This window comes from Cherax quadricarinatus, chromosome 86 (assembly GCF_038502225.1).
Source record: "Cherax quadricarinatus isolate ZL_2023a chromosome 86, ASM3850222v1, whole genome shotgun sequence".
NCBI classification, from domain to species: domain Eukaryota; kingdom Metazoa; phylum Arthropoda; class Malacostraca; order Decapoda; family Parastacidae; genus Cherax; species Cherax quadricarinatus.
The window spans coordinates 17,290,026-17,400,621 of NC_091377.1; the positions used below are offsets into that span (position 1 = coordinate 17,290,026).

Below are 110,596 nucleotides of genomic sequence, written 5' to 3' on the forward strand. Positions count from 1 at the left end.
ACTGCACTGTACAATGACACTGTATATCTCGTATTTGGATTAATTCATGTGACTACCTATTTACAGTGATACCCAAAATATACAAAATTCTAAATAAGAAATTTCCCTCATATTTTGAGTGTATGAGTCAAAGAAAAAAATTTATTAAAATTTGGAAATTTTGATCTTCAATAAATTTTAAATTTCAGATGTCATTCTGAATTTGAAAAAAATATATATAATAATAATAATAATAATAATAATAATAATATCATTATTTATTACATGTACATGGTATACAGGCCTAGCTGACATCAATGACATACTACTGTATAGAAAGCCCCTTCTTATGCTGAGCATTTCGAGCAAATTAAGTCAGTTTTTGTCCCAGGATGCAACCCACACCGGTCGACTAACACTCAGGTACCCATTTTAAACTGATGGATGAACAGGGACAACAGGTGTCTTATGGAAACATGTCCCTAATGTTTTCCAGCCATACTAGAGGAGATTCGAACTCCGGTACAGGTCATCATATATTACCTGTAGGAGCTTTTGGTCATCTGACTGAGGCCTTCTGCTGGCTTACCCCTCCACCCCTTTAAAAATTATGGTTATGATTATAACCATTAAATTATATGGCTTTCATATAAACACAAGAGTGGTTGGAATGGGGGTTTAAAACTGTGTAATAGTACAATGGAATACTATGTACCAAGAGAAATACTTTCTCAACGTGGTATTTGCAATTAAGATCATTTTACAGAGATGTACGCCCCTCAAGGAAGGCTCCTTGATGTTGGTGAGGGGCTCTTGATTTAGGGAATTGGATCTGTGCTCCAGTTCCCCGAATTAAGCCTGAATGCCTTCCACATCCCCCCCCCAGGCGCTGTATAATCCTCCGGGTTTAGCGCTTCCCCCTTGATTATAATAATAATAATACAGAGATGTACTCTCCGTATTACCTTTTACCAGTATACTTTTATAAAGAAAACAGTAAAATAGTTTTTTTATCTTAAGTATGCCCCACAACACTGATCATAACACTGACTCGTAAAACACATTACTGCTCTATATAAATTATACTAACAATGTCCCACACAGTGTTTACTTCTATAAATAAAGGAAGAATTATAAAATTTAACACTTTTAAAGAATGCATGTAGTCCATATAAGCAGTGAAGTGTGAGTGCTTTATGGGGAAGGAATAAAGAAAGGATAAAGTGAGGACTAGACACAGTGTAAGAGCAACTTAATAGAACAGCACAATGTCAAAAAACTATAAGAGAGTCAGAAGATGCTTAAAATATTTGGAGATGTTTCATTATAAATCATAAAATAAATCATGCCTATTTATTTTCTAGTTTGTTTTTATACACAAGTACACACTCATGTACACACACATGCACATGCACACAACATGCACACATGTGCACACACACACATGCATATGTACATGAGCAAGCATGCATACACAGAAAAAAAAAACTGGCTAAAACATTTGTTTACTTAAACACACGCCACACACCATTTATGAGCTTCTTCATGAATACAATACATACATACTTATGAGTGTGCCTTTGGAAAATTATGTCCACAATTATTTTGTTCTTCAGTAAACAGACAACTTCAGGTGCTGGTGTATTTCTCCCCCAATATCTCAACCTACAACCCCATCACAATCACATCATCTCCATCTGTAGTAATACAAATTTAGGATATGGTCATTGAAATGACTGACTGTTATATTTGCCAGGAAAGTCATGACATGTGTCTTAATCTTTTGATGACCCATTTTGATCTGTGTGTTGGATGTAGTTCTAGTACATAATAATAATAATAACCTTTATTTCTACAGGCACACATACAAGGTATACAGTGGAACCTCAAAAATCGGACTTAATCTGTTCCAGGAGCTAGTTCTAAATTCAAAAAGTCTGAAATTCGAAGCAATATTTACCATAAGAAATAATGAAAATACAATTAATCCGTTCCAGAAACCCAAAAATATTCACACAAAAAAAATACATTTTATAGAGATTAATTACAGTTTTACATACAACAAATACTATAGTTTTTAATTATGTATAGTAATACATATAAAATAACATTTTTACTTACCTTTATTGAAGACTGGTGATGAAGAATTGAGACACTTGTGCAACACATGGGAATCTTTACTGAAGAAACGTTTCACCACACAGTGGCTTCATCAGTCCAATACAAAGTAGAAATGGGTAAGGAGAGGAGGAGTTCGAGGTAATCAGTCCCTCAACCTGGAATCGATGTGTTGAGGAACTGATTACCTCGAACTCCTCCTCTCCTTACCCATTTCTACTTTGTATTGGACTGATGAAGCCACTGTGTGGCAAAACGTTTCTTCAATAAAGATTCCCATGTGTTGCACAAGTGTCTCAATTCTTCATCTTGTCGGTTTTCAAAACCATTCACCACAAGACTGGTGATGGCATCTGGAAGATAGGGAGGAGGAGAGAGGGAGTTGGGGTTAGTGTTTGGAAGGAGAATCCCCCTCCATGAGGACTTCAGGTAAAGCCCTCTCTGGGGTTACTTCCCTTCTCTGTCTTTTAATGCCACTAGGACCAGCTTGAGAGTCACTGGACCCCTGTCTCACAAAATAACTGTCCACAGTCCTCTGTTTCTGGCACCTCTTTAACATTTCCCTAAAATGGGACATGATTCTGTCACTGAACTTGTTGCAAAGATGGCTTGTTTCAGCTTGCTCAGGGTGGTACTTCTGCACAAACATTTGGACATCATTCCACTTGGCACAAATCTCCTTAATCTTTGAAGAAGGCACCTCATCCACTCCCTATATTAACACCTTTCGCAACATCAGCTTCCTTGATTTGTTCTTTCTTTGACAGGATAGAACCGATGGTCGACTTGTTTTTCCCATACATCCTGGCAAGCTCAACAAGTCTCACACCACTCTCATACTTCTGTATTATTTCCTTCTTCACATCTATGGTGTTTCTCACTTTCTTTACCACAGGGGTACCACTAGCAAGTTTCTTTGGGCCCATGGCAGCTTATTTCACAGTCCCACAAGCACTAAACACAACGAAATAATCGTAAAATGCGTGAATGAGAGCGCAGATTAGTGTTCACTCAACCATAAACAAAGCTAGACTGCTCACGGCGCCTGCGCGGGGACGTGGACAGAGCGGGCGGCAGACAGGTCCCGTACCCGGTGGTCCGAAAATAGGGGCGCATTCGATAATAGGGACACAGTTTGTCCAAAAAAATGGTCCTATTTTCAAAACGTTCAATATGTGATACGTTCAATTTTTGAGGTCCCACTGTACAGTAGACCATCATTTAACATGATTTTGTCTTGCACTTTTTTGTTATAGCACAATTGAAGAATTGCGGCATATTTTTGTTTAACACTTCGTAAAATTAGTTTAACACGGTTGTGTGAGGGGAAAAAATTTTAAGAGTGCAGTTGCCCCCTGGGCAGGATGGTCTGTGGGTTAGTGGGTTATACCATTGTGTCAATGGGGAAGACCTATCGCCATTCTCCGCCTCCCTAAGCTACCCACACCCACCCTCATCATCAAGTGTTTAATGCTGATGAGACAAATGTTTTTTGGAAAAAATACCAACACGAACTTATATCAGTCAACAAGATAAAAGTGCACCAGGTTTCAAGACAGTAAAGGATGGCTTCACCTTGCTCCTTTGCGGTAATGCGGCAGGTGATTTCAAGTTTAAGCCCATGGTTATTTACCGCTCTAAGAATCCTCATATTTTGAAAGGTGTAGGTACGTAGTAGGTTGGTAGACAGCAACCACCCAGGGAAGTACTACCGTCCTGCCAGATGACTGTGAAACAGAAACCTGTAACTGTTTTGCATGATGGTAGGATTGCTGGTTTCTTTTTCTGTCTCATAAACACGCTAGATAACAGGGATATCTTGCTACTCCTACTTACACTTTGGTCACACTTCACAGACACGCACATGCATATATATATACATACATCTAGGTTTTTCTCCTTTTTCTATTATTATTATTATTATTATTATTATAATCAAGGGGGAAGCGCTAAACCCGGAGGATTATACAGCGCCTGGGGGGGGGGATGTGGAAGGCATTCAGGCTTAATTCGGGGAACTGGAGCACAGATCCAATTCCCTAAATCAAGAGCCCCTCACCAACATCAAGGAACCTTCTCCTTTTTCTAAATAGCTCTTGTTCTTCTTTATTTCTTCTATTGTCCATGGGGAAGTGGAAAAGAATCTTTCCTCCGTAAGCCATGCGTGTCGTATAAGGCGACTAAAATGCCGGGAGCAATGGGCTAGTAACCCCTTCTCCTGTAGACATTTACTAAAAAAGAGAAGAAGAAAAACTTTATAAAACTGGGATGCTTAAATGTGTGTGGATGTAGTGCGGATGACAAGAAACAGATGATTGCTGATGTTATGAATGAAAAGAAGTTGGATGTCCTGGCCCTAAGCGAAACAAAGCTGAAGGGGGTAGGGGAGTTTCAGTGGGGGGAAATAAATGGGATTAAATCTGGAGTATCTGAGAGAGTTAGAGCAAAGGAAGGGGTAGCAGTAATGTTAAATGATCAGTTATGGAAGGAGAAAAGAGAATATGAATGTGTAAATTCAAGAATTATGTGGATTAAAGTAAAGGTTGGATGCGAGAAGTGGGTCATAATAAGCGTGTATGCACCTGGAGAAGAGAGGAATGCAGAGGAGAGAGAGAGATTTGGGGAGATGTTAAGTGAATGTATAGGAGCCTTTGAACCAAGTGAGAGAGTAATTATGGTAGGGGACCTGAATGCTAAAGTAGGAGAAACTTTTAGAGAGGGTGTGGTAGGTAAGTTTGGGGTGCCAGGTGTAAATGATAATGGGAGCCCTTTGATTGAACTTTGTATAGAAAGGGGTTTAGTTATAGGTAATACATATTTTAAGAAAAAGAGGATAAATAAGTATACAAGATATGATGTAGGGCGAAATGACAGTAGTTTGTTGGATTATGTATTGGTAGATAAAACACTGTTGAGTAGACTTCAGTATGTACATGTTTATAGAGGGGCCACAGATATATCAGATCACTTTCTAGTTGTAGCTACACTGAGAGTAAAAGGTAGATGGGATACAAGGAGAATAGAAGCATCAGGGAAGAGAGAGGTGAAGGTTTATAAACTAAAAGAGGAGGCAGTTAGGGTAAGATATAAACAGCTATTGGAAGATAGATGGGCTAATGAGAGCATAGGCAATGGGGTCTAAGAGGTATGGGGTAGGTTTAAAAATGTAGTGTTAGAGTGTTCAGCAGAAGTTTGTGGTTACAGGAAAGTGGGTGCGGGAGGGAAGAGGAGCGATTGGTGGAATGATGATGTAAAGAGAGTAGTAAGGGAGAAAAAGTTAGCATATGAGAAGTTTTTACAAAGTAGAAGTGATGCAAGGAGGGAAGAGTATATGGAGAAAAAGAGAGAGGTTAAGAGAGTGGTGAAGCAATGTAAAAAGAGAGCAAATGAGAGAGTGGGTGAGATGTTATCAACAAATTTTGTTGAAAATAAGAAAAAGTTTTGGAGTGAGATTAACAAGTTAAGAAAGCCTAGAGAACAAATGGATTTGTCAGTTAAAAATAGGAGAGGAGAGTTATTAAATGGAGAGTTAGAGGTATTGGGAAGATGGAGGGAATATTTTGAGGAATTGTTAAATGTTGATGAAGATAGGGAAGCTGTGATTTCGTGTATAGGGCAAGGAGGAATAACATCTTGTAGGAGTGAGGAAGAGCCAGTTGTGAGTGTGGGGGAAGTTCGTGAGGCAGTAGGTAAAATGAAAGGGGGTAAGGCAGCCGGGATTGATGGGATAAAGATAGAAATGTTAAAAGCAGGTGGGGATATAGTTTTGGAGTGGTTGGTGCAATTATTTAATAAATGTATGGAAGAGGGTAAGGTACCTAGGGATTGGCAGAGAGCATGCATAGTTCCTTCGTATAAAGGCAAAGGGGATAAAAGAGAGTGCAAAAATTATAGGGGGATAAGTCTGCTGAGTATACCTGGTAAAGTGTATGGTAGAGTTATTATTGAAAGAATTAAGAGTAAGACGGAGAATAGGATAGCAGATGAACAAGGAGGCTTTAGGAAAGGTAGGGGGTGTGTGGACCAGGTGTTTACAGTGAAACATATAAGTGAACAGTATTTAGATAAGGCTAAAGAGGTCTTTGTGGCATTTATGGATTTGGAAAAGGCGTATGACAGGGTGGATAGGGGGGCAATGTGGCAGATGTTGCAAGTGTATGGTGTAGGAGGTAGGTTACTGAAAGCAGTGAAGAGTTTTTACGAGGATAGTGAGGCTCAAGTTAGAGTATGTAGGAAAGAGGGAAATTATTTCCCAGTAAAAGTAGGCCTTAGACAAGGATGTGTGATGTCACCGTGGTTGTTTAATATATTTATAGATGGGGTTGTAAGAGAAGTAAATGCGAGGGTCTTGGCAAGAGGCGTGGAGTTAAAAGATAAAGAATCACACACAAAGTGGGAGTTGTCACAGCTGCTCTTTGCTGATGACACTGTGCTCTTGGGAGATTCTGAAGAGAAGTTGCAGAGATTGGTGGATGAATTTGGTAGGGTGTGCAAAAGAAGAAAATTAAAGGTGAATACAGGAAAGAGTAAGGTAATGAGGATAACAAAAAGATTAGGTGATGAAAGATTGAATATCAGATTGGAGGGAGAGTATGGAGGAGGTGAATGTATTCAGATATTTGGGAGTGGACGTGTCAGCGGATGGGTCTATGAAAGATGAGGTGAATCATAGAATTGATGAGGGGAAAAGAGTGAGTGGTGCACTTAGGAGTCTGTGGAGACAAAGAACTTTGTCCTTGGAGGCAAAGAGGGGAATGTATGAGAGTATAGTTTTACCAACGCTCTTATATGGGTGTGAAGCATGGGTGATGAATGTTGCAGCGAGGAGAAGGCTGGAGGCAGTGGAGATGTCATGTCTGAGGGCAATGTGTGGTGTGAATATAATGCAGAGAATTCGTAGTTTGGAAGTTAGGAGGAGGTGCGGGATTACCAAAACTGTTGTCCAGAGGGCTGAGGAAGGGTTGTTGAGGTGGTTCGGACATGTAGAGAGAATGGAGCGAAACAGAATGACTTCAAGAGTGTATCAGTCTGTAGTGGAAGGAAGGCGGGGTAGGGGTCGGCCTAGGAAAGGTTGGAGAGAGGGGGTAAAGGAGGGTTTGTGTGCGAGGGGCTTGGACTTCCAGCAGGTATGCGTGAGCGTGTTTGATAGGAGTGAATGGAGACAAATGGTTTTTAATACTTGACGTGCTGTTGGAGTGTGAGCAAAGTAACATTTATGAAGGGGTTCAGGGAAACCGGCAGGCCGGACTTGAGTCGTCCTGGAGATGGGAAGTACAGTGCCTGCACTCTGAAGGAGGGGTGTTAATGTTGCAGTTTAAAAACTGTAGTGTAAAGCACCCTTCTGGCAAGACAGTGATGGAGTGAATGATGGTGAAAGTTTTTCTTTTTCGGGCCACCCTGCCTTGGTGGGAATCGGCCAGTGTGATAATAAAAAAAAATATATAATAATAGATAAAAACACCTTACCAGTAATTTGGAGGTCAACCAGTCAGCATGGATGACAGAGGAAATATTTATTGACTAGTTTAAGTATCACTTTATTCCTGAAGTCAAGTTTTACCTGCATAGCAAGAACTTTGCATTCAAGACTCTCTTCATTCTTGATAATTCCCGTACTCATCCACAAGCTTTGCTGGATGTGACCCCACATGTAAAAGTTGTATTTTTACCTCCAAATACAACATCTTTAATACAACCAGTGGATTGGGGAGTTATTAAGTCATTCAAGTGTAACTACACAAAAAAAGTTATGAAAAAACTAGTTGCATCAATGGACTCCAACTCCAACCTGGCAGTAGCAAGCTTCTGGAATAAATTTAACATTGTAGATGCCATCAGCTGTGCTAGAAGTGCATGGAATGAAGTGCCCCAATCAGCATTAAATGCAGGCTGGGGAAAGTTATGGCCTTCTGTAGTTAATTCTTTCATTGGTTTTCCCTTGCTTGAGAGTCAGGTTCAGGAAATTGTTCAGCTGGCAAGGAGATTACCAGTTGATGATTTTGAAGATATGAATGAAAATGTGAATGAGCTCTTAGAAGATAATGATGATGAAGACAGGAGTCCAGAGGAAATGTTGGCAGAGCTTGATGCACAGATACAAGGGAGGGAGATAACAGAAGATGAAGAAGAACCTGAAGAAAAACAGTTAACATTGCAGCAGTTACATGAGCAGCTCCATGTTGCTGCTAAACTAGCAGACTTTTTCACTGAAGAGGACCCTGACAAATCTAGAAGCAGTGCTTTGAAATGGGGTCTAGACCAGCTGATGGTGCCTTACCATCAGCTGTATAATGTACTGCAGAGTAAAAGAGCCCAGAGATCCATTATAGAATTTATGTACACTTCAATACAACCATCAACTTCAGTCCCAGACCCTCTACCATCCACTTCTGCCGACAACCAACAACCATCCACCTCAGCCCAGTAGGGCCACACCATCCATATCCACTCTCTTCACAATCATCCACAAACACCATTACCCACAATTTAAGGTAAGAAATACTATTATTTCTATTGCATTTGTAGTCTTAAGCAGTAATATATCACGACAATGCACTACAATTACATATTCACTTTTATTTTGTAAGATCTGGAGGTCTAAAAAAAAGTTGTTTGGCTTTTTGGGGGCTCCCAGGAATATAACCTTATTCTTCCCAAAAGTTCTTCAGTTTGTCTGACACAGTTTTGTCTAACATGGCACTTTGAGGAACGTAACTACCGTGTTAAACGATGGTCTACTGTATAAAGGAAGAAAGCTGAAAGTGAACACAGATGAAAGTAAGTTGATGAGGGTATCAAAGGAGTTAGGCAAAGAAAAACTGGATATGAGATTGGAGGGAGGGAGGGAGTATGGAAGAAGTGAATGTGTTACGACATTTGGGAGTAGACTTGTCAGCGGATGGGTTTATGAAGGATTAGGTTACCCATAGAATTGAAAGAAAAGAGGTGAGTGGTGCATTGAGGTGTCTGTGGAGACAAAGAACACTATCCATGGAGTCAAAGAAGGGAATGTATGAGAGTACAGCCTCTCCTCACTTAGTGACTTACATACTCGTTTACCGACGACTCGAACTTATGATGGGCTCTCTGACCAGTATGCATACGTAAATAATGCATATTAGAGCTGATTTCTTATATTCTGTTTATTACAATATACAGTACACTACTATACCTGGAGTACACCTGTGGAGGGTTTTGGGGGTTAATGCCCCTGCAACCCAGTCTGCAACTAGGCCTCATGGTGGATCTGGGCCTGATCAACCAGACTGTTACTGCTGGCTGCATGTAAACTGATGTACAAACCACAGCCTGGCTGGTCAGGTACTGACTTTAGGTGCCTGTCCAAAGCCTTCTTGAAGACACCCAGGGGTCCATTTGTAATCCCCCTGGGAGGTAGTTAAACAGTCTTTGGCTCCTGACACTTACTGTGTTGTCTCTTATTGTGCTAGTGGTGCCCCTGCTTTTCATTGGGGGAATATTGCATCGTCTGCCAAGTTGTTTGCTTTTATATACGTTTGACCTCTGAAGAGTTTTACTATTCTCAGAGCCCAGCCATGGGCCAGGCTCGTCTGGTGCTTGCCGGTCAACCAGGCTGGTGCTGCTGGAGGCCCACTTCCCCACATATCCATCACAGCCTGGTTGATCTGGCACCTGGTGAGGATACTTGTCTGGTCACTTCTTGAAGGCTTCTACACTTGTTCCAGCAGTGTTTCTGATATCTTCTAGTAAGATGTTGAATAGTCTGGGATCACAAATGTTGATACAGTGTTCCCTCATTGTGCCCACCACACCCCTGCTCCTCACTGGGTTTATTTTGCACTTCCTTCCATATCTCTCACTCTAGCATGTTATGGCAGTGTGCAGATTTGGGACAAGGGCCTCGAGCACTTTCCAGGTACAGTAGGACCCCGCTTTATGGCGATTCGCTTTACTGTGTTTCGCTAATACGGACATTTCAAATTATGACCAAAACTTGCTGTACGGCTCCCCCCACCTGACTTTCTATTATGGTCACTGCACCCCACCCAACTTGTTTACATTCTCCATGAGCTCTGTAAGCACAACGTCTCTCCATTATGTCTGGAAACTCCAAAATTTCAAGTGTTTTTAAAAGTTATTTCATATTTTATATATACGTACTCTGATAATTATACTTATGTATACCTGTACCTAAATAAACTTACACACTGTGCTGGCATGCAGGTACACATTAAAATCAGTAAGAGTGTCTTATGTCTCGAGACGCCATATTAGTAATGATAATAATAATAATAATAATAATCACCGAGTTTCATTAAATGTCACATATTCATTAATCCGTCATGATATTTTTTCAAAATTATATAATAAATACTATACATAACATATAAAGATGATAAATACACCTCAGAGTAGAATAAATAAACATAAATGTGAAATGTGGTAGCCAGACGACTTGTACGAGTGATACCATATTAGTAATAACAATAATCACCGAGTCTCATTAAATGTCGTATATTACGTTAATATACAGTTTCATTAATCCATCTATGATACTTTTTCAAAATTATATAATGAACACGATACATAACATATTCTTCTTCTTTCAATGTACCAGCCGTATCCCACCGAGATGGGGTGGCCCAAAAGAAAGAAGTAAAGTTTCTCCTTTTAAATTTAGTAATATATACAGGAGAAGGGGTTACTAGCCCCTTGCTCCCAGCATTTTAGTCGCCTCTTACGACACGCATGGCTTACAGAGGAAGAATTCTGTTCCACTTCCCCATGGAGATAAGAGGAAATAAACAATAACATATAAACATAACCTATAAAGATGATAAATACAGTAAATAAATAAACATAAATATGAGATGTGGTAGCCAGACAACTTGTACAAGTGACAGCAAGAATAATGTTTTCTCTAGTCCAACATAAGAGAAAATGTTTTACTGGGGGTAACTGTAGGAAATTATTCCTTTCATATGCCTTCACTTAGAGCGTTATTTCTTCTAAAAATGGTGTTACATGAGAATGGGAGTGTTCCTCTTTATTTATTCTACCGTATCAACATAGAGACAACTTGTACACAATGTAACTTGTGCACAAACCAGACGTCTTGGTTTGTTTACAAAACTGGCATTCACCTGGTTTGTTTACATAACTCCGCGAGTGTCTTCTCTCATGTACTCATTCTCTCTCTCTCTCTCTCTCATTTACTCGTTTTATCTTATTTACTCACCTCTGACACTACATTAAGACTACAAACATTTTAAGGTAAGTAATGAGTGAACTACAGTGGAACCTCAAAAACCAAACTGCTCCCAACACAACCAATTATGTAAGTGTATTTTTGTAAGTGCTTTTATAAGTGCATTTTTAAGGGTCTGAAATGGACTAATCTAATTTACATTATTCCTGATGAGAATAAATTCATTCGGTAAAGGCACTCGAACAGACTTCTGGACTGAAGAAAGTTCGATATTTGATGTTCCACTGTATATGCATTTTATCACTCTGGGACCCTTAAATGGCAATAGAATATTATGTGTGGGTGGGTTGGCCTGGTATGGTAGCCTGGCTGACTACCATACATACTACACTTGATTTCTTACAATAAATACTACTCATTTCACCCTAGATTAAAACTACAAATATTTTAAGGTAAGTAATGAGTGTACTATATGTGTACATATTTTACTTTTTTGTTTTCTTTTTAATTCCTAATTCTATTGCTAACTTAATATGTGTTAGTGTAAACTTGTTATCTAGTACGTATTTATATGCATTTATAAGTGGAAAAAAAAGATGTTCCACTTCACGGTGATTTCCACTTTACAGCGGTATCCCGGAACTTAACCTGCTGTATAAGTGGGGCCCTACTGTATATATTATCATGTATCTTTCTCTCCTCCACTTGAAGGCATTCCCAGTAATTTAGGTGCTTTACTGGCTCAATGTCAGCCAAAAACAATGTCTGTATTTGTTCCAGCTCTGATATCTCTCCTGCTTTGAATGAGGCCATTGGCACTGATCAATATTCTAAATGAGGGAGCACTAGCGATTTGAAGAGTGTCACAACTGGCATTATTTCCCTTGTTTTGAAAGTTTTCAATACCCACCCCATCGTCATCTCATCTTCCTGGCTGTTATGATCTTTGCTTTTTTATGGTCTTTAACCCTTTCACTGTTGGTCCCATAATATAATGGCTTGCAAGCCAGTGTTGGTCCAGTAATACAGTGGAAACTTGTTTTTTGTTTGCCCTGGTTTTCGTCGAATTCAGTTTTTGACGACTTTTTTCGTTGAAATTTTGTCCAAGTTTTCGTTCACCGCCTCGGTTTTCATCGAGTTGACAGTGGTCCACTGTACCAAATGTGTCCGCCTGCCGGCGCCCACACAATGCATCCCACTCGTTCTGAGTCAGTCTGGCTTTGTTTCTTGTCTAGTGAGCATTACTCTGCATGTTCATCCGAAACATTTCGTAATAATCCATTATTTTCTGTGCTTGTTTATTGAGTGCGACTGCTAAATAAGCCACCATTGGGCCAAAGAAAGTTTTGAGTGCCAGTCCTTTGATAAAGAAGGCGAGAAACATGATAGAATTCAATGGTGGTAGAGGGTGGTAGCGATGGTGGTAGAGGGTGGTAGTGATTGTGGTAGGGGGCAGTAGTGGTTGTGGAAGAGGGTGGTAGTGATGGTGGTAGAGATAACCTCTGCTCCCTCTTCCCTCCTTGCCATCTTCCATATGCCAACAAGAGTCTTTAATAAAGGTAAAAGTGATGTTAAATTTTCATTTATCCATTTCATTAGTCCTTTGTATTTGTTTCTCATTGTTTACTGTATGTAAAACTATGGTTATTCTCTATAAAATGTATTTTTTGTTTATACTTTTGGGTGTATGGAATGGATTAACTGGATTTGCATTATTTCTTATGGGAAATATTGCTTCAGTTTTTTGCTGAATTCGGTTTTTATCAGACTTTCTGAAAAGAATTAATGCTGAAACATGTGAGAGAATGGGTCTGTGTGCTCAGTTTACCTGGAGTTCACCTGGAGAGAGTTCCGGGGGTCAACGCCCCCATGGCCCGGTCTGTGACCAGGCCTCCTAGTGGATCAGAGCCTGATCAACCAGGCTGTTGCTGCTGGCTGCACACAAACCAACGTACGAGCCACAGCCCGGCTGATCCGGAACTGACTTTAGGTGCTTGTCCAGTGCCAGCTTGAAGACTGCCAGGGGTCTGTTGGTAATCCTCCTTATGTGTGCTGGGAGGCAGTTGAACAGTCTCGGGCCCCTGACACTTATTGTATGGTCTCTTAACGTGCTAGTGACACCCCTGCTTTTCATTGGGGGGATGGTGCATCGTCTGCCAAGTCTTTTGCTTTCGTAGTGAGTGATTTTCGTGTGCAAGTTCGGTACTAGTCCCTCTAGGATTTTCCAGGTGTATATAATCATGTATCTCTCCCTCCTGCATTCCAGGGAATACAGGTTTAGGAACCTCAAGCGCTCCCAATAATTGAGGTGTTTTATCTCCGTTATGCGCGCCGTGAAAGTTCTCTGTACATTTTCTAGGTCGGCAATTTCACCTGCCTTGAAAGGTGCTGTTAGTGTGCAGCAATATTCCAGCCTAGATAGAACAAGTGACCTGAAGAGTGTCATCATGGGCTTGGCCTCCCTAGTTTTGAAGGTTCTCATTATCCATCCTGTCATTTTTCTAGCAGATGCGATTGATACAATGTTATGGTCCTTGAAGGTGAGATCCTCCGACATGATCACTCCCAGGTCTTTGATGTTGGTGTTTCGCTCTATTTTGTGGCCAGAATTTGTTTTGTACTCTGATTAAGATTTAATTTCCTCATGTTTACCATATCTGAGTAATTGAAATTTCTCATCGTTGAACTTCATATTGTTTTCTGCAGCCCATTGAAAGATTTGGTTGATGTCCGCCTGGAGCTTTGCAGTGTCTGCAATGGAAGACACTGTCATGCAGATTCGGGTGTCATCTGCAAAGGAAGACACGGTGCTGTGGCTGACATCCTTGTCTATGTTGGATATGAGGATGAGGAACAAGATGGGAGCGAGTACTGTGCCTTGTGGAACAGAGCTTTTCACCGTAGCTGCCTCGGACTTTACTCTGTTGACGACTACTCTCTGTGTTCTGTTAGTGAGGAAATTATAGATCCATCGACCGACTTTTCCTGTTATTCCTTTAGCACGCATTTTGTGCACTATTACGCCATGGTCACACTTGTCGAAGGCTTTTTCAAAGTCTGTATATATTACATCTGCATTATTTTTGTCTTCTAGTGCATTTAGGACCTTGTCGTAGTGATCCAATAGTTGAGACAGACAGGAGCGACCTGTTCTAAACCCATGTTGCCCTGGGTTGTGTAACTGATGGGTTTCTAGATGGGTGGTGATCTTGCTTCTTAGGACCCTTTCAAAGATTTTTATGATATGGGATGTTAGTGCTATTGGTCTGTAGTTCTTTGCTATTGCTTTACTGCCCCCTTTGTGGAGTGGGGCTATGTCTGTTGTTTTTAGTAACTGTGGGACGACCCCCGTGTCCATGCTCCCTCTCCATAGGATGGAAAAGGCTCGTGATAGGGGCTTCTTGCAGTTCTTGATGAACACAGAGTTCCATGAGTCTGGCCCTGGGGCAGAGTGCATGGGCATGTCATTTATCGCCTGTTCGAAGTCATTTGGCGTCAGGATAACATCGGATAGGCTTGTGTTAATCAAATTTTGTGGCTCTCTCATAAAAAATTCATTTTGATCTTCAACTCTCAGTCTGGTTAGCGGCTTGCTAAAAACTGAGTCATATTGGGACTCGAGTAGCTCACTCATTTCCTTGCTGTCATCTGTGTAGGACCCATCTTGGTTAAGTAGGGGCCCAATACTGGACGTTGTTCTCGATTTTGATTTGGCATAGGAGAAGAAATACATTGGGTTTCTTTCGATTTCATTTATGGCTTTTAGTTCTTCCCGCGATTCCTGACTCCTAAAGGATTCTTTTAGCTTAAGTTCGATGCTTGCTATTTCTCTGACCAGTGTCTCCCTACGCATTTCAGATATATTGACCTCTTTTAGCCGCTCTGTTATTCTTTTCCGTCGCCTGTAAAGGGAGCGCCTGTCTCTTTCTGTTTTACATCTACTCCTCCTTTTTCTTAGAGGAATAAGCCTTGTGCATACATCGAGTGCCACCGAGTTAATCTGTTCTAGGCATAAGTTGGGGTCTGTGTTGCTTAGTATATCTTCCCAGCTTATATCGGTTAGGACTTGGTTTACTTGGTCCCACTTTATGTTTTTGTTATTGAAGTTGAATTTGGTGAATGCTCCCTCGTGACTAATCTCATTATGTCGGTCTGGGGCTCCGCGCATACATGACTGAACCTCAATTATGTTGTGATCTGAGTATATTGTTTTTGATATGGTGACATTTCTTATCAGATCATCATTGTTAGTGAAGATGAGGTCTAGTGTATTCTCCAGTCTAGTAGGCTCTATTATTTGCTGGTTTAAATTGAATTTTGTGCAGAGATATAAAAGCTCGCCTGAGTGTGAGTTTTCATCAGAGCTGCCTCCTGGTGTTATTACTGCAACAATATTATTTGCTATATTCCTCCATTTTAGGTGCCTTAAGTTGAAATCCCCCAGGAGCACAGTATGAAAAAAAATCTGGGAAGCCACAGTGTATTGTGAGAGGAAGGCAGTGTGGATGGTGGGGAAGATGGTGTGGGTGGAAAAGACAGCATGGGTGGTTGGAAAGACGAAATGTAAGTAAGTTTATTCAGAAATACACGAGTACAGTTACATAGATTATCATACATAGCAGCATGTGTAGAGGACCTAGGATAACCCAAAAATGTCAAAGTGACTTATTTCCAGCATGGGTGGTGGAGAAGACAGTGTGGGTGGTGGGGAAAGCAGCATGGGTGGTGGGGAAGGCAATGTGGATGGTAGGGAAGGCAGTGTGGGTGGTGGGGAAGGCAGTGTGCTTATGGGGAAGGCAGCATGGGTGGTGGGGAAGGTTGCATGGGTGGTGGGGAAGGCAGTGTGGGTAGTGTGGAAGGCAGCATGGGTGGTGGGGAAGGCAGTGTGGGTGGTGGGGAAGGCAGTGTGGGTGGTGGGGAAGGCAGTGTGGTTGGTGGGGAAGGCAGCGTGGGTGGTGGGGAAGGCAGTGTGGGTGGTGGGGAAGGCAGTGTGGGTGGTGGGGAAGGCAGCATGGGTGGTGGGGAAGACAGCGTGGGTGGTGGGGAAGGCAGCGTGGGTGTGGAGAAGGCAGCATGGGTGGTGGGAAAGGCAGCGTGGGTGGTGGGAAAGGCAGCGTGGGTGGTGGGGAAAGCAGCATGGGTGGTGGGGAAGGCAGTGTGGGTGGTAAGGAAGGCAGTGTGTGTGGTGGGGGAAGGCAGTGTGGGCATGGGGAGGGCAGTGTGGGTGGTGGGGAAGGCAGTGTGGGTGGTGGGGAAGGCAGTGTGGGTGGTGGGGAAGGCAGTGTGGGTGTGTGGAAGGCAATGTGGGTGTGGGGAAGGCAGTGTGGGTGTGGGGAATGCAGTGTGGGTGGTAGGGAAGGCAGTGGGGGTGGTAGGGAAGGCAGCATGGGTGGTAGGGAAGGCAGTGTGGGTGGTAGGGAAGGCAGTGGGGGTGGTGGGGACGGCAGTGTGGGCATGGGGAAGGCAGTGTGGGTAGTGGGGAAGGCAGTGTAGGTGGTGGGGAAAGCAGCATGGGTGTGGGGAAGGCAGTGTGGGTGGTGGGAAGGCAGTGTGGATGGTGGGGAAGGCAATGTGGGTGGTGGGGAATGCAGTGTGGCAGTGGCAAAGGCACCATGGGTGGTGGGGAAAGCAGCATGGGTGGTGGGGAAGGCAGAGTGGGTGGTGCAGAAGGCAGTGTGGGTGGTGGGGAAAGCAGTGTGGGTGGGGGAGGCAGTGTGGGTGGTGGGGAAAGCAATGTGAGTGGGGGAGGCAGTGTGGGTGGTAGGGAAGGCAGTGTGGGTGGTAGGGAAGGCAGTGGGGGTGGTGGGGAATGCAGTGTGGGCATGGGGAAGGCAGTGTGGGTAGTGGGGAAGGCAGTGTAGGTGGTGGGGAAAGCAGCATGGGTGTGGGGAAGGCAGTGTGGGTGGTAGGGAAGGCAGTGTGGGTGGTGGGGAAGGCAGCATGGGTGGTGGGGAAGGCAGTGTGGGTGGTGGGTAGGCATTGTGGTTTGTGGGGAAGGCAGGGTGGGTGGTGGGGAAGGCAGCGTGGGTGGTGGGGAAGGCAGCGTGGGTGGTGGGGAAGGCAGCGTGGGTGGTGGGGAAGGCAGCATGGGTGGTGGGGAAGGCAGTGTGAGTGATAGGGAAGGCAGTGTGGGTGGTGGGGAAGGCAGCGTGGGTGGTGGGGAAGGCAGCGGGGGTGATGGGGAAGGCAGCGTGGGTGGTGGGTAAGGCAGCGTGGGTGGTGGAGAAGGCAGCGTGGGTGGTGGGGAAGGCAGCATGGGTGGTGGGGAAGGCCGCGTGGGTGGTGGGGAAGGAAGTGTCGGTGGTGGGGAAGGCAGTGTGGGTGGTGGGGAAGGCAGTGTGGAACTCAGTGTGGGTGGTGGGGAAGGCAGCATGGGTGATGGGGAAGGCAGCATGGGTGGTGGGTAAGGCAGCGTGGGTGGTGGGAAGGCAGTGTGGGTGGTGGGGAAGGCAGCATGGGTGGTGGGAAAGGCAGCATGGGTGGTGGGGAAGGCAGCGTGGGTGGTGGGGAAGGCAGCGTGTGTGGTGGGTAAGGCAGTGTGGAAGGTAGCATGGGTGGTGGGGAAAGCAGCATGGGTGATGGGGAAGGCAGTGTGGGTGGTGGAGAAGGCAGTGTGGGTGGTGGGGAAGGCAGTGTGGGTGGTGGGGAAGGCAGCATGGGTGATGGGGAAGGCAGTGTGGGTGGTGGGCAAGGCAGCGTGGGTGGTGAAGGCAGTGTGGGTGGTGGGGAAGGCAGCGTGGGTGGAGAAGGCAGCGTGGGTGACGGGGAAGGCAGCGTGGGTGATGGGGAAGGCAGCGTGGGTGGTGGGGAAGGCAGCGTGGGTGGTGGGGAAGGCAGCGTGGGTGGTGGGGAAGGCAGCGTGGGTGGTGGGGAAGGCAGCGTGGGTGGTGGGGAAGGCAGTGTGGGTGGTGGGAAGGCAGCGTGGGTGGTGGGGAAGGCAGCGTGGGTGGTGGGAAGGCAGCGTGGGTGGTGGGGAAGGCAGCGTGGGTGGTGGGGAAGGCAGCGTGGGTGGTGGCGAAGGCAGCGTGGGTGGTGGGGAAGGCAGCATGGGCGGTGGAGAAAGCAGCATGTTTGGTGGGGAAGGCAGCGTGGGTGGTGGGGAAGGCAGTGTGGGTGGTGGGGAAGGCAGCATGGGTGGTGGGGAAGGCAGCGTGGGTGGTGGGGAAGGCAGCATGGGTGGTGGGGAAGGCAGCGTGGGTGGTGGGGAAGGCAGCATGGGCAGTGGAGAAAGCAGCATGTTTGGTGGGGAAAGCAGCGTGGGTGGTGGGGAAGGCAGGGTGGGTGGTGGGGAAGGCAGCGTGGGTGGTGGGGAAGGCAGCATGGGCGGTGGAGAAAGCAGCATGTTTGGTGGGGAAGGCAGCGTGGGTGGTGGGGAAGGCAGTGTGGGTGGTGGGGAAGGCAACATGGGTGGTGGGGAAGGCAGCATGGGCAGTGGAGAAAGCAGCATGTTTGGTGGGGAAGGCAACGTGGGTGGTGGGGAAGGCAGCGTGGGTGGTGGGGAAGGCAGTGTGGGTGGTGGGGAAGGCAGCATGTTTGGTGGGGAAGGCAGCGTGGGTGGTGGGAAAGGCAGCGTGGGTGGTGGGGAAGGCAGCATGGGCGGTGGAGAAAGCAGCATGTTTGGTGGGGAAGGCAGCGTGGGTGGTGGGGAAGGCAGCGTGGGTGGTGGGGAAGGCAGCGTGGGTGGTGGGGAAGGCAGCGTGGGTGGTGGGGAAGGCAGCGTGGGTGGTGGGGAAGGCAGCGTGGGTGGTGGGGAAGGCAGCATGGGCGGTGGAGAAGGCAGCGTGGGTGGTGGGGAAGGCAGCGTGGGTGGTGGGGAAGGCAGCGTGGGTGGTGGCGAAGGCAGCGTGGGCGGTGGCGAAGGCAGCGTTGGTGGTGGGGAAGGCAGCGTGGGTGGTGGGGAAGGCAGCGTTGGTGGTGGGGAAGGCAGCGTGGGTGGTGGGGAAGGCAGCGTGGGTGGTGGGAACACGGGGGTGTGTGGGGAAGGCAGCGTGGGTGGTGGGAACACGGGGGTGTGTGGGGAAGGCAGCATGGGTTTGTGTAAACCAGTTTTGTAAACAATATAATGATAATGTTTGTGTGGTTAGTGTGCTGCATACGTCGAGTGGATATACCTATATACATTATGCATTATATTGGTCTCACAGGCCACAAAAGTTACTTGAAAAAATACAATATTATTAAATAAAAATAGAATAAAAGTATAAATAATATTACCGAGTGAGCAGCAGTCACCGATGTTGCTGTAAGTGGTTCACTTTCTGTCAATTTCACACCTCTATAGCTCGGTAACTACTGATTGCAATTTTTTTTCTTTTATAACACTCAGAAAATTATTCTTAAGATTTTGTTAAGAAAATATCATTTTTTTTTTTTTTTAATATTTTTCGACACTGAGAGCAAGTTTGTGAGCAGGGCTCTCAACAGTGAAAGGGTTAAAATAAAGGTCAGCTGAAATAATTATTCCCAGGTCTTTTACATGTTCCTTTCATTCTATTTGGTGATGCTCTTGAGTTCTGCACATAGTGTTCCTTCTGAGTTCTTCATTCTTTCTATACCTAAGCAGCTGGAACTTATCACCATTAAACATCATTCTGTTCTTCACTGCCCAATGGAAAACCCGGCGTATGTCATCCTGTAATTTTTCAGTGTCCTCTAACGTAGTGACTTTCATGCTTATTTTAGTGTCTGCAAATGATGATATATAAGTGTGATGGATATTTTTATGTATGTCTGCTATGAGGATGAGAAACAGCAGAGGTGCCAGGACAGTGCCTTGGGGAACAACTTTTTATCTTGCTGATGCTGGATCTTGCTTTGTTTACTACTACTTTTTGTGTTGTGTGTGTTAGGAACCCAAAAATCCATCTGCCTACCTTCCCAGTAATGCCCATGGCCCTCATTTTGTGTGCTATCACTCCATGGTAGCATTTGTCAAATGCCTTTGCAAAATCTGTGTAAATCACTTCAGCATTTTGGTCATTTTCCAACGCCTCCATAATTGTCATAATGGTCCAGCAGCTGTGACAGGCATGATCGTCCTGCTCTAAAATCATGCTGGTTCGGGTTATGCTAGTTGTGCTTGTCCATGAAATTTGTAATCTGCTGTCTCATGACTCTTTTGAAGATTTTTACGATGTGTGAAGTTAGGACTACTGGTCTGTAATGTTTAGCTCGTGCTCTACCTCCCTTATGTAAAGGAGCTGTCTGCACTCTTTAAGGTCTCTGGTATTTTGCCTAGATCTAAGCTCTTTCTCCAAAGAATACTGAGAGCTTGTGCTAGTGGTACTTTGCACTTCTAAATAGAGCATTCCATGAATCTGGTCCAGGTGCTGAGTGAGTGGACATGTTATCCATTTCTTTTTCAAAATCTGTGGGTTGGTACTATGTCAGTTGGTCTGTGCAGCTTTCTGCTGGAGTGAAAAAATGTTTCTTCATTCTCTACGTTGCTGTCATTTAGTGGGTTGCTGAACACCGACTCATACTGTTGTTCTTTTAGGATTTCATTTATTTCCTGTTAATCGTTAGTATATGAATCTCCTCTCAATAATGGTCCAATTCTATAGTCCTTAGCTTGGATTTTGCATAGAAATATTTTGGGTTTCTTGCAATATCCGGTATGGCCCTTTGTACTTCTGTTAGGTATGACATCCTAAGTTTTTGCTCAAATTCACTGATCTCTTGGCTAAGACTGTCCTTCCTCTGTTGCTGCATTTTTTTTTTTTTAAGCAATTCAGTAATCTGTTTTATTCTTCTGTATCATCTCCTACACTCTCTATATCTAATCATCATCTGGGTTTCCTCAATGGTACATGCTTCGTACATACCTTGTATGCTTCATAGGGAGTAATTTTCGTGTGCAAATTTGAAATTTCTCATCACTGTACTTTATATTGTTTTCCACGGCCTGTTTAAAGATTTGGTTGATGTCTGCCTGGAGTCTTACAATGTCTTCAATGGAGGACACTGTCATGCAAATTCGGGTGTCATCTGCAAAGACATGGTGCTGTGGCTTACATCCCTGTCTATGTCAGATATGAAGATGAGGAACAGGATGGGAGCGAGTACTGTGCTGTGTGGAACAGAGCTTTTCACAGTAGCCGCCTCAGACTTTATTCTGTTTACTACTACTCTGTGTTCTATTTGTTAGGAAATTATAGATCCATCAACCAACTTTTCCTGTTATTCCTTTATCACACATTTTGTGCACTATTACACCATGGTCACACTTGTCAAAGGCTTTTGCAAAGTCTGTGTACACTACATCTGCATTTTGTTTGTCTTCTGGAGCATCCAGAACCTCATCATGGTGGTCCAATAGTTGGGACAGGCAGGAGCGACCTGCTCTAAACCCATGTTGCCCTGAGTTGTATAACTGACGGCTATCTAGACGAGTGGCGATCTTACTTCTTAGAACCCTTTCAAAGATTTTTAGGATATGGGATGCTAGTGCTATCGGTCTGTAGTTCTTTGCTATTGCTTTACTGTCCCCCTTTGTGGAGTGGGGCTATGTCTGTTGTTGTTTAGCAGAATTGTTATAAATGGTGCAAAGGGGACATTAAAACAATATGAAAGATGGTAAACGCAAACCCACTACCATTATAGTATGCTCCTCACTTAGCGATGAATTCATTTACCAATGTGGTCTTAGGAATGGAATTCTGTTAAGTGAGGAGAGTTCGTATAGTGGTACCAATACTCTTATATGGGTGTGAAGCATGGGCGGTCAATGTTGCAGGAAGGAGGAGGCTGGAAGCAGTGGAGATGCTGTGTTTAAGGGCAATGTGTGGTATAAATATTATGCAGAGAATTCATAGTGTGGAAATTAAGGGTGTGGAGTTACTAGGCTGATGAGGGGCTGTTGAGGTGGTTTGGTCATTTAGAGAGGATGGAGCATAATAGGATGACTTAGAGCATGTATAAATCTGTGGAGGGGAGGAGGGGTAGGGGTTGTCTTAGGAAAGGATGGAGGGAGGGGATAAAAGAGATTTTGTGTGCAAGGGGCTTGGACATACAGCAGGCATGTGTGAGTGTTAGATAGGAGTGGAGACGAATGCTTTTTGCGACTTGATGAGCTGTTGGAGTGTGAGCAGGGTAATATTTTGTGAAGGGATTCAGGGAAACTGGTTAGCCGGACTAGAGTCCTGGAGATGGGAAGTACAATGCCTGGACTTTAAAGAAGGGGTTTGGGATATTTGCTGTTTAGAGTGACATCTAGGATATTTGTTGTTTAGTGTGACATCTAAACTGTCATATCTGTGCACCTCTGCAAGGACGGTGATAGTGTGAATGATGGTGAAAGTGTTTTTTTTTTTTTTTTTTTTTGAGGGGGTGGGTTGTTCTGCCTCAATGGGAGATTGCCAACATGTTAAAAAGAAAGAAAAGTATATATATTTTTTTAATTTAATGTACAATACCTTACTACAGTGTGATAGTCCTGTACACATTATAATTATTTTCAACCTGTTCTGTATACACTAATATTCTGTTAATGAATTAGAATACTTCTCCTAAAGAATAAGTCACAATACTGTGCTGCAACAACCCACAATTTACCATAAATTAGATAAAAGACTAGAGGACATTTCACTCCATCTTGGCCCATTATCAAGTCAACTTGACAATACACAGTTCAAAATGGATCAAATCATCATCTAGTTTCTCCAATTTGTGGATTATCTAAGAAGATTTCTCATATTATTAACAGGTAAAAAAAAAAAAAAAAACATTGAGATACAATGGCATGATCTCACAGCAAAAACAAATAATGGGGTGACTGGGATTCAAACCTGTAGTCTGGGATGCCTGGAATACAGGTTTAAATCCCAAGCACTCCACTGAATTGTTACTTTTTGCATATTCTGAATTTTCTGTATTAAACTGTACTTTAAGCCATAGTATTATGAAAGTTTTTCTAGATGCATAATGTATATGAAGAGTTATTTTATGAATGAATTCAGTATTTTACATGCTTTAGTTCTTAATTGCAACAGTTTAGCTGAAAACCTATAAAACAGATGCAAAACAACCATTTCTTACAAACTTTACAAAATAATGCTATACTCAAATGGGCTAAGATTAGCACTTTTCAAAAATCTTGACATGAAGTTGTTAAAACCATGCCACAAGAGCCATCTTTCTCAGGAAAAAGTCATTCACAGAAGGAAAGCTTCATTAAAATCTACAGACAAATGCAAACACAGTGCAGGAGTGTACTGGTCAATCTGATATAAAACCAGCATTTATCTCAGGCCAAAGTAGGTGGAAACCTACAAACTTTGGGACAGACTACGCAGTATTATCCACAAGAAGCCAGAGTACACACAACTCTGATGCCCAGCAAACTATGTGTTTGCTCCAGTCAGTAGCACGAGGCTGCAGATTAATTTTTCATCTCCTTTCCCATGCACTAAACTAGACACACATTAGAATGCTTATAATGTTTGCAAATATTTTGCCTGTTATGCAAATTATAAGCATAAACTCATCATGTGTGAAAATAATCATGAAGACTAACTGAACATTTAACCCTTAAACTGTCCAAATATAGATCTACGTTCACTTCGATAGTGCTCTGAACATAGATCTACATTCTTTTTACATAAGAAAGCATGTAAAATGGAACGTAGATCTACGTTCAGTGCACTACACGAGTGAACGTAGATCTACGTTTGGACAATTTAAAGGTTAAGCCTGCATCTGAGGCAACCTTCAGCAGAGCATATGTAGAGGAGGTAGCTGATTTATAGTGATTAACCTTTCACTGTCGAGACCCCTGCTCACAAACTTGCTCTGTGTTGAAGAATTTAAAAAAAAAAAAATTTTTTTTTTGATGAAATGATAGAGAATCTTTTCCCGATGGTAATGATACCAAAAGTACAAAATTTGATGGTAAACTTATGGAGTTACACTCTCATGAAGTTAGCAGTCTTGGCAATATATATCCATCGGCAATTTTGCTCACTTTGAGCCCTATTTTCAGCCAATTCCATTGTTCCAGTCGACCAAACTCATAGCTATTTCGCTAGAACTGCATTTGTTTTATTGATTGAGTACAAGAAACTGCCCATTTACCATTTTCAACTACCCAATAAAGTGGTCAGAAATTGGCAATTTAGCCAATTTCACACAAATTTCAAAAACTCAATTTCAAAATAGGGTCCAGAATAAACAGTACAGACATTCCTGGAACTAAAATAACATTTTCTCTGTTCATTAGTCATGTCTCCAGCTCCTCTTATATTACTCTTACTTACCATATTGAATTTTTATTCACATAAAAAAATAGAAGTTTTACTGTTATGCAGACTACTGCATTTTGTAATAATTGTATAATGTCAACTCATTCATGACTGCATATTAGACTGGCCAGTTGGACATGTATTATGTACTCTTAAACATCGGCAAAAATCAAACGTTTTCACTACTTTGAGCTATATTTCAAGGTACAGTACTTTTTATCGTGAAACCAATTAAAATCATCTCTATTTCTGTAATATACTTTCCATTCTATCAAATGAGACTAAGAAAATGAGAATACAACCATAAATACCATATGAAAATGCACCTCAGTCAGTGTTTTAAACCAAAAACACGGTCATTTTTTTTTTCTCATGCATTGCGTGCTGCAGGATTTTTTATAATGCGCACACTGACCACGCAGACCCATTCTCTCACATGTAGGTCTGTCAGTTTCTCCTGCTAGATTTGAAGCCGCTAGAATTTTGACGTATTAATACATGAGGAACACTGACTTGTAAGCTGTACCTATACGTCACCGACAGTGAAAGTGTTAACCCTTAAACTGTCCGAACATAGATCTACATTGACGTGCGTAGTGCTCTGAACATAGATCTACGATTTTACATGCTTTCAAATGAAGAAAATCAAGGTCGGAGTGCTACACACATCAATGTAGATCTAAGTTCGGACAGTTTAAGGGTTAATAGTATGCAAATAATCCACATATAGGAGAAACATATCATGTTTCTGGTTGTAAGTATTGGAATTAGTCTGCCCGAAATGCCTTGGCATGTTAGTGGCTTTCTTTGTACCTAACAACATATATAAAATGTAAAACACATTGTAACCTTTGCAGAGAAATAAATTTTATCTTTGTCTTCATAATTAACTAGTCACACGGCATATGACTAGTTGATGGTCCAAGTCAGACTGAAATGTCATCATAAGTTTCTTTCTATGTGCAGGTTGTGTATTGTTCCAGTTACAGTACTGTGCCTTTTTGTTATTTAGTGATAAATAGCTCAAGTTTACCCCCAAAGGAAGTCACTTGAACTGACTCACAGGCGACTTCTCTCCTGTCACTTTAACCCTTTGAATGTCGGTGTCATATATATACGTCTTATGAGCCAGCGTCGGTGACGTATTAATATGCCAAAATTCTAGAGGCTTCAAATCAAGCAGGAGAAAGCTGGTAGGCCTACATGTGAGAGAATGGGTCTGTGTGGTCAGTGCGTGCAATATAAAAAAAAATCCTGCAGCACGCAGTGTATAATGAGAAAAAAAACTCCGACCGTGTTTTTGGATTAAACTGCCGATTTTGAGGTGTTTTTTTGTATAGTATTTATGGTTGTATTCTCATTTTCTTGGTCTCATTTGATAGAATGGAAGACATATTACAGAAATAGAGATGCTTTTGATTGGTTTCATGATAAAAAGGACCTTGAAATCGAGCTCAAAGTAGCGGAAGTGTTCAATTTTTGCCGATGTTCAAGAGTAAACAAATTGTCACATGTCCAATAAGTGTCCAACTAGTCATTCTATGTATGCAGTCATGAATGGGTTGACATTATTTATACAATTATTACAATAATGCAGTAGTCTGCATAACAGTAAATCTATTTTTTGTGTGAATAAGAATTCAAAATAGAAAGCAAGAGTAATATAAGAGGGTCCTGGAGACATGACTAATGAACAGAGAAAATGTTCTTTTAGTGCCAGAAATGTCTGCACTGTTTATTCTGGGCCCTATTTTGAAAATGGCATCTTTTTTAATTTACATAAAACTGGCCAAATTGCCAATTTCTGACTATACTGTATTGGGTAGTTGAAATCTGTAAATGGGCAGTTTCTAGCAAAATAGCTATGATTTTAGTCGACTGGAACAATAGAACTGGCCAAAACTAGAGCTCAAAGTGGGCAAAATCGCTGATGCGTAAATACCGCCGATATCACTAACTTTGCAAGAGCGTAATTTCCTAAGTTTTCCATCAAATTTCGTACTTTTGGTGTCATTACCATCGGGGAAACATTCTCTATCATTTCATAAGAAAACTATTTTTTTTTTTAATATTTTGTTACAAAGAGAGAGACTTCAGAATTTGGGGTCTCGACAGTTGAAGGGTTATAAGTGCATACCTTCCCCACCACCACACTCACTATTTTGAAGACCTTGGATGCAGGATAAAATATTGTCTGTCTCTCCAGTCACCTTTCTCAATGGTTTATATTACTGATACACAGACATATATAACATCCCACGATGAACTAACGTGACATCCACTCATGAAGAAGAACTAGTCTACTTAAGGGATAAGCTTCTAGTAACAGCTGGTGTATTAATACTGAAATTATTAAATGAAACAAAAAAAATCACATATGAAAACAGAAGCTGTGATGAAATGGCAAATCCCATATATGATAGATGGAAAGTAAAATGGAATGGAAAGGATCTGCATACACTGGACTCAATTAGAGATGAGGGACCTCTGATTCAGGCAACTTTGCATAAATTAATTCCACTCTGTGTTATACTTCCTATCCATGTGGGATTTACCATTTCCTTGATCAGTGTTTGGGACACTTATATGAGAATAGTAGCTGTCAGGTACAAAGGACATTCTTCAAAAACAACTTTCTACATACTTCCCAAGCCCACTCGACTTTCACTTCTTATTGCTCTTCTTATGAAGCCTTGGTGGCACTGAGGTAACGTGCTTGTTTGAATACACAGGGAAATTCACAACAAAATGATAATCCATATCCACAGTTTACGTTCCTGACAGTGGAATCTCTGGTTGGATATGTACTGTAATAAATAATTAAACAAAACAAAATAAATATATTTGTATATATACTAAATTAAGAGGTGTGGAGTTAATAAAAGTATTAGTCAGAGGGCTGAAGAGGGGTTGTTGTGGTGGTTTAGTCATTTAGAGAGAATGGATCGAAGTAGAATGACATGGAGAGCATTTAAATCTGTAGGGGAAGGAAGGCGGGGTAGGGGTCGTCCTCGAAAAGATTGGAAGGAAGGGGTAAAGGAGGTTTTGTGGGCGAGGGGTTTGGACTTCCAGCAGGCGTGCGTGAGCGTGTTCGATAGGAGTGAATGGAGACGAATGGTATTTGGGACCTGACGATCTGTTGGAGCGTGAGCAGGATAATATTTAGTGAAGGGATTCAGGGAAACTGGTTATTTTTATATAGCTGGACTTGAGTCCTGGAAATGGGAAGTACAATGCCTGCACTCTAAAGGAGGGGTTTGGGATATTAAAAAAAAAAAAACCTAACTCCCTTACCTTCATGTGTTAGTGTGACTAATTAACAGTCCAAGTAAGACCAAAACATCATCATAAGTTTCTTTCTCCTATGTATGGGTTATTTGTGCATTGTTCCAGTCATGACAGTGACTTTTTGTTCTTCAAATAAACTTGCTCTTACAGTGGTTACAGGGGACTGTATGTGTCAATGAAGAATAAATAGTATCTGTGAGCAGCATCTCTCTCTCTCCAGCTAGATGGTACATCCAGGTCTCTGTAATAACTGTAGCTACAGGAGTACAGCTATGCTGTTGGTGTCCTGTCTTCAATACATAATCTATTACATAATTTGAGTAGATTTCCTATGGTTGTAGCATTTACTGCCTTCTCTTGTATTATGTTTTATCATATTGTACAGATAAAATAAAAAATACTAGGGAAAGGATGAGGTACTGTTCCTCAAACTATCACATGTTTGTATAATCTCAGTTAAGACAGAGTTATATTTTCAACCTACATAAATGAGAGTAAATCATGTTTTTTCTGCATCCCCGGTCAACACATGCAATGTTTTCGTATACATGTAAAAAGAAACTGATGATATTCACATTTTTATTTTTAGCATATCAGCTGTTTCCCACGGAGGCAGGGTGACCCGAAAAAGAAGAAACTTTCATCATTACTCACTCCATCACTGTCTTGCCAGAGGCCTGCTGACACTACAGTTCAAAAACCAAAACATATTTTCACCCCTCCTTCAGAGTACAGTCAATGTACTTCCCACCACCAGGACTCAAGTCCTCAGGATCACAGACCTAATTAACACATGGGACTAAATTAGCTGTTTCCTGCTTAGCAGTCAATGCAGGCATCCTCCGCATCATCAGAGCTAAAATGTGAAGATGCCAAAGACAATGTTTACATGCAAGTTGTTTATCACCTCGGAAGTCACACGTTATGGTCACGTCTGAAGGACTCCAATTTCTATTTGCATAATTAGTGAAAATGAAAGGAGATTGGACATGATTACATACAGTAATTACAGTGATACCTCTTATATCCGAACTACATGGGCTGAGACCAGTTCGGAAACATGAAGTTTCCTGATACATGACGGGGAAAAAATGCACATCCATACGGTCATATCGCCATCGGTGATGGCACTGTTGGTTTAAAAAATGAGTCCAACGTCTTCTGGCAGTGGGACCAGACACTCCGGGCTTGAAAAACAGCTTCCCGGATTTCACGGACCACAGGATCATAACTTTTCAAATAGGCTGTGGACAGTGGATGCTCCAAATACTCCAAAAGTGTTTTGACACCTGCCCTTGCTGCTGAAGTTTTTGGTCTTGGAGGCACTGGGTCGTTGTCATCACTTTTGGAATGTTCTGGGTACAACACTGATTCTGCAATCTCTGCATCCATAGGAGGTTCCACACCAGGGTCGTCTTAGTCGCACACTAGCCAGTCCTGCACGTCGGCGCCACGAACCATCATGCCACTACCACGTTGTTGTAGGCACCACTTCATCATGCATTAATCAAGTTCCAAGCTCTGAGGCTTCACCATCACTTTTCTTTCAGCACTTTTTCCAGTGGCAGAAAACTCACTTGTGTAGGCCATAATCTTATGAACCATCTTGATATCAAAGTGCGCTCCAAGTTTGATTCAGTCTTCTGATGTATCCAAGTGACTGTTCGGATGTTTCGGTACTAATTTTAGAATTTTGCCCTTTCGGATATTGGCGAGGTTTGGATAATGGCAGGCCAGATATGTGAGGTATCACTGTACTGTAATGTGTATCAGTTTTGTTGCTAAACTTGTATTTTGTAATTAAAAACAAGTACATGTGAGGGAGGACCCTCCCTCCACCCCTCCCTTCCCTTATTTTTATTAGTGAAAATGAGATAAATGTTAGTTTTTATTTAAATAACTTATTAATATGAAAAAAGTCATATATAAAAGCATTCTTGTAGTCAGTGTCACAGGCGTGAGATTGACCAGGAGCTGCTCAAGGCCGTCGAAACTCTTCAACGGAACAATATGGTAGTGATACCCTGAATATTTTTTCATTATTTTGATCTTTTCTTCTGATTTTTATGGAAGCTTTACACCCATAAGACCGAGGGCATTACTCTGGGAATATTTATTTATTAAAAACTCGTCTAATGACTTGCAACATACTTTACTTTTAACCCTTAAACTGTCCAAACATAGATGTACGTTTTTCAACATTTGAAAGTATGTAAAAAAACGTAGAGCTTCTTTTTCTTTTTTTTTACATTTGAAAACGTGTAAAAAAAACTTTGATCTACGTTTTTTTTTGTTATATTTGAAAATATGTAAAAAAACATAGATCTACTTTTGGAGCACTACGCATGTGAATGTAGATCTGTTTGGACAGTTTAAGGGTTAATGAGCATGAAGTTATGTCTCCTAACTTCAATCATTTTCTGATCTTATACACTATGTGACTGTCATGTGCATGCATGTATACACTCACCAAGCATACATGCATGTATGCAAATACAGACATGCAGCTTCTTCATTCATATTTTCAATTACTCTTTTGTTAGAGTCAAATAACTGAATGTTTAAATATGAGCTATCACAGTACATCATAAATAAGCACAATGTTACTCTGAGTATAATCTACATTGACCATTGAAACAAATCACTACTGAGATTAAATATAATCACCACTCCAGTCATTAAAATAATTAAGTACCGTACCCTCACAATTTCCTTGGCTACAGTATTACAGTCAGCTCAATTATATAGCTCCTCGATATAGTGACTTTTTTGGCAAATGCCGGAATCCAAGAGTAGAAAAACTCTTGGAACTAATTAAAGGTAAAAGTACGTGCTATTAAATTTTGGATCCATTTTATCAATAGCATTTGCAAAAAAATCACACTATACAGAAAAGGTTTGTAAGAGTGTTTACTGTACATACCTAAATACAAATACAGTCTTAATACTAAACATGGAAAAAATTATATGTCTGATAATTACTCTGAAAATACAGGTACAGCAACGGTTTTCCAACAATGGATACTCGGGCACCTCTTTTGCTCCAGACAAAATTTCAAGAGGGCACTAAATAAAAACAAAAAAACTCACTTAAGGCTTAAGGGAAGCATGTGTTTGATGCAGTTACTGTTAAGTAGGACAGCTCTAGTCTACCTAACCTGCCCTCAAAAACTGGGATAAACTTCTCCATACAATATATGAAACAATGAAATACTTAGGTGTATAGTAGTTAGTGGGTCAGAGGTGTATTGTTGAATTATTATTACTATTACTATTATTATTATTATTATTATATTATTATTAAATGACCTCTGTTTGAATGGCAAAAATCAATATTCCAGCAAGGCTTAGGAACCAAGGGTGTTGAAAAATCAGTTGTGTACCTGTACATAAAACAGGTTGAAAATAGTCATTGGTATGTATTAATAAAAAAGTAACTATTCACTGGTACACCAAACTGATTTAGAGTTTTTAAACTGCAGCATCAGTTTATTTTTTAATAATTCTTTAGACAATTTCATAAGACCCCTCCCCGAGGTAGTGTGTATCCATATTAATCTGAGCAGACCTGTAAATGTATTTGAGAGTACACAGGTAACAAGACAGAGGACAACACAAAAATAACAACATAGCAGAAACATTATACCATTATCTCACCTGAAAAAGCTAAAATTTTTGACATTAAAAACTGAGATGCTACTGGATGCATATAAACATTCTGGCCAAACATTAGATTCATAAGTGTTCAGTACATTTATACCAGAGACAATAGACATTCAGTGCTCTGATAATCAATGTTTCAGAGACCAGACACAAGGTACATGTATACAACTTGTTGGAAACGTCCAACACCAAGGGAAAACAATACATATATTAAAAAATAATATCAAAGCAATCCCAAAAATGCAATTTTAATTTAAATGCTTTTCTCATCAATCATACAGGAATAATTAAACAAATCCCAAATTTAAATTAGACTTGCTTCATTCAAGAAATTATATCTAGAAGACTAAAGAAAACATTCTGAGAAATGTTTATCTTAGTTCATGATCTATTGGTAAATGGTGAAAATGAAATGTTAGGTAAAAGAAGACAGATGCAACTATTGTGATATTATATCGTGGCAACGTTTTGCTTTTCCAGGCAGCATGACAAACCTCCTGGAGAGTGAAGCATTTACACATTGACAACTAATGTGACAAATGTCACATTAGTTGCATCTGTGTCTTTTACCTAACATTCTGTTGTGAAAATAATAGCACACTGCTTAACTAACACAAAATGAAGTGATCTGGAAAACAATTATGTACCTTGATGTTTTCTAAACATTCTCAAGAGGTTATCTTCATGGCATACAAAATGCTGAGAAGTGATGTACACTACATAGCATACAATGACTATTTTGAGGCACGGGACTTCACAGTGGTTTGAAAAACTTCTCCATCAACCTGTGTGGCAGCCTTGTTGATAGCACGATGGCGGTCACGACTTACACACTCTTCCATCACTTCACCAGAACCCTTGATTAGTCTGTAAGAGAAAACACCAACTTTACTTATGACCTCACATCAAACAGAATATAAAAAGCTTGCTATTGAGTGAAATGTCTAAAATAAAGGTTGGCTTTGCATTATGGCTTTTAATACCTACAAATTAAAGTGAAACAGAATTTTTTTTTTATATTTTTTTTATTTTGACAGAAGAGGAAGCATAAGATTCCCTTGCATTCACAGAGCACTGTACAATATATGAATGATGTAGGAACAGTAAGTAACACTGTGAAGTGTTCATGAAAGTATTTTTTTTTTTAGCATGTCGGCCATCTCCCACTGTGGCAGGGTGACCCCCCCCCCCCCCCAAAAAAAAAAAAAATCACCATCATTCATACATAATCACTGTCTTAGCAGAGGTGCTCAGATACAACAGTTAAGATCTCACTCCAATCAGCCAATATCCCAAACCTCCTTTAAAGTGCAGGCATTGTACTTCCCACTTCCAGGACTCAAGTCCTGGAGGTGGGAAATACAATTCCTACACTTCATAAAATATTACCCCACTCACACTCCAACAGCTCATCAGGTCCCAAAAAATCACTTGTCTCCATTCACTCCTATCTAACACATTCACACATGTAAGGTATTATTATTATAATAATAACTAAGTGTTAAACCCATAAGGGTCATACAGCACTGCAGGGCTGGGTGTGCTAAAGGTGTAATCTGCTTGATCAGAGACAAGCGAGGGTGAAGAGTATAACAGGGATAAAGTTAATAAGGGCAGTGAGGAGTGCCAAAAGAAGTAAAAAGTTGGCATAATAAATCTGTTGCTGACAAGACGTCAAAGAGGGAGTCTGTGTCAAAGATGGGGCCGTCAGTGAGGAGGGAAGGTGCAGTAAGGATGTTAGAGCTCGTGTAAAGTGTTTGTAAAAATACCTGTAGAGAAGTCCTACACTATGAACATAAATTCATTATTAACCTACAATTTGTAGTATAAACATTAAAAATTTCAATCCACCCATAACCAGTATCAAGCCTTGCCAGTCATCATTGGATAATAGTCCAGGAAGTACCAAGGAATTACAGTATCTAGAATTTCCTCTCCAAATCGTGAACTGTTTCGACCACGGTAATGACTTATTTTTCACAAGCACAAATCTCAAGCCAATAAATGCATGAACACATGTATGGGTTTATGATCCTGATAATCATACTGTCACTCTTGAATATAAACTTTAGTATTTTTCTTCACTGTTGTTGTTGCATTATTGGCTTGATGTGTGAGAGCTTGTGAATTTCTTGAAAGAACAGGCACATAAATAATATCCCCAATTATTATTAACACAACCCCACACGCATCTGAATGTTGGACACACCTAAAACAACACAACAGATAATACTAAGTTGATGCCCATAACCAACACATCAATGAAAGTCTCAGAAGGTTAGGATACTCTCCAAAATTTGCTTTTATGTTCCTCAACCCTCACTCCTAACACTTTACTTCTGCCATATCTACCCATACCTCACATATGGGATCTGTACCTGGGGATCCACTTCAGCCATATACTGTATCTCAGACAACTATAACTCCACTTCCACTGCCATGGGGAAGTGGAACAGAATTCTTCCTCCATAAGCCATGCGTGCCATAAGGGGCGACTAAAATGCTGGAGCAAGGAGCTAGGAACCCCTTCTGCTGTATACATTACTAAATTTAAAAAGAGAAACTTTCATTTTTCTTTTTAGGTCACCCTGCCTCGGTGGGATATGGCCGGTTTGATGAAAAAAAAAAAGGCAGCTGTCAGAGTAATTACAAGCTCTAGCAATAAGCAACACACTATACCCTTATTCAAATCCCTAAACCTACTAAAAGTAAATGAAATTCGTACTTGCTATTGTTCAATCCACAACTTCCAAACACTGCACTGTAACACTGACATTAAACTCAGGAAATTCCTAGAAACTTTGCAACAGAACACTGAAGCATCATACCAGTAATGAATATAGCACTCATCATTAAAGTATGCTGGCCACCTCTCAAACCACACCACAAAATAGGTCGTCCCTTGCACTTTAAGACATCCTTTAACCATCCAGGCAATAATTAACATATTCTTCAGGGCTTCATGGTTTGTTTCCCAAAAGACTCATGGATGGCATCCTAAAGCTATGGGAGTGGGATGATATAATTCCTGTAATAGATCTATTTATCACAGCCCTGAGTTTCTCAGTGGGGTTCAAGCCTGGGGACTTTTCCTAGCCAGTTATTGAAGATGGGCACCTCACAGTCTAAGAAGACACTGAACAACAGATTTTGTGGTGTGGCAAAGAGCACTGTCTTGCATAAAAATCATTGCACTACATTGCAAGAAGGATACAGGCAAATGATAACAGAGTAACTGTAGGTATGGTACAGTATGACAGTTACAGTTAGTAGAGACATTTTCTAGGCTTCACTGGATGTGCTTTTGGTGTAGGCAAGTCATCAATATTATCCTCAAGGAACTGATGCAACCAGTGTTCACTGGATGCTAACACGCATCCCTGGCTTCTACTATTGCCAATGTTGGATGGCCTGCTTTACATAATCCAATAATCTGTGCAATTCTCTCATGTCAGCAACTTACTACTGCCCCTATTAATTTGTCAGTAGCCAAAAAGTCTGAAACTCTGCAATGAGGACCACACAGTGCAATACAGTAGAGTAAGCAGAGGTAGGTATATAACAGCATACTTTGAAACTTTTTATCCAAAAATGTTTAATCACAGCACAAGAAAAATGTTAAAGTTTGGAAGGATATGTCAACAGCAAGCTGTCTCCATATTTAATATAAGAACAGAAAAGCACTGCAGTAGACCTACTGGTCCATGCTAAAAAAGGTCTTTCATAAACCCAAACATTCTCAATTATACATATGTTTAACATAATACATCATCAAGCCATGTAACTTGATAATGGTTCAGAATGGGGAAAAACATCATCAGTTTCTGTTTTTAAATTGTGGGTTAACAGTGAATTGTTCTAACCAAGGTATTAAGCCACACATTTTGTCTAGATACTATCATGATTGGACCATTTCCTCATGGAAGTGTTTGCAAGAGATGGTAACACAATCTTAGATACATAAACATACTGCATTCTGTACATATACATTTTGAAGTACAAGTTCAACATACAAAATATGCATGCACTTTAATACTGTGTTTATGATGCACTTACCTGTGCCTGCCAGTATCCTGGTCATAGACACGCCGCATTACACTCTCTTGCTTCTCCCACTCCTCCCTGGTCATAGGCATTGTGGCCTGGCTTGCAGTCATCATGTCTATGCTCGGGCCCACCGACGATGAACCATTTTCTGTGATGTCTGTCTTATTCTTAGAAGACTTTGAAGTTTTGTCTTTGCTGGATTCGCTCTTGATGTGATTTGCGGTGTCGGACTTGTGCTTCTCTTTGGTCACCACCTTCTTCTTCTTTAACTTTTTAGTCTCCTTCTTTCTGTTTTTCTTCATTTTTTTCAGCTTCTTTCTTAGTCTTTTTACCTTTTTCTTAATAGACTTTTTCTGCTGCTCCTTTGCTTGTTTTTTACATTTCTTGAGTTTTTTCTTCAAAACCTTTTCTCTCTTTTTCCTTTTCTTTAGGGCTTTTTTGAGTGCCTTGCCTTTTAATTTACCATTAAACACTTCCATGTCTGACCCAGACGAGTCTGAGGACGATGACGATGAAGACGATGACGACGATGACGAAGAAGAGGACGACGACGAGGAAGATGAAGATGATGAAGAGGATGAAGATGACGAAGATGATCTTGACGATGCAGACTTTGTTCTTTTCCTTTTCTTTTTTACCTCCCTATGATTCGGAGAGGCCGAGGACGACGACGAGGATGAAGTTGAGGTCCTTCTCTTCTTGGTCTTGGATCGTGACCTGGCTTGCACTGTGGCTTCATCTGAGCAAGATATATGCTCCTTCTCCATGATATCCTGCAAAAGAAAAGGATACTATCATATCTATCCAGTGGAGCATAAACAGAAACATTAAAAAAAAGGCCCAGGAGATATAGTCAGCTCTCAGCTTAATTAACCCTTTATCAGGCAGATCGGAAAATTTATTGACTTGAAAGCATGTTTTTTGAGCGTGTAATCCTACTCCCTCTGTGCATCTGGGTTCCCATTTTCTAGTTTGGACCAATCGCAAGCCTTCTGTGAGTCACTCCAGCTAAGTGGCAATGGCGTCTGCTTGCTTCCCATTGGTCGAGAGACAAAAATGTAAACACTTTTCGCTTGGCGTTGCCCAGAGAGGTTTTTCTCCTCGAGTTACACTCATATACAGTGGACCCCAGGTATTTGATGGCATCGGTATTCGATAAATCCGGTATTCGATGCATTTTAACACAAAAGTTTTGCCTCGGTATCCGATTGAAAACCCGGTATTCGATACGATTCGTACGAGATGTGTCCACGTGTGGCCTGAACTGCCCCGTGTGTGCCAGTGTTTACAAGCCAGCCAGTGTGCGCGCATCTAAGGATACATTCGGTACATTCTATATTATCACTGTTTTTGGTGCTTGTTTCTGCAAAATAAGTCACCATGGTCCCCATGAAAGCTTCTAGTGCCAACCCTGTGGTAAAAAGGGTGAGACTTAGTATAGAAATTAAGAAAGATTTTGAAGGGTCTGGGGCTAACCCTGAGAAGCCTATGCCAGTTGTGGAATCCATTGTGCCTACTTCAAAAATTAAGGAAATGTGTGCACAGTGGGTTGAACTGCAAACCTTTATGGATGAAAATCACCCTAACACAGCTATTGCAAGCCATGCTGGTGACTATTACAATGACAATGTTGTGGCCCATTTTAGACAAATCGTACAGAGCTCTATGGACAGATTTGTTGTGCAACAGAGGTCCAGTGACTCTCAAGCTGGTCCTAGTGGCATTAACCCCTTCAGGGTCCAAGGCCCAAATCTGAAGTGGTGCCCCAATGTCCAAGAATTTAAAAAAAAAAAATTTTTATTTTTTCTTATGAAATGGTAGAGAATCTTTTTGTGAAGGTAATAAAACAAAAAGTACGAAATTTGATGGAAAATTGAAGAAATTATGCTCTCGTGAATTTTGATGTGTCAGCGATATTTACGAATCTGCGATTTTGCCGACTTTGACTCCCATTTTAGGCCAATTACATGATTCCAGTCAACCAAATTCTTAGCTATTTCACTAGTATTACTTCTATTCTATCGATTGAGCACAAGAAATCGCCAAGTCAACTGTTTCAGCTACAAATTAAAGTGATCGGAAATTGTTAATTTGGCCAATTTAACACAAAGTTCAAAATATTCCAATTTCAAAATAGGGTCCAGAATAAACAATGTAGGTATTGCTGGAACTAAACTAACATTTCCTCTGTTCATTAGTTATGGTTTGAGGCTTTACAAATAAATTCCATTTTGATTTTTTATTCACGTAATGAATTTTTATTCACACCAAAAAATAGAAGATTTACTGTTATGCAATACTGTAATAATTGTATAAATATCATCAACATATTTGTGAATGCATATTAGACCCACCAGCTGGCGTATATTAGACGTGTGAGGTCGTTTGTTTACTCTTGAATATCGGCAAAAATTTAACATTTCTGCTACTTTGAGCACAGTTTCAAGCCATTTCCAGTGATAAAACCAATCAAAATCATCTCTATTTCTGTAGTATGTCTTCCATTCTATCAAATGAGACCAAGAAATCGCAAATACAACTACAAAAAACATACGAAAAAACACTGCAAAGTCGCTGTTTTAATCGAAAAATCATGATTTCAGTTTTTCTCTCTCATTATACACAGTGTGCTGCAGGATCTGTTTTATGTGGTGCACACATACCACATAGATGTATTCTCTCATATCTAGGCCCAAATGTACCACTCACAGTTTATCAGAGTGAGCTGAGCTCATGACGTAGATCTACGGTTTGGACCCTGAACGTAAAGCCGTAGATCTACGGGACGGACCCTGAAAGGGTTAAAAGAAGAAGGGAAGTAACCCCTGAAAAGAACTTGCTACCTCAAGTCCTAATGGAAGGGGATTCCCCTTCTAAACACTAACACCATCCACTCTCCCCTCCTCCCATCCCATCAATCATCACCAGATCTTCATTAAAGGTAAGTGTCAATTATTCTATTGTTATTATTCTATTGTTGTTGTTGTTATTGTAATTATTCTATTTCATTAAACTTAATATTTCATGTGGTAAAAAAATTTTTTTCATACTTTTGGGTGTCTTGTACGGATTAATTTGATTTCCATCATTTCTTATGGGGAAAATTGACTCGCTTTTCGATATTTTCAGTATTCGATGAGCTCTCAGGAATGGATTAATATCGAATACCAGGGGTCCACTGTACTCCTATATTTTACCCTCTACAATGTTGGTAAGTACTGATTGTTGTGTTTAGTGCATAAATGAATAGTTTAGGCATATTTTGATATACAGTGGACCCCAGACATTCGATATTAATCCGTTCCTGAGAGCTCATCGAATATCGAAAATATCGAAAGGCGAATTAATTTTCCCCATAAGAAATAATGGAAATCAAATTAATCCGTGCAAGACACCCAAAAGTATGAAAAAAAAAAAAATTTACCACATGAAATATTAAGTTTAATGTAATAGAATAATTACAATAACAATAGATTAATAACAATAGAATAAATGACACTTACCTTTAACCCTTTCAGGGTCCGTCCCGTAGATCTACGGCTTTACGTTCAGGGTCCAAACCGTAGATCTACGCCATGAGCTCAGCTCACTCTGATAAACTGTGAGTGGTACATTTGGGCCTAGATATGAGAGAATACATCTATGTGGTATGTGTGCACCACATAAAACAGATCCTGCAGCACTGTGTATATTGAGAGAAAAAAAATGAAATCATGATTTTTCGATTAAAACAGCAACTTTGCAGTGTTTTTTCGTATGTTTTTTATAGTTGTATTTGCGATTTCTTGGTCTCATTTGATAGAATGGAAGACATATTACAGAAATAGAGATGATTTTGATTGGTTTTAGCACTGGAAATGGCTTGAAACTGAGCTCAAAGTAGCAGAAATGTTAAATTTTTGCCGATATTCAAGAGTAAACAAACGACCTCACACGTCTAATACACATCAGCTGGTGGGTCTAATATACATTCACAAATATGGTGATGATATTTATACAATTATTACAGTATTGCATAACAGTAAATCTTCTATTTTTTGGTGTGAATAAAAATTCATTATGTGAATAAAAAATCAAAATGGAATTTATTTGTAAAGCCTCAAAACATAACTAATGAACAGAGGAAATGTTAGTTTAGTGCCAGGAATGCCTACATTGTTCATTCTGGACCCTATTTTGAAATTGGAATATTTTGAACTTTGTGTTAAATTGGCCAAATTAACAATTTCCGATCACTTTATTTTGTAGTTGAAACAGTTGACTTGGCGATTTCTTGTGCTCAATCGATAGAATAGAAGTAATACTAGTGAAATAGCTAAGAATTTGGTTGACTGGAATAATGTAATTGGCCTAAAATGGGAGTCAAAGTCGGCAAAATCGCCGATTCGTAAATATCGCTGACACATCAAAATTCGCGAGAGCATAATTTCGTCAATTTTCCACCAAATTTCGTACTTTTTGTTTTATTACCTTCACAAAAAGATTCTCTACGGTTTCAAAAGAAAAAATAACAAATTTTTTTTTTGAAAATTTTTGGACACTGGTGCGTGACTCCAGATTTGGGCCTTGGACCCTGAAAGGGTTAATGAAGATCTGGTGATGATTGATGGGATGGGAGGAGGGGAGAGTGTGGATGGTGTTAGTGTTTAGAAAGGGAATCCCCTTCCATTAGGACTTGAGGTAGCAAGTCCTTTTCCAGGGTTACTTCCCTTCTTTTAATGCCACTAGGACCAGCTTGAGAGTCACTGGATTTCTGTCGCACAACATATCTGTCCATAGAGGCCTGTACCTCTCGTTTCTTTGACTTTCCTAAAGTGGTTCACAACATTGTCAGTGTAATAGTCACCAGCACAGCTTGCAGTAACTGTGTCAGGGTGATTTTCATCAAAAAAGGTTTGCACTTCAAGCCACTTTTCACGCATTTCCTTAATCTTTGAAGTAGGCAACTTCCTCAATTTCTCTATCCCCTCCTCTGGAGCAGTTTCCTCAGGTCTGGCCTCTTGCTGTTGAAGATGATCCAGCAGCTCATCAGTGGTTAGTTCTTCATTGTCCTCCTCCACCAACTCTTCCACATCCTCCCCACTAACCTCCAACCCCAAGGACTTCTCCAATGCAGCAATGGATTCCTCAACTGGCATACACTTCTCAGGGTTAGCCTCAAACCCTTCAAAATCCCTTTTGTCTACACATTCTGGCCACAGTTTTTTTCCAAGCAGAGTTCAAGGTCCTCTTAGTCACTCCCTCACAAGCCTTACCTATAAGGTTTATACAATTGAGGATATTAAAGTGATCCGTCCAAAACTCTTTTAGAGTCAGTTGAGTTTCTGTGGTCACTACAAAGCACTTTTGAAACATAGCTTTTGTGTACAGTTTCTTGAAGTTGGAAATGATCTGCTGGTCCACGGGCTGCAGGAGAGGAGTGGTATTAGGAGGCAAAAACTTGACCTTAATGAAGCTCATGTCCGCAGAAAGTCGCTCTGCCAAGTCTGAAGGATGACCAGGGGCATTGTCTAATACAAGGAGGTGCTTAAGGTCTAATTTCTTTTCAAGTAGGTAATTTTTCACAGTGGGGGCAAAAGCATGGTGTAACCAGTCATAGAAAAAGTCCCTAGTGACCCATGCCTTACTGTTTGCCCTCCACAGCACACACAAATTAGCCTTGAGGGCATTCTTTTGCCTAAACGCTCTGGGAGTTTCTGAGTGATACACCAATAAAGGCTTCACTTTGCAATCACCACTAGCATTGGCACACATCAGAAGAGTAAGCCTGTCTTTCATAGGCTTATGTCCTGGGAGTGCCTTTTTCTCCTGAGTAATATAGGTCCTGCTTGGCATTTTCTTCCAAAACAGGCCTGTTTCGTCACAATTAAACACTTGTTCAGGTTTCAATCCTTCAGCCTCTATGTACTCCTCGAATTCATGCACATATTTTTCAGCCGCTTTGTGGTCCGAACTGGCAGCCTCACCATGCCTCACCACACTGTGTATGCCACTACGATTCTTAAATCTTTCAAACCAACTTTTGCTGGCCTTAAATTCACTCACATCACCACTAGTTGCAGGCAATTTCTTTACCAAATCATCATGCAACTGCCTAGCCTTTTCACAAATGATCGCTTGAGAGATGCTATCTCCTGCTATCTGTTTTTCATTTATCCACACCAATAACAGTCTCTCAACATCTTCTAACACTAGCAATCTCAGTTTCGAAAACAAAGTTGCACCTTTTGCAACAACAGCTTCCTTGATTGCCGTTTTCCTGCTCATTATAATAGAGATGGTTGATTGGGGTTTACTATACAACCTGGCCAGCTCCAACACACGTACTCCACTTTCGTACTTTGCAATTATCTCTTTCTTCATTTCAATAGTCATTAGCACCTTTTTTCTCGAAGGGTTGGCACTAGAAGCTTTCTTGGGGCCCATGGTGACTTATTTTGCAGAAACAAGCACCAAAAACAGTGATAATATGGAATGTACCAAATGTATCCTTAGATGCGCACACACTGCCTGGCTTGTAAACACTGGCACACATGGGGTGGTTCAGGCCACACGTGGACACACCTCGTACGAATTCCATCGAATAGCGAGTTTTCGATCGAAAGTCGAGGTGAAATTTTTGCGTTAAAATGCATCGAATGTCGATGCCATCGAATGTCGGGGGTCCACTGTACTATAAACAAAGTCTGTCTGAAGCATAATACGACTGCACCACGCAATTGAGAAAACTGCAAGGAAAAAGGTCAACAAAATTAATGTCTCGCCCAATAAGGGCAATGTAGCAATTTTGGTAAATAAATATTTATAATAATTTTTGTAATGCATATATGAATTCTGTTGTAGTTTGGGTGTGTACAGAACATTTTGATTGTCTATTCAGATCAATGAGAATTTGTTTTATGGTGGTACCTCCAATGAGAAGTCTAAATATGTCTGTGTTTTTGAGGACAGTGACTCAGATCCAGAGCCAGATGACCTGGAATTGCTTGACAGTGATGATGAATACTTTCCACCGGATGCACATGTCTCAAGTGATAATGAGGAAGATGATAGTCCATCCAAAAAGCCTAAATTAGCCCTGACAAAGAACGGTATTAAAACAGAGGAGTACCCTGATGAAGAAGGTCTCATATGCCTGTGTCATATGCAGAGCAAATCTATGCATCAAGAAGGAAAAAAATTGCTTCATAGTATTTCATTCTAGGAAATAGTCATCTACAATAATTGTTCTTTTTCAGGAAATTCATGAAAATGGGAATTGCAATGTTTAGCTTTGCAACGTGTCCAGGTTGCTGTTTAGCTCATCTTCATATTTTTTGTATACTTAAAAAATGTTTGGAAACAAGTTCCATTCATGTTTTTGATATTGTCTATTTGCATAATAAATTAGAAAAATACTTATTTGGTATTTTATTAACAAATGCATCTTTGCAACAGTCAAAATTTGGCACCATTTACTGGGCGGGACCATAAATTTATTGAAGTCGAATATTTACTACTGACCAAAAACTTTTTTTAGAAATCCATTTATATAGGCTCATTTTCCTTACATTCCAATACTCTATGGACTCATTGTAAAAACAAGTCAAATTTCGCATTTTCCAAGGTGTTTGGTAATGGTAGTTGTGGTAGATAAAGATAAGAGTGTTTTGCCATATCAGTAATGGACAATTCTACGTGAGAGGACTTTTGTCTGTTGTTTCCAAAAGATCTGACCAGGTCGTAGTCATGGACATTGACCCCCAGAACACCCTCCAGGTAGACTCTTCTAGGTAGTGGATTTTGTCAATCATTTCAAAAAGCTACTAAACTGAGGTTTACTTACTGCCTATTAAAGTTGCCCCAATATACAAACACATCAAGTTATAAACATTTGTGCTTATGACAATGCATTTATAAACCAATTAAATTTTTACAACTGCCAATATGCAATTGTAAACATACCCATCCTGTGTATTATTTGCTACATAAACAACTATTATGCAAGTTAAAACGTAACGCATACAACCATTTCAAAGTGAGGACCTCATAAAGAAGACTGTCAATTATTTATACATTATCCATTCACTTAGAAATAGAACTTAAAAGATGCAGTTATTATACCTGCATATTAATTATCTTCCGTACCTGTAGTCCATTCATTGAGAATAGTCATCACCCACAGTTAGCAACCCCCAGGATGACCCAGATATTTTTTACAAGTCACTAATTAGCCAGACAGCACACTGTCCAAGCAGTTTTGATTATATCTTAACAATTTTTGCATACATCATGCTATAACTGTGTAATAATGGCTAATCCCCAGAAATATTTTACACCCAAGTCTTGCCTATAGTGATATACAGCAAACTTGCACAATGATGCAAATTTTGCAATATGGAGAAATGATAATAAGAAGTTTATTTAAGCATGATACATATCTGTACAAGGAGTATAACAATTGGGTGTACATGCCAAAAGTCCATTCATATGCAGAGCATTTTGGGCAAACTTAAGACTAACTTACAGTAATTTTGTACATATGGTCACTAGGCGAGTTTACAATGAATACAAGAGAACTGAATATTCTATCAGTTCATGTTATATGGTTTTACTAAGTTTGGTACAGAGGAATTACAGTTTTGATTACCCAAGGTGGACACAATGGAATGATTAACATTTGAGAAGATTACAGATACTGAGAGTAAGCATACATTGATTATAATGTTTTACCTATGTTCATGACATTCAGTGGTGGGCACAGTTCCACTAATCTGCTAACAGCTAATTAGCAGAACTAACTTTCTGTTTAGCAGATTAGGTTTTCCACTAACTTCGGAAACTGTTCGCAGACCAATAAGCTTCCGCTAAATAAAATTCTGCTAACTTTGAGTCCACTAAAAAAAAATTCATACATTGTTGGTACTAGTTGGAAAACAATGCCTTTTCAACGGTGCACGTGTTTGTTCCTGTCTGTTGTGGAGACCATCATCAAGGGACAGGCAGCGACCCTCTACAACTTGAAGTTGCATGTTAAGAGGAAACACCCAGTGCATGCCATCAAGTTTGAGGAGAGAATCAAGGCAGCATCTTCCCGTAGAAAACACAGGCAATCTTTTTGTGGCAGCGCCACTAGCAGGAGCAGCAGCCAGTCATCACTGATGCCTGCAAAGAGTACTGCAGATCACCATTGGCAAAGCATTTGTTGCTGCTGGCACTAGCATCCGTCAGTCTGTGGTGCTCACAAAGATTGTGGACCTATTTGTCTGCATGCAGTGGAATCCCCCACCTTTGTCAGTCTGAACAGGATGCTTAACCCCAGCAAGACGTCTATGTCCTGCCGCACCCTGGGCAGGAGAATTTTGGTCAGCCATGTACAGCGGGAGGAGTATCTCATAAAGTATTTATGAGTTATAAGCAATTATTAAATTACTACTATAGCTTTTTTGATATTTTCTTAATTTTCGTGGGTATTGCAAGTTATGACAGTTTAGAAGTACAGTACCTTTCCCAGTTTTGTAAAGTAATGAAGTAAAGCTACCCGAGTACTGTACTTGAGTAACTTTTCTCAGTGTTTACCTTTCAAAAATTACTGATGATGTAACAAGTAACGTATTGTTATCAGATTGTAGTGAAGTAAAAGTAATAACAGATTTCAGTACTTTAGTAAAAGTATTGAGCAATTTCAGTACTTTTTAAAAAATACTGAAAAAAGTTACTTAACTACAGTACTTATACTACTTGAGTATAAGTATTAAAAGTAAAAGACCAAAAAACTAAACTGAATCTGAATTCATATGAAAAAGTTAGCATTTAGTGTTAGCATCCACTAATTTTTTCGGCCGTTTAATGGTTCAGCATTAGCAGAGCTAATTTTTTAGTTAGCGGATTAGCAGTTAGCAAAGCTAACTTTTGTTAACTGTGCACACCACTGATGATATTGAGCAAATGCATGTACAGTGGACCCCCGGTTATCGGCCGGTTCTGTTAACGGCCAACTCGGTGATAACTAGTTTTTTGGCGCCCGGTTATCGACCGCTAATTCGGTGATCAGCCGTTCAGCTGGGGCCGCTTGTACATCAGTTTGGCTGTCTCTTGGTGGCTGAGGAAGCTTCTGCTCATACATCCAAATATTTGGCTTATTTCCCATTGTAGTTTGTGTTATTTCTGCAGCACAACTGTGAAATAAGTAACCATGACTCCAAAGAAAGTTCCTGTGGTAAAGAAAGTGAGAAACACCATGGAATTTAAGCGTGAAGTGATAGAAAAGTTTGAGAGTGGTATGAGGGTGGTGGAACTTGCCAGGATGTACAGCAAGAATAAATCAACAATTACATCTATCCTGACAAAGAAAGAACAAATAAAAGACACTAATGTTGCAAAAGGAGTAACTTTTCTAGCTAAACAAAGGCCACCAATAATGTAAGAGATGGAAAAGTTATTATTATTGTGGATTAAGGAAAAAGAATTAGTGGGAGACATATTGTGGAGTTGATTACAGTGAACCCCCACATAACGATATTAAACCGTTCATGAGAGCTCATTTTTATGCGAAATTATCGTTATGCGAATGAATTTTCCCCATAAGAAATAATGGAAATCAAATTAATCCGTGCAAGACACCCAAAAGTATGAAAAAAAAATTTTACCACATGAAATATACATTTTCCTACACACAAAGAGAAGGATACATGCACAATAGTAGAGTAGTACATGCACAATATATATTGTGCATGTACTACTCTACTAAATGAAGAATAAATGACACTTACCTTTATTGAAGATGCAGCAATGACTGATGAGACAGTGTGTCCTGGGAGTGCCTTTTCCTCCTGAGTACTGTAGGTCCTGTTTGGCATTTTCTTCCAGAACATGCCTTATCACACTGTGTATGCCACTACGATTCTTAAATCTCTCAAACCAACCTTTGCTGGCTTTAAATTCACCAATATGAGCACTAGTTCCAGGCATTTTTCCCTGTTCACCTGGGTGTTAGTCGACTGGTGTGGGTTGCATCCTGGGAGACAAGATTAAGGACCCCAATGTAAATAAGTTAGACAGTCTTCGATGACACTGACTTTTTTGGGTTATCCTGGGTGGCTAACCCTCTGGGGTTAATTGTTTCTTGGTATTCTCAATAAGCCACACCAACAACGGTGCTACAGCAGCAGCAGCAGCAGCTGACAGTGCTACAGCAGCAGCAGCTGACAGTGCTACAGCAGCAGCAGACGGTACTACAGCAGCAGCTGACGGTGGTACAGCAGCAGCAGCAGCTGACGGTGCTACAGCAGCAGCAGCAGCAGCTGACAGTGCTACAGCAGCAGCAGATGGTGCTACAGCAGCAGCAGACGGTACTACAGCAGCAGCAGACGGTGGTACAGCAGCAGCTGACAGTGCTACAGCAGCAGCAGACAGTGCTACAGCAGCAGCTGACAGTGCTACAGCAGCAGCAGACGGTGCTACAGCAGCAGCAGCTGACGGTGGTACAGCAGCAGCAGCAGCTGACGGTGCTACAGCAGCAGCAGCAGCTGACAGTGCTACAGCAGCAGCAGCATCAGCAGTTGACCATGGTACCACAGTATTTCGATAATATTTCTCACCCTTTTTACCACAGGGTTGGCACTAGAAGCTTTCTTGGGGCCCATGGTCACTTATTTTGCAGATAAAATCACCAAAAACGCTGTAATAATACGAAATGTTCCGATTGTATGCTTGGATGTTACCGCGGAGGCTGGCTTGTAAACAATGCCACCGGTGGAACATGTGAGGCTGGCTCAGGCCTCACATAGACGCGTCTCGGATGAATAGCGTTTAGCGAGTTTTTTTAGCGCTATGCGAGGCAAAATTTTAGTGATAAAATGTATCGCTATGCGGATTTAACGTTATGTGATGCCAACGGTATGCGGGGGTCCACTGTATTTGTGAGAAGGCAAGGCAGTTGCATGAGGATCTTGCAAAGAAAATGCCTGGAACAAGTGCTGCAGTTTGTGAATTTAGGGCCAGCAAAGGATGGTTTGATAGATTTAAGAAGCATAGTGGCATACACAGTGTTGTAAGGCATGGTGAGGCTGCAAGTTCTGACAAATGTGAGGCTGAAAAATTCGTGCAGGAATTCCAGGGGTACATAGAGGCTGATGGACTGAAACCCCAACAAGTGTTCAACTGTGACAAAACAGGCCTGTTTTGGAAGAAAATGCCAAACAGGACCTACATTACCCAGGAGGAAAAAGCACTGCCAGGACACAAGCCTATGAAAGACAGCCTTACTCTTTTGTTGTGTGGTAATGCTAGTGGGGATTTCAAAGTGAAGCCTTTACTCGTGTGTCACTCAGAAAATCACAGTGTATTCAAGAAAAACAATGTCATGAAGAATAGACTGTGTATAATGTGGAAAGCTAATCATAAGGCATGGGTCACAAGGCAAATTTTCAGAGTGGGATAATGACGTGTTTGGCTCAAGTGTGAAAAAATACCTCCTGGAAAAGAAATTGCCAATCAAGTGCCTCCAGTTACTTGACAATGCTCCTGCACATCCTCCAGACCTGGAAGACCAAGTGTTTAGGGACTTCAATTTTATAAAAGTGAAGTTCTTGCCTCCTAACACCATTCCTCTCTTCCAGCCCATGAACCAGCAGGTCATTTCTAACTTCAAAAAACTCTACACAAAAAGCAGTGTTTCAGAAGTGCTTTGAAGTAACCTCAGACACTCAGTTGACCCTAAGAGAGTTCTGGAAGAATCACTTCACTATCCTCCACTGCATAAGCCTTATACAGTGGACCCCCGGTTTACGATATTATTTCATTCCAGAAGTATGTTCAGGTGCCATTACTAAACAAATTTGTTCCCATAAGGAATATTGTGAATTAGATTAGCCCATTTCAGACCCCCAAACATACATGTACAAATGCACCTACATAAATACACTTACATAATTGGTTGCATTGGGAGCTGATCGTAAAGCAGGGGTCCACTGTAGTTAAGACTTGGGAGGGAGCGATTTCCAGGACTTTGAACTCTGCTTGGAGAAAACTGTGGCCAGATTGTGTCCAAGAGAGGGATTTTGAAGAGTTTGAGGCTGACGCTGACCTTGCTGACCCTGTAGGCTCTATTGTGGCACTGGGGAAGTCCCTGGGGTTGGAGGTGAGTGGTGAGGATGTGGAAGAGTTGGTGGAGGACCACAGGAAAGAGCTAACCACTGAAGAGCTGCAAGAGCTTCAACTTGAACAGCAACAGACTGCAGCTGAGGAACTTGCTTCAGAGGAGGAGGAAGGAGTGAAGGAGATGCCTTCTTTGATTAAGAACATTTGTGCAAAGTGGAATGATGCACAAAGTTTTGTTGAGAAGTACTACCCTGACGAAGTTGAAACAAGCCATATCTGCAACATGTTTAGTGACAAAACCCTGTCTCACTTCAGGGAAATCTTAAAAAGACGCCAGAAACAGAGCACTCTGGACAGTTATTTTGTGAGACAGGGGTCCAGTGACTCTCAAGCTGGTCCCAGTGGCATTAAAAAACAAAGAATGGAAGTAACCCCAGAGAAGGCTTTGCTACCTAAAGTCTTTATGGAGGGGGATTCCCCTTCCAAACACTAACTCCTCCTCCCTATCTTCCAGAAGCCAGCATTGGCCTTCAGTAAAGGTACGTAATATTTATATAATTGTTAAAAAAATAATTTTTTTGTGAATATTTTGTCTGGAACGGATTAATTGTATTTACATTAATTCTTATGGGAAATACAGTGGACCCCCACTTAACGATCACTTCCCAATGCGACCAATTATGTAAGTGTATTTATGTAAGTGTGTTTGTACGTGTATGTTTGGGGGTCTGAAATGGACTAATCTACTTCACAATATTCCTTATGGGAACAAATTCGGTCAGTACTGGCACCTGAACATACTTCTGGAATGAAAAAATATCGTTAACCGGGGGTCCACTGTATTATTTGGGTTTTTGGCCATTTTGGTTTTCGGCTGACCTTTTGGAACAGATTACGGCCGATAACCGAGGGTCCACTGTATAGCTTTTATATATTTATTTATGATGGGCTGGGATAAGTTAAGGAGATAAGGTGTTTTTTAATGGTAGTTTTAAAAATGTTGGCTGAGTCAGTTGTTCTGGATACTTCTAGCAGAGCACTTCAGATTTTGGGCCCTTCTATGTACATAGAGTTTTTGAAAAGATTTAGCCCGACACAGGGAATGTCAGAGATTTTTGTTCCTAGTACAGGTTGGCCATCACTAATCCTGCAATCAGTAATCTGGTTCCATCAGTAATCCAGCACTAATTTCGGCTAGCATAATTTCAAATTTCCAGGGTCACCACACCAACCAACCACTACTGTGTGGTGGTGCTACTTGCTGCATAAGTCATTCGAAGTTCTTTTTCTCCATTTGTTATGACCTGCTCACTTTTATCCCTAGCCATGGTTCCACCAAATAAAAGAAATGCTTCTCATTGTGTAAAGCACATTCACTGTACACTGCCCATAAAAGATAAGGTGGTTTTGAAGCCGCTGTCAGTCGCCATGAGATCAGCTCACTCAGATAAGCTGTGACCGGTAAATTTGGGCCTACATATGAGAGAATAGGTCTGTGTGGTAAGTGTGCACTGTATAAAAAAATCCTGCAGCACGCAGTGCACAACGAGAAAAAAAATGGCGACAGTGCTTTTGGTGCAAAACCAACTTCGCAGTGTAGAATTTTTATATGTTTCTTACAGCTGTATTTTATTTTTTTGGTCTCATTTTATAGAATGAAAGATATATTACAGAAACAGATATAAGCCGTAGAGTTGATATTAGTGTCATATTGAAGGACTATGTTGTCCTGCCTCACTGTTTTCTGTGTATGTAAATCTATATTTCATGTAGAAAAAAATATTTTTTTGTTAATACTTTTGGTCTGAAAGTTGAAAGTGAACATAGAAAAGAGTAAGGTGATGAGGGTGTCAAATGATTTAGATAAAGAAAAATTGGATATCAAATTGGGGAGGAGGAGTATGGAAGAAGTGAATGTTTTCAGATACTTGGGAGTTGACGTGTCGGCGGATGGATTTATGAAGGATGAGGTTAATCATAGAATTGATGAGGGAAAAAAGGCGAGTGGTGCGTTGAGGTATATGTGGAGTCAAAAAACATTATCTATGGAGGCAAAGAAGGGAATGTATGAAAGTATAGTAGTACCAACACTCTTATATGGATGTGAAGCTTGGTGGTAAATGCAGCAGCGAGGAGACGGTTGGAGGCAGTGGAGATGTCCTGTCTAAGGGCAATGTGTGGTGTAAATATTATGCAGAAAATTCGGAGTGTGGAAATTAGGAGAAGGTGTGGAGTTAATAAAAGCATTAGTCAGAGGGCAGAAGAGGGGTTGTTGAGGTGGTTTGGTCATTTAGAGAGAATGGATCAAAGTAGAATGACATGGAAAGCATATAAATCTATAGGGGAAGGAAAGAGGGGTAGGGGTCGTCCTCGAAAGGGTTGGAAAGAGGGGGTAAAGGAGGTTTTGTGGGCGAGGGGCTTGGACTTCCAGCAAGCGTGCATGAGCGTGTTAGATAGGAGTGAATGGAGACGAATGATACTTGGGACCTGACGATCTGTTGGAGTGTGAGCAGGGTAATATTTAGTGAAGGGATTCAGGGAAACCAGTTATTTTCATATAGTCGGACTTGAGTCCTGGAAATGGGAAGTACAATGCCTGCACTTTAAAGGAGTGGTTTGGGATATTGGCAGTTTGGAGGGATATGTTGTGTATCTTTATACGTATATGCTTCTAAACTGTTGTATCCTGAGCACCTCTGCAAAAGCAGTGATAATGTGTGAGTGTGGTGAAAGTGTTGAATGATGATGAAAGTATTTTCTTTTTGGGGATTTTCTTTCTTTTTTGGGTCACCCTGCCTCGGTGGGAGACGGCCGACTTGTTGAAAGAAAAAAAAAGACTTTTGGTCTGAAATGGATTAATTGAATTTACATTATTTCTTATGGGGAAAATGGTTTCACAAATTGTCAATTTCGCCATTAGTCACACTCTCTGGAATGGATTAATTACAAAAAACGAGGGTCCACTGTAATCAGTTTCAGACCAAAAGTATTAACAAAAAAATATTTTTTTTTACATGAAATATAGATTTACATACACATGGAAGGAGAAAAGAGAATATGAATGTGTAAATTCGAGAATTATGTGGATTAAAGTAAAGGTTGGATGCGAGAAGTGGGTCATAATAAGCGTGTATGCACCTGGAGAAGAGAGGAATGCAGAGGAGAGAGAGAGATTTTGGGAGATGTTAAGTGAATGTATAGGAGCCTTTGAACCAAGTGAGAGAGTAATTGTGGTAGGGGACCTGAATGCTAAAGTAGGAGAAACTTTTAGAGAGGGTGTGGTAGGTAAGTTTGGGGTGCCAGGTGTAAATGATAATGGGAGCCCTTTGATTGAACTTTGTATAGAAAGGGGTTTAGTTATAGGTAATACATATTTTAAGAAAAAGAGGATAAATAAGTATACACGATATGATGTAGGGCGAAATGACAGTAGTTTGTTGGATTATGTATTAGTAGATAAAAGACTGTTGAGTAGACTTCAGGATGTACATGTTTATCGAGGGGCCACAGATATATCAGATCACTTTCTAGTTGTAGCTAAACTGAGAGTAAAAGGTAGATGGGATACAAGGAGAATAGAAGCATCAGGGAAGAGAGAGGTGAAGGTTTATAAACTAAAAGAGGAGGCAGTTAGGGTAAGATATAAACAGCTATTGGAGGATAGATGGGCTAATGAGAGCATAGGCAATGGGGTCGAAGAGGAATGGGGTAGGTTTAAAAATGTAGTGTTAGAGTGTTCAGCAGAAGTTTGTGGTTACAGGAAAGTGGGTGCAGGAGGGAAGAGGAGCGATTGGTGGAATGATGATGTAAAGAGAGTAGTAAGGGAGAAAAAGTTAGCATATCAGAAGTTTTTACAAAGTAGAAGTGATGCAAGGAGGGAAGAGTATATGGAGAAAAAGAGAGAGGTTAAGAGAGTGGTGAAGCAATGTAAAAAGAGAGCAAATGAGAGAGTGGGTGAGCTGTTATCAACAAATTTTGTTGAAAATAAGAAAAAGTTTTGGAGTGAGATTAACAAGTTAAGGAAGCCTAGAGAACAAATGGATTTGTCAGTTAAAAATAGGAGAGGAGAGTTATTAAATGGAGAGTTAGAGGTATTGGGAAGATGGAGGGAATATTTTGAGGAATTGTTAAATGTTGATGAAGATAGGGAAGCTGTGATTTCGTGTATAGGGCAAGGAGGAATAACATCTTGTAGGAGTGAGGAAGAGCCAGTTGTGAGTGTGGGGGAAGTTCGTGAGGCAGTAGGTAAAATGAAAGGGGGTAAGGCAGCCGGGATTGATGGGATAAAGATAGAAATGTTAAAAGCAGGTGGGGATATAGTTTTGGAGTGGTTGGTGCAATTATTTAATAAATGTATGGAAGAGGGTAAGGTACCTAGGGATTGGCAGAGAGCATGCATAGTTCCTTTGTATAAAGGCAAAGGGGATAAAAGAGAGTGCAAAAATTATAGGGGGATAAGTCTGTTGAGTGTACCTGGTAAAGTGTATGGTAGAGTTATAATTGAAAGAATTAAGAGTAAGACGGAGAATAGGATAGCAGATGAACAAGGAGGCTTTAGGAAAGGTAGGGGGTGTGTGGACCAGGTGTTTACAGTGAAACATATAAGTGAACAGTATTTAGATAAGGCTAAAGAGGTCTTTGTGGCATTTATGGATTTGGAAAAGGCGTATGACAGGGTGGATAGGGGGGCAATGTGGCAGATGTTGCAAGTGTATGGTGTAGGAGGTAGGTTACTGAAAGCAGTGAAGAGTTTTTACGAGGATAGTGAGGCTCAAGTTAGAGTATGTAGAAAAGAGGGAAATTTTTTCCCAGTAAAAGTAGGCCTTAGACAAGGATGTGTGATGTCACCGTGGTTGTTTAATATATTTATAGATGGGGTTGTAAGAGAAGTAAATGCGAGGGTCTTGGCAAGAGGCGTGGAGTTAAAAGATAAAGAATCACACACAGGGTGGGAGTTGTCACAGCTGCTCTTTGCTGATGACACTGTGCTCTTGGGAGATTCTGAAGAGAAGCTGCAGAGATTGGTGGATGAATTTGGTAGGGTGTGCAAAAGAAGAAAATTAAAGGTGAATACAGGAAAGAGTAAGGTTATGAGGATAACAAAAAGATTAGGTGATGAAAGATTGAATATCAGATTGGAGGGAGAGAGTATGGAGGAGGTGAACGTATTCAGATATTTGGGAGTGGACGTGTCAGCGGATGGGTCTATGAAAGATGAGGTGAATCATAGAATTGATGAGGGAAAAAGAGTGAGTGGTGCACTTAGGAGTCTGTGGAGACAGAGAACTTTGTCCTTGGAGGCAAAGAGGGGAATGTATGAGAGTATAGTTTTACCAACGCTCTTATATGGGTGTGAAGCATGGGTGATGAATGTTGCAGTGAGGAGAAGGCTGGAGGCAGTGGAGATGTCATGTCTGAGGGCAATGTGTGGTGGGAATATAATGCAGAGAATTCGTAGTTTGGAAGTTAGGAGGAGGTGCGGGATTACCAAAACTGTTGTCCAGAGGGCTGAGGAAGGGTTGTTGAGGTGGTTCGGACATGTAGAGAGAATGGAGCGAAACAGAATAAACTTCAAGAGTGTATCAGTCTGTAGTGGAAGGAAGGCGGGGTAGGGGTCGGCCTAGGAAGGGTTGGAGGGAGGGGGTAAAGGAGGTTTTGTGTGCGAGGGGCTTGGACTTCCAGCAGGCATGCGTGAGCGTGTTTGATAGGAGTGAATGGAGACAAATGGTTTTTAATACTTGACGTGCTGTTGGAGTGTGAGCAAAGTAACATTTATGAAGGGATTCAGGGAAACCGGCAGGCCGGACTTGAGTCCTGGAGATGGGAAGTACAGTGCCTGCACTCTGAAGGAGGGGTGTTAATGTTGCAGTTTAAAAACTGTAGTGTAAAGCACCCTTCTGCCAAGACAGTGATGGAGTGAATGATGGTGAAAGTTTTTCTTTTTCGGGCCACCCTGCCTTGGTGGGAATCGGCCAGTGTGATAATAAAAAAACAAAATAAAAAAATACACAAAAAACAATGAGCCATGAAGGATAAAACTATAATAACATCACACTTACCTTTATTGAAGACTCTTGTTGGTTTATGAACATGTCTTTACATATGTTAGGAATTGTGGCAGTAGCAGGGGTGTGTGTTTGGAGGCAGGACAAGACAGTCCTTCAGTATGACACTAACATCAACTTTACAGCTTATTTATCTATCACAATTCATCTACTATGACATAAACAATATTAATAACACAGAAACATGACATATACTCTAGAATGAATAAAAAATGTCATTACGAATGTCACGAGTGGTGTTGTGTTTTGTTGTTGGGTGTATAAGGGACACAGAGCATAAGCTGTACATAGTGGTGGTGGAGGCGGCAGTGTTGTCAGTAGCCCTACATAACTCCAACATCACTGGAGGTGTTAGGAACAAGCTGTCCTTTTTCTACCTATTAATTGCTTAACTTACTTGCTACACTGTTAATGCTACACTTTATTGCTGGCTGGTGCTATAGCCTTTATCAACTCTTGCTGCTTTAGTATCGTACATATCATAGAATCACTGAATCACTGAAGAAGGTATATTCTCTCCTCTCTCTTCCTTCCTCTTTTATCGTGTTTCTCACCTTCTTTACCAAAGGCCTGGCACTAGGAGCTTTCTTTGGGGCCATGGTGGCTTATTTAGCAGTTGCAAGCAATAAGATGAATGGAATATTACGAAATGTATCGTATGAATGCATGGGATCGTTCTCACTCGCTGATAAACAATGGCACACTGGCTGTGAATGGAGTGTGGGGCCGCTCGGGGCCGTGTGTATGCGTCTGGGACAAACGACTATTTGAGAGTCAAACGACAATTTGAGAATCAATATTTTGACAAAAAAAGTTACGATTTTTTAAAATTATGACTTCTGATGCTTACGAAAAATGAGGGCCCACTGTACTTGTAGAAATAAACATCTTCTTTCTTTCAACACACCGGCCGTATCCCACCGAGGCGGGGTGGCCCAAAGAGAAAAACTGAAGTTTCTCCTTTTATAGTCACCTCCTACAACATGCATGGCTTACGGAGGAAGAATTCTGTTCCACTTCCCCATGGAGGTAAGAGAAAATAAACAAGAACAAGAGCTAGTAAGAAAATAGAAGAAAACTCAGAGGGGTGTGTATATATATGCTTGTACATGTACGTGTAGTGTGACCTAAGCGTAAGTAGAAGTAGCAAGACGTACCTGAAACCTTGCATGTTTATGAGACAGAAAAATGGACACCAGCAATCCTACCATCATGTAAAACAATTGCAGGCTTTCGTTTTACACTCACTTGGCAGGATGGTAGTACCTCCCTGGGTGGTTGTTGTCTACCAACCTACTACCTAAGAGAAATAAACTTCTATTTTTTTTTTTTCAACAAGTCTGCAGTCTCCCACCGAGGCAGGGCGACCCAAAAGGAAAGAAAATCCCCAAAAAGAAAGAAAATCCCCAAAAAGAAAATACTTTCATCATCATTCAACATTTTCACCTCACTCACACATAATCACTGTTTTTGCAGAGGTGCTCAGAACACAAACAGCTTAGAAGCATATACGTATAAAGATACACAACATATTTATTTATTTATTTATTTATTTATTTATAATTTGAGCACACTTACAGAGGTACAAAAAAAAATACAGATAAGAGCAGCATGCCAAAGCCACTTATACTATGCATAGCATTACGGGCTGGCTTAAAATTAACTTAAGATTAACTAAGCAATGATGAAATCAGTGAAAAACATTAATGTAAACTGATTACTATAAAGCACAAGTGAGTATTACAAAGACAGGTCATATGGTTGCATGCATTGTTGTAAATTCAGTAGAATGGAGTATTCTGTTAGGTAGTGAATTTAAAAAATAATAAAGTTAGATTGGGTTTTAGGTTTAACATTTATGTGATATAATTGTGAGAAACATTTAAGATATACAATTTATAAGGTTCAGTTATTCAGTATTTATTTGGTTTTGGGTGAGTAAGTGATCTTTGAGAAGAGACTTGAATTTATAAACAGGTAGTGTTTCTTTTATATTAACAGGTAATGAATTCCAGATTTTAGGGCCTTTTATGTGCATTGAGTTTTTGCATAGCGTGAGATGGACACGAGGAATATCAAAGAGTGATCTGTGCCTTGTGTTATGGTCATGTGTTCTGTTGAGGTTGGCAAGGAGATGTTTGAGGGGAGGGTTAATATCAGAGTTGAGTGTTCTATGTATGTAATAGGTGCAGTAATAAGTATGGATGTTTTGTATGGTGAGTAGGTTGAGTGTATTGAATATTGGTGGAGTGTGCTGCCTGTAGTGAGAATTTGTTATCATTCTAACTGCAGCCTTTTGTTGGGTAATTAGTGGTCTGAGATGGTTACTTGTTGTTGAGCCCCATGCACAAATTCCATAGGTGAGATAGGGGTAAATAAGAGTGATATAGGGCCAGGAGGGCTGACTGTGGAGCATAGTACCGTATCTTCGATAGTATGCCTACAGTCTTGGAAATTTTCTTAGAAATTTGTTGTATATGTGTATGAAATTTGAGTCTATTATCAAGGTGGATTCCTAAGAATTTTCCCTCTGTTAGCTTTGTGATAGGTGATCCGTTTATCATTATGTTAAGAGGGACATCTGTAGCTCTGTTACCAAACTGAATGAAGTAGGTTTTGTCAATGTTTAGTGTAAGTTTGTTAGTACTCATCCAGGTAGATATTTTCTGTAATTCGGTATTTACAGTATTGGCTAGCGTGACTGGGCTCGGGTGGGAGAAGACGTATGTTGTGTCATCAGCAAATAGTGTGGGTTTGAGTAATTGAGAAGCATTTGGTAGGTCATTTATGTATAGGAGAAAGAGAAGAGGGCCAAGGACACTTCCCTGTGGGACACCAACTGTAATTGGTTGTGCAGAAGAGTTTGCCCCATTTGCGTACACATATTGGCTTCTGTTGCTGAGGTATGACTTGAGGTAGTTGAGGGAGTGCCCTCTTATACCATAGTGTGATAATTTTACGTGGAGCAAGTCATGGTCAACTGTATCAAAAGCTTTACGTAAGTCAATGAAGATCCCCAGTGGGACTTCTTTTTTCTCTATTGCAGTGTATATATGTTCTAGCATGTGTATAATAGCATCATTAGTATTTTTATTAGGCCTGAATCCAAATTGGCAGGGGTTGAGTATGTTTTGGGAGATAAGGTAGGAGTAGATTCGTTTATGAATTAATTTTTCGAAGATTTTTGAGAGAGGGTGTAAGTTGGATATTGGCCTATAGTTATTCAACTCTGTTTGGTCTCCTCCTTTGTGGATCGGGGTGACCCTTGCTATTTTGAGTACTGTAGGGAAGGTGGAGGATTCAATGGATTTGTTAAAGAGTGTTGCAATGATTGGTGATAGCACTTGTGACACTTTTTTGTATATAAAGGGTGGTAAGGTATTTAAATCTCCTGCCTTGTTTTTTAGTGCGTTGATAATAAGGGAGACTTCGTATGGGTTAGTCGGAGCTAGGAACAGTGTGTTCGGGTAGTTGCCGGTGAGGTAGTCATTTGGTGGGGTATCTGAGCTTGGGATTTTATTGGCAAGGTTTTGTCCTATAGTGGAGAAGAAATCATTGAGTCTGTTTGCTGTTTCTGTTGGTGGGAGTTGGGGTTCATCTGATTTTGCTAATTTTATTTCGCTATTTCGTGATATCTTTTTTGTTCCCAGAATTTCTGATAGGGTTTTCCAGGTCTTTTTTATATCACCTCGTAAGTTGGATAATCTGTTCTCATAATACAATTTTTTTTGCCCTTCTTATCAGGCTGGTTAGGATTGACGAGTAACGTTTTGTTTGGTCTCTGGTTATGTGACCCATTCTGTACTGTTTTTCATATTGGTGTTTTGTATTTATGGATTTGAGAATGCTGGGTGTTAGCCAGGGACTGTTCAGTCTCTTAGCTGTCATCTGCTTAGTTTTTTTAGGGCAGTGCTTGTTATAGAGGTATTGAGTCTTTTTTAGAAAATTATTAATACATTCGTCAATATCTGTATTGATTTCTAGCTCAGTGTGCCAATCAATGTTTGCTAATGCTGTTGTGAAGTTATTAATGGCTGCCTCATTGTGAAGTCTGAAGGTGACTTTAGTAGTGTCTTGGGGTAATTTACCAAGAGTTGTTATGAGGAAAGTAGGGTAGTGGTCTGTGGTATTATCTGTAATTATGCCTGATTTTAAAGGGGATATGGTGTTGGTCCAGATGTGGTCAAGTAGGGAAACACTAGTCTCTGTAACTCTTGTAGGTTTTGTTACTGTTGGTAGCAACATACAGTTACTCATTGTGTTTGTGAATTCAGTAACGTGTGGGTCCTGGTCTTGCAGGAGATTTATATTGAAGTCACCTGAGAGTAGTAAGTGATCTTTGTTCATGCGTGCATCAGTTATCATACTTCCTAGGTTTTGACTAAATTGGCTAATGTTTGACTGTGGAACTCTGTAGATGTTTATCAATGTGAGAGGTTTTTGTAGGTATTTGGATTTGAATTTGGCTATTATATATTCCCCATGTTCATCTCTTGTGCAAGTATTAGTGATACATTCTAGTTGGTCTGAGTAGTATATGGCTGTGCCACCCCCTTGTTGGTCTGGCCTACAGTTGTGTATGGCTGTGTAACCAGGAATGGTATAGACATCTGTAGTATCAGGCTTTAGCCAGGTTTCAGTTAGTGTAATGATGGACATATTGGCATGTAAGGAATTTAGTAATGCTATGAGGTCATCGTAATGCTTGCTTAAAGATCTGATATTGTAGTTAAAGATAGTTATGTTGTTGTTGGCACTGAGAAGTGCCTTTGATTGTTCTGCAGTGTAGTAATTACAGTAACTGTTTGATTCATTTAAGTCATTAAATAAGAGGTTGGTATCTGGATCAATGCTTGTAATCATAAGATTTGTAGTGAATCTATAGTTAGAATTAAGTATAAAACAAAGTAAATAGTCTTAAGCTAAAAAATAGCACCTGAATTATTTAACAAATGTAAAATAATGAGCTAAGGTATTTTTTTTTTTTTTTTTTTTTTAAGCTAAAATAAAGGAGACAATATAAAAGGGACTAGTACAAATAAAGTGATGATCAAATAATGGAGCTTGGGAATATGATAGTAGGTAGTACTATAAAATAAATGAGCTTTGGAATATAATGCCAAAATTGTGAACTTGTTCTACTTTAGCACCTGAGAATAGCACCTTGATTATTTTAACAATTGTGAATGTATAAGCTAGGGTAGTTATATAAAGCTAAAATAAAGGAGAAAATATATAAGGGACTAAAATTAAGTAATGGTAAACAAAGTTAAATGGACAGATGGTCACTATGAAATAATATTGGTTTAGGAGTAAGATCTGATTTGTAATATTAGATAAATTGAGCAGTTTATTGCACAATAAAAGTAAAAAAAAATGAGGTAGTTGGTACTAGCTAGCAAAAGATAGTTTTGGTACTTGCAAAAAAGTAATTGGAATATACACTAATTGAATATACAATGTAAAGTGACTAAAAAAACAAGTAGTGATAAACAAAATTAAATGGACAGGTAATAAAAAATGAATATTATTAATTTGGAGTAAGATTTGACTTTTAATTTAAAATTATGAGCAATTAATAGCAGTAAGAAAGTTATAGAGTATTGGAGGTAGTTGGCATTAGCTAGTGATGAAAAATAATAAAAATAATAATGTACAATATGATAGTAACGTACACTATATGCACCACACGTATATATGTATTAAGGGCACTTATTTAATCTGTTACAGAAATGTCAGCTTTTCTAAGGAAGGTAGAGAAATCATGTTCGTTTGAGATGGTATATTGTTGTCCTGTTGATGTTTTCCCTCCAAACTGCTAATATCCCAAAACCCCTCCTTTAGAGTGTAGGCATTGTACTTCCCATTTCCAGGACTCAAGTCCGGCTATATAAAAATAACATATTATTATTAAAAAAAAAAGGCAATGTTTCACTTAATAGCAATTTTCACTTTACAGCAGTAGCCTGAAACCTAACATGCTGTATAAGCGGGGTCCTCCTGTAACAGTGAGTGGGAAAGGGGGACAACTCAAAAATGAGTATACATTTAGGTCTGGATAGTTTAACCAATTGAAAATGCACAGTGGACTTTATAAAGAACTGCAGGGTAAAGCACACTAACAACATATGACACAATTCCTGAGCACTAAACTGCAAAAATCAACTAATGAAGCTGCATCAACATACCAAGATCTCTAACCTCACATCACCCACCCCAACCATCAACCTCACATCACCCACCCCAACCATCAACCTCACATCACCCACCCTAACCATCAACCTCACATCACCCATCCCAACCATCAACCTCACATCACCCACTCCAACCATCAACCTCACATCACTCACCCCAACCATCAACCTCACATCACCCACCCTAACCATCAACCTCACATCACCCATCCCAACCATCAACCTCACATCACCCACTCCAACCATCAACCTCACATCACCCACCCCAACCATCAACCTCACATCACCCACCCCAACCATCAACCTCACATCACCCACCCCAACCATCAACCTCACATCACCCACCCCAACCATCAACCTCACATCACCCACCCCAACCATCAACCTCACATCACCCACTCCAACCATCAACCTCACATCACCCACCCCAACCATCAACCTCACATCACCCACTCCAACCATCAACCTCACATCACCCACCCCAACCATCAACCTCACATCACCCACCCCAACCATCAACCTCACATCACCCACTCCAACCATCAACCTCACATCACCCACCCCAACCATCAACCTCACATCACCCACCCCAACCATCAACCTCACATCACCCACCCCAACCATCAACCTCACATCACCCACCCCAACCATCAACCTCACATCACCCACCCCAACCATCAACCTCACATCACCCACACCAACCATCAACCTCACATCACCCACCCCAACCATCAACCTCACATCACCCACCCCAACCATCAACCTCACATCACCCACCCCAACCATCAACCTCACATCACCCACCCCAACCATCAACCTCACATCACCCACTCCAACCATCAACCTCACATCACCCACCCCAACCATCAACCTCACATCACCCACTCCAACCATCAACCTCACATCACCCACCCCAACCATCAACCTCACATCACCCACCCCAACCATCAACCTCACATCACCCACTCCAACCATCAACCTCACATCACCCACCCCAACCATCAACCTCACATCACCCACCCCAACCATCAACCTCACATCACCCACCCCAACCATCAACCTCACATCACCCACCCCATCAACCTCACATCACCCACTCCAACCATCAACCTCACATCACCCACCCCAACCATCAACCTCACATCACCCACTCCAACCATCAACCTCACATCACCCATCCCAACCATCAACCTCACATCACCCACACCAACCATCAACCTCACATCACCCACCCCAACCATCAACCTCACATCACCCACCCCAACCATCAACCTCACATCACCCACACCAACCATCAACCTCACATCACCCACACCAACCATCAACCTCACATCACCCACCCCAACCATCAACCTCACATCACCCACACCAACCATCAACCTCACATCACCCACACCAACCATCAACCTCACATCACCCACCCCAACCATCAACCTCACATCACCCACCCCAACCATCAACCTCACATCACACACACCAACCATCAACCTCACATCACACACACCAACCATCAACCTCACATCACACACCCCAACCATCAACCTCACATCACACACACCAACCATCAACCTCACATCACACACACCAACCATCAACCTCACATCACCCACTCCAACCATCAACCTCACATCACCCACCCCAACCATCAACCTCACATCACCCACCCCAACCATCAACCTCACATCACACACACCAACCATCAACCTCACATCACACACACCAACCATCAACCTCACATCACACACACCAACCATCAACCTCACATCACACACACCAACCATCAACCTCACATCACCCACACCAACCATCAACCTCACATCACCCACACCAACCATCAACCTCAGCTCAGTAGTCACAGCCACCCTCTCCACTCACGACAGGATGTTAAACATCCCCAACTTAACCTGAAGTAACATAACACAAATAACTCCCACAAAGAAGACAAACTTTATGATGATGTTTCAGTCCAACTTGAACCATTAACCCTTTCAGGGTCCAGAGGCCAAATTTCGAAGTGCACACCAGGGTCCAAGAACTTTCAAAAAAAAAATTTGTTATTTTTTCTTATGAAATGGTAGAGAATCTTTTTCTTTTTTTTTTTATTATCACACTGGCCGATTCCCACCAAGGCAGGGTGGCCCGAAAAAGAAAAACTTTCACCATCATTCACTCCATCACTGTCTTGCCAGAAGGGTGCTTTACACTACAGTTTTTAAACTGCAACATTAACACCCCTCCTTCAGAGTGCAGGCACTGTACTTCCCATCTCCAGGACTCAAGTCCGGCCTGCCGGTTTCCCTGAATCCCTTCATAAATGTTACCCTGCTCACACTCCAACAGCACGTCAAGAATTAAAAACCATTTGTCTCCATTCACTCCTATCAAACACGCTCACGCATGCCTGCTGGAAGTCCAAGCCTCTCGCACACAAAACCTCCTTTACCCCCTCCCTCCAACCCTTCCTAGGCCGACCCCTACCCCGCCTTCCTTCCACTACAGACTGATACACTCTTGAAGTCATTCTGTTTCGCTCCATTCTCTCTACATGTCCGAACCACCTCAACAACCCTTCCTCAGCCCTCTGGACAACAGTTTTGGTAATCCCGCACCTCCTCCTAACTTCCAAACTACGAATTCTCTGCATTATATTCACACCACACATTGCCCTCAGACATGACATCTCCACTGCCTCCAGCCTTCTCCTCGCTGCAACATTCATCACCCACGCTTCACACCCATATAAGAGCGTTGGTAAAACTATACTCTCATACATTTCCCTCTTTGCCTCCAAGGACAAAGTTCTTTGTCTCCACAGACTCCTAAGTGCACCACTCACTCTTTTTCCCTCATCAATTCTATGATTCACCTCATCTTTCATAGACCCATCCGCTGACACGTCCACTCCCAAATATCTGAATACGTTCACCTCCTCCATACTCTCTCCCTCCAATCTGATATTCAATCTTTCATCACCTAATCTTTTTGTTATCCTCATAACCTTACTCTTTCCTGTATTCACCTTTAATTTTCTTCTTTTGCACACCCTACCAAATTCATCCACCAATCTCTGCAGCTTCTCTTCAGAATCTCCCAAGAGCACAGTGTCATCAGCAAAGAGCAGCTGTGACAACTCCCACTTTGTGTGTGATTCTTTATCTTTTAACTCCATGCCTCTTGCCAAGACCCTCGCATTTACTTCTCTTACAACCCCATCTATAAATATATTAAACAACCACGGTGACATCACACATCCTTGTCTAAGGCCTACTTTTACTGGGAAAAAATTTCCCTCTTTCCTACATACTCTAACTTGAGCCTCACTATCCTCGTAAAAACTCTTCACTGCTTTCAGTAACCTACCTCCTACACCATACACTTGCAACATCTGCCACATTGCCCCCCTATCCACCCTGTCATATGCCTTTTCCAAATCCATAAATGCCACAAAGACCTCTTTAGCCTTATCTAAATACTGTTCACTTATATGTTTCACTGTAAACACCTGGTCCACACACCCCGTACCTTTCCTAAAGCCTCCTTGTTCATCTGCTATCCTATTCTCCGTCTTACTCTTAATTCTTTCAATTATAACTCTACCATACACTTTACCAGGTACACTCAACAGACTTATCCCCCTATAATTTTTGCACTCTCTTTTATCCCCTTTGCCTTTATACAAAGGAACTATGCATGCTCTCTGCCAATCCCTAGGTACCTTACCCTCTTCCATACATTTATTAAATAATTGCACCAACCACTCCAAAACTATATCCCCACCTGCTTTTAACATTTCTATCTTTATCCCATCAATCCCGGCTGCCTTACCCCCTTTCATTTTACCTACTGCCTCACGAACTTCCCCCACACTCACAACTGGCTCTTCCTCACTCCTACAAGATGTTATTCCTCCTTGCCCTATACACGAAATCACAGCTTCCCTATCTTCATCAACATTTAACAATTCCTCAAAATATTCCCTCCATCTTCCCAATACCTCTAACTCTCCATTTAATAACTCTCCTCTCCTATTTTTAACTGACAAATCCATTTGTTCTCTAGGCTTTCTTAACTTGTTAATCTCACTCCAAAACTTTTTCTTATTTTCAACAAAATTTGTTGATAACATCTCACCCACTCTCTCATTTGCTCTCTTTTTACATTGCTTCACCACTCTCTTAACCTCTCTCTTTTTCTCCATATACTCTTCCCTCCTTGCATCACTTCTACTTTGTAAAAACTTCTCATATGCTAACTTTTTCTCCCTTACTACTCTCTTTACATCATCATTCCACCAATCGCTCCTCTTCCCTCCTGCACCCACTTTCCTGTAACCACAAACTTCTGCTGAACACTCTAACACTACATTTTTAAACCTACCCCATACCTCTTCGACCCCATTGCCTATGCTCTCATTAGCCCATCTATCCTCCAATAGCTGTTTATATCTTACCCTAACTGCCTCCTCTTTTAGTTTATAAACCTTCACCTCTCTCTTCCCTGATGCTTCTATTCTCCTTGTATCCCATCTATCTTTTACTCTCAGTGTAGCTACAACTAGAACGTGATCTGATATATCTGTGGCCCCTCTATAAACATGTACATCCTGAAGTCTACTCAACAGTCTTTTATCTACCAATACATAATCCAACAAACTACTGTCATTTCGCCCTACATCATATCGTGTATACTTATTTATCCTCTTTTTCTTAAAATATGTATTACCTATAACTAAACCCCTTTCTATACAAAGTTCAATCAAAGGGCTCCCATTATCATTTACACCTGGCACCCCAAACTTACCTACCACACCCTCTCTAAAAGTTTCTCCTACTTTAGCATTCAGGTCCCCTACCACAATTACTCTCTCACTTGGTTCAAAGGCTCCTATACATTCACTTAACATCTCCCAAAATCTCTCTCTCTCCTCTGCATTCCTCTCTTCTCCAGGTGCATACACGCTTATTATGACCCACTTCTCGCATCCAACCTTTACTTTAATCCACATAATTCTTGAATTTACACATTCATATTCTCTTTTCTCCTTCCATAACTGATCATTTAACATTACTGCTACCCCTTCCTTTGCTCTAACTCTCTCAGATACTCCAGATTTAATCCCATTTATTTCCCCCCACTGAAACTCTCCTACCCCCTTCAGCTTTGTTTCGCTTAGAGCCAGGACATCCAACTTCTTTTCATTCATAACATCAGGAATCATCTGTTTCTTGTCATCCGCACTACATCCACGCACATTTAAGCATCCCAGTTTTATAAAGTTTTTCTTCTTCTCTTTTTTAGTAAATGTATACAGGAGAAGGGGTTACTAGCCCATTGCTCCCGGCATTTTAGTCGCCTCATACGACACGCATGGCTTACGGAGGAAAGATTCTTTTCCACTTCCCCATGGACAATAGAAGAAATAAAAAAGAACAAGAGCTATTTAGAAAAAGGAGAAAAACCTAGATGTATGTATATATATATATGCATGTGCGTGTCTGTGAAGTGTGACCAAAGTGTAAGTAGGAGTAGGAAGATATCCCTGTTATCTAGCGTGTTTATGAGACAGAAAAAGAAACCAGCAATCCTACCATCATGCAAAACAGTTACAGGTTTTTGTTTCACAGTCATCTGGCAGGATGGTAGTACTTCCCTGGGTGGTTGCTGTCTACCAACCTACTACCTTTTCTGAAAGTAATAAAACAAAAAGTACGAAATTTGATGGAAAATTGACGAAATTATGCTCCCGCGAATTTTGATGTGTTAGCTACATTTACGAATCGGCGATTTTGCCGACTTTGACTCCCATTTTAGGCCAATTACATTATTCCAGTCGACCAAATTCTTAGCTGTTTCACTAGTATTACTTCTATTCTATCGATTGAGCACAAGAAATCACCAAGTCAACTGTTTCAACTACAAAATAAAGTGATTGGAAATTGGTAATTTGGCCAATTTAACACAAAGTTCAAAATATTCCAATTTCAAAATAGGGTCCAGAATAAACAATGTAGGTATTCCTGGCACTAAACTAACATTTCCTCTGTTCATTAGTTATGTTTTACTGTTATGCAATATTGTAATAATTGTATAAATATCATCACCACATTTGTGAACGTATATTAGACTCACCAGCTGGCATGTATTAGACGTGTGAGGTCATTTGTTTACTCTTGAACATCAGCAAAAATTTAACATTTCCGCTACCTTGAGCTCAGTTTCAAGCCATTTCCAGTGCTAAAACCAATCAAAATCATCTCTATTTCTGTAATATGTCTTCCATTCTATCAAATGAGACTAAGAAATCGCAAATACAACCATAAAAAACATACGAAAAAACACAGTAAATTCGGTTTTAATCGAAAATCACGGTCTCAGTTTTTTCTCTCATTATACACTGTGTGCTGCAGGATTTGTTTCATGTGGTGCACACATACCACATAGATGTATTTTCTCATATCTAGGCCCAAATTTACCACTCACAGCTTATCAGAGAGCTGAACTCATGGCATAGATCTACAGTTTAGACCCTGAACATAAAGCTGTAGATCTACGGCACGGACCCTGAAAGCGTTAACTAGTCACACAGAGAACCATGATTCTCGGTGTGACTAGATAATGGTTCAAGTTGGACTGAAACATGGTCCAGTACACAAATAATCCCATGTGGGGATTATTTGTGTATTGTTCTCTTCATGGTACTATGCCTTTTTATTCTTTTTTATTTTTTTTTGAGGAAACAAAAACTGTACAGAATTAATGTAACAAGTTTTTTTTAGCTTAATGTACTCATTTATTTTTGTTTTAACTTTCTGAACACCACTACCATACAAGTATTTCACAGAGCATAATCACTGACAAAATTAAGAAGAGAAAAGTATTATTTTTTTGAATTGTGATAGCAAGAAATTTTTTTTTTGAGGTCTGAGGACTGCAGCTCTATTTTCCCCATATGTTTCTTGGTCCATTAGTCATGGAAATAGTGCAGTTTTCAGAAACAAAACCTGTGTAAATTATGAATGTCCACTGTATTACATAAATAATTTCTAAAACACATGGAGAAGCTCCTAGTTATACAATGTTCTTCTGGTAGACTTAAGATTAAATTCACATTAACTAGTTATATAGTGGATTACATGAATGTTCGTAAAAATTTCTTGTTATATGAAGTCAGAATTAGGTACAATGATTATTCTAGATAATAACTCCTAATTGCTACAGGGCAAAATATAAAAACATACACAATGTGTATATGTATCCATGTGTATGTATGAATGTACATATGTATACTTTCACATGTGTGTGTTGCTCTTAAGACTGTGTGTGTGTCCTCCTTACCCCTAAGATCATCAGGTTCACTCCCTTCATCATCTTCTCACAGTGCACTCGTCTTGGTTGTAAACTTTTGGGCATTTTCCAGATTCTTCACATGCTTTATTATGCGTGGGCTCCATGTTGGGGCTGTGTGCTCGATGACTGGATTAACCCTTAAACTGTCCAAACATAGATCTATGTTCACTCACTTAGCGCTCCAAAAGTAGATTGTTTTATTTTACATGCTTTCAAGTGTAAACAAAAATGCAGAGCTATGTTCAGAGCACTATTCGAGTGACCGTAGATTTATGTTTAGACAGTTTAAGGGTTAATATGTCACATACAGTAAGTTCTCTTATACAGTTCCTCTATACAGTGGACCCCCGCATAACGATGGCATCACATAGCGATTAATCCTCATACCGCTTACTTTAATCGCAAAAATTTTGCCGCGCATACCGATTAAAAACCCGCTCACCGATTTTCGTCCGAGACGCGTCCAATGTGCGCCCTCAGCCAGCCTCACATGTGCCGCCCGTGCCATTGTTTACCAGCCAGCCTCCGCGGTAACATCCAAGCATACACTCGGAATATTTCGTATTATTACAGTGTTTTCGGTGCTGTTTCTGGAAAATAAGTGACCATGGGCCCCAAGAAAGCTTCTAGTGCCAACCATACACCAATAAGGGTGAGAATTCCCATTGAAATGAAGAAAGAGATCATTGATAAGTATGAAAGTGGAGTGCGTATCGCCGACCTAGTCAAGTTGTACAAGAAACCCCAATCAACCATCGCTACTATTGTGGGCACCAGAAAGACAATCAAGGAAGCTGTTCTTGCCAAAGGTTTAACTGTGTTTTCGAAACAAAGATCGCAAGTGATGGAAGATGTTGAGAGACTCTTATTGGTGTGGATAAATGAAAAACAGCTAGCAGGAGATAGCGTCTCTCAAGCGATCATATGTGAAAAGGCTAGGAAGTTGCATGAGGATTTAATTAAAAAAATGCCTGCAACTAGTGATGATGTGAGTGAATTTAAGGCCAGCAAAGGTTGGTTTGAGAGATTTAAGAAGCGTAGTGGCATCCATAGTGTGATAAGGCATGGTGAGGCTGCCAGTTCGGACCACAAAGCGGCTGAAAAATATGTGCAGGAATTCAAGGAGTACATAGACAGTGAAGGACTGAAACCTGAACAAGTGTTTAATTGTGATGAAACAGGCCTGTTCTGGAAGAAAATGCCAAGCAGGACCTACATTACTCAGGAGGAAAAGGCACTCCCAGGACATAAGCCTATGAAAGACAGGCTTACTTTGTTGATGTGTGCCAATGCTAGTGGTGATTGCAAAGTTAAGCCTTTATTAGTGTATCACTCTGAAACTCCCAGAGCGTTCAGGCAAAAGAATGTCCTCAAGGATAATTTGTGTGTGCTGTGGAGGGCAAACAGTAAGGCATGGGTCACTAGGGACTTTTTCTATAACTGGTTACACCATGCATTTGCCCCCAATGTGAAAGATTACCTAACTGAAAAGAAATTAGACCTTAAGTGCCTCCTGGTGTTAGACAATGCCCCTGGTCATCCTACAGACGTGGCAGAGCGACTTTATGGGGACATGAGCTTCATTAAGGTGAAGTTTTTGCCTCCTAATACCACTCCTCTCCTGCAGCCTATGGACCAGCAGGTTATTGCAAACTTCAAAAAACTGTACACAAAAGCTCTGTTTGAAAGGTGCTTTGTAGTGACCTCAGAAACTCAACTGACTCTAAGAGAGTTTTGGAGAGAGCACTTTAATATCCTCAATTGTGTAAACCTTATAGGTAAGGCTTGGGAGGGAGTGACTAAGAAGACCTTGAACTCTGCTTGGAAGAAACTGTGGCCAGAATGTGTAGACAAAAGGGATTTTGAAGGGTTTGAGGCTAACCCTGAGAATCCTGTGCCAGTTGAGGAATCCATTGTGGCATTGGGAAAGTCCTTGGGGTTGGAGGTTAGTGGGGAGGATGTGGAAGAGTTGGTGGAGGAGGACAATGAAGAACTAACCACTGATGAGCTGATAGATCAACTTCAAGAGCAAGAGGCCAGACCTGGGGAAACTGGTTCAGAGGAGGGGAGAGAGAAATTGAAGAAGTTGCCTACTACAAAGATAAAGGAAATCTGTGCAAAGTGGCTTGAAGTGCAAACCTTCATGGATGAAAATCACCCTCACACAGCTATTGCAAGCCGTGCTGGTGATTATTACACTGACAATGTTGTGAAACACTTTAGGCAAGTCATAAAGGATTATTATTATAATCAAAAAGAAGCGCTAAGCCACAAGGACTATACAGCGCTGCAGGGCAGGAAGGAAGCGAGGGCATCAGGTGGCAAAAGGGAGATGGATGAGCAACAGGTTACGGATAACAGCGGGGCAGTGGATGGTGAAAGGGTAAAGGGCAGCAAGAGACTGAACCAGAAAGGGCTGAGGGGAGTGTGAAAAGTATCATCAGAGTTTGTGGAGTAAATCAGTCGTTGTCAAGAAGTCAATGAGAGAGTCAGGATTAAAGGAGGGTCCATCAGCAAGAAGGGAAGGTAAAGAGAGAGTAGGAGAACGAAGACGACGTTGGAGGTAAATTCTGCGTGCTCGTTGATAGAGAGGGCAGTCTAACAGAATGTGGCTAATCGATACTGGAACTTGACACTGCTCACAGAGAGGAACAGGGTGCCTCTCCATGAGATACCCATGAGTAAGACGAGTGTGGCCAATGCGAAGGCGGGAGAGAGTGGTCTCCCAACCTCGGCACTGATGACAAGAAGACGGCCAGTAACCTATGCTCGGTTTAATAGAATGAAGTTTGTTACCGAGCAGAGTTGACCAACGTTGTTGCCAACGGGTGCGAAGGTGGGTAGCTATTGCAGCAAAATAGTCTAGAAATGGAACACCTCGATAGGAAATTGGTAGGTCATATACTGCTGACCGCGCAGCAGTGTCTGCCTGTTCATTGCCCTGTACGTCGACATGACCAGGGACCCAACAAAAAACAATATCTTTATGTTTGGTAGAGATACGGCGTAGCCAAAGTTGGATACGGAGAACTAGGGGATGAGATGTATCAAATTTTCGTATAGCCTGTAGAGCACTAAGGGAGTCTGAGACTACTACAAATGATGACACAGGCATAGATGCGATACGAATAAGTGCTGCAAGAATGGCATACAGTTCAGCAGTAAAAATGCTAGCTGAAGATAGTAAATGCCCTCGTACGACGCTGTCCGGAAACACTGCTGCGAATCCGACGCCGTCTGAAGACTTAGAGCCATCTGTGTACACAGCGGTGGCATGAGAATGAGAGTGGAAGTGATCAAGAAAAAGAGAGCGGGAAGCCACCGTAGGCAGTTGAGCTTTCGAGCAAGGGAGTGAGAAAGAACAGACCCGAACAGCTGGAACTTCCCAGGGGGGTAGGGAAAAGTGAGATGCTACATGAACATATAAAGGTGGTAACTGAAGGGAAGACAAGAGTGAAAGTAGGCGAAGAGAAAAGGGACGGAGCAAACAGGGGCGGCGAACGAATAAAGAATGTCTACTAATATCGGTGACCATTCTATAAATGGAAGGATTGTGTAGATCGTGAGAGCGTACATAGTAACGAAGGCAATGGGCATCACGGCGATCAGACAAGGATGGAACATTTGCTTCTGTATAGAGGCTCTCAACAGGGGAAGAGCGAAAAGCACCAAGGCACAAACGTAAGCCTTGGTGATGGATAGAGTTAAGGCTAGAGAGAGTAGCAGGAGAGGCCGCGGAATAAATCTGGTCACCATAATCGAGTTTCGATAAAACGAGGGCTGAATGTAGGCGAAGCAGAGTTCGACGATCAGCTCCCCAGGAAAGATGAGCAAGGGTTTTAAGAAGGTTTAGCCGGCTGTGACAAGTTGCCTTCAGAGAGGTAATGTGAGGTTTCCAGGTTAACCGACGGTCAAAGAGAAGGCCTAGAAACCTGACTGTATCACGTTCGGGGATACGGGAGCCATAGAGATACAAAGGATGATCGGAGATAACAGAGCGTCTAGTGAAAGTAATTTGGTGAGTTTTGGTACTTGAAAATTTAAACCCATGTGTGGTGGCCCAAGTGGAAACACGGTCGACCGCATGCTGGAGAGAAACTGCAATAAGGTGACAGTCAGCGCCTGCACAAGCAATAGCGAAGTCATCAACATAGAGTGATGACCAAATATTGGGTGGAAGAACAGAGGCCAAATCATTTATAGCAAGGAGAAAAAGTGTTGTGCTTAGAACACATCCCTGAGGGACACCTTCAGCTTGGACGAAGTCCGGGGAAAGAACATTATTGACTCGAACACGGAAATGTCTGTCAGTTAAAAAGTTCTTAAGGAAGGATGGTAGATTGCCTCGGAGGCCTAAGGAATGGGCCTGGGCCAAAATATTATACCTCCAAGTTGTGTCATATGCCTTCTCAAGGTCAAAAAATATGGCAATAACTGAGTGATTATTCGCAAAGGCATTACGAACATACGTATCCAAGCGTAGTAAGGGGTCTATGGTAGAACGACCCTTACGAAAGCCATATTGACTAGCGGAGAGACTGTTGTGAGTCTCTAAATACCACATTAAACGTCGATTTACGAGGCGTTCCATCACTTTGCAAACTGCACTTGTAAGAGCGATGGGGCGATAGTGGGAGGCATCATGTCCTGTAGTACCCGGTTTGCGGAAAGGGAGAACAATGGCAGATTTCCACAGCTGGGGAAGAACTCCTTGTGCCCAAATAAGATTGAAGAGGTGTAAGAGGACTACAAGGGCTGACCGATGTAAATGTTGTAACATACGAATATGAATGTCATCAGGCCCAGCTGCCGATGATCGGCAAGCTGAGAGCGTTGCCTCCAGTTCTTGAAGTGTAAAAGGCACATTATACTGTTCTTCTCCGAGAGAAGAAAAGTCCAAGGGTACTAACTCTCTGGCAGACTTTGAGGAAAGAAACGAGGGGCATAGATGGAGCCCTCGGGAAATACGGACCAGATGTGTGCCAAGTTCAATGGCAACGTCGAGAGGGTTTGCTATATCAACACCAGTGACCCGTAGAACAGGAGCCGGGTCAGGAGAGTATTTACCACTCAATTTCCTCACTTTTTTCCAGACTGCACTCATAGAAGAAGCAGAGGTGATGGTGGAAACATAGTCTCGCCAACAAGTGCGTTTAGCTTCACGGATGACACGGCGAGCGATCGCACGCTTCTGCTTAAAATCAACAAGTCTCTCAGCGGTTCTATTGTACCGGTACCTGCCCCATGCAGCACGTTTCAAACGTACTGCACGAGCACAAGCAGGAGACCACCAAGGCACGCACTTCTGAGAATGCCTGCCTGAGGTGTGGGGTATAGAATGAGAAGCTGCGGTATAAACTGATGTCGAGAAGATGTGTAGGAGCTCATCAATGGAGGATGAAGAAGGAACCTCACTAAAAGCAGTGAGGTGTGAGTAAAGATCCCAATTTGCCCGATCAAATTGCCAGCGAGGGCTACGGGAAGGTGGTGAATAGGAAGGAGAAGTAAGAATGATCGGAAAATGATCGCTGTCATGTAAGTCTGGTAGAACAGACCAGGTGAAGTCTAGTGCTGTGGAGGAAGAGCAGACTGATAGATCGATGCAAGAGAGAGTATGAGTACGAGGATCAAAATGGGTGGGAGTACCCGTATTTAAAACATGGAGGGGGTGAGAGGCAAGAAAAGCCTCCAACTGAATGCCACGTGAGTCACAATGAGACCCCCCCCAGAGGAAATGGTGGGCATTAAAATCACCAAGTAACAGAAGTGGTGGTGGTAAGGATGAAACAAGAAAGGCAAAGTCTGGGATAGAAAATGCTCGAGAAGGAGAGAGATATAAAGAACATATTGTAAACCACTTATTCAAGTGGATACGGGCTGCAGTGTAATGCAGCGAGGTATGGACAAATAGTTGACAGTACGGAATATCATTGCGTAGAAGAAGGGCACTTTCATTAAAGGTCCCATCTGAGAAAGGATCCGAAGAATACAATAAATTATAGCCTGAGATAGGTTGGAAAACAGCCGAGTGTAATTTTGGTTCTTGTAAGCAAGCACCAACAGGGGAAAACCTGGAAAGCAACATCTGAAGCTCACCCCGATTACCCCTGAGGCCGCGGATATTCCACTGTAAATAGGCCATGATTGGCGATGAAGAAAATATCAGGAATCTGTAGGTAAAGGCACCTACGGACTAGAGGGGTTAGAAAAGTCAACGTGTGGTGGCATTGGAAGATGTTCAAGTAGCGAAGGAACGGAGCGTTGCGAAGAATGGGGTTGTGAAGATGGAGGAGAGGGAAGAGAAGGAACAGGAAGTGAATCAGTGTCCATTGAAGGTTTAGTCTCTGCAATATATTCTGAAATGGCTTCAAGTGTTTCTGAATTCAAAGATGTATGGGAAACCATATTGGAGATAGGAGGAGGAGGGTGAGTAAAGATTGGGACAGTAATGGACTGTACCAAAGTAGAGGGGGAGGGAAAAGTGTAAGGGACTGGAGATGAAGTGTGGGGGGGGACAGAAGAGGTAGAAACCTGGGAGGTGACAGAAGAGGGAGAAACTTGGGAGGGGACGGGGGTGGAAGGCATAGTACGAGGAGGAGGGTGAATCTCCACACTTGTAATAGAGCCAGAGAGAGGGGAAGAACTAGGTACAGAGACTGGAAAGGTAACGTGTGGAGGTGGAAGAAGGGAAGGAAGGGGCAAAGAAGATTTGAGCAATGTGGATTTTTTGGACTTCTGAGTAGAGGGGCGATTGGTATTAGGTGTCGTACGAGGTCTTGTCGATACTGGGGCTTGTGAGGAAGGACGCGAAGATGTGAGAACAGACTGAGTTGTAGTCGGGACGTCAGAGCCAAGGACAGCAAAAGGATTAGATGCCGTAATGGCTATGGGAGGGGTAACAACAGAGGAGGCTGCAGAAGATGGGACCCCAGAAGTGGGGGGATGTTTGGAAACACGAGAATAAGAAACACGGGGTAGTCTCCCTTGGAGGCGGAGATGAGTAACTGCCATAGCATAAGGGAGACCTTCTGCCTCTTTGAGGCAACGGATTTCACGTTCATTTAAGTAGACCTGGCAACGGCGGGAGTACGAAGGGTGAGCTTCATTACAATTAAGGCAAGATGGAGGTTGACTGCAAGATGTATTAGAATGGTTGTCGGCACCACAGACTGGGCATTCGGCCATAGATCTGCAATATTTCGCTGGGTGACCAAAACGCCAGCAATTTCTACATTGTTGCGGTGTAGGTATCACCTTTCGAACTTGTAACCGATGTCCCGCGACATATACAGAGGACGGGAGTTCTCGGCTGTCAAAAGTTAAACGAGCCACATTGCAAGGGTAACGTCTCCGCCCCCGGGCAGGAAGGACATAAGTGTCTACTTTGAGGATTGGGAGATCCTGGAGTTCCAGCTGTTCAAAAATGTCATTGCCACATGACTGGAAATTCTGTTGGACTATGGTATGGGGCAGAATGACAGTACCACTACAAGAATTGAGAGAAAGATGTTTTTCAATAGTGATAGGAGTAGTATCGATATTCGAAAGGAGAGAAAGATCATGAGCTTGGGTAGCATTCTGGACAGTGACGATGCGCGTACCGCTCTTGAGAGCGTGAAATGAAATATCTCTGCCAACATGACGCAGGAGCGCTTTGGCAATACTATGGTCAGAAAGGTAGGCAGAAGAAGAAGTTGGTCTTAAAGTAAAGAATTTAGTCCATTGTGTGGTCCGAAACTGAGCGTGGAGAGGGAGTGCTTGACGTGTCGGTCGTTTCCGAGTAGAATGGGAAGGTAACGACGGAGCATCATCAGGAGATTGACGTTGGCGTTTAGGAGTAGGACCGGAGTTGGTCCGGCATGAAATGGGTGGGCGATTCGAAAATTGCCGTACCGTAGAGGGAGAAGCCGGAAGCATAGTCAAAGGAGAGCGGAGTTCAGACAAATCGAAGGAGTCAGTCGAAGCCCCGGTACCTGAAGCGGGTGAGGAAACAGCACCAGCAAGAGGTACAGGGGCATCAGGAGTGTCCGAAGAGTGGTCTAAACACAAGGCAGGGTCAGAATGGGGTGCGGTATCAAGAAGGGGCCCGGGGGTAGTGGTTTCATGGACTAGGGCTGCCATGGTTAGGTTACTCCTTTGCTTTTTGTTTTTAAGAAAAAAAAAGAAAGAAGAAAAGAAAATAAAAACAAAAAAAAGAATAAAAAAAGGGGGGAGCGGGGAGGAATAGTTCCCAGGAGGAATGAAAGGGCCGGAAATCTCCCTCCGCGCCCAAGAGGACTCGACACCGCTAGTAGCGCAGATGCAGCATGGAACCCGTGCCATACCCTACCCTTCATGCCAGTAAACCAGCAATCCGGGATAGCAACCTCACATCTGCCGAGCTACCTCGGTGGACAAAAGAGAGGGCGGCCGGATATCCGCCACAAAGCATACCTCCTTCAGCCACCACCCCCGGAATCCGAAAGGTGGCTTCCAGAGATACACCCGTCGCCCAAAAGACACCCAAAGCTACTCCGGGATACCGGAGAGGGATCGGGACATCCCTAGGCAATCCAGATTCCACGGCAAACTACGCCACCGCCAAGAAACCTCAACGGAATGGGATCGACCCCGGTGTCCTTTCCCCTACCTAGGAACTAGCACGCCTGTGGGAGAAATCACGAAGGCTAAAAAGAGGAAGGGCAAAAGGGAGGGGTGAGGAGGAGGAGGAGGAATGGAAAAAGGGGAGGATGGGGAGGATGGGATAGGGGAGGGGAGAATGGGGGGTAATTAGGTTCGGTCTGAGGAAGAAGACCGACAGGGCTAATTCCTCAGACCAAGAGCCTCTTCACCACGCCAAGGAGCCCCCCTTGAAGAGGAAGTCATAAAGGAACGAGAGGTACAGGCCACTATGGACAGATATCTTGTGCGAAAGAAGTCCAGTGACTCTGAAGCTGGCCCTAGTGGCATTAAAAGAAGAAGGGAAGTAACCCCAGAAAAGGACTTGCTACCTCAAGTCCTAATGGAAGGGGATTCCCCTTCTAAACACTAACACTCTCTCTCCCCTCCTCCCATCCCATCAATCATCACCAGATCTTCAATAAAAGTAAGTGTCATGTAATTGTGCATGCCTTTTTCAGTTTGTGTGTATTAAAATTAACATTTCATGTGGTAAAAAAATTTTTTTTTCATACTTTTGGGTGTCTTGCACGGATTAATTTTATTTCCATTATTTCTTATGGGGAAAATTCATTCACATAACGATTATTTCGCATAACAATTACCCCTCTTGCACGGATTAAAATCGTTAACCGGGGGTCCACTGTATAGTGCAATTTTTTTGCATTTATTGAAAAAATGCATCCAAAATTTAATAGCACATACTATAAAAGTCTTTTCATGTGCTATTTAATTTTTAATGTACTTTTGTCAATTGCATTTATAAAACATTACACTATAAAAATGTGTTATAAGAAAACTTACTATATGTGACAAGTTAGCCAATCATTGGTAGTGCACTCAGCTCACACACTGAGTGTCTGTGGGTCGATATCCAGTCAGGTAGAAACATTGGGCATGTTTCCTTACACCTGTTGTCCCTGTTCACCTAGCAGTAAGAAGGTACCTGGGTGTTAGTCAACTGTTGTGGGTGGCATCCTGGGGGGTGGTTGTATACCTTAGATAGGATTGAGCTTTGAAATGAGTTGAGGTAGGATAACAGTTCTTAGCCTGTAAAATTGATCTGTGTAAAAAAAAAAAAATGAATTCTTCCTTGTTCAAGGTTTTGACTCCTTTTCTGAGGTTTACTAATCTTGCAGCTGACATTACATTACACAATTATGTGCAATTCTGGGGATATGCCTGGTGTTATATTCATTCCCAGATCCATTTTGCTCTGATATTTGTAGCTTCTCTCTGCTCATACTGCACTCTCTCTGGTCTGCCTTTGCCTTCTCCAATTTACAAGACCTTGCATTTTTTGGGGTTTAGTTCAAGCAGCCATTTGTTTGACCAAATCTACATTCTACCAATATTTCCTTGAAGCTTATCACTATCTTCTCCTGTTATTCTTCTCAATAGTTTCACATCATCTGCAAACAGTCACATAGGACACAATCCCCTCTGGAAGATAGTTCAAGTATATTAGGGACAGTAGCAGTCATAGCAACTGCAAAGTTCTACTAGTTACTCTCTCCCCTTCTCATATCTTATCCCTTCCTGCTACAAATCGCACCTTATCCATCTGACAACCTGACATGAGCCTGTTACAGTAAACATAACAAAGTAAAGCAAGTCTCTCAAGACAGTTACACAGACATCTCAAGATATTACCAGTGGTCAATAACAATGGGGAATAAAAAGACATAAAACTTTAATAATGTACATAACAATAATCCAGAGATCCCATACATTCACAAATGTCTAGGTACACATCTTTAACTAAACAGTGGTAAAGAGAGCAATGACAAAACTTGTGTAACATATAGTCACTTCCACGTAGGAAATGGACCACACATTGAGCATCCGTGGTTTGATCCCCGGTATGGGTGGAAACAATGGGTGTGTTTACTTAAACCTGCTGTCCCTGTTCACCTAGCAGCAAGTAGGTACCTGGGTGTTAGCCAACTAATGTGGGTCTCATCCTGGGAAACAAGATTAACCGAAGTTGTGGGAAATGCTCTGCATAACCAGGGGCTTTCTATATAGTATGTCATTGATGTCAGTTATGGTCTGTATAAGTTGTATCATGTACACGTAGAAATAAATATTATTATGAAAGTAAACTATACAGTAAAAGAGCTACAGAAGAGCTCTGACAGTACCATGGCCAATTATGGAGACATCCAGAGTCTCCATACTATGTAAACAACTGTAAGGAAAAAGTACAGGAGCTGTGTCAGAAGCCCAAAATATCACAGACTGTCTTACTTTGGCAGTCCTGCTCAGGGAATGATTGACACTTGACAGACAAGACAAGTCTGACCATTTCTGAGGAGAAACAGGCCAGCATCAATATGCTACCTTTCCTCTGAGAAAAATTCCCTTCAATCCACCTGTTGCTGCTCTTGCAACACTGCATAACTCCTGATGGTACACAGAGACATGAGAAAAATCTTGAGCTTAAGATTTACATCCCCCCATGGCTTGTCTAGCATCAGAACCAGTGTCTCACGAATACCTATACCATCCACATCTTCCACAGTCGTACTTTGAGTCAACCTTGACTCCAAGTTGCATATGAAACCACACATCACTTCTAAGACAACTGTGGTGAGGACTGAACTCTCTTGGCTCTATAAGCTAAGAGGTGCATGTCCCTTCACTAGACTCCATCTATACACTGCTCTTATCAGACCCACCACTTGCACTCCATTTGCTTAAACACTGACTACTAAGATTAACACACTATAGGCACAGTGTATCCAGAAACAGGCACTGTGCTGGACATGAGGTGAGAGGACTATGTTACATGTGAGTCACTCCACCTCAGGACTGACATAACAGCTCTGAATGTCTTCTGGAAAACACTGAGCAACAGACAGATTGACTGACTTGGGACATCCTTCCTTGTTGACACTATTAGACACCCTCACAATCTTGAAAACCCTCTTTAGAGCTCTTTACAATCCTATTCCTCCACCACTTTACACCTAAGAGTTCACTAAGCCACTTCTCTTACCCTTTTATTGCACATTTTGCTCTTTTTCAATGCTTATCTGTCAAAAGCAACTACTATCCTTTGCTTTTAAATTCTTAAATCTTGCCATCTTCTCTCATTAAATACCATAGCAATGGAGGGGCTTGTCAGTGCAGTTCAACTGAAGAGCCTTGCCTAGAGTCGTTTTGGGGGCCATCAAACAGTCCAACCTCCAGCCGAACTTGACCAGCCAGTCATATTGTGAGGGAGAGACGAGGAGCAGCAAAAGCACAAGCTTTACACAATGCCTTACAATGCCTTTGCTCTTGGGTTTAGCCCTGACTCTTTTTTTCCCCTCACTATAATTCTTTCCTCTCCCCCATCTATTCTTCAACCATCTTCACTTCTCCCTCACCACTAGTGAGTCCCTTTACTTACTTTTTTTTTTTTTTTTTGCATGTGTATGTATGTATGTATTACAAGTGTTGAAGTAAGCTTAAAAAAAAGGCAAGTGTCTTCTACAAAAATAGTATGGCAAGCAAATGTGAATGATCTATGGTTATTATCATTATTATTATATTCATAAGGAAGCACTAAACCTGTTAGGGCTATAAAGTGACTAGGGCAGAGCTACTCAATTGGCGGCCCGCGGTCCAAATCCAGACCCTCTGAGTGTTGTAGTTGGACTGCGGGATTCAGGAGAAGCTTAGTTAAATAACAGCTGTTACCATGTTCAGGATCAGGTGAAACACAAGAGTGGGATTAATACATTATTCTATCTGAATGGAATACATACACTGAATGGAATACAGTATTCAAACATAGCTAAATTGTGATATTTTCTTCCATTCAATGGTAATTCATATTGGTAATTATCACTTGTGCAATGAAGCTGACTTTTTTAGCATTTTGGAAAAAGAGTTTGGCCGCATATGGGCTGGGAAAAAATGTATTCGGACCTTTGCATACATTGTAAAAAATGTATCTAGACCTTTGCATACATTATAAAAAATGTATCTAGACCTTTGCATACATAGGAAATTGTCCAAGTGGACCTTTGCTCATAGTAGTTGAGTAGCCCTGGACTAGGGAATGTAAGGTAATCAGGTTTGACCCTAGGAAAGTGAGATAACTCTAATTTCTGAGATCAAGAGCTCTCTACTAGCATGAAGGCAACCCCCTTGAAGGTAACTGAATGAAAAGTGGATCTAGATGCTGATTTACAACCCATGACTGCCAAGGATGAAAGTTTTAAGATTCACAGAGCACTTTAACACATTACCAGAAGGAAGGAAAATCCCCCACATAAACACCAAAACAAAACAGTGTACTATGACAGTATATTCAACTACCTGCATCAACTAGAACAACCATCAAAGAAGCCAGGTAATTCAAAGCATATAGAGCACAGGTGAGCGTGACAACACTTGAGGCAGCATAAACGGTGATGTGCTCACCTGTTTCAGACGTATGGAACCCTGGTGCTCAGCTCCTCTACAATTCACTTTTGTCACATCAGGATGGTTCAAAGGTTCCATGTGTTGGAAAGTTGCAGAAGTCTACTCAAGAGGTAAATCACAGCTCCACTTCTCCTCATAACAAATCTAAAGAATGAATAATAAAATCACTAAATACAGTACAGCAATTATCAGTCTTTATTAGTTCTACTTTCACTGCAAACTTTCCTATTTTATATTACTGTATTAGATTATTCTATCTTAATATTTAACTAATGCCTGGTTAATGACTCATCTTACACTCACTAACTTCGTTTAGTGTATCAGATGTCTCAACATAATAATACTATGTATGTACTGTACTTTGTGATTAATATTTATTCGGGTGTATGTGTACTTGCATGCAAGCACATACATGTGTGTGTGTGTGTGTGTGTGTGTGCGCACTCATACTCGCCTATTTGCGGTTGCAGGGACTGAGTCACAGCTATCGGCCCTGCCTCTTCACTGGCCTCCACTAGCCCCTTTTCCCTCCCATCCATCGTCAAAAACAGACATCAACATTGAAAAAGTGAGGAAGGTTATTCATGAAGATCATCATCAGATATACCTTTAATGAGTTTTGAGATTTTTTCTACTTCCAGAGCCTGGCCTTGGGCTAGGTTCATCAGAGTATCCAAGACACTGCAAGTGCTGTGGAAATTTCTTACGAGTCTTGTCAAGGCATTTTGACTGAAAATTTGAATACAAGACAAGTGGCTGCAAAAATTGTGCCCTACTTGTTGACTCAAGGCAAAAACAAGACTGCCCTGTGTTTTAAGAACATAAGAACATAAGAACGAAGGAACACTGCAGAAGGCCTACTGGCCCATGCGAGGCAGGTCCAAGTCTCCTACCGGCTTAAGCCAATGCACCCAACCTAGACAGGTCGGGTCACATTGACTTAAGGGAGGAACACGGCAACCGACCTGTTAGCACAAGCTATCAGGTCTAACTTGTTTTCTGTCCAAAAACAACATGGCAGTCTTCCCCCATCCTCCCTACTCCCCAGATATAACTCCTGCAAATCCTTTCCCTTCCCAAAAATAAAAATGGCACTCAAGGGGCGGTGTTTTAACCCTTAACCCTTTCAGGGTCCGTGCCGTAGATCTATGGCTTTGAGTTAAGGGTCCAAACTGTAGATCTACGCCATGAGCTCAGCTCCCTCTGATAAGCTGTGAGCGGTAAATTTGGGCCTAGATATGAGAGAATGCATCTATATGGTATGTGTGCACCACATATAACAAATCCTCCAGCACACAGTGCATAATGAGAGAAAAAACTGAGACCATAATTTTCGATTAAAACAGCGACTTTGCAGTGTTTTTTGTATGTTTTTTATACTACTGTAGTTATACAGTGGACCCCCGCATAACGATGGCATCACATAGCGATTAATCCGCATACCGCTTGCTTTAATCGCAAAAATTTTGCCGCGCATACCGATTAAAAACCCGCTCACCGATTTTCATCCGAGACGCGTCCAATGTGCGCCCTCAGCCAGCCTCACATGTGCCGCCCGTGCCATTGTTTACCAGCCAGCCTCCGCGGTAACATCCAAGCATACACTCGGAATATTTCGTATTATTACAGTGTTTTCGGTGCTGTTTCTGGAAAATAAGTGACCATGGGCCCCAAGAAAGCTTCTAGTGCCAACCGTACACCAATAAGGGTGAGAATTCCAATAGAAATGAAGAAAGAGATCATTGATAAGTATGAAAGTGGAGTGCGTATCGCCGACCTAGTCAAGTTGTACAAGAAACCCCAATCAACCATCGCTACTATTGTGGGCACCAGAAAGACAATCAAGGAAGCTGTTCTTGCCAAAGGTTTAACTGTGTTTTCGAAACAAAGATCGCAAGTGATGGAAGATGTTGAGAGACTCTTATTGGTGTGGATAAATGAAAAACAGCTAGCAGGAGATAGCGTCTCTCAAGCGATCATATGTGAAAAGGCTAGGAAGTTGCATGAGGATTTAATTAAAAAAATGCCTGCAACTAGTGATGATGTGAGTGAATTTAAGGCCAGCAAAGGTTGGTTTGAGAGATTTAAGAAGCGTAGTGGCATCCATAGTGTGATAAGGCATGGTGAGGCTGCCAGTTCGGACCACAAAGCGGCTGAAAAATATGTGCAGGAATTCAAGGAGTACATAGACAGTGAAGGACTGAAACCTGAACAAGTGTTTAATTGTGATGAAACAGGCCTGTTCTGGAAGAAAATGCCAAGCAGGACCTACATTACTCAGGAGGAAAAGGCACTCCCAGGACATAAGCCTATGAAAGACAGGCTTACTTTGTTGATGTGTGCCAATGCTAGTGGTGATTGCAAAGTTAAGCCTTTATTAGTGTATCACTCTGAAACTCCCAGAGCGTTCAGGCAAAAGAATGTCCTCAAGGATAATTTGTGTGTGCTGTGGAGGGCAAACAGTAAGACATGGGTCACTAGGGACTTTTTCTATAACTGGTTACACCATGCATTTGCCCCCAATGTGAAAGATTACCTAACTGAAAAGAAATTAGAACTTAAGTGCCTCCTGGTGTTAGACAATGCCCCTGGTCATCCTACAGACGTGGCAGAGCGACTTTATGGGGACATGAGCTTCATTAAGGTGAAGTTTTTGCCTCCTAATACCACTCCTCTCCTGCAGCCCATGGACCAGCAGGTTATTGCAAACTTCAAAAAACTGTACACAAAAGCTCTGTTTGAAAGGTGCTTTGTAGTGACCTCAGAAACTCAACTGACTCTAAGAGAGTTTTGGAGAGAGCACTTTAATATCCTCAATTGTGTAAACCTTATAGGTAAGGCTTGGGAGGGAGTGACTAAGAAGACCTTGAACTCTGCTTGGAAGAAACTGTGGCCAGAATGTGTAGACAAAAGGGATTTTGAAGGGTTTGAGGCTAACCCTGAGAATCCTGTGCCAGTTGAGGAATCCATTGTGGCATTGGGAAAGTCCTTGGGGTTGGAGGTTAGTGGGGAGGATGTGGAAGAGTTGGTGGAGGAGGACAATGAAGAACTAACCACTGATGAGCTGATAGATCAACTTCAACAGCAAGAGGCCAGACCTGAGGAAACTGGTTCAGAGGAGGGGAGAGAGAAATTGAGGAAGTTGCCTACTACAAAGATTAAGGAAATCTGTGCAAAGTGGCTTGAAGTGCAAACCTTCATGGATGAAAATCACCCTCACACAGCTATTGCAAGCCGTGCTGGTGATTATTACACTGACAATGTTGTGAAACACTTTAGGGAAGTCATAAAGGAACGAGAGGTACAGGCCACTATGCACAGATATGTTGTGCGAAAGAAGTCCAGTGACTCTGAAGCTGGTCCTAGTGGCATTAAAAGAAGAAGGGAAGTAACCCCAGAAAAGGACTTGCCACCTCAAGTCTTAATGGAAGGGGATTCCCCTTCTAAACACTAACACTCTCTCTCCCCTCCTCCCATCCCATCAATCATCACCAGATCTTCAATAAAAGTAAGTGTCATGTAAGTGTGCATGCCTTTTTCAGTTTGTGTGTATTAAAATTAACATTTCATGTGGTAAAAAATTTTTTTTTTCATACTTTTGGGTGTCTTGCACGGATTAATTTTATTTCCATTATTTCTTATGGGGAAAATTCATTCACATAGCAATTATTTCGCATAACAATTACCCCTCTTGCCCGGATTAAAATCGTTATGCGGGGGTCCACTGTATTTGCAATTTCTTGGTCTCATTTGATAGAATGAAAGATATATTACAGAAATAGACATGATTTTGACTGGTTTTAGTACTGGAAATGGTTGAAACTGAGCTCAAAGTAGAGGAAATGTTAAATTTTTGCCGATGTTCAAGAGTAAACAAATGACCTCACACGTCTAATACACGCCAGCTGGTGGGTCTAATATACGTTCACAAATGTGCTGATATTATTTATACAATTATTACAATATTGCATAACAGTAAATCTTCTATTTTTTGGTTTGAATAAAAATTCATTATGTGAATAAAAAATCAAAATGGAGTTCATTTGTAAAGCCTCAAAATGTAACTAATAAACAGAGGAAACGTTAGTTTAGCACCAGGAATGCCTGCATTGTTTATTCTGGACCCTATTTTGAAACTGGAATATTTTGAACTTTGTGTTAAATTGGCCAAATTACCATTTTCCGATCACTTTATTTTGTAGTTGAAACAGTTGACATGGCAATTTCTTGTGCTCAATCGATAGAATAGAAGTAATACTAGTGAAATAGCTAAGAATTTGGTCGATTGGAATAATGTAATTGGCTTAAAATGGGAGTCAAAGCAGGTAAAATCGCTGAAGCGTAAATATCGCTGAAACATCAAAATTTGAGAGAGCATAATTTCGGCAATTTTCCATCAAATTTCGTACTTTTTGTTTTATTACCTTCAGAAAAAGATTCTCTAACATTTCATAAGAAAAAAATAACTTTTTTTTTTTAATTCTTGGACCCTGGTGCACACTTTGAAATTTGGCCTCTGGACCCCGAAAGGGTTAATCTGTCCAAACGTAGATCTACGTTCACCTATGTAACACGCTGAATATTTTGAAAAAAAAAAAATTAATTAAAGAGGGCAATTTTCTGTGTGTTATAAGACCAAAAAAAAAAATGTTTAGGACCAGTATTTACCGAGATATAAGACTGCGAAGTTGGCACTGGATGCTCACCTGATGGCAACATCGAATCCCGCCGCTTGCAGAAGTGATATCGATATACCTCTTTTTCTCGTTTTTATTTTAATTTACATAATTTTCACGTTCTGATGATTACAATTTATAATAGTTCTTGTGATTTCATAGCCAATCTTTGTTCTGACACTAATATTATGTACAGTAGACCATCATTTAGCACGAGTTTATTTGGCACGATATGAGTATTGCACGATTGAAGAATTGTGGCAGAATTTTATGTAACACGTTGTATAATTAATTTAACATGGTTCAGTTTGTGGGAAGGGAAAAAAAATTCTCTTTTGGTCAAGCAGCCAGCTTGTTGTGGAGCAGCCAGGGAGCCCTCCTGCCATCCCCTACCACTCCCCAACACCACCCCACCATCCTAGCGTTCGTAATTCATAGGTGTCCAGTCCAGTCTTTCTCTGCTACAAGGCAGCTGTGTTTGTGAATTGTGTTATGATATTTTAATTACTATATCTCGTATCTGCCAAGCAATCATGACACTCAGTAGCCATACCAGTGTTGCTGAAACAAAGATATTAGACAAGAGATAACCTGTAGCCGTAATGAAGTGTTACTTTGTACACAGAAAAAGAGGTGAACATGAGTTTGTGTGACTGACTGATTGAATGACTTACTGACTGACTGAATGACTTACTGAGTGACTTGACTGATTGACTTGAAGTTAGACACTCCAGTACAACCATCAACTTCAGTACCAGAACCTCTACCATCCACCTCAGCCCAGTAGGACCACAACATAACTCTACACTCTCTTCACAATCATCCACAAACACCAGCACCCATAATTTAAGGTAAGAAATACTATTATTTCTGTTACATCTGTAGTCTTAACCCTTTCAGGGTCCGTCCCGTAGATCTACGGCTTTACGTTCAGGGTCCAAACCGTAGATCTACGTCATGAGCTCAGCTCACTCTGATAAACTGTTAGTGGTACATTTGGGCCTAGATATGAGAGAATACATCTATGTGGTATGTGTGCACCACATAAAACAGATCCTGCAGCACACTGTGTATAATGAGAGAAAAAACTGAAATCATGATTTTTCGATTAAAACAGCGACTTTGCAGTGTTTTTTCGTATGTTTTTTATAGTTGTATTTGCGATTTCTTGGTCTCATTTGATAGAATGGAAGACATATTACAGAAATAGAGATGATTTTGATTGGTTTTAGCACTGGAAATGGCTTGAAACTGTGCTCAAAGTAGCAGAAATGTTAAATTTTTGCCGATATTCAAGAGTAAACAAACGACCTCACACATCTGATACACACCAGCTGGTGGGTCTAATATGCATTCACAAATATGGTGATGATATTTATACAATTATTACAGTATTGTATAACAGTAAATCTTCTATTTTTTGGTGTGAATAAAAATTCATTATGTGAATAAAAAATCAAAATGGAATTTATTTGTAAAGCCTCAAAATGTAACTAATGAACAGAGGAAATGTTAGTTTAGTTCCAGGAATACCTACATTGTTTATTCTGGACCCTATTTTGAAATTGAAATATTTTGAACTTTGTGTTAAATTGGCCAAATTAACAATTTCCGATCACTTTAATTTGTAGTTGAAACAGTTGACTTCGCGATTTCTTGTGCTCAATCGATAGAATAGAAGTAATACTAGTGAAATAGCTAGGAATTTGGTTGACTGGAATAATGTAATTGGCCTAAAATGGGAGTCAAAGTCGGCAAAATCGCCGATTCGTAAATATCGCTGACACATCAAAATTCGCAAGAGCATAATTTCGTCAATTTTCCATCAAATTTCATACTTTTTGTTTTATTACCTTCACAGAAAGATTCTCTACCATTTCATAAGAAAAAATAACAAATTTTTTTTTTTTAAATTCTTGGACACTGGGGCACCACTTCAGATTTGGGCCTTGGACCCTAAAGGGGTTAAGCAGTAACAACATAATACATCACAACAATGAACTAAAACTACATATTCACTTTTATTTTTGTAGGATGTGGAGGCCTAAAAAATAGTTGTTTGGCTTTTTGGGGGCTCCCAGGAATGTAACCCTATATTTTCACATAAGTTCTTCAGTTCATCTAACATGATTTTTACCTAACACGGCATTTTCAAGAACGTAATTACCGTGCTAAATGACACTCTACTGTACTGAAATAGTACTCAAATACTAGTCACAATCACACCGACAGGTGAACATTTTCACCTACCTTGGTCATTTACTATTGTCTAGAAATATATACAAAGTATTTATAGGTCTCAGCAATGTTTTAGACATGCTGGAGTATATATGAAACTCCTTGAGGCATAGTGGTAAGATGAGTGTCAATAAACTTCTGACACTGCAGCAGTGGAGTGACACTTCATGAGTGTGCCTTACTACAGGGAACCCTGACTTCGTTTGTTTTCACTGTTACACACAAACATGTCTGCCTGTCTGTTTATCAGTCTAGCTCTGCTTATCTGTCTGTCTAGCTCTGCTTATCTGTCTTTCTGTCTGCCTATACAGGTCTCCCTCAACATTCACGTTTACAGCTTTCACGGGCTTCACACATTCGCGAATTCCCAACCGCCAAATTCACAGCCACCAAATTCCCAGCCGCCAAATCATATTCAAGTTTCCCGCCACCTGCGAGTCCCTACTACCCTCCCTCCGACCCCCGCAACTGGCAGCCAGCCCTCCCACCACTCAGTGTGGTGAATGTTTTGTTTGTTCATTATTTGCTATTAAACTACAGTATAAATAATGTAAACCCATTCATGACTGCATATTGGAATGGCTATTCGGGCAGGTATTAGACGGTGACATGTGTTTACTCTTGAACACAGCAAAGAATCAAACATTGCTGCTACTGCTAATAGCAATAATAACAATAATAATAACAATAATAATAATAATAATAATAATAATAATAATAATAATACGATATAATTGAAGAAGGAAGTTGTACAAAAATACGAGGGAGTGGTTGACACATCGTCAGTATGGCTTTGTTTATGCTGGAGTGAACATTAGTCTCCCTGCTCTTCCAAACATTTCACAATAATTCATTGTGTTTGGTGCTTGTAGATTGAGTGCGACTGGAGTGGTAGAGGCAGTGGTTGAGGCAGCGATTGAGGCAGCGATTGAGGCAGTGGGTGAGGCAGCTGTTGAGGCAGCTGTTGAGGCAGCACTTGAGGCAGCGATTGAGGCAGCGATTGAGGCAGTGGGTGAGGCAGCTGTTGAGGCAGCTGTTGAGGCAGCGATTGAGGCAGCGATTGAGGCAGCGATTGAGGCAGTGGGTGAGGCAGCTGTTGAGGCAGCAATTGAGGCAGTGGGTGAGGCAGCTGTTGAGGCAGCGATTGAGGCAGCGATTGAGGCAGTGGGTGAGGCAGCTGTTGAGGCAGTGATTGAGGCAGCGATTGAGGCAGTGGGTGAGGTAGCTGTTGAGGTAGCAATTGAGGCAGTGGGTGAGGCAGCTGGTGAGGAAGCGATTGAGGCAGTGGTTGAGGCAGCTGTTGAGGCAGCGATTGAGGCAGTGGTTGAGGCAGCTGTTGAGGCAGCGATTGAGGCAGTGGGTGAGGCAGCTGTTGAGGCAGCGATTGAGGCAGTGGGTGAGGCAGCTGTTGAGGCAGCGATTGAGGCAGTGGGCGAGGCAGCCGTTGAGGCAGCAATTGAGGCAGTGGGTGAGGCATCTGTTGAGGCAGCGATTGAGGCAGTGGTTGAGGCAGTGGTATCTAATAACATACATGTTATTAATAATAATAATAATACATGTTATTAATAATATGTACTATTATTATTTATAACATATATGTTATTAAATACCACTGCCTCAACCGCTGAATTATTGTGAAATGTTTGGAAGAGCAGGGAGACTAATGTTCACTCCAGCATAAACAAAGCCACACTGACGATGTGTCAACCACTCCCTCATATTTTCGTACAATTTCCTTCTTCAATTATATCATATTATTATTATTATTATTATTATTATTATTATTATTATTATAGGTAGTAGGTTGGTAGACAGCAACCACCCAGGGAAGTACTACCGTCCTGCCAGATGACTGTGAAACAAAAACCTGTAACTGTTTTGCATGATGGTAGGATTGCTGGTTTTCTTTTTCTGTCTCATAAACACGCTAAGATAACAGGGATATCTTGCTACTCCTACTTACTCTTTGGTCACACTTCACAGACACGCACATGCATATGTATATATACATACATCTAGGTTTTTCTCCTTTTTCTAAATAGCTCTTGTTCTTTTTTATTTCTTCTATTGTCCATGGGGAAGTGGAAAAGAATCTTTCCTCCGTAAGCCATGCGTGTCGTATGAGGCGACTAAAATGCCGGGAGCAATGGGCTAGTAACCCCTTCTCCTGTATACAATTACTAAAAAAGAGAAGAAGAAAAATTTTATAAAACTGGGTTGCTTAAATGTGCGTGGATGTAGTGCGGATGACAAGAAACAGATGATTGCTGATGTTATGAATGAAAAGAAGTTGGATGTCCTGGCCCTAAGCGAAACAAAGCTGAAGGGGGTAGGAGAGTTTCAGTGGGGGGAAATAAATGGGATTAAATCTGGAGTATCTGAGAGAGTTAGAGCAAAGGAAGGGGTAGCAGTAATGTTAAATGATCAGTTATGGAAGGAGAAAAGAGAATATGAATGTGTAAATTCAAGAATTATGTGGATTAAAGTAAAGGTTGGATGCGAGAAGTGGGTCATAATAAGCGTGTATGCACCTGGAGAAGAGAGGAATGCAGAGGAGAGAGAGAGATTTTGGGAGATGTTAAGTGAATGTATAGGAGCCTTTGAACCAAGTGAGAGAGTAATTGTGGTAGGGGACTTGAATGCTAAAGTAGGAGAAACTTTTAGAGAGGGTGTGGTAGGTAAGTTTGGGGTGCCAGGTGTAAATGATAATGGGAGCCCTTTGATTGAACTTTGTATAGAAAGGGGTTTAGTTATAGGTAATACATATTTTAAGAAAAAGAGGATAAATAAGTATACAAGATATGATGTAGGGCGAAATGACAGTAGTTTGTTGGATTATGTATTGGTAGATAAAAGACTGTTGAGTAGACTTCAGGATGTACATGTTTATAGAGGGGCCACAGATATATCAGATCACTTTCTAGTTGTAGCTACACTGAGAGTAAAAGGTAGATGGGATACAAGGAGAATAGAAGCATCAGGGAAGAGAGAGGTGAAGGTTTATAAACTAAAAGAGGAGGCAGTTAGGGTAAGATATAAACAGCTATTGGAGGATAGATGGGCTAATGAGAGCATAGGCAATGGGGTCGAAGAGGTATGGGGTAGGTTTAAAAATGTAGTGTTAGAGTGTTCAGCAGAAGTTTGTGGTTACAGGAAAGTGGGTGCAGGAGGGAAGAGGAGCGATTGGTGGAATGATGATGTAAAGAGAGTAGTAAGGGAGAAAAAGTTAGCATATGAGAAGTTTTTACAAAGTAGAAGTGATGCAAGGAGGGAAGAGTATATGGAGAAAAAGAGAGAAGTTAAGAGAGTGGTGAAGCAATGTAAAAAGAGAGCAAATGAGAGAGTGGGTGAGATGTTATCAACAAATTTTGTTGAAAATAAGAAAAAGTTTTGGAGTGAGATTAACAAGTTAAGAAAGCCTAGAGAACAAATGGATTTGTCAGTTAAAAATAGGAGAGGAGAGTTATTAAATGGAGAGTTAGAGGTATTGGGAAGATGGAGGGAATATTTTGAGGAATTGTTAAATGTTGATGAAGATAGGGAAGCTGTGATTTCGTGTATAGGGCAAGGAGGAATAACATCTTGTAGGAGTGAGGAAGAGCCAGTTGTGAGTGTGGGGGAAGTTCGTGAGGCAGTAGGTAAAATGAAAGGGGGTAAGGCAGCCGGGATTGATGGGATAAAGATAGAAATGTTAAAAGCAGGTGGGGATATAGTTTTGGAGTGGTTGGTGCAATTATTTAATAAATGTATGGAAGAGGGTAAGGTACCTAGGGATTGGCAGAGAGCATGCATAGTTCCTTTGTATAAAGGCAAAGGGGACAAAAGAGAGTGCAAAAATTATAGGGGGATAAGTCTGTTGAGTGTACCTGGTAAAGTGTATGGTAGAGTTATAATTGAAAGAATTAAGAGTAAGACGGAGAATAGGATAGCAGATGAACAAGGAGGCTTTAGGAAAGGTAGGGGGTGTGTGGACCAGGTGTTTACAGTGAAACATATAAGTGAACAGTATTTAGATAAGGCTAAAGAGGTCTTTGTGGCATTTATGGATTTGGAAAAGGCGTATGACAGGGTGGATAGGGGGGCAATGTGGCAGATGTTGCAAGTGTATGGTGTAGGAGGTAGGTTACTGAAAGCAGTGAAGAGTTTTTACGAGGATAGTGAGGCTCAAGTTAGAGTATGTAGGAAAGAGGGAAATTTTTTCCCAGTAAAAGTAGGCCTTAGACAAGGATGTGTGATGTCACCGTGGTTGTTTAATATATTTATAGATGGGGTTGTAAGAGAAGTAAATGCGAGGGTCTTGGCAAGAGGCGTGGAGTTAAAAGATAAAGAATCACACACAAAGTGGGAGTTGTCACAGCTGCTCTTTGCTGATGACACTGTGCTCTTGGGAGATTCTGAAGAGAAGTTGCAGAGATTGGTGGATGAATTTGGTAGGGTGTGCAAAAGAAGAAAATTAAAGGTGAATACAGGAAAGAGTAAGGTTATGAGGATAACAAAAAGATTAGGTGATGAAAGATTGAATATCAGATTGGAGGGAGAGAGTATGGAGGAGGTGAACGTATTCAGATATTTGGGAGTGGACGTGTCAGCGGATGGGTCTATGAAAGATGAGGTGAATCATAGAATTGATGAGGGAAAAAGAGTGAGTGGTGCACTTAGGAGTCTGTGGAGACAAAGAACTTTGTCCTTGGAGGCAAAGAGGGGAATGTATGAGAGTATAGTTTTACCAACGCTCTTATATGGGTGTGAAGCGTGGGTGATGAATGTTGCAGCGAGGAGAAGGCTGGAGGCAGTGGAGATGTCGTGTCTGAGGGCAATGTGTGGTGTGAATATAATGCAGAGAATTCGTAGTTTGGAAGTTAGGAGGAGGTGCGGGATTACCAAAACTGTTGTCCAGAGGGCTGAGGAAGGGTTGTTGAGGTGGTTCGGACATGTAGAGAGAATGGAGCGAAACAGAATGACTTCAAGAGTGTATCAGTCTGTAGTGGAAGGAAGGCGGGGTAGGGGTCGGCCTAGGAAGGGTTGGAGGGAGGGGGTAAAGGAGGTTTTGTGTGCGAGGGGCTTGGACTTCCAGCAGGCATGCGTGAGCGTGTTTGATAGGAGTGAATGGAGACAAATGGTTTTTAATACTTGACGTGCTGTTGGAGTGTGAGCAAAGTAACATTTATGAAGGGATTCAGGGAAACCGGCAGGCCGGACTTGAGTCCTGGAGATGGGAAGTACAGTGCCTGCACTCTGAAGGAGGGGTGTTAATGTTGCAGTTTAAAAACTGTAGTGTAAAGCACCCTTCTGGCAAGACAGTGATGGAGTGAATGATGGTGAAAGTTTTTCTTTTTCGGGCCACCCTGCCTTGGTGGGAATCGGCCAGTGTGATAATAAAAAAAAAAAAAAATAAAAAAATATTATTATTATTATTATTATTATTATTGTTAATTATTATTATTATTATTATTATTGTTAATTATTATTATTATTATTACTATTGTTATTATTAGCAGTAGCAGAAATGTTTGATTCTTTGCTGTGTTCAAGAGTAAACACATGATGTCACCGTCCAATACCTGTCCGAATAGCCATTTACATTATTTATACTGTAGTTTAATAGCAAATAATGAACAAACAAAACACTCACCACACTGAGTGGTGGGAGGGCTGGCTGCCAGTTGCGGGGGTCGGAGGGAGGGTAGTAGGGACTCGCAGTGGTTGAGGAAGTGGTGGAGGCATTGGTGGAGGCAGTGGTGGAGTCTGTGGTATTTAATAACATACATGTTATTAAAGCATAACATGTATATATTTAGTACAATTTACGACGTTTTCATGTATTTTATGATTGTTCATGGTTCAACAAGTTAAGGAAGCAGTATTGTATTACATTTCCCTACAATATATTGGGGCACCAAACATTCACGGTTTTTCAACATTCACGAGGCTCTTGATCCCCTAACCCTCGCGAATGTTGAGGGAGACCTGTATATGTGTCTTTCTCCCTCTGCTTGTCTCTGTCTCAGGGAGCGGCTCATAAACTTGCTGGTTCACAAGCCGCTCCCTGAATCCTGAGCAAGTGAAAATGCATATTACTTGCGTCAAGCTTATTATACCTTATATCTACAAGCACTTTGCCTGGGATTTTTGGGTTATCCTAGATAATTTACACTATGTATAATAACTATACTTATGTGTACCTGCGAGAGACAGAGATAGACAGAGATATAGATGGACAGAGATATAGACAGAGATAGATACAGGCAGACAGCCAAAGTCAGTCAGCCAGCCTGTCGAATACGTCTGACATTCTGGCAGGATGACACTGCCAGTGGTATCAGAAATGAAAGGATGTTGCACATGGATTATTATCGAGGTTTTTGATATTTCCTCGACCACTGGCGGCCACATCCATCTCAAAGCCACTAAACTCTGGGTCTACATCACTTTCCTCTTAAAAGGGGAGTGTTAATATGACATGACATCAGTGAATCTCTAGTGTTTCCCATGCTATTTGCTCTCGCTGGTGCTCAATTGAACTGGTGCTCCCAGATTTTTTTAATACTGCACATACCGAGCGTTAACCCTTAAACTGTCAAAACGTAGATCTACATTTTTTCAACATCTGAAAGTATGTAAAAAAAGTAGATCTTCTTTTCTTTTTTTACATTTGAAAACGTGAAAAAAAAACTTTGATCTGCGTTTTTTTTTTGTTATATGTATTTGAAAATAAGTAAAAAAAAAAGGAAAACTACTTTTGGAGCACTACGCATGTGAACATAGATCTGCTTGGACAGTTTAAGGGTTAAGACCCATTCTATACTGACCAGGCATCTCAGGCCAATCATGCCAATTTTAAAGGAATGAAAAATAAAATGTTGATCTGCGTTCGGAGCACTACACACATGAACGTAAATCTATGTGTGGACAGTTTAAGGGTTAACAACATGGAGGAGATTCAAGCAGAATCACAAGATGCACTAGATGCCATTGGAAAGAGAAAAGGCTCCAAAAATGTTTCGAGATGTTGCAAAGGCACTGGGATCAGTGTATAGCCTCCCAAGGAGAGTACTTCCAAAGAGACAACTTCAACTAGGTGATTAGGAAAGCCTATACAAAGGACCTCCGGTTTTCGTATGGTCTGCATATCGTACAATTCGGATTTAGAACACTTTTTGGGGCAAAATTTTGGTTTGGTTATCATACCTCAATCCAGAAATTGTACATATCATACGCATCCACCTGCCCGGGAATGCCGTCAGCCTGGCTTTGTCACTGGTTGAGTGAGCATTCAACCGAAACATTTCACAATTTTTGTGCCTGTTTATTGATTGCAACTGCAAAATAAGCGACCATGGGTCCAAAGAAAGTTCCTAGTGCCAGCTCTATGGTAAAGAAGGTGAGAAACACTACAGAATTCAAGAAAGATATTGTAGAAAAATACGAAAGTGGCATACGTTTAGCCGAGCTTGCCAGGATGTACGGGAAGTCGAAATCAACAATCTGTTCCACTCTGACAAAGTGGAATGAGTTGCAAACTTTTGTTGAAAAATATCACCCTGACAAAGCTCATACAAGTGTATCTGCAACACGTTCAGTAACAATACCTTGTCCCATTTTTGGCAAATCTTAAAGAGACACCAGAAACAGAGCTCTCTGGACAGATTTTTAGTGCGACAGGGATCCAGTGCCAGTAAAAAACAAAGGGAAGTAACCCCAGTGAGGGCTTTGATACCTTAAGTCTTTATGGAGGGAGATTCTCTTTTCAAACAACAACCCCAACTCCCTCTCCCCTCCTCACCTTCAATACGCCAACAAGAGTCTTCAATAAAGGTATGTAATGTTCGTTTATTGTTAAAATTAGTCATTTATATTTATTTCTCATTGTTTTCTGTATATAAAACTATAGTCATTCTTTAAAAAATGTATTTTTTGTTAATATTTTTGGGTGTCTGGAACAAATTAATTGTATTTAGATTATTTCTTATGGGAAATATTAATTAAGTTTTCGTACGTTTCGGATTTAGACCGACCTTCTGGAATGAATTAAGTACGAAAACCAGAGTTCCACTGTACTTTTTTTCATGGCAGTCCAGAAGCTTTCTGCTAGCACCTCATACAATCTTACTAATATTTACATAATGTACTACACTCTTGGGCAAGGAAAATATAAGGAACCCAGATACAAGAAAATAGAACAAGGAAATGCTATTTCTCTTATTTTCAAATTGACTGTCCAAATATGTGAAGAAAAAGATTTATCTAACCCAGTCTCAAGATATCACAAGCCACAAATTAGAAATGAAACCTGGAAACATCTGGTCCATTCTGGACCATTATCAAGGCACAAGTAAAACAAAAATGAATCCAGAATAGAGGTCTATGAAGGCAAATTTTAGCTAATATTAAAAAAATACTGAAGAAAAAAACTGAAGAGAAGAGGGCACTAGGGCTCTCTAGACTGGAATATGACTAAGAATGGGATAATACCAAAATTTTTGCCATTATTGATACTTAGTTTTAGGCCAATACTGATACCAAACCTTTTTCAATATTTATTTTTAAAATTATAATAACTATGTTCAATATATAAAAGATTGCTTATTGCTCAAAAGGTATTACATAACCCAGGGAGGTTAAATATTAAATAACTTAATTTCTGTGAGATGCTAATGTCATTACACACTAATTACATACACCCCTGTTAGACATACAAATCAGAAAGAAAAAAACATAAAATTTTTGAATGTCTACATATTTAGTAACCTGATGAACATAATCAGAAATCAATTACAAAGCTAAAAGTCTGAATAATTTAGAATTATATTAAAGATGAAAATAAATCATCCAACACTAATAGTACAGTTTATTTCAAGATTTTAAAAACATTTTGAAAACTAAAAAAATATACATTACTTAAATAACTGGAAATTGAAAAATTAAGATTATATTTGAGAACTTGAGCAACCTTTCTCCAATAAACTGAATTAACTGACACATTTCCATTATAAGATTTAATTTTTTTAAAACTTTGAAAGAGCACATTGAAAAAAAGAAAAAACATGATGCATTACTCTAATGCACGTAATTAACCTTTTCAGGGTCCGTGCCGTAGTTCTACGGCTTTGAGTTAAGGGTCCAAACCATAGTTTTATGCCATGAGTTCAGCTCAATCTGATAAGCTGTGAGTGGTATATTTGGACCTAGATATGAGAGAATACATCTATGTGGTACGTGTGCACCACATAAAACAAATCCTGCAACACACAGTGCACAATGAGAGAAAAAACCGAGACCATAATTTTTTATTAAAACAGGGACTTTGCAGTGTTTTTTGTATGTTTTTATAGTTGTATGTGTACTTGCGATTTCTTGGTCTCATTTGACAGAATGGAAGGTATAGTACAGAAACAGAGATGATTTTGATTGGTTTAAGTACTGAAAATGGCTTGAAACTGAGTTCAAAGTAGCAGAAATGTTAAATTTTTGCCAATATTCAAGAATAAACAAATGGCCTCACATGTTTAATACACGCCAGCTGGTGGGTCTAATATATGTTCACAAATGTGGTGATATTATTTATACAATTATTGCATGACACTAAATCTTCTATTTTTTGGTTTGAATAAAAATTCATTGTGAATAAAAAATCAAAATGGAATTCATTTGTAAAGCCTGAAAACATAACTAATGAACAGAGGAAATGTTAGTTTAGTGTCAGGAATGCCTGCATTGTTTATTCTGGACCCTATTTTGAAACTGGAATATTTTGAACTTTGCATTAAAATGGACAAATTACCAATTTCCGATAACTTTATTTTGTAGTTGAAACAGATGACTTGGCGATTTCTTGTGCTCAATCGATAGAATAGAAGTAATACTAGTCAATAACTAAGAATTTGGTCAACTGGAATAATGTAATTGCCTTAAAATAGGAGTTAAAGTCGGCAAAATCGCCGATACATAAATATCGCTGACACGTCAAAATTTGCGAGAGCATAATTTTATAAATTTTCCATCAAATTTCGTACTTTTTATTTTATTATCTTCAGAAAAAGACTCTCTACCATTTCATAAGAAAAAATAACAAAATTTTTATTTGAAAATTCTTGGACCCTGGTGCACACTTTGAAATTTGGCCTCTGGACCCTAAAAGGGTTAAAATGAACTATATACTTTACATAAATTACTTTAACAGATAAAATTAAAAATTCTCAAACTGAAGTTGAGGAACATAAACATTCTCCATTGTCAGATGTTAAGGTGTTCCTACAAGAAGATGGGAATGAGGGAGGGGGGGGGGTGAATGAAATCAGATATTTAATGGCTAGTTTCTCGCAAGATCAAAAAACTATCATATTTTCTTTCCACCACATCTTTAGGCAATAACACCATTTACAATATTTGTCATTTTCTGTTATGTTTATGGTAATACAAATACCAGCACATTTGTTTGTGGATGCTGTTTTTTGTGATTTGGAAAATGATCCTGAGGCAGATGTCTGTGCTGTTGCTGGGAATGCTGGCTACAATTTCTTCATAACATTTATCAAAATAAAAAATCATCATCAAGTTCTTCAGACAAAAAAGTCAGTGAGTTTACTTAATATATACAAGGTATACAGGCCTAGCTAACATCAGTGACATACTACTATATAGAAAGCCACTTGTTATGCAGAGCATTTCAGGCAAATTAGGTCAGTTTTGTCTCAGGATGCAACCCACACCGGTCAACTAACACCCAGGTACCCATTTTACTGATGTGGAACATAGACAACCGGTGTAAGGAAACATACTCAATGTTTCTACCCTTGCCGGGAATCAAACCCGGACCCTCGCCATGTGAGACGATAGCTTTAGCCACAAGACCATGGCACCACATAAGTACAATTACCACACCTAGTAACACAGATGCAAATTACCTACGATGTCATAAAAAAGGTCAGAAAAAATGACTTACAGTGGAACCTCGTTTTTTGGCCACTTCGCGTATCAGCTGATTCGTATTTAGGCCGGTTGTTCGGCGGAAATTTTGCTCCATATTTCGGGAGTTGCCTCATATATCGGCCGTATTAGGAAGCTGATGTGGCTTGTTTATCAAGTGCAACTGTGAAAGAAGCCACCATGGGCAGGGAGTATAGCAGGCAGGCAGGGAGTGCAGCAGGGAGGCAGGGAGTGTAGCAGGCATGCAGGGAGTGTAGCATGGAAATGGAGTGTGGAAGGGAGGCAGGGAGTGTAGCAGGCAGGCAGGGAGTATAGCAGGCATGCAGGGAGTGTAGCATGGAAATGGAGTGTGGAAGGGAGGCAGGGAGTGTAGCAGGCAGGCAGGGAGTATAGCAGGCATGCAGGGAGTGTAGCATGGAGAGAGTGTAGCAGGGAGGCAGGGAGTGTAGCAGGGAGGCAGGAAGTGTAGCAGGGAGGCAGGGAGTGTAGCAGGGAACCAGGGAGTGTAGCAGGGAAGCAGGGAGTGTAGCAGGGAGGCAGGGAGTGTAGCAGGCATGCAGGGAGTGTAGCATGGAGGCAGGGAGTGTAGCAGGCAGGCAGGGAGTATAGCAGGCATGCAGGGAGTGTAGCATGGAGGGAAGGAGTGTAGGAGGGAGGCAGGGAATGTAAGAACATAAGAAAGAAGGAACACTGCAACAGACCTACTGACCCATGCAGAGCAGGTCCATGTCATCCCCCCAGGATTAGCCCAATGACCCACCCATTCTGGTCACCTCCACTCAAGGAAGGAGCATGGCACCAGACCCAGCAGCACAAGCTAGTCAGGTCCAACTCTCACTCACCCACACCCACTCATGTATTTATCTAACCTATTTTTAAAACTACACAACATTTTAGCCTCAATAACTGTACTTGGGAGTTTGTTCCACTCATCCACAACTCTATTACCAAACCAGTGCTTTCCTATATCCTTCCTGAATCTGATTTTTTCCAACTTGAAACCATTGCTGCGAGTCCTGTCTTGGCTGGAAATTTTCAGCAGGCTATTTACATCCCCTTTATTTATTCCTGTTTTCCATTTATACACCTCGATCATATCCCCCCTAATTCTACGCCTTTTGAGAGAGTGCAGATTCAGGGCCCTCAGTCTACCCTCATAGGGAAGATTTCTGATACATGGGATCATCTTTGTCATCCTCCTCTGTACGTTTTCTAGAGCATTTATATCCATTCTGTAATACGGTGACCAAAACTGAGCAGCATAGTCTAAATGAGGCCTAACCAAGGATATATAGAGTTGAAGAACAACCTGAGGACTTCTATTATTTATACTTCTAGATATGAAGCCAAGAATTCTGTTAGCTTTATTGTGAACACTAACGCACTGTTGTCTTGGTTTTAGATTACTGCTAACCAGAACTCCTAATCCTTTTCACAATCAGTAGTATTAAGATCTACATTATTTAGTTTATGTGGTATGGTTATTTAACTGTCCAACATTTAGAACTTTGCATTTGTCAATATTAAACTGCATCTGCCAGTTCTCCGACCACTGCATCAGTCTATTCAAATCATCCTGGAGTGCTCTAGTGTCCTCATTAGAATGAATTGGACAGCCTATTTTGGTGTCATCAGCAAATTTGCTTATGTCGCTATTTATTCCCTCATCTATGTCATTCATGTAAATTGTGAACAACAACGAACCCAACACTGACCCCTGAGGAACACCACTTGTGACGTGCCCCCATTCTGATTTCTCCCCATTTATGCAAACTCTCTGCTGCCTATTTGTCAGCCATGCCTCTTCCCCGGTTAAAAAATTTCTCCTCCTATTCCATGTGCCTTAAGTTTCCTCAATAGCCTCTGGTGTGGAACTTTATCGAAAACCTTAGTGAAGTCCATATACACTATCATATTCATTACCATGATCTACCTCCTCAAACACCATAGTGAAAAAAATTAGTAAATTCGTAAGACAGGAACGCCCCTTTGTAAAACCGTGTTGAGATTCATTAATCGATCTGTGCCTATCAAGATGGCTACGAATTGCTTCGGCAATTATTGATTCCATAAATTTTCCCACTATGGAGGTAAGGCTTATTGGTCTATAGTTCGAAGCTAAGGACCTGTCACCTGCCTTGTAAATAGGTATTACATTTGCCATTTTCCACTTATCAGGCACTATGCCAGTTTGTGATATGTTAAAAAGATTAGCCAAAGGTATGCTAAGTTCCTCTTTACATTCCTTTAACACCCTTGCAAACAGTTCATCAGGGAGGCCAAGCCCATGATGACACTCTTCAGGTCACTTGTTCTATCTAGGCTGGAATATTGCTGCACACTAACAGCACCTTTCAAGGCAGGTGAAATTGCCGACCTAGAAAATGTACAGAGAACTTTCACGGCGCGCATAACGGAGATAAAACACCTCAATTATTGGGAGCGCTTGAGGTTCCTAAACCTGTATTCCCTGGAACGCAGGAGGGAAAGATACATGATTATATACACCTGGAAAATCCTAGAGGGACTAGTACCGAACTTGCACACGAAAATCACTCACTACGAAAGCAAAAGACTTGGCAGACGATGCACCATCCCCCCAATGAAAAGCAGGGGTGTCACTAGCACGTTAAGAGACCATACAATAAGTGTCAGGGGCCCGAGACTGTTCAACTGCCTCCCAGCACACATAAGGGGGATTACCAACAGACCCCTGGCAGTCTTCAAGCTGGCACTGGACAAGCACCTAAAGTCAGTTCCGGATCAGCCGGGCTGTGGCTCGTACGTTGGTTTGCGTGCAGCCAGCAGCAACAGCCTGGTTGATCAGGCTCTGATCCACCAGGAGGCCTGGTCTCAGACCGGGCCGCGGGGGCGTTGACCCCCGGAACTCTCTCCAGGTAAACTCCAGGTAAACTCCAGGACCTGGGGATTTGTTAGGTTTTAGTTTCTCTATTTGTCTGAGGACCATGTCACTACTTACAGCAATCGTGCATAGTTTATCATCATCCTGTTCTACATAATCTATTATTTCAGGAATATCGCTAGTATTTTCCTGAGTGAAAACTGAGAGGAAGTAGGTATTGAGAATTTCACACATATCCTTATCACTTTCAGTGATCTGACCAGAGTTACTCTTAAGTGGGCCAATCTTGTCCCTAATATTACTTCTGTATACCTGAAAGAACCCTTTTGGGTTAGTCTTTGAATCCCTTGCAACCTTAGCCTCATAATTCCTTTTTGCTTTTCTTTTTCCTTTCTTTATTTCTCTCTTTGAGTATATTGATTTCTTAACTGCCCATCCCCTCTTTTGACATGCCTATATATGCCTCTCTTTTGACTAATGAGATGTTTTAATTTATTGTTCATCCATTGGGATCATTCTTGTTAGATCTAATTTCCCTACTCGGAACAAAAGTTGTCTGGGCAGCTAGAACTATGCTCTGAAAAACGTCATATTGACAAACAAGATCACCTACCTGACCCACAGTCAGGACATCCCAATTTAGCCCACCCAGGTAATTTTTCAGTCCCATGAAGTCGGCCAAGCGAAAATCTGGGACAGAGATTTGATTGCAGTTATCTGGGTAATTCCATGATAGCAGGCATGCAGGGAGTGTAGCAAGGAGGCAGGGAGTGTAGCAGGGAGGCAGGGAGTGTAGCAGGGAGGCAGGGAGTGTAGCAGGGAGGCAGGGAGTGTAGCAGGGAGGCAGGGAGTGTAGCAGGGAGGCAGGGAGTGTAGCAGGGAGGCAGGGAGTGTAGCAGGGAGGCAGAGAGTGTAGCAGGGAGGCAGGGAGTGTAGCAGGGAGTGTAGCAGGGAGGCAGGGAGTGTAGCAGGGAGGCAGGGAGTGTAGCAGGGAGGCAGGGAGTGTAGCAGGGAGGCAGGGAGTGTAGCAGGGAGGCAGGGAGTGTAGCAGGGAGGCAGGGAGTGTAGCAGGGAGGCAGGGAGTGTAGCAGGGAGGCAGGGAGTGTGGCAGGGAGTGTGGCAGTGTGGCAGGGTAACAGGGAGTGTGGAAAGGAGGCAGGGAGTGTAGCAGGGAGGCAGGGAGTGTGGCAGGGTAACAGGGAGTGTGGAAGGGAGGCAGGGAGTGTAGCAGGCAGGCAGGGAAGTAACCCCAGAGAGGGCTTTGATACCTGAAGTCCTTATGTAGGGGGATTCCCCTTCCAAACAAAAATCAGTCCTCCCTCTCTCCATAAGTCATAAGCCAACAAGTCTTCAATAAAGGAATGTAATAGTGATTTAAATAATCATTTATTTATTTTATTTAGTTCTCATTGTTTTGTGTATGTAAAACTATAATAAATCTTTAAAAAATGTATTTTTTTTTTTTAATATTTTTGGATGTCTGGAACAAATTAATTGTATTTACATTAATTCTTATTGCTCTGAATTTAGGCAGTTTCAAATTTAGACCAACGTTCTGAAACGGATTACGGCAGAAAAATGAGGTTCCACTGTATTTCCAAAAATATGAAATCCCCCTGGGACTTTTCAGACGTACGAAAAGCTTTTGATACAGTTGACCATGACCTATTGCACCTAAAACTTGAACATTACGGGGTCAGAGGACACTCTCTTGATTACTTAAAATCTTTTCTTAGCAACAGACACTAGTATGTATACACAAATGGCATTAACTCCACTACACAACCTGTTCTTGTTGGAGTCTCACAGGGTAGTGTCCTTGGCCCACTTCTCTTTGCCATTTACATCAATAACCTCCCAAACACATCTTAACTCCTTAAACTATTTTATTTGCAGATGACACTACAGTGGTCCCTCGTTTATCGTCGTTAATCCGTTCCTGGAAGTGCGACGATTATTGAAATAGACGATTTTCGAATCAATTTTCCCCATAAGAAATAATGTAAATACAATTAATCTGTTCCTGACACCCAGAAGTACTAAAACAAAAAAATTTTTTACATGAAATATAGATGTAGTACATAAACAATACAATGGGACATGATGAATGAAACATTAACAGCATAACACTTACCTTTATTGGCAATTCTTCTTAGTGTATGGAAGACTGGAGGAGGAGAAAGATTGGATTAGTTACTGTTTGGAAGGGGAATCGCCTTCCATCAACACCTCAGGTACCAAGTCCTTTTCTGCGGTTACTTCTCTTCTCTGTTTCTTAATGTCACTAGGGCCAGCTTGAGAGTCACTGGAGTCCTGTCTCGCAAAAAAAGTGTCCAGGGAGATCTGTTTCTGACGTCTCTTTAAAACTTCCCTAAAATGGGCCAAGACTCTGTCACTGTACAAGTTGGTGATATGGCTTGCAACATCCTTCTCAGGGTGATGTTTCTCCATAAATCTTTCCATCCTACCCTACATTTCAAAAATCTCCTTAATTTCTGAAGGCACCTTCTTCCATCTCTCTTCCTCCTCCTCCGCAGCAAAATTCTGAGTTGCAATCTGCTGCTGTTCCTGCTGAAGCTCTTGCAGCTCCTCAGTGGTTAGCTCTTCGTTGTGGTCCTCCACCAACTCTTCCACATCCTCTAAACTCACATCCAACCCCATGGAACTCCCTAATGCCACAATAGAGTTCACAACTGACATAGGCTCATCAGGGTCAGCCCCAAACCATTCAAAATCACTCTTGTCGACACAATCTGGCCACAGTTTTCTCCAAGCAGAGTTCAAAGTCCTGGTAGTCACTCCCTCCCAAGCCTTACCTATAAGGCATATGCAATGGAGAATACTGTAGTGTTCTTTCCAAAAATCTCTTAGGGTCAAGCGAGTGTCTGAGGTCACATTAAAGCACCTTTGAAACATTGCTTTGGTGTAGAGTTTTTTAAAGTTTGAAATGACCTGCTGGTCCATGGGCTGGAGGAGAGGAGTAGTACGAGTGATATGATCGAGGTGTATAAATGGAAAACAGGAATAAATAAAGGGGATGTAAATAGCATGCTGAAAATTTCCAGCCAAGACAGGACTTGCAGCAATGGTTTCAAGTTGGAAAAATTCAGATTCAGAAGGGATATAGGAAAGCATTGGTTTGGCAACAGAGTTGTGGATGAGTGGAACAAACTCCCGAGTACAGTTATTCATAAATAAAAAAAAAAGGCACAATACCGTGACTGGAACGATACACAAATAACGTCTACGATAGGGATGCCCGGGTGTTGCGCATGTGTCTTAATTTCATCTTGTCGGTATTATATACCATTCTTGTACTACTACTACTACTACTGCTACCACCACCTCTTCCTGCCTATATATAGCCGTCCTGCTCCACTTCTGGTTAGTGTGACTTTGTCAATGGTCCAAGTCGGAACCGAAACGTCGTCGTAAGCTTCTCTCTTTTATGTGCGGGTTATTTGTGTACAGTTATTCAGGCTAAAACGTTGTGTAGTTTTAAAAATAGGTTAGATAAATACATGAGTGGGTGTGGGTGGGTGTGAGTTGGACCTGACTAGCTTGTGCTGCTGGGTCTGGTGCCGTGCTTCTTCCTTGAGTGGAGGTGATCAGACTGGGTGGGTCATTGGGCTAATCTGGGGAGGGGGTCATTGGGCTAATCCGGGAGGGAAGGACCTGGACCTGCTCCGCATGGGTCAGTAGGCCTGTTGCGATGTTCTTTCTTTCTTATGTTCTTATGTGATAAACCCAAACTCCTGCAGAATTAAGTCATCCAAGTTTGGAGGATGAGCAGGTGCAGTGTCCATTACTAGGAGGCACTTGAGATCCAATTTCTTTTCCAGGAGGTAATTCTTCACACTAGGGCCAAACGCTTCATTGAACCACTCGACGAAAATTTCCCTCGTGACCCATGCCTTATTATTAGACGTCCAAAACACACACAATTTACTCTTCATAACATTGTTTTTCCTGAACACTCTGGGATTTTCAGAATGGTACACTAGTAACGGCTTCATTTTGAAATCCCCACTAGCATTAGCACAGAACATGAGTGTCAGCCTGTCTTTCATAGGCTTGTGTCCTGGCAGTCCCTTTTCCTCCTGAGTAATGTAGGTCCTCTTTGGCATTTTCTTCCAAAAGAGGCCTGTTTCATCACAATTGAACACTTGTTCAGTTTTCAGTCCTTCAGCCTCTATGTACTCCTTGAATTCACCTACGAATTTTGTAGCTGCAATTTTGTCTGAACTGGCAGCCACGCCATGCCTTATCACACTGTGTATGCCACTACTGTTCTTAAATCTCTCAAACCAACCTTTGCTGGCCTTAAATTCACAAATATTAGTACTCGTTGCAGGCAATTTCTTTACCAGATCGTCATGCAACTGCCTAGCCTTTTCACAAATAATCGACGTCATAAGACTATCTCCTGCTAATTGTTTCTTGTTTATCCACACCAATAATAACTTCTCAACATCTTTGAGTACTGGTGATCTCATTTTTGTCAGCATATTTACCCCCTTTGCAACAACAGCTTCCTTGATTTCCTTTTTCTTGGCCACGATGGAAGATATGGTTGTACGGGATTTGTTATACTACATCCTGGCCAATTCGGCCACACGTACGCCACTTTCATATTGTTCAATGATGTTTTTCTTAAATTCAATCGTATTTCTCACCTTCTTTACCAAAGGCTTGGCACTAGAAGCTTTCTTTGGAGCCATGGTAGCTTATTTAGCACTTGCAAGCACTAAAATGAATGGAATATTACGAAATATTTCATATGAGCAAGTGAGGGGACCATCGCTCACTGGCACACTGGCTGGAAGGGAGGCCAAGGCGGCTCAGAGCCGTGAGTACGAGTCCAGGACGAACGACGATTAGTGAGTCAACCGACCATTTGCGAGCCAATGTTTGGACAAAAATAACGCGACGATTTCCGAAAAGGACGACTATTGAGCCTGACGATTATCGAGGGACCATTGTACAGTGGACCCCCGCATACCGATTTTAATCCGTGCAAGAGGGCTCATTGGTATGCGAAATAATCGGTATGCGAATGAATTTTCCCCATAAGAAATAATGGAAATCAAATTAATCCGTGCAAGACACCCAAAAGTATGAAAAAAAAGAAAATTTTACCACATGAAATGTAAACTTTAATACACACAAACTGAAAAAGGCATGCACAATTACATGACACTTACTTTTATTGAAGATCTGGTGATGATTGATGGGATGGGAGGAGGGGAGAGAGTGTGTTAGTGTTTAGAAGGGGAATCCCCTTCCATTAAGACTTGAGGTGTCGAGTCCTTTTCTGGGGTTACTTCCCTTCTTCTTTTAATGCCACTAGGACCAGCTTCAGAGTCACTGGACTTCTTTCGCACAACATATCTGTCCATAGTGGCCTGTACCTCTCGTTCCTTTATGACTTCCCTAAAGTGTTTCACAACATTGTCAGTGTAATAATCACCAGCACGGCTTGCAATAGCTGTGTGAGGGTGATTTTCATCCATGAAGGTTTGCACTTCAAGCCACTTTGCACAGATTTCCTTAATCTTTGTAGTAGGCAACTTCTTCAATTTCTCTCTCCCCTCCTCTGAACCAGTTTCCTCAGGTCTGGCCTCTTGCTCTTGAAGTTGATCTATCAGCTCATCAGTGGTTAGTTCTTCATTGTCCTCCTCCACCAACTCTTCCACATCCTCCCCACTAACCTCCAACCCCAAGGACTTTCCCAATGCCACAATGGATTCCTCAACTGGCATAATCCTCTCAGGGTTAGCCTCAAACCCTTCAAAATCCCTTTTGTCTACACATTCTGGCCACAGTTTCTTCCAAGCAGAGTTCAAGGTCTTCTTAGTCACTCCCTCCCAAGCCTTACCTATAAGGTTTACACAATTGAGGATATTAAAGTGCTCTCTCCAAAACTCTCTTAGAGTCAGTTGAGTTTCTGAGGTCACTACAAAGCACCTTTCAAACAGAGCTTTTGTGTACAGTTTTTTGAAGTTTGCAATAACCTGCTGGTCCATGGGCTGCAGGAGAGGAGTGGTATTAGGAGGCAAAAACTTCACCTTAATGAATTTCATGTCCCCATAAAGTCGCTCTGCCACGTCTGTAGGATGACCAGGGGCATTGTCTAACACCAGGAGGCACTTAAGTTCTAATTTCTTTTCAGTTAGGTAATCTTTCACATTGGGGGCAAATGCATGGTGTAACCAGTCATAGAAAAAGTCCCTAGTGACCCATGCCTTACTGTTTGCCCTCTACAGCACACACAAATTCTCCTTGAGGACATTCTTTTGCCTGAACGGTCTGGGAGTTTCAGAGTGATACACTAATAAAGGCTTCACTTTGCAATCACCAGTAGCATTGGAACACATAAACAAAGTAAGCCTGTCTTTCATAGGCTTATGTCCTGGGAGTGCCTTTTCCTCCTGAGTAATGTAGGTCCTGCTTGGCATTTTCTTCCAAAACAGGCCTGTTTCATCACAATTAAACACTTGTTCAGGTTTCAGTCCTTCACTGTCTATGTACTACTTGAATTCCTGCACATATTTTTCAGCTGCTTTGTGGTCCAAACTGGCAGCCTCACCATGCCTTATCACACTATGTATGCCACTACGCTTCTTAAATCTCTCAAACCAACCTTTGCTGGCCTTAAATTCACTCACATCAGCACTAGTTGCAGGCATTTTTTAAATTAAATCCTCATGCAACTTCCTAGCCTTTTCGCTTATGATCGCTTGAGAGACGCTATCTCCTGCTAGCTGTTTTTCATTTATCCACACCAATAAGAGTCTCTCAACATCTTCCATCACTTGCGATCTTTGTTTCGAAAACACAGTTAAACCTTTGGCAAGAACAGCTTCCTTGATTGCCTTTCTGGTGCCCACAATAGTAGCGATGGTTGATTGGGGTTTCTTGTACAACCTGGCCAGGTCGGCGATACGCACTCCACTTTCATACTTATCAATGAGCTCTTTCTTCATCTCTATTGGAATTCTCACCCTTATTGCTGTAGGGTTGGCACTAGAAGCTTTCTTAGGGCCCATGGTCACTTATTTTCCAGATAAAGCACCGAAAACACTGTAATAATACGAAATATTCCGAGTGTATGCTTGGATGTTACAGCGGAGGCTGGCTGGTAAACAATGGCACGGGCGGCACATGTGAGGCTGGCTGAGGGCGCACATTGGACGCGTCTCGGATGAACAGCGGTGAGCGGGTTTTTAAGCGGTATGCGAGGCAAAATTTTTGCGATTAAAGCAAGCGGTATGCGGATTAATCGTTATGTGATGCCAACGGTATGCGGGGGTCCACTGTACTTATGTTTTCTCTCACCCAAACCCAACTACAGTATTCTAACAGACACTGTAAATTATGAAGTACTAAAAATATCTAATTGGATGACTACCAACAAACTTACTCTCAGTATAGACAAAACCTACTTGATGCTATTTGGAAACAGCTTCAAATGTACAGCTAAATATATTGATAAGTGGTTCACCCATTTCTAGGTCTCCACCTTAACTTGCTTAATATACAACAAAACATCCACACTTATTGTTGTGCCTACCACAGAACATTATACTCAAATATTAACCCTCCTCTATACAAGGCACAAATCACTTCGATATCTCGTGTCCATCTCTCCCTATGCAAAAATGCTATGCATGCATGTACTGGGCCTGAAGATCTGGACTTCATTACTAGAACACACTAAAGGTCCCATGTCTGCAAATCAATTTAAGGCCCTACTTAGAAATCACCTCATCACTCAAAATTAACCAGAAAAACACTTTACTTAACACCTACCAGTTACTCAAAAAACTCCTAAATAATTTAGGACTGGTCAGCTATTTGATCATATACTTCAGACTTATAACTGTTTCAATTTCATTGTTTTAAATTGTGCTAAACTGTAATACCTTGTATTGTAAATTGAGCTTGATGACTGCTCAACTATTTAATCATTACTTCCAACTTAAAATTCTTTCAACTTCATTGTTTTAAATTGTGCTAAATTGCAATACTGTATTTTTTATATACTTTACCAAAACTGTAATTATTCTCTACCAAACTTACTAAAGCCATATAGCACGAATTAGTTGAATGTTCAATTTTCTTCTATTCACCGTAACTCACCTAATATGTAAAATTATAACACTGTTAATGCCTTATTAATCTTAAATTAGTCTTAAGTTTGCCCAAAATGCTCTGCATATAAAGAGGCTTTTGGCATGTACACCCAATTGTTACACTCCTTTGTACAAACATGTATCATGCTAAAATAAACTTGTTATTGTTATTATTATCGTTACTGTGGTCCTTCTGGGCGCCATACTAGGCCACACACTAAAAGACTGGCCGAACATATATATACTATATATATATGGTATGTTTAGAATTCGCAGAACAGGCAAAATATTCACAAGCACTAATCTCTGGTTGAAGGAGATTCGAACCTACGAACCTTAGGACATGGCACACAGTGCATTAACCACCGTACCTTGGTATATATGGTTGTAAAGGATTCGTTATTCAAGTTCCTGAATGCTATTCTAGAGTTTGCTAATCTTGTATTTGATGCTGTTGGCATGTGTATTTGTGAGT

The 110,596-nt window shown here is 41.2% G+C and overlaps 1 protein-coding gene across 1 annotated transcript; it reads right to left on the bottom strand.

The window, feature by feature from the left end:
• Positions 1-28,375: 28,375 nt before the first annotated feature.
• On the bottom strand, positions 28,376-93,953 carry LOC128703024 (ADP-ribosylation factor-like protein 6-interacting protein 4). Its single transcript, XM_053797574.2, has 4 exons — positions 93,830-93,953; positions 81,281-81,427; positions 35,530-36,293; positions 28,376-32,340 (listed from the first exon to the last, which is right to left on the bottom strand). The coding sequence occupies exons 2-4, from the start codon at positions 81,359-81,361 to the stop codon at positions 32,208-32,210; spliced, it is 978 nt and encodes a 325-aa protein (XP_053653549.1). The 5' UTR covers positions 81,362-81,427; positions 93,830-93,953; the 3' UTR covers positions 28,376-32,207.
• Between the last annotated feature and the right edge of the window lie 16,643 nt (positions 93,954-110,596).

Excerpts from the sequence above, each read along its gene's own strand:
- LOC128703024 (XM_053797574.2), bottom strand. The coding sequence starts at position 81,361 with ATGGAACCTTTGAACCATCCTGATGTGACAAAAGTGAATTGTAGAGGA. Across the intron at positions 36,294-81,280 it reads GTTCCATACGTCTGAAACAG|GATATCATGGAGAAGGAGCA; the intron begins GTGAGCACATCA and ends TTTCTTTTGCAG. Across the intron at positions 32,341-35,529 it reads CAGGATACTGGCAGGCACAG|ACTAATCAAGGGTTCTGGTG; the intron begins GTAAGTGCATCA and ends TTTCTCTTACAG.